At 42.1% G+C, this 144,179-nt stretch overlaps 1 protein-coding gene and 1 long non-coding RNA gene across 2 annotated transcripts; both read right to left on the reverse strand.

The window, feature by feature from the left end:
* Positions 1 to 2,132: 2,132 nt before the first annotated feature.
* Positions 2,133 to 104,832, reverse strand: LOC142827639 (uncharacterized). Its single transcript, XR_012902338.1, has 4 exons — positions 104,309 to 104,832; positions 68,099 to 68,197; positions 64,102 to 64,195; positions 2,133 to 3,019 (listed from the first exon to the last, which is right to left on the reverse strand). It is a non-coding gene; the product is annotated as an uncharacterized LOC142827639 (long non-coding RNA).
* LOC142827524 (uncharacterized) lies at positions 39,558 to 44,566 on the reverse strand. Its single transcript, XM_075923127.1, has 3 exons — positions 44,172 to 44,566; positions 41,833 to 44,070; positions 39,558 to 39,654 (listed from the first exon to the last, which is right to left on the reverse strand). The coding sequence occupies exons 2-3, from the start codon at positions 43,791 to 43,793 to the stop codon at positions 39,558 to 39,560; spliced, it is 2,058 nt and encodes a 685-aa protein (XP_075779242.1). The 5' UTR covers positions 43,794 to 44,070; positions 44,172 to 44,566.
* Positions 104,833 to 144,179: the final 39,347 nt, after the last annotated feature.

A 144,179-nucleotide genomic window follows, 5' to 3' on the forward strand; every position in this document is an offset into this window, starting at 1 on the left:
AATGTGGATCTGCTCCACCATCACAAAGAGCACAGTTTGGACACATAAAAGTGGTTTCCCTGCAGTGCTCTGTGAGCCGCACTGTAACTGCCAAAATTGAAGATTCTGCTTTCAATTACTTTGCTGTGGCTGAAATGGCAGTCAATGGAATGGTGCTAGATTTACAGAATTTGCCTCTCAGTTTGTATGACTCAGTCACAATACAATGAGACATGTCTCAAATACTGCCACATCATTTAGAAATTTCAAGTAATCACTGATTATGACATGCTTCCCAAATTAGAAAGACAAGGTGGGTGAGATAATATTTTTTATTGGACCATCTTCTGTTGGTGAGGGAAACACGCTTGTTAACTTATACAGAACTTACACTGAGCTCTTTTTCCAGTGAGTTCTTCAGAAAATGTATAAACTTGAAAGCTTGTCTCTATCTCCATCAGAAATTCGTTCAGAAAACATATCACCTTGCCCACCTTGTCTTTCTATTATTCTTTGACCAATGGCTAAAACAACACTGAATGTTTCACAGATGTCGTTGCATATGATAGTTTTGCCCTTGAGAGCTTTGAATTTTCCTATGGATTTTGAATTTTCCTGTTTACAGGTGCAAAGATAAATCAATATGCTTATTTTTGTCTTCTCTTAGGTTATATTTTACAATAATATGAAACAATAAATAAGCTGCTTTCTAGTTTATTGCTCAGTTAAAATACTTTAAAGTGTTTCTCATAATTCTTTTCATAAAAGTATTGTTTAATTAAAAGGTCAAAGCCCTGAAGGGACAGTGTAGAATAGGATTAGTTTTCTGCTTTACCTCAACAGGGAATGGAACCCATTATAAACTTAAATGAGATTCAATAAATTGCCATCTCGATATCCATTAACTTTGCTTTGAAATCGTGACTCAATTTACTTCAGCTAGCATTAATATGTTGGTCATTATATTTTCTATGAAACTAATTTACAGATCAGCATGATACAATATTTCAGTAATCCAATGATCTAGCCTTGACTGATCCCAGAGGTCTTGCTTTAATTCCTAGCCTTGCTTTTTTGCATCAGCAGCCTGCTCTTTAAAGGAATGTTATATTTATCTGTCTCTTGCCTTTAAAAACATGAGAGAGCAAATGGTTTATGTATTTCCTATAGCCAGGTTCCTTCAATTTCTTGTTAGTCACTTTTAGTATTAATAACTATCTCATTATACTTTTTTTTGGCAAGTATTTTGCTTCCGAGATATACTCCTTTGGTGTAGTTTTCAACAACTTCCTGTCATCTGTAGGAAAATACCACAGGAGACAAAGCTCTAATGAGCTTTACTCATAGCTTCATGATTAGACAAATAAGAAATCTTTTCATCTACAAAGTTTTATTAAGAATTCTTATCTTGAGTATGTCTCATTTAATCAATTCCCTATCATTACAGGGCCCTCAGTCCAGCCTGCACCATAATCTCTCCCAGTGCTCTTTTTGTTTAAAAAAAAACTCATCTCTTGATGAAAGTAAATTTGAAAAATGCCTCTCCTATCCTTCTTCCTATATCATGTCAATATACGCACGCGCATAAGTGAAAAGCAAATTTTTCATCTTGCTGTTCCCGCAGAAGGAGTCAGTCAGGCTGGGGGCAGTGCTGGGGGAAAGTGATGCGAGTGTTCCCAGGACCAGCTGGGGGCTGTGATGGGGGAAAGCAGCATGATGCGAGTACTCTAAAAAAAAAGGTGCCGGTACGCCATATTGGTGCGTGCCGTCACAAAAAAAGCACTGGTCTCTCCTAGTCTCTGTCTGTGAAACACAATAGCTTAGTTTCTGAACATTGTAATACTTTACTCTAATTTCAGCTGTTGGGGTTAGCATGTAGGTGGCTGGATAGTGAGTGAGCAGTGATCTATGGGAGGTAACACAAGGTAATCTGATGGTCCCTTCTGGCCAAGAGTGCTATGATTCTGTGATGTTTATCAAACGAGACACTTTTTCACTACATCTCCAGGGAAGTGCATTATATCCCCAGGCTTTTATCCTGTAGACTCTGCGTGCACATAGCATTTAGAACTACTATTCAAGATCAGGACCTGAAAGTTATAGCTGTCCTCACCAACGTCAATATTTACAAAAAACTACTAATCTTACTATCATGCATCTTTATACTTAAACAGGAGCCTTATACTTTCTGAACAAATTATTTTTTGAACATAAGGGGTACGTCTGGACTACAGGCTTTTGTTGATAAAGGCTTTGTTGACAGATACTGTCAACAAAGCTTCTGTCGACAAACAGCGTCTAGACTTCATCCAGTTCTGTCAACAAAGCAAGACTCTTTGACAACGTGAGAGTGTAGACGCCAAGGACAGTGTAGATGCAATAACGCCTTCTGTCGACTGAACTCGGTCAACAAAAAGGCATTATTCCTCGACAGAACTCGGCGGTCGTGTAGACGCAGGTATAGTTTTGTCAACAAAACCCTGTAGTCTAGGCACACCCAAAAAGAAAAAACATAAGAAAGAACAAAAGTCAATTCTTCTTGAGAAAACACAGTGTATGTCCACTCTGAAGCATGTATCAGCAGTGTCTACGAAAAAGGCAGCTGTCTCAGACAAGCAGACTGATTAAAAATGCAAAGGCATGATGGTACAAAGAAGAAAAAGGCATAATAAGATTGCCATAACTATACAGTCTATATGAGCCACCATGCTTATTTCCAGATTCAGAGTAATACTTCAGTATCTTCAATACTACTGTCTGAGAACCATTGGTAAATATTGACTTTTAATACCTATAGTAACATCACGTCACCAGGTCTGTTATTTCAAAACTTCTCAAAATGTGGCCTGTGGATCAGTGGTCACGATGAACATGGGAGCCTGATCCAAAACCCAATGAACTAAATGAAAAGACTCCCATTGATTTCAATAGACTTTGGATCAGAACATGGAAACTGGACTTAAAAACATTTTTTTTTCTTACTGGTTTAAATGGCATGCTCCATTCTATGCACAGGGACTCTCTCAGAAAGTGGTAGAAGCTGTTAAAAAAAAGAAAAAAGTTTGATCATTGTATGAAACAGCATGCTAACATTGTTCACACAATAACTGCAAGCAAGGTGGGATGGTTCCCTTTATAAAGCTTCTTGTTTGAAAACTTTACATATGTTCTCACGAGTCTTGTTTTGATCCAGACTACGTACCCAGTGGACACAAAGACCATAGTTACCAATATTTGTACTGGTGGAAAAATACAAAATACTACTAGTAGGTCTCAGCAGCAGTTCTTTCATACAGCGAATACAGCCAGCCTGTCAAATTCCAGCACACAGATACTGAAGTAAAATTATCATGCTTTTCCAACTTTCATATCTCTATGAGATAGATCATTTTCATCAACTGCTCTTTGCATTCCTGATTCTCCATCCATGAATGAATATTTGGATGGCAGAGATGCATAACATATTCAGGAGCTTGGAAGCTTATGCTAGCCTCAGTGTAACATGAACAGGAGTTCTGAGTTAAGCAAATTTTAATATATGAAAGGCATTTTTACAAGAAAATCTCAAACTTGCAATATGTAGGGAGATCCAATAATGCCAGAAACATATGTTCATATCCTTTAAATCTGGCAGCAGTGTCTAATAGGGTTTGTTGCTTGGCCATTGTTCAAAAATATGCTTGTACAACCTGGAAAATTATTGCATAAATATATGTGCCTCTTATGTATTATGTAGTGATGGGTAAAGCTAAGAGGCTGCTGAGTTCCAAAGCAACCTACTATTTAAATAAAGCAGTAACAATCTGAAAACGAGCTGTAAACAATTTTTAAAGTTACGGTTTTTCTTATCTGATCATTTATTTCTGGCAATTGCTTTATTTTTGTTAAATTAACTATTCATTCGTCTTTAGAAAAGGGGTTGGGGGTGTTTTCCTTTTCCTACCATAGGATCCAATTGTCCTTGCTACAGCAGTGGGCCATAAATGACTAGTAAAAATGACACCTTCTAACTCAGCATACCTGCTTCTGGGATATCGTCAATGTCATAATCTGCTGATTTACTATTGGTGCTCTTGGTAATAGAGCATAGCCAGAATGGCTAGGAGAGAGTGAACTAGACCGTCTATGCAGACCAGCTCTGCATCACCTAGCTTATTTCCAGCTGCAGAATCCTAGTTGGTGACGTACAAGCTACACAAGCATCTTGACTTTCATACCCCATTTGAGATTTGCTGGGCTATCAGTTAGGGAAAAAAACACCAAAGACACTCTGGGAATTAGGGAGTAACTGCGATACAAAAATTGAACCCAAGATATGATTTTTCCATTGCTATTTTTCAGACTAGTACCACATTCTATGGCTCATACATTATAAGATAAATGTTATTATTGCTATTATTGTTACATAGTTGCCATAAACAATAAAAACAATCCCAATTTATGTGAAAAATAGTTCAGAGATTGGTTTCAGTTCAGGGCTCAACATTTCCAGAAGAAATACAAAAGACTGGGACAAGCTACTAATAAGAATGTCAGGTTGTAAAGTCAAAAAGATTTCTGATAGTTCTTCTATCTGGTATGGACCAAAATGCCACAGTAAGTATATATATATTGTTTTGTCACTTTTACAATTCTGCTCTGAAGCTTTCAAAAATAAAAAAATAATGGGAGGAAAAGCTAATTGGACTTGTGAATCTTCAAAAAAGTTGTGGGTGAACATTTGGGGATGAGAGGTTGAAACATAGAAGCAGTTGTTATTTTAGTTAATCACCTTTCTCATTTCTACATCTCTTTTATGTAATTAGTCCTGACAGTGGAGATTTGGGACCCCACCTGCCTTCTTCTCTTGAAATTCATTTCATTCCTTGCCTCTTATATACATTTTTGGAAGATGATCTCTTCTGAATGGTTTCATTGAAGAATGATCTGGATCTGTCTCTTCCTCCACTCCTTTCCATATACACATCAAATATAGAATAAGCCTTTTTGCTTTTCTGGTGCTTTTTCTTGATCAGCAACAGAAAAAGTCAAAAAGGCCCTAGAGCCTTGAATACTGAAAAATGCACAGCTGGAATCAGTCTGGTTCATCTGTCTAGGAAGGAGCATGGTGGAAAGGGATCTAGGGGTCATAGTGGACCACAAGTTAAATATGAGTCAACAGTGTGATGCTGTTGCAAAAAAAGCACATATGATTCTAGGTTGTATCAACAGGTGTGTTGTAAGCAAAACTCGTGAAGTCATTCTGCCACTCTACTCTGCACTAGTTAGGCCTCAGCTGGAGTACTGTGTCCAGTTCTGGGTGCCACATTTCAAGAAAGATGTGGAGAAATTGGAAAGGGTACAGAGAAGAGCAACAAGAATGATTAAAGGTCTAGAGAACATGACCTATGAAGCCAGGCTTCATGAACTGGGCTTGTTTAGTTTGGAAAAAAGAAGATGAAGGGGGGACATGATAGCGGTTTTCAAATATCTAAAAGGGTGTCACAAGGAGGAAGGAGAAAATGTGTTCCTCTTGGTTTCTGAGGACAGGACAAGGAGTAATGGGCTTAAAGTGCAGCAAGGGAGGTTTAGATTGGACATTAGGAAAAAATTCCTAACTGTCAGGGTGGTCAAATATTGGAATAAATTGCCAAGGGAGGTGGTGGAATCTCCCTCTCTGGAGATATTTAAGAACAGGTTAGATAGACATCTGTCAGGGATGGTGTAGACGGAGCTTGGTCCTGCCTTGAGGTGTGGGGCTGGACTCGATGACCTCTCGAGGTCCCTTCCAGTCCTATGATCTCTGTATTAGTATTGTTAATATAGATATCAGAATTATAAAAATGTGCTTAAAGTTGTTGCACGTGTAGTCCCCTTACTAAAGGTTCCTCTGCTTATTCTCTGGGAAGATCCTATGTGCTGCAATCTAGCCCCAGAGACTACAATTCCCATGAGCCCTGGAGGAAACCAGGAAGGAAGTGACTTTTGTTTGGGAGATTTGAGTCTCTCCACCTGTGCGGAGGAAGACTCAGCAATCTGTGGACTTTTCCCTCTCTTTTTGGAGCAGAAAGGGAGCCTAGCTGCTGTGGAGGAGTTTGATCCAGGTCAGGAGCTGTTATGTTGCAGATACAGACTGGGACAGCGAGCCTTTGGAACTGGGATCTAGCTGGCTGCTTCTGATTTCCCTACAGGGAAGGCCCTTTGGCTGAACTTGTGGCTAGAAGCTACTCTGCATCTAGCACACAGAAGGACACTGTGAGTAACTGGGCATCTTTGGGAAAATGTTGCCTGGCACAGACCTCAGAGATACAGACTAACTCTGGGTTCAAAGAGAGGCAGAAATGCCAACCCAATGAACCAGAGCTGCTGCATAGCTTGGACCCACATACACCCTACCTACAGAGAATCTCCATTACAGCTGCAGTTCTTCAAGCGCGCTCACGCAAGCAAGAGTCTGGGACTCTGAGTCCAGGGGTGTGCACACTCTGGGGTGGGATAAATATTGACAGTGCAAATGGTATCTAGATAAGTTCCTTTTACTTCTGTGTACTTTGTTAATAGATGTTATTCACTGTTAATTTGTTAAATCCTGTTTCGTTAAGTTAAGTGAAAGTTGTTCATTCTAATGCAATCTATTAGATGTATATTATTTATGACTTGTAATTGTTGTTCTGGAGTTAGAGCCAGTTTATTGTTGGAATTAGTTTATTCCTGGAGGTTCCCAAGGTACACCAGTAAGTGGGTCACAGGGCCAGCCAGGTGGAGGCACCACCATTATATGTTCTTCATGAGCAAGGGACAGCAGCAAGGGAGTGGATAGGGTTTCCTCAACTAAACAACATCTCCACTGGGGTACTCAGGCTCTCCTTTTATGTTAAAACCATCAGGCACCCAGGGACACTTGTGAGTGCAACCTGCTCCCGAGTAACTACGGGGAGGAAAAAGGGGGTTACGCACATATAAATCTCACTTGTAACAGCTGTATCCCATATTGCAAGATCATATTTAAGTTTGTATATTATGAGTCTTTGTGACTATGTAAATGACCAAGCAGGAGAGAGACATTAGTGTAAAGTGCTGTTTGCTAACAGAAGGTGCTTTGTCCCACCTTACAAGGAAGGGCCCCTATTACCAAACAAATTATTGTGAAACATCCAAAAGGACAAAAGATTTGATTGCTCGCCCCTGCACCCATGAAGAGGAGTTGTGTGAGTGAATTCCTTCCAGCAGCTGAGTTTGTAGCTCAAAGTGCATGAGGGAAAGGGAATAAAAAACCTTGACAAGGAGGAACTGTAGCTTGATGCTGCTTGGATTCAGAGATGCAAGGAATACTATGCATAAGCAAAAGTTCTCCAGTGCTTAGACTGAATTAGCCCTCAAGGACATATAGAGCTTGCTTATTATAGAAGCTCTTGTATTATTTTTGAGACTTTAAGACTGGTGCTCATTTGTATGCATGTATAGTGCTTAATCTGTAACAAAAATGGTGTCAGGTTCAGCCCTGGAAAAATCCAGCTCAAATTAAGCACTGGGTGGGTGGTCAGAGAATAGCAGCTATTGACATAATACTGTTATTGCCACCATTACTTCTGTGCTATTCCTGGAGGCAGCACTTCCTTCAGAGTTAGTTGGATGGAGACTAGCAGCCAGTGGTCAGGAATCTAGAGGTGCTGAGGCTATGAACTGTCAAGCCTAGAAGTATCCATGCTCTGCCCTGGCACAAATTAAGCACTTTTGATCTAAGTTTACCTATTTTAACCTTGTACATAAAAACAACCATACTGGGTCAGACCAAAGATCCATCTAGCCCACTATCCTGTCTCCAGGAAGTGACGAAGGCCAGATGCCCCAGAACAGGAAATCTTCTCATGATCCCTCTCCTGTCATCCGTTTCTAGCCTCTGACAAACAGAGACTAGGGACACCATTTCTACCCATCCTGGCTAATAGCTACTGATGGACCTAACCACCATGCATTTATCTAGTTTTTTGTTTTTTTTCTAACTCTGTTAAATTCCTGGTCTTCACAACATCCTCTGACAAGGAGTTCCAAAGGTTGACTGTGCGCTGCATAAAGAAAAACTTCCTTTTGTTTGTTTTAAATCTGCTACATTTGGTGGTGTATCTACACAGCAAAATTATTTCAGAATAATGGCCATTATTCCAAAATAACTATGCAAGCATCTACACAGCAATTCCGTAATTTCAAAATAATTTCAAAATAACAGACTTCTTACGTGAACAAGTAAATATTTGTCCTTATTCACTTTTTCCACATCAGTCCTGATTTTATAGATCTCTATCATATCCCTCCTTAGTCTAGGACTTTTCAGTTTAGAAAAGAGGAGTCTCTTTAATCTCTTCATGTGGGACCCATTCCAAACTCCTAATCATTTTTGTTGCCCTTTTCTGAACGTTTTCCAATGCCAATGTATCCTTTTTAGATAAGGCAACCACATCTGTATGCAGTATTCAAGATGTTTTATATAGGTTTTATATAGAGGCATTAAGATATTTTCCGTTTTATTCTCTATTTTTTTCTAAATTATTTCTAACATTGTTTTCTTTTGCCGCACATTGAGTGGATGTTTTCTGAGAACTATCCACAATGACTCCAAGATCTCTCTCTTGAGTAGTTGTAGCCAAATTAGTCCCCCTCATATTGTATGTGTATGGGATTATTTTTTCCAATGTGCATTACTTTACATTTAACAACATTGAATTTTGTTTGCTATTTTGTTGCCCAATCTCTTAGTTTGGTGAGATCTTTTTGAAGATCTTCACAGTCTGCTTTGGTTTTAACTATCTGGAGCAGTTTAGTATCATCTATAAATTTTGCCAGTTCACTGTTTACCCCTTTCTCCAGATCATTTATAAATACATTGAATAGGATTTATCCCAGTACAGACCCTTAGAGGACACCACTAGTTACCTCTCTCCATTCTGAAAACTTATCCTTTATTCCTACCCTTTGTTTCCTGTCTCTTAACCAATTATCAATCCACGAGAGGACCTTCCCTCTTATCCCATGACAACTAACTTTACTTAAAAGCCTTTGGTGAGGGACTTTGTCAAATGCTTTCTAGGGACTATCTATCACAGAGGGTAGCTTACCTGGATGACCAGACAGAAACCAAGGGGCTGTCTGATTTCATGCTAAGACTGTTGCAGTGCCTAAGCACTTTGCACTTGATCATTAATTAGTGAAATAGAGCTCATAGCCAGTTTGAAATATGTGCCCTGTTTCATAGCAGTCTCTGTTGAAATTGGTCCCCCATGTTCTTAGACCACTGCAGGACAATTTCACAGTGTCCATTTGTGTTTATTAACAAATTATATTGGAGACAGGTCTAATAATTCTTCTGATAGTTGAAGTTATGATTTTAAACATCAGACAGATGAAACTACATAACATTATGTTGGTGGCGTGGAGGGGAGAACATGTCATGTGGTGACACATGGCTGGTCAAATGGCAGACAAGATATCATTTTTAAATGCACTGTTTAATTTGACATGGAGGTTTCTTTATTCTTGTAATACTTTCTGATTTACAGTAAATATATCTAGGACTTGACTGCATTTGAGAACTGGAGGGCAAATCAAGGATCTGAACAAAAAACTTTCATTTTAAGGTGTGCTGTGCATCTGAGAGATATGATAATGTGACTGCTGCTCTAATGAGGGAGAATCAATTCACTAATATTAAAAAACACGGTAGGATGGGGGAAGATACATAGAGTTTGGAAGAATTGCACAAACTGTTGATATAACTATGTCTATGAGAATCATAAAATTTACATTGTAATTTTTAAAAGATAGTCTAAAGCCTGATTATGGAAAAAAAACCTGTTACATTGCTTTATTGGGGCCTGAACCAGTGCTCATGGAAATCAAATGGAAAGCTCCTGCTGATTTTAATAGGCACTGGATTGGAACGTTTAACAGCAGAGCTGTAATGAGTGTGTCTGCAATTTTGCTACGGGGACCAGAATGGTGCAGACAAATATGGGCACTTGGGATCTAGATTATAAAACAAATATTTTAAGGGGTTTAGGATGGGATTCATGAAGTGATTTAGGCAGGGGTAAAAGTAACTTAAAATTTCTTACAGATACTGTCCTTGAAACCACGGGTCCCTGCCAGCTTTTTAACTAGCTCCCTGCTGGTTTTTGCCACAGCTCAGCCAGCTGTTGCCGGAGCTGCACACCAGGGCACACCCGCTTACTTTCACCACTGGATTTAGGCATTATAAATCTGAGCATCTTGACATCTGACTTTTAGGTGCCTAGAAAATCACAAGAACAGCACTGCAAAGGTATGTCTACACTACCCTCCTAGTTCGAACTAGGAGGGTAATGTAGGCATACTGCACTTGCTAATTAAGCCCGGGATTTGAATTTCCCAGGCTTCATTAGCATAAGCGGGGAGCCGCCATTTTTAAATCCCTGCTGCTTCGAACCCCGTGTAGCCACGCTACACGAGGAGTAACGGTAGTTCGGAATAGGACCCTAGTCCGAACTACCTAGTTCGAGCCCCGTGTAGCCTCGCTACACGGGGTTCGAAGCAGCGGGGATTTAAAAATGGCGGCTGCCCGCTTATGCTAATGAAGCCCGGGAAATTCAAATCCCGGGCTTCATTAGCAAGTGCGGTATGCCTACATTACCCCGCTAGTTTGAACTAGCGGGGTAGTGTAGACATACCCCAATAGACAAAGCTGAATTAGGCACTTGTACAATGACTGGGGAGAGATAGGTACGTAAGGATATGTCTACATAGCAATGTAAGCCTTGGTTTGAGGCTCAGCTCGAGCCTTACCCCCTTAGGGTATGTCTACACTACCCCGCTAGTTCGAACTAGCGGGGTAATGTATGCATACCAAACGTGCAAATGAAGCCCGGGATTTGAATTTCCCGGGCTTTATTTGCATAAGCTGGCCGGCGCCATTTTTAAATGCCGGCTTGTTCGAACCCCGTGCAGCGCGGCTACACGCGGCACGGGCTAGATAGTTCGAACTAGCAAGCCATTCCGAACTTTCTGTACGCCTCGTTCCATCAATAGCACCACTGCAGTTGGGAATCAGGGTGGACAGTAGAGTTTTCCCACAGTGCCCCAAGTTCATAGGGTTATAGTGTGGGCACAGGTTGGGGCCCATGACATTCTGGGATAGGCTAACTTTGACTTGGATTTGACTAGAGTCCTAGATTCACACATGGTCAGAAAACCCTTGACCTATGGTTAAAATTCAATGTAGGCTCTCAAGCACCAGGTTCCCTGACACAGGCCAGCTGACTCAAGTCCCACTCACCCTAGACATGCTGTGTAGAAATTTCCTAAGAAAGCAATTCACAAAAACCAGAACACTAGATGGTGAGCTGTCTATACTAGCCAATGGGAGATGCTGATGAGAGAGGTGTGTGTACTAAGCCCTGCTTCTGTTTTCAAAATAGGCACCTAAGTCCAGGCTGCAGGTATCTGCTTAGTGATCCACAAATGGCCATCCACTGCCTGTAGTCAGAGGCCTGCAACTAAATTGTTTTGGGTGGGAATGAGTTAGGTTCTTTGCCTCTGCCTGTCACTTTTAAGATAAATATTACAGGGGGCATCTGTGGGACATTTTCTTATAGAAAAGTCCTACCGAATTTAACTGGGCTGAAACCAAGAAACCAAGAAGGTTATATAGAAATTACACTAAAATCACACAGGCTGTATCTACATTGGCACCCCTTTCTGGAAAAGGGATGCTAATGAGACCAGTCGGAATTGCAAATTCCGCAGGGGATTTAAATATCCCCCGCGGCATTTGCATGAACATGGCTGCCGCTTTTTTCCGGCACGGGGTTTTGCCGGAGAAAAGCGCCAGTCTAGATGGAATCTTGTGGAAAATAAGCCCTTTTCCACAAGATCCCTTATTCCTACTTGAAAGGAATCCCTTGAAAGTAGGAATAAGGGTGCCAGTGTAGAGACAGCCACAGATTTTAATAGAAAAGTGTACCTTCCTATTATTTTAAACTAACCCTTAGAATCTCTGAACAAGGCTCTGATTCTTTGTTCAATTATACAGAATGGTTTAAAAATATATTGAAAGGTTATTATTTTCTATAAGACATTATAATAATAATTTTCCATACCATGACAAATTTCCTCTGGAATGGATTGCTTGACGGCTTATGTTTGAGGGTTTTCTCAATCACATGTATTTATTACTGCTCAGCCTACGTCAGTGCTAGGAGCTAAGGACACCTCCAACTGTGCTGACGCTACTCTTATTTTGTGAAATAAGCATTTAAAGAGTTGATTACACCATGTGAAAATGGAAAATACCATGTCAGAGTACATCTTGCTTTGTTAGTCAAAGGCAGCCCAAGGTGTGCTGGCACAAATTCATTCACAAAACACCCCTAGTAAGGTAGATGCAGCCAACAAAGTCAAAACAGTAAAAAAGTTAAGAAATTAATTAAGCCTCACCTGCACCAAGAAAATAACCATGTCTAAGCATTGTTGTAGCCAGGTTCTGTTGTAACAATTTATTCTTGCCTATGTGATCAGAAAAAAAACTCATCACATTTATAAGCATGTTTTAGCCTAGGGACATGATTTTCTTCTTACGCTATCTTTAAATGAGTATGACTCCTCTAACTGCAGTGGAATTACTTCTTATTTACACCAGTGTACATGAGATCAGAATTGGGTGTTAGGCTAAATACGATTTCCTAATAATGTTGTAAGTATATTTATTTCTGTCCATACTGGCAAAAAAAACGTAATCTGACTGCACTTTATATATAAATACGATTACTTGTATTTTGTTTGCCTTTACATTAGAGACTAGAAGTGTTGGTAACTGAACAAGCACAATAGTTCCTAGAGAACACACCAGGGTCCACACTGCCTATGCTGTTAGGAGAATGGTTTTTAGCTATGTTTGCACTTGAATTGGACTACATTGATGCAGTTACATGGCTCTCTGAATACATTTCCCACAGATTTCTGTCAAGGCTTCCAAAAGCATTGGATTGTGGGAGATTTTTGAAGACCTCCTGGGAGCCCAGCAGAATTGTGGAAAAAAGGTGTTCAAGCTCACATAATCACGTGAGATAGCACCCATAAATCCTTCTCTCAAAAATGAAGGCCAGAGTGAATGGATAGGTCTTGCTTAACAAGAAAGATTTTTTCTGGAACTTTCAATAAGATGTGGGTATATGGCTGAGATCAGATAGCAGTGCATATCATGGCAGTAGCTGTAGAAAGTTAGTGAAGGGATGGTGCTCACCAGGTGGAGTGCCGTGGAGTCTACACCATGATCATAGACTGGTGGGACTGAGTCATTCTCAAGGATAAGCAGTGGTGGTGATTTGCCTTCAGAATGAAAAGGAAGATGTTTTAATACATCTCTGACATAGATCTGCCTTTGCAGGACTAGAGCAAAGGATGAAAGAGTGTTGAGATTGCCCTGTGGAAGGTAGCTAACCCAGATGGGTACAATTATTTGGATAGTAAGATGAGACTAGGAAATTCGTGGTGGTTGCTGCCATCACGAAGATGTGCATGACACTACAGCATGTCTTGCAGAGGTGAGCGATCAAAATGAACAATGGACAAATTGAACAATGGGATTCCTGGAACAGTGCATATTCTGTGCTTCTCTCACTGTCTTAGGAGTACAGACACAGAAAAGGGCACTGCTGTGTGGTGATGCAAGCCTTAATGTATCATTGTGGCAAGATGACGGACATGTTCATCACGCTTCTCCCCTTTGGTACTCACGGTGCTATTATTACACTCTTGTTATATCTAGAAAGCTGGCAACATGCATTTGAAATTTGTACTTTGATGAACACTTGGAAATCATCACACAAGAGCTGCCTTTTGTTATCATGAAACTTTGCCAGACAGCGGTCAGCAAAAAAGCAATCTGGCTGTTGTTGATTAAGGCTTTTGTAATTTCCAAGTGCGATTATGGTAACTATTTATTTTTGGGTCCTACTGATTGTGCTATTCAGTGGGCTGTGGATGCTGCAGATCAGTTTCTTAGGAGAGATTGGAGTAAAGTGAAAAAATAACTCTGCATTGATTCCTCACTGTTTTTGAAATGTCATTGCTCTGATTCAGTTCTTACTCCACCATGTTCCCATAAACTTCCACGGGAGACAGACTAGGAAAGGGTTGATTACAAACTGGAGGAAACGTTCCTCCCCCATTCAGAATCCAAGTGCAGTGGAACTTGCTGCACACAGACATCCTCCTCCAACAGGGACACTGTCCACTTCTACTATCCCCAGTTCTGTGGAGGACTCTGCAAGTCCAAGCATCTACATTTGGAAAAGGCTCAAGATAGGCTAGTATCCCTTTGATTGTTTAGAATCCCTTCCATTTTCAGAGGGCCTTAACGATACAGAGCATTGGAAAAGTTGGTTTTGCTAATTATCTGACCATTACCTGGAATAGGGGGAACCCAAGTGGCATACAGTCAGCATGGCTGGCCCTACATTAACATTGCTACTCATTGCACTGTCATAGGGAATCACCACTATGCTCTGGCAATACTCAGTTGGTATGCCAGCTATGATCAGCTGCTACAAGTTAGAGCATTCCCGAAGGCTGTACGGCTAAAAGATGCATAAAGCTGCCTTTATTTCCAGGTCCTGGACCAAGTTCAGCTTTGACATTCTTTTTCTGAAACCAATGAACAAAAATAAAATCAATGCCTCAACCCTTAAATTCTTGCAGGTAGCAAATAAATCATTCCAAGGCCATTTCATGTTTTCATTGGAAAATACAAAATTAATGTTTTAAAATAATTGCTAGATGTTGTGGGAAGATAAGCAGCCATTACACGCAACATTCTAAAATACTCCCTCTTCATTATACTTTCTAATATACTTTTCTGAGGTAAACCTGTACTTTGGTCCTGAATCATATTAAGTTCCCATTACTTTTCTTACTTCTGTCATGATCACACCACCACCTCCAGACTGTTGTTCTGGGAAGAACTGGTTGTAGGCCTCCAGAGGGTGCTCGACTGTGGACTCTATTGTATATTTTCAGACATTATAACAATAAGGAAAGCACTTTTCATGCTCTCCCCGTACCAATTAACACTAAAGCATTTATGTTTCTAGATTTAATGTCCCCATGTTTTCATTTATAAATCCATTTTTTTCATTTTCTTAAAAATTAGCAAAGGCTACATTTATTTACCCCAAAGGAAGCCATTTCCTGTATTCTCTTGCTCTTCTATTTATCTAACAAGAGAGTTTGGAGACATGGAGCTGCAGAAAATCATGACAGTCTGCAAGATATACTACAGGTAGTATTACTTTAAATGAAATATATGGGTCCAAAGAGTCAAAGGACATGTCTACACAGCAGAGTTATTTCAAAATAAAAGTGTGCATCTACACAGTAAGCCCATCATTTTGAAATAATGGGCTTCTTACTCCATCTTCTGTAACCCTTCTTTCACGGGGGCTACGTCTACACTGGCCCCTTTTCCGGAAGGGGCATGTAAATTTCACTAGTCGTCGTAGGGAAATCCGCGGGGGATTTAAATATCCCCCGCGGCATTTAAATAAAAATGTCCGCCGCTTTTTTCCGGCTTTTAAAAAAGCCGGAAAAGAGCGTCTAGACTGGCCCCGATCCTCCGGAAAAAGTGCCCTACTTTGAAGTAGGAATAAGAGCCTCCGGAGGCACTTTTTCCGGAGGATCGGGGCCAGTCTAGACGCTCTTTTCCGGCTTTTTTAAAAGCCGGAAAAAAGCGGCAGACATTTTTATTTAAATGCCGCGGGGGATATTTAAATCCCCTGCGGATTTCCCTACGACGACTAGTGAAATTTACATGCCCCTTCCGGAAAAGGGGCCAGTGTAGACGTAGCCAAGGAGTAAGAACACTCTTCCTTCAACTTCCTGCCGTGTAGACAGCATGAAAAGCCAAGTTAAGGTACTTCAACTTCAGCTATGCAACTAATGTAGTTGAAGTTGCATATCTTAACTCAACTTTAGGCCGCAGTATAGATGTATCCAAAAGTGTTAACATAAGCAATTCACTGTCCAACACTAAACAAGTGTAAACAAGTTTTGGGGTTTGGTACACAGCCTGCCTCCTGCCATGGCAAGGAACCGTTACAAATTATTTTAACCTTTCATTAAAAATACAGAACAGAAGGAAAAACAAAACATTTGAAATATAAAGTATTAAACAAGGATTGTCTTTTAGCAACATCCCTTGTTCACTTTTTTTCTAGCTGTAAAGAATCTTTAGGAGGAAAAAAAACCACCATATGCCAGTCTCTTAGATGGTATCAAAGTGGCAACAACTGACCTTTTGGGGAAAAAAGAAGTTAGTAGAAATGCCCGATAGCTGTTACTGCTGTTGTTTAAGTTTAAACAAGACAAGCGCACACACAAAGGGGGGGGGGGTGAGAAAAGAACAGCAAAGGTAGAAAATTAAGTTTCTGTCTCTGCACTGTTTGACTCTCACTTTCAATCTCACTCCCAGAGAAACATAAGAACAGCACATGGTCTTATTGGCTACTCTCAGTACATCTACCCTGTGGAGCTATTTCTAGATATTTCCGGTATCTTAACATAGCTATTCTGCGTCTTGACAGCATGCACATTATTTTGAAATATCATTCGAAATAACAGGTGCACTATTCCAAAGTCCCTGTAAACCTCATTCCACAAGGATTAATGGACATTTCGGAATATCAATTTATTTCAAAATTTGGAACTGTGTAGATAGTGCCAAATTACACATTAATCTATTTTGAAATACACTCGAAATAAGCTACACAATTTGAGTAGCTCAAATTGTGTAGCTTATTTCAAGCTAAGGGTGCCGAGAAGATGCACCTTCTGAGACCTGGAAAGCTTGTTCCAGCATCAGGCTGTTTAAGGTTTTGCTTTCAATTACCTCTTTCTATTGAAGGTTTACAGCAGTGTTGCAAAATGTACATTCTTTCCTAGCTAAACCATATCCTTCTTAGATGGTGAAAGAAGAGATCGGAAAGAGAGGAAATAAGCTGTTGAAGAATAAAGGAAAACCCGAAGGGGAGAATTGTGGGGAAGACAATGTCTCACATCTGAGGTGGTGAGAAACTCCGGTCATCTGAAGAAGTAGGCTGTGCCCACGAGTGCTCATAATACTATCCACATGTTTTGTTAGTTTATAAAGTGCTACCAGACCATTTGTTGTTGTTTTTTATCTGAGGTGGTGTTTGGGATCCCTCCAGATGTGGTGGAAGTAGCAATGTCACTTAGCTTCCTATTTTTCACCTGGCTTGGTCAGCACATTTTTCAGAAACTAGATGAAGAAGATCCAACATCTCAAGAGATAGTTGGAGTAGCAGCCATGATAGTGAGATTTGTTCCTTCTCCTTCTCTCAGTTCCCCCTTTATTTTCTCCATCAGTTAGGCCTAGATTTGGTTCACGGATTTCTGGTTCTACACTTTTCTTGTTTACTGGGCATGATCTTAATACAGCCTGTGAACAGAGAAGCTATTTGAACAGAGGAGCTGACAGGATTGCTGGCCCCTAGGCAATATGGGGGAGCCCTGGCTCCCTAATTCCCTGCCCCTGAAGGGGCGGGGTCTTGGGTGAAAGGGGCAAGGCTCAGGCAGCCAGCCCTCAGTGCCACCCAGACCATGTGGTGTTCCCCTACCTCCACCAGCCCTCAGAGTCATCCACAGCATGTGCACAGTGCTCTGGAGCACTCCCCATGGTGCTCCAGTGGCAAATTTTAAAGGGATTGGGACTCTGGCTGCTCACAGAAGTGGTGGCAGCAGCTGGGAGCCCTGGGCCCTATAGAATCACCAGACCTTGGAGCCTTTACCCCCCTCTGTCTCTCTTGTCAGTGGGCATGCCATTGAATTAGAGCAGTAGGTCTTTCTAGGCTAATTCAGTCTGTCTTCCCTTCTGTACCTTTTCCTATCAACTTTAGTTATAATCGGTTACTGTGACAATTTATGAACTTTCACTCACTTCTTACAGTTAAACTCACAACTAGGGTAATTTTTTTTACCAAATTATTACAACAAACTTTCCTTCATTCCAGTCCATTCTGTGCAGGGAATCATTACAATTTCAAGGTCAATCACCTGTGAATTACTATATGAAAGACTTACACAATAGATCTGCATGGTCCCTTTGAAGTTGTGTCCTATCAGGTAAAAAGAAACCAGAAGAGCTACAATTTGTCAATCATTTGAAATTATTTTTGCCTTATAGAATAGAACAGCTTCAAAGTAATCACACGGATCCTTTGTGTATGTCCTTCATAAAGTGGTTTGCAGGGTGCTATAGAAATATAAAGGTTTAATTACATACTGTATTGTGTAAGTAAAATGAGTGCTAAAAAGGGGAGTGATAGCACCCAGCTGCATTTTACATGGTATGCAAGTCACCTGAAATAGCACACCCAAGGCAAATAAAAATCTGATTCATGTTTCAGTATTTTTTAACCTGACTATAAAAATGTAAGCCTCTTACAAGTCTTTCTGCCATTTATGTACCAAGTTTACATTTATTCCCAGTTCTGCCACTGTTTCACTGCTGCTGTTCCCAAAATTCTTTTTTTAACCTCTAGACTCTTGAAAAAGTTACCACTGGATATGAGACTCCAATTTAAAACTACCTTCCTATCATTAGAAGAATATTTTTCTGCTGATAGAGTAATCTAGGTGATTTCTTTAGTTCTTCCTCTTTTGCTGTTTTCTTATCCTCTTTTTGCTTATTGGGAACTGTTGCCCTAGTGACAGCTGGCACCATTACTCTCTTGATGTTAAATACTAACTTTCTTCAGACTTATTTGAGATTGCAATCTGTTTTTTCCCATGTAACATTTTTAATTTGCTGGAATTTAAAATATACTTACATTCTGGATTTTGAATTGTCAGCTTTTCTGTGTATTTAATAAAACAGCTCAGAAACATATATTCATGTGTAAACCAATGGTACATGTCAGGCATCTAGCACTGCCCTACCTTTCAGAAGATGAATAGAGAAGAGCCAGAATTGTATGAATCTTTGATTCACCCCACACAATGCATTAGCTAGTCAGAGCTGAACTGGTACTAGGGGGAAATAACCTGCATGCAGGAAAGGAGCTATAATGAATTACTTCTAGAAGGAGAAAAAGAGAAGCTGGAAAATAGCAGTATTACAATGGAGCAATACAGGTAGGTGCCCTTAAATAAGGCATAGAACAATAGTGGCTCAAGCCAACTAAATCCTTTATCATTTATTTTGTTAGGCTTTTTAGGTTTGATTTTTCACCGCAATTTTACAACATGTTATTAAAGAGGGATTCAGCACAAAATTCCAGATCCAAATATTGTTTTGAGGTTTGAAATCCAAAGCCATGTGTTATGGATGCAGACCATCACTACTTGTCATGCAAGTCTTGGCAGTTCACCCAGATAACTTAGGACAGAATCCTGTCTGGTCAATGAGATGTGGAATGCTCCATCTTTCTACTGCTACTAGAAAACACATCATAGATGAAGCAGTTTGCATGGTTAGAAACTCAGTGACTGATGATCATAATCATCACACTAAGCCTTATGCTCTCCTTCTGTGCTTTAGTATAAAACAGGCCTAGTATAAAACAGGTCCACCATTAACCTTGTGAATAAGATAATCTTCAGTTCTGAAGATCATAAAACATCATAAAGCTTTCTCTAACCTCAAAGACTCCCGTTTTATATGACTAGAAGTGCAGTGAGATGAAGTAAGGAAAAACCTTGGTAATAATGCCTTGTTCATGCCTAGATATACTATTTGATTGAGCCATTTCATTAAAACAGGCTTGCAAAAGTTCTGACTAAGGAAAACCAACAATTTGTGTAACCAGAACAGGTACAGTTACAACAAGACCTTTATAATATGTAGTATAAACACCCCCTTTAAATAGAAGAAATACAGTTCTACCTCAGTAAAAATCTCTGTATTTACTACTTATTGAGAACTTGATGCAGACCTAAATACTCAAATATCTAGTACGAACAGTGAGAAAAGTAGACAAGGAGACACTGTGACAACCTTTTCTTGCTCCAGCAAACAAGTTGCACTACACAAGTTTGGTAGCCAGAGAAAAGTCTTCCCTTCAAAGAACAATTTGAATCAAGAGCTCAGGAACAGAGAATTTGCCATGTTAGAAGAAACCAACAACCCATCTACTCTGTTATACTATCTCTGATTCTGTATTTATAACAAATACCACAGTAAAAAGCATCTTTCCCCACAATACACAAGGCACCTAAAAGAGCAAAACTGTAAGAGGAAATATCTTCCTAACACCAGCTGTATCCTTCTAAGATAATATTACTAGGAGGAGGAGCAGATTCAAGACAACTACATCTTCGCTTGGTTTGTTCAGATTCTCTTCCAAATACACAATATTACAGTAAAATGAAAATCAAACATGCTTCAAGATAAAGCTATAAATTCAGTGGAATAACGTCCAGAAGATGAAGTTCTTCTCATCATTATATATCTCTTGGTAAGAGCCAGATGTGAAGACTGTCTCTAAAAGAATAGTTTCATGGTCTGGTGATTTGTGGACAGTATCTCCGATATGCCCCTTCTCTCCTTCCTTGCCTGACTCATTCTCTCTGATCATCTGCTATCTCTGATATGCTTCACAGAAAAGGAACGTTCTGAATATAGAACTGCCAGCCAGGGACTTCTGACAATCCCACATTGGAGTGGTTAAAAATATGCACCCACTTTTGTATTTTGGCACCTAATGGCTACTGAATTCAGAGGTGTCAAATGCCCATAGCTTCCATTGATTCCAATGCCTAATTTTAGGCACCAAATTATGAAATCTCTCTGCCTGTTTCCTCATCTGGGATCTGATCCAAAACACATTAACATAAATCATGGGGAATCTCAATCAACTTCAATAGTCTTTAAATCAGCTCCTTAGTCTTTATTGATCAGCACTGGCACATACTTAATAAACCATAATTCATTACAGATAGCATTCAGAGAGAGCCAAATCCTGTAGGCCATACACATACTGGAAAAAGCCTCTTTTCGAAGGAATAAGTATATACCACAGTTTCACTTAGCATTGTAATTACTGTAATAAGTGTAAACACTGATGTCATTATACCATTTTTCTTATTATTCAAAATAAAGAGTATATGCATTACACATTTGTTAATATAATTCACAGAATTTCTCACCTACACTCAATATAATGTGTGTTTCAATTATCCCTTTATTACTGCAACATGTGGTGCGATAGACATGAAATACTATCTTTAATTTCAATCTTCAAACAGCAATGTGTCATAGAAATTGGAGAACACAATCCCACTATCTATTCTGTGCTCAGCAGAATTTCAGGACAGTTTTTAACCAGTTTGGTGGTAAGCCCAACAGAAGTAATAATTTAATCCCAATACCCCTATGAACATCTTACTTTTAGTGGAACAAGAAGCCAAAGAACCAAGGAAGAGAGTCAAAGAGTTGCTTAGGTATTTCTACACCAGGGCTTCAAGGTGTCAGTCCTAGCTTGAGAAAGCATGCTTTCAGTAGCTCTGATTGAGCAGTGTTATGTGAGTGGTGGGAGGAGCTAGTCATCCTGGTCAAATTTAGTCAATGATGACAGGCATATCTTTGGGGCAGTTGGCCCTGCCGGCCACTCACACCACCCTTGCTATAGTTCTATCATTAGTTCACTGGCTTGCTCAGACCTAGTGCACATATGTCTACTGGAGATGAAACTATATCTTTCAGGTCCAGTACAGATAGAAACTTGCTGTCTGAGCAAATACTTGATTAGCATATCTGGGCTTTTAGCTGTCTCCATTCACTGCCATTGTGTGATGTTCTCAGGCTACTTGTCCACCATCATTAACAGCAACATTAACTGAATAATTCATAGCAGTTAATTTATTCATTGAATGTAGCCTCCTTTCTTCTAACAGAAATTCCATGAGGAGATCACAGCTTTCTCTGGATTATTATTATTCAGAATTGCTTGACATTTTTTAATTTCTGAGATATTATCTTTCTGGACTAGAATTTAGCAAAAATTAGTTTAAAACATTTGCAACGAAGAACAGGAAGCATTTCTCATGAGTGTTTTGTTGATCAGCTGCAATGGCTACATTAAAATAATTTGCTACAGATATTCAATGCTTGATATTAAAAATTCAAGCTGTGTTGGTTAACAGTGATCAATTACATGAGCCACATGTTTTTGGAGTATAAATCTATAGGCTGGTTTCAAGAAGCCATGGGAGCTGTGACTCTTTCAGGGGAGGTCCAAGATAAGTAACATTATGGCATTTTGCATTTTAAAAAATTATAAGCACTTTTTTCTCTGGGCCACACAGGTCATGCCTGAGATATTATTCCTAGAAAGATAAATCTCATTGAGACCTAATTAGCTAGGAATACTTATTACCATGCATTATGTCTCATTCTTCTGGATGGAGGGAAAAATGTGTTGTATATATCAGGAGCAAATTGCTTCTGCCCTTGAGCAAAGGGAGAGAACTGTACCTCAGAGGGCTGTTGGTAAGGAACAGTTTATTCCTGGGCTACTGCTGAGGCTGGACAGTTTGACTGTGTCCAGACTCAGGGGTTTTTTCGGGAAAAGTAGCCTTTTCCTGAAAAAACTTCCCCTGCGTCCAGACTCAAGCCACGTTCTTTAGAAATTATTTCGAAAGAACGCGGCTTTTCTTTCGATGGCGGTAAACCTCGTTTCACGAGGAAGAACGCCTTCTTTCGAAAGTTCCTCTTTCGAAAGAAGGCGTTCTTCAATGTAAATAGGGCTTCCTCGAAAGAGAGCATCCAGACTCGCTGGGTGCTCTTTCGAAAAAGCGGATTGCTCTTTCGAAAGAAGCCTGCAGTCTAGACATAGCCCTGATGTATCACTCTTTGATTGGGGCTATGCCTTAAAAAGGCATAATTTTAGTTCACTGGTTTTAAAATGATACTATGAGTATGTCTGCACAGCAGGGCTATTTCAGGATATTTCTCGAAATAACGGGTGTGTTATTTTGACATCTCTGTAACTCTCATTCCACAAGGGTTAAGGGATCTCTCAAAGTGTGCATTATTTCAAAATCTGGCACTGTGTAGATGCACCAAATTTTGAAATATGCTATTTTAAAGTACAATCAAAATAAGAATCACAATTTGCGTAGTGCAAATTGCTTATCTTATTCGAGTTTAGGATGCTGTGTAGAGGCACCCTATTACAGGAGGGCTGGCCCCAATCCATAAAGTAGGTCCCTGTGCCAGGACAGGTGCACACATGTGGCCAGATAAGAAGGCAGGATAGGTCGTATAGGCTACAAAGAACTAGGAAGTCTCTGAAGGGGAGAGACCCAGTCAGACAGAGAACAGGTGAATCAGAGCTGCCTGAGTGGGAGTCAAGGGCAAGTGAAAAGCTAACCCAGAGCAAGGGAAATGGGGAAGGTCCCAAAAGGAATCACAAGGTGTTTCCTGGGAAAGGCTGAAGGCAAGGAGAGCAGTAGGAATGGCTTGCTGGCTGACTTCCCCCAGCCACAGCCTCAGGGCCAGATGGCTTGAGAGGACTGAAGGCAGGAGAGTTGCAGAGGGGTTACGTGGGACTCTTTCCGCATCAAAGAGCTGGACCGAGGGGAACACTGATACAGCAGGGAGGGAGGCAGGGATGCTCCCCTCCTGGAAATGATCTCCCAGCAGAGGAGCTGTGTGGGTTCCCACTGAGAAAAAATCAGCATTGCATTTGAACTGGAAGAGCAAGAGTGGGTGTCCTGCAGAAGGACAGAAGAGGACTAATAAGGAGCCAAGGTATAATGAGAGACACAGTAGTGTGGTATGGAAGGACTCTGTGCAGAGGGGATGGCAGGACTAAGGGGCGTGGAGGAGTTGTGAAAAGAAGAGTTTTAAAGACTATGTACCCTGGATGTGGAAAATAGGTGATGTTTTGTACTTTCATTGGGGATTACTTGCACTTGGTTTTGGTGGTAAACCATGTTGATGGACCGGAGGATAACATTGCATGGAAACTGAGGAAGAAATGCCTGTCATGATGCAACCTGCCACAAGAGGGTGATCCAAGCAGGGATGCCTAATCAAAGGTACCAAACATATTTCATAATATTTTGAGTTAATGGGGAGAGCATATAATTAAAGTAGCATATCCTATATTAATCCAGCAAATTCATTATCAATTTCTATCTATCATTGTAGAACTATCATTTATAAAGGCCAAGTTCTTCACATTCAGGTGATATGGACTATGGATTTGTATCTATTTCTTCAGGAAGTTAAATTCAAATATGCATTTATGTGGTGATGCTAGAGTTTACAAACTACTTTAATGAAGACACAGACCCAAATACACACAAAATGTACATGAAAAGTAGCTGCACTCTTAAAAAAAAAAAAGAAGTTCCAATAAGGAGGACAGCTTAAAAATTGGAGCCTAGTCATTTTCTGTTGTTACAGGCTTTGTTTGTTAATATCATCTCCGGATTGACAAATGTAACAGTATTCATTTACATAATGATTGCAGGAGTAATGTCTCTTATGCTTCCCATAATGGACTGTGATGTTTACTTGTAAAAGTTGAAACTTCTATCTACAATACATTAACACATCCATTAAACTGCATAATCTCTGTCTTAATTGAAAACACTAATAGACCTGGCATTACTGTTTTCTGTAAATTCAAACGTTGGGTATTTTGATGGACAGCATAAATAGGCATCATCACTGAAACACTAATGCACATCAAATTGCATTACATCAGTACTTCACGCCTTACCATGGGCTTGGAGAACTGAGGATACACATGGAAATCTGAGTATTATTATTATTATTATTATTAGTCACACCATGTTCTGTTTCAGGTCATTTGCAAATATAAAGTACTATAGGATTATGAGCATGGCTTTACAATCTACTTATTCTTTTGTATTTGTTTCTTAATTCACTGTAATGATTGTAGGGTTTTTTTTTTCTCTTCATACAAGAAATACATTTGATTGAAATGTTCTTAATCTTAGCAGAGGAGTCACTCCTATACAACCTGTCCTCATAAATCTGCCAGAATTTGAGTCTGGCAGGCTTTAAAGCACCTATTTGTTTAATGGCAGACTTTTAGTAATATTAGGAAACTTTATTTGCAGCCCAGTTCTGCCATTCTTTTTCATTACTCTAGTGTAAATCAGGACTTCATTTGTTAGAAGCAATAGTGTTTACACTGTTAGGCTATGTCTACACTGGCACGATCTTGCGCCAGAGCTATGCAAATGAGGCTAAGCGTGGAATATCACTGAGCTTCATTTGCATACCTAAAGAGCCGCCATTTTGCAGAAGAGGCTCTTGTGCAAGAAGGAGCTGTCTACACTGCCCCTTCTTGCACAAGAAAAACCCTCTTGTGCAATGCCACTACACTGATTATTTTCAGGAATAACGGCATTGTAGACATAGCCAGTGTAAGCATAATCAGAATCCTATGGGGTGAGATTTTCAAAAATAGCTGACTTGACTTGTGTTTCTGAGTCACTTAGGGTATGTCTACAGTGAACTGTCAACTGGTTGTAGGATCCATACCTGTGAATCCATTCTTACCAAGCTTGCATTCGAGTGTCCACATAGCATTGCACCAAGTGCCTCATAACTATGTCAACGCCTTCACACTGCACTACAAACACCAAGCCAGATGTTGTGGCTTTATGGGTTGTATCCCAGGATGGCATAGCCTGATATTTATGGCCAACGTCAGCATCAGTGTTATTTTAACTGCTTGATCCAGCAGCTGCACACTCTCTTCCAGCAGCCTCTCTGAGTGACAGGTTATTAAGAACAACATCCCCACACAGCAGCTTCTCATGCAGCACTGAGGGCTCTATGCAGTTATCAACTCCCAACTGAATGATTCAGAGAAGAGGCAGGTAGATTGGGACATCCTTGAGGTGTGCGGACCATCTGTGGCTTTTGAGTAGTTGGTCTTCGGTTTCTTGACTCACTCCCAGAATTGAGAAGAGCTCAGTGGATCCCCAAGGCTGCCAGTCTCCCCAAGATACTTTTGTATACGTGATCATTTTTGATGCTCTGGCTGAAGATGAATGTGTTACTAACCGCAAACCATATTTTTACTAGAATTTGGCTATGTTCCTTTAGCCAGCTGGCAGTACACTTGATGAAGACTTTGTTAGTGCTGATCAGTTAACACATGATGGTTGTGTCTACACTGGCCACTTATTCCGGAAAATCAGCCGCTTTTCCTGAATAACTTGCCAGCTGTCTACACTGGCCGCTTGAATTTCCGGAAAAGCACTGACGATCTAATGTAAAATCATCAGTGCTTTTCCGGAAAAACTATGCTGTTTCCGTTCGGGCAAAAGTCCTTTTCCAGAAAACTGTTCTGGAAAAGGGCCAGTGTAGACAGCACCGTAGTCTTTTCCGCAAAAAAGCCCCGATCACGAAAATGACGATCGGGGCTTTTTTGCGGAAAAGCGCGTCTAGATTGGCCACAGATGCTTTTCCACAAAAAGTGCTTTTCTGGAAAAGCATTCTGCCAATGTAGACGCGCTTTTTCCGAAAATGCTTATAACGGAAAACTTTTCCGTTATAAGCATTTCCGGAAAATCATGCTGGTGTAGATGTAGCCGATAGGTTTATCTGTGCTTCCAGCTGAGCAGTCCATGTAGAAAAGGGTTAAATACTGAGCAGCTGTATTTGAACCAGGTGGTTGCTTTGGGTTCCTGGGAACTGATTGGGTGGACTGGAGTGGAAGATCCAGGCCAAATAGGCTGCAGAGATTATGGAATATGGTTGGCGGTCTCTCAAGACAAGCCTGCACTTCAACTACATTTGCACTGCAGTGATGGAGTCCGAGACTTTCCTTACTATTCAGAAGCCATGGCCACACTATATCCAATTGTCTCCAACTTAATTTTCATAGCACGTTTGACAGAAGGTATTTGAAAGGAAAATGTGAGCAAAATTGCAATCCAGGTATTAAGCATGACAGGAGGGAGCTCAAACAGCATGAAATGAAGTTATGCTAAAACCTTATTTAAATTTGACTGATTTCTGCCAAAGCCCAAATGTATTCATGAAAAGTATTCATGCTATCAGAAGCAGTGTGAACAAGGCTCCGGAGACATTCGAAAAGATGGAGAAGGCAAAAATGTTGAACAATTTGAGATGAATGAAAATAGGATAAGGGATTAAAGAAGCAATCAGTGTGAAAGTCAGATGATCAGCAAATCAGTGAGCTTTAAAGTTGAGAGGGAATTAGACATTGATCTTGGAATCAGGAAACTAGCAAATGATGTAGGAAGGGATGAAAATGTTTTGAGGTTCTTCATCAAAGAAAAGGTGCTCTAATCTGGCAATATGTGAATCACAGAATACTAGAAATGGAAGGGACCTTGAGAGGTCATCAAGTCCAGTCCCCTGCCCTCATGATAGAACCAAGCACCATCTAGATTAGAACAAGAATACTGTCTTCTATTATTTAGGCTCCTCTTGCAATTAGGAAACAGGACTTTGTATTCTTTGCAAATAAATAAGATTGCATCAGAGGTACCAGATTCAACTTCAACGTCTCCTCCTAACTGGAGCAATCTACAAGAACCCAAGGTTTTGGTTAGCCACTGATGTCAAAAGGAGTAACATTACTTTTGTTCTTTCCATTTCTGAGCTCTATAAGTACGCTTCCTATCGTGGCTTCATTGCCATTTGTACTTATTCCATGAAGTCTTCTTGGTGCCAGTTGAAGACTGTTTTTTCAATTCATTGCATTTCAGGAAATGCTAAAGTTGTGCAGCCCAGCCCAGTCAGACTATGACAAGATTGAAGTATGCTGGCTTTGAAATATGTTGTAGGCATGGTACCTTTATTCATGCTGAATAGTATCTTACTCCTTAGGCCCTGTCTACACTTACCAGGAGATAGTGCTGTGGGGATTGATCTTCTGGGGATCAATTTAGCAAGTCTAGTAAAGACCCGCTAAATTGACTGCTGATCATGCTCCTGTCGACTCCAGTACACCACTGAATCAAGAAGAATAAGGGGAATCAATAAGAGAATGTCTCCCATCATCTCCCCATAGCAGGGACTCCGCGCTAACTTGATCTAAGGTACATCAGTTCCAGCTACACTATTCACGTAGTTAGAGTTGTGTACCTTAGTTTGACGCAGCCCACTAGTGTAAGCCCACACAGATTCCTACTGAAATCTGTGGGGCTACTCAACATAGCTACGGGTGGCAGCTGTACACTATGGCATATCCATTTTTACTATAATATTATATATGGAACCAGAAGCTTTAACTCTACCAAAGTTATTTTGAATAATTTCACAGAACCTGTATACACAAAATAGGAGTTATTAGTACCAGTATAATTCAATTTAACACTGAATTCCTCTGCTGTGATCTGTTTCAGAACCTGCTGGAGCTGGCTGTTACAACATAAGTCTGTTTCTTTCAGTGGCTCTTACTTTATAGGTCTTTCATTGTCATGGTATTGGTTTGTTATTTGTCTTACTCTGAAATGAATGATGGGAACCTGTTATTACCTGCAGCAAAAGATGCAGAAGATGCCTAGGGTTTTTTTCCTTCATATATCTGTACTCATTGCCAATTAATCTCTGCTACAGCGAGATGCCTTCTGTGAAGCAAATATAAAAAAGCAAATATACCTACTCTAAATATCTCAGATGGGTAACCATATTAATCTGTTGGGATACATCTACACAGAATGCTCAACTCAAAATAAGATACACAATTTACGTAACACAATTTGTGTATCTTATTATGAATCTAGCTTGAAATAGCTTATTTTGAAATTTGGCACGACTACACAGCACCAAATTTCAAAATAATGTGTTATTTCTAGACATGCCTTACCCCTCAGAATGAGGGTTACCAGGATGTTGAAATAGCTACCTTGCATCTACACAAGACACCTGTTATTTTGAAATATTTTTCAAAATAACAGGAGTGCTATTTCAGGATACCTCCGGTATCCCAAAATAGCTGTGCAGTGTAGATGTACCTGTTGAGGCTAACAAAAAAAGAAAAAAGTACCATGAGTTTTCAATTGGATCATGCCAATGAAAGTTCATGATTCTATCTACACTGTTTGTTAGACTAAACCTATCACCAGTAATGAATCCTGTGCTCAAATATGCATAAAACTAGAATAATTCCATTTAGATCCATGATTACATAAACCTAAAACGTAATCCTTATGGATTGTTCAAAATCTTTTCAAGTTCCTTCCTCTGCCATTTTCACTTCAATCTTTCTTTTAAAATATCAGTTGAATTTATATAATTAAAATACATATTACTTAGAAAAAAGAAAAACTTTTCAAAACTTATCAGAAAAGCTATTTTATATTCTTTTGTAATTGATATTTTTAGGGTAATTATGAACAGACAAAACATTGCATAACTTAAAAAGGCAAGCTGCCAAAACTGTCAGTGGTTTCCACTAAAGAAAGCAGTCTGGGAATTCCTAAGAAGTTTTAAGGAGAATTAAGCACCCAAGTCTCATTGAAAGTTCAGTGAGAGTTGGATGCTTAACTCCTGTGAGGCTCCTTTAAAATTCTATCTGTCAAAAATAATGTAAACAAATTTTGTTAAAAGGAAGTCATGATTGAGCCTATTTAGCCCATAAAACAACCACAGAAGAAAAGCATAGAATAGTGCAATTTGTACTTACATAGTATCTTCAATCAGAGGTTCTCTGAATACTTTAAATTTTGGTCATTATTTTTTAACCACAGGAGCCCCATGAGATGAGGTTACTGTCTCCATTTCACAGATAGGCAAAACGAACCACAGAACAGGATAATAAAGTTCAAAATATTCAACCCTTTCTCTCCTGCTCTAAACACTACCATAAAGTGGGGAAAATGTCTATTGTTAATCAACTGTATAATATGTACTTTAAATAACACATCTCCATAATATCTAGAGTAGATCGATTATTTTTCATCAAAATATGTTTTAATGTAAAATGGCTTTATAACCAAATTTGCTTGAAACTTTTCAAAAATGATTCAGTAAAAATGTTTTGGTTTAAATATAGCCATTTCTTGGACAGGTTTCAACAACAGTTTTCAAATTTTGAAAAACTGAAGATGTTTCATGGGAAGTTTTAAAAATTGGTTTAATTTTTCCATACATTTTTCATGTACATTTCCCCTTATACTCTCAGCTCTGCTGTTGTCCTACACCAGGGGTGCCCAAACTTTTTTCCAAGAGGGCCAGATTTGATGAAGTGAACATGCGCGAGGGCCGACCATTTTGCCTGACATTCTTTGAACCATTAAAATTAAATGCAAATTAACTATTTTATGCAAAGTTTATTGCAAACGGCATACTTTTCATTTCGTCACATGGATGACAAATCTAAACAGGTGTTAAATCACTCTGCCTTTCATATCTGAAGGCCAGATGAAAAAAAATCCAGGAAGCTGAACTATATGTCAGGAACATTGTAAAGTACATTACATATTATTGGTAATAAAGGTTGTCTGTCAACTTTTAAGTTCAAAAAATATGAACAGGAACATAACACCAAGTATACATGTTGTGTCCAAATATATTTATAACTGATTTAGACCAACTGACATTAACTGAGATTTTACAATGTATTAATCTCAATACATATGGGCTACGTCTACACTGGCCCCTTTTCCGGAAGGGGCATGTAAATTTCACTAGTCGTCGTAGGGAAATCCGCGGGGGATTTAAATATCCCCCACGGCATTTAAATAAAAATGTCCGCCGCTTTTTTCCGGCTTTTAAAAAAGCCGGAAAAGAGCGTCTAGACTGGCCCCGATCCTCCGGAAAAAGTGCCCTTTTCCGGAGGGTCTTATTCTTACTTTGAAGTAGGAATAAGAGCCTCCGGAAAAGGGCGCTTTTTCCGGAGGATCGGGGCCGGTCTAGACGCTCTTTTCCGGCTTTTTTAAAAGCCGGAAAAAAGCGGCGGACATTTTTATTTAAATGCCGCGGGGGATATTTAAATCCCCCGCGGATTTCCCTACGACGACTGCTGAAATTTACATGCCCCTTCCGGAAAAGGGGCCAGTGTAGACGTAGCCATGGATTCGTTGGGGGCCATAAAAGATAGATATTGCCAAATTACCTGTGGGGCCGTATTAAACCGGAACACGGGCCGCAATTGGCCCGCGGGCCGGACTTTGGACATGCCTGTCCTACACCATCTCTTTAATAGTCTCACATTTTATGAAACTCCAGGGGGATTTTAGTGATCCTGCCTACTTCTTAAGAAAACAGTCTTTCTAAAAAGATGTGAATGTTGCAATTCGTCCTGCAGTCAGCAAAATCTTGGGCTCAGTCTGATCTGTGGAAGAAGCAGATTCCACAATGATAAGATGTCCTTCAGGAATGTACTTTGGGCTCTGTTAGCCAAATCATGTCAACTGTCTATAGATACCATAACCCAATATGGAGTGAGACAACATGATTACAGTACCAACCTAGAACCTTAAAGGCCTGAGTTCAGTTCCCTGCTCTGTCCCAAGCTCACTTAGCCTGGGTCTATACTAGGGCTATGTCTACACTGCCAGCTTCTTGCGCAAGAAGCCTTTTGCGCAAGAGCTTTTTCACAAAAACTTCTTGCACAAGAGTACGTCCACACCTCAAAGCGCATCGCAAAAGTGATGTGCTTTTGCGCAAGAGAGCGTCCACACTGCTTTCTTGCGCAAGAAAGCTCTGATGGCCATTCAGAATGGCCATCAGAGCACCTGTGCTCTTTCTTATAGGGGTTTCTTGCATAAGAAACCCCCCTCCGGAGCGTTCACACTTGCCTTTTTGCACAATAGATGTAGCACAAAAGGGAGTTATGCCTCATAGAAGGAGGTTTATCTATACCGGCAAAAGCCCTCTGTTCAAAATAACCACCCCCCAGGGTTGAATTTGTAAGTGGTGCATCCACACTACCAAGCCCGTTATTTTTAAATAACAGGTTGCAGAATTCGAAATCTGTACTTCTGCTTTTCATCAGGAGTAACACTAATTCTGAAATAGTTATTTCAAAATAATGGTAGTGTGGACGCTCTGGTGCTGCTGTTTTGAAATAACTGCTCCCCAGAGTAATTTAAAGTAATTACTCCCCAGTGCTTCCTGGGACTCTAAGTCTGAGGTAGCACATCCACATGAATGGCATCTGCCTGGGACTAATTTCGAGGCTTCCCCATAGTATGAACATGTTAGTTCGAATTTATTAAATCGGAACTTAAGTTGAATTTACTAATTTCAAAATAGTTTCCTAGTGTAAACACGGCCTTCGGGTATATTAACATTATAGTTAAATGCCTACAGTTGGCCCCTGTCAGCTGACTGATGCTCAAGCAATGGGACTGTTTATTTGAGGTTTAGATGGTCAAGCTCTGTGACACAGCAATGAAGGAGGGTCCCACAGCCCAGGCTCCAGGCTGAGCCCCACCATCTACAATACAGTTAAACAGCCCAGCAAACCAAGCCCCAGGTGACAAGAGCCAGCCAGGGGAGTTTAATTGTAATGTAGACATGCCAGATTTTGAAAAATACTTAGGAACTGAAAGATTCAAATAGGTGGCTAGTGCTTCATCTGCCTCTCATTCTTTAGGCATCAAAATACTTTTAAAAATCTGGCTCTTATTGTTTCTGTGCTTCAGTAAAATAGGATCAATAGCATTTCCCAAATCAAGTAGTCTGGATGTGCCCCATTCATAGAATTTGATGGGGAAATGTGAATGTCCAAGGAAGAGGAAATTGGGTTTGTAGCGTGTTAACCACTTAATATCCTTATTCAAGCCCAGGTGGACAGTGCCACATTTGTAAATGAATTCCAATTCATCTGTCTCCCTCTGTAATTAGGTGGTAATGTTTCTTTGTAGAAGAATGGCTACTTTTAAATCCATGATTGGGTGTCCAGGAAAGTTAAAATTTTCCCCTACAGGTTTATGCATGTTACCATTTCTGATGTCTAATTGTGTCCATTTATCCTAGTTGCAGAAACTTGTCCAATATATATGGCAGAGAGGCATTAACTGGCACTTCATGGCCTGTATCACGTTAGAGGATGTGCAGTGTTCAAATACCCCATCCCCTCCCCCAAAATATTGCTCTGTGTGGAAAATCCATTTATTGTTTCAAACTTCTATGATACCAGTACTTGACTGGAGGATTCTACAACTACTTTGAGATGTCATGATTAATTATAAAGTATGTATGTATCTTTACATTTCTTCCAGGCACAGATGGTTTATAATTAACTGAATCGGGAGACTCTTAAAAAGGAAATCATGGACATAATACACCAGAAAAAGAACAATGTCTGCAAAAATCTCTTGGGCTATGTCTAGACTGCAAGCCTCTTTCGAAAGAGGTTTTTTCGAAAGTATCTTTCGAAAAAGCCTCTTTCAAAAAAGAGCGTCTAGACTGCAAGCAGTACTTTGGAAAAAGCAAGCCGCTTTTTCGAAAGAAAGCAGTGAGTGAGTCTGGATGCTCTCTTTCTAAAAAGCCCTGTTGGCATTCAAGAACGCCTTTTTTCGAAAGAGCACTTTCGAAAAAAAGGCGTTCTTCCTCGTGCAATGAGGTTTACCGCCGTCGAAAGAAAAGCCGCGTTCTTTCGATTTAATTTCGAAAGAACGCGGCTGCAGTCTAGACACAGGTGAAGTTTTTTCAAAAAAAGGCTACTTTTTTGGAAAAAAAACCTAAGTCTGGACACAGCCTTGTTTGTCACAAATTATCTAGAATGCAAAGATTCATTTGCCCTCTAAAAATCGTCCTTAGTAATTCTACCCAATGATAAAATTGTAACCAATCCCTCTTACATTTAGTAGGCTTCATATAAAATTCTTGGCTCCTTGCTTTAAATATGATACCATTTATTTTACACAGAAATCAAGACAGTGTTTAGCATTTAATTTAAGCTTTTAATTTAAGGATATTCACACTGCCACTTTGTTTTATGTCTTTTAAGCAATAAATTGATCCTGAAAGGGCCTTCTCTCTTATCCCATGACTTACTCTGCTTCCTAATTTTTGGTAAGAGACTCTGTCCAAGTAGTTACACAGGATTCTTTTTTGGTGTCCAGTACAATATGTAGTCTTTCAGACTTCATTTGACACTTGTCTATCACATATAAACCATTTTGATTGGGAATAGTTAGCATCCTGATCTCCAGCATTAGGGAATCCAACAACTGAATAAATATAAGGACTGGTCTAGCCTCTTATTCTTGGAGTTAGCCACTCCAGTCTTGGGTGCCAGAGTGGTGGTGAGGTCGAATGGAGAAGTTTACACTGCCCATGCTGTACCCATTCTGTGGATCTCTTTTAGAAATCTTATATATCACCATCTGACTCAGTCAGCTTTAAATGTTTTAGCAGTGACAACTGAACAGTTTCTTGCATCTTTTCCTTCCATTCCTTCTCCCACCTTCCACCGGCCCCCTCCCTACCACCACCACCACCACCACCACCTCATGCCCATTTCTGTTCTTCATCACCCTTTGCAGTGCCATGGCAAAGATTCTGAGCAAGCTTAGCAAGATGATCCTCTGGTATACGTTCCAGACGAAAGATATCAAATATCGATTAATTTACTAGTTGAGTAGTTGATGGAATTTATTTTACACAAAAATCAAGCCAGGGTTTAGCATTTAATTTAAGCTTTTAATGTAAGGACATTCCACTAGTCGATAGGCACTTCCGCATTCCTCCTTTGAAATGTACAAGAGTCCCAGTAGGGGCTCTTGTGCATTTCCAAGGTGGAATGCTGCATGTAGCCCAGATTCAGCGGGACTTCCCTCTGGCATCAGGCTGCATGCAGTGTGTCAGCTTTGAAATGTACACTTGAGCATTTCAAAGCGGAAGTGCCCGCATGAATCCTGGGGTCAGTGGGGAACTCCCCAGCTGATCCAGGGCTTCCTGCAGAATTTCTACAGAACCTGGGGTCAGCTGGGGACTCCCTAAATGACCCCAGGCTCAGCACACTTTGAAATGTGGGACTCCCCAGCTGATCCTGGGTTCCATGGAAATGCCGCATGGAGCCCAAGGTCCTGGGCTCACCGCACAGCATTTCAAAGTGGCAGCGCCACACAGTGCCCAGGATCAGCTTGGGTCTCCCCAGCTGATCCCAACTCTGCACGCTTTGAAATGTCATGTGCAGAGTCCAGGATCAGCTGAGAAGTCCCCATCTGACCCCGGGCTCCACACAGTTCTGCCGCTTTGAAATGCTGAGGCGACATTTCAAAGAGGCAGCACCGCATGGAGCCCAGGATTAGCTGTGTGATGCTGCCACTTTGAAGTATCTCTTTTTTCTCCCCCTCTTTGCTGCCTGTATCTGACAGAGGCAGCAAAGGGGGAGTGACTAGTCGACTCGATTATCCAAGGTGCCTTTGTTTATCCTTAACATCCTTATTCCAGACTGCCCCACTTGACATTAAAAAACATGGGGATGGAAAGAAAGGAAGTTTTTATGTAACCTCGACCCTACTGCCATATACACAGACCCCAACACTTTGTCTCCCTCTTCTTTTCCCTCCCCCTCTCTGCTTACTCTTTCCAGCCATATCCCTGAAATAAATGTAGCAAATGACACTTGATAAAAATGTCTTCTAAAATTTCTTTCTAAAGGAAACGGAGTATGTTTTCCACTGCCTGCCAGATTGTATGGCCTGGACATGCAGATGGCACCTAATTAATAGCACTAAATTTGGGGATAAAAACATCAGACAGGTCACTTTAGATACCCTGATGTTTGTCACAGATATATTTTCAAAAACTTTGCAGTAAGAGCAAGTCAGCTGTCTTGCTGAATACATCATTAAATATTATGGAATACATGAGGCAGCTCTTCTCTGTTTAAATTTTCTTAATCAATATTTCTAAGCTGATTTTATATTTTAAATATACTCATAAGCCTTCTAAAAGTAATAATTTCCAATCATTACATATTTAATCCAATGAAAGAAAGACATTATTTAAATTAATCAGTCACAGCACTTTAGGCTGCGTCTAGACTGGCATGATTTTGCGCAAATATTTTTAACGGAAAAGTTTTTCCGTTAAAAGTATTTGCACAAGAGAGTGTCTATACTGGCATGTGCCTTTGTGCAAAAGATTTGCTTTTGTTCAAAAGCATCCGTGCCAGTGTAGACGCTCTCTTGCGCAAGAAAGCTCCGATGGCCATTTTAGCCATTGGGCTTTCTTGCGCAAGAAATTAACTTGGCTGTCTACACTGGCCCTCTTGCACAAGAATACTTGCGCAAGAGGGCTTATCCCTGAGCGGGAGCGTCGCAGTATTTGCGCAAGAACCACTGATTTTGTACAGTACAATTTTTGCCAGTCTAGATGTACCCTTAGTGTGTTCATAAAGTTAATTGCTTTTAGAAAAGGGAAGCACTAATTTATTTTGTGTGATCTCCAAAACAATAGACATGTTTATGAAATTTCATCATATGTTTATGTTAAAAATATGTTTCCAAAGGTTTTAGGCATAACAAAACATTTTATAGCTTACTAAGGTACTGATTTTGATGTAAGGTTCTCTTAAAATCTAGTTAATCAAATAGTTTGAAGAAATGAAAAGGAAACTCATTTGTCCAGCTATCTGGAAGAAAATGGATGTTGTCCCTTTAAGGCCTCTCTTCAATGAGGGAGGGATGTGAAGTAAGGATGTTAAGGAATAGTCAACTAGTCGACTCTCTGATAGGCAAATGCTTATTGAATAGTCTGCCAACTAGTCAACCTGTCAATTCCATAGAATCATAGAACCATAGAGCTGGAAGAGACCTCAGAAGGTAATCAAGTCCAGCCCCCTGCCCTAAGCAGAACCAATCCTAATTCCCCCACACCTCCCGTTCCCACTTGCTGCCTCTATCAGCTGGGGCTCTTGCCCATTTCAAAGGAGGAACGGGGAAGTGCCTATCGATTAGTCAATGGAAATTCCATTGACTACTCGACTACTAAAATAACTGTTACTTAACATCCTTAGTGTGGAAGGAAAAAAATTCCAGCAGCAGCCAGAAGCAGGGATGGACAGGAAGACTTTGGAAGCAAGTTTTTGTACTAGAGTAATTAAAAATAAATGTGCATTTTAGATACAAGTGGTCTTTTGAAGAATTTATTTAAAAACTCTGAAGACACAAACATTTAAGGCTAAAGCTGAATACTCAGATTGTGCATCTAAAAAGCTATGCAAGGATTTTTTCCCCCAAAAAAACTAATGAAACATTTAAAGCAAAATTTAAAATAAGGTCATTACAGTAATGCACAATTATTTTTGTAAGTAAATTCGGAAACTGACAGTATATACCTCCAGATTGGTGCACATCCGTTAAATGGCTTCATTGTCACTAATGGCTCTTTCATAGGTTTAATGTTATGTTAATTGGTCTGGCAAGCTACAAGCCTTTTCACTTTTAAGTTAACAGATCCACCACGGGGAAGAGTCATCTGTCTGCAACAGCCAGCTGTGGGAACCTGAAGGAATGATCAGAATAGAGATAGGAAAAGGGGAGAGGTTGAGCAATAAGATCCAGAGTGGGCTTTGCTTCCACTCAACACTTGTACCTTCCACCTATGCTTAAAACTGTCTTAAGCTTATACTGAATGTTCTACAGTGCATGTCAAGTTCCACCAGTTAAGGGAGCTCTGCAGCTGTGGTCTTTGCAGGACACAAAGGTTGGATCTGTGTAAATACTGCATGTTTCACGAACACTATAACATTCACTTAACATTTTGGAGAAAGCAAATTGAGCTTGATAATCTGTTTGCACAGCTGTTAGTAGAATCAGGCATTTGTTGTTTATTTGGCATTTCAGTTCCATCATTGTTATTTTTCAGAATGTACAATGCCTTCCATTGGGTGACATTTATTTGTTGAGATGTTTTTAATTACCTCAGGGTGATTTATTTATTAGTAGTGGGCTGAGAATAGGTGGTATCTGTTGTGACTGCAATTTCATCTTTCATTTTTCCTTCTATTTTGCTGACTTGCAAAAGTGGAACAAAATTTGAATACTCCTTGATTACCTAACTAGAGAAAGAGTCTTTTTCAGGGCTGGGGGCTGCTAACACACAGAAAAATCAGTCGAGGGTTGACTGAGAAGGAGAGAGTCTCCATATTCCTCTCACACACTGGGAGGGGACATGCTAGTAGATTTTGAGTGCTTTAGCCCCGTGGAGGGGGATGACAATGGGGGCTCGAGTATCGTTGTAGGCTCCCCAATGCTGGGGGGAAGCCCTGAGCTTCAGAGGCCTGATCCAGGCAAACAGGGCCCGCATCTGGCCCCTAAGCCTTAGGGTCCCCACCACTGTTTTTGACTTCTTATGGTCCCAGCAACTGCAGAAGAATTACGGGGTTTGTGCTTATATATGGAGTTTAGTTTCACAAAGCCCTGCATTGAGAATGCTGGTGAAGCACTTAGGAACCAAAAGGCATAGGTTTAGGCCCTAATTCAGGAAAGCATTTCTATACCAGAAAGAAGTACTACTTAATTTAATGCATGTGCCTCAATCACATTAATGTCAATAGGCTTAAAGCATATACTTAACATTATGTATATGTATATTATTTACTACGGGGATTGTTTTTAATTAACTTTGGTGGAGTGGTATTGAATACCAGCCAGTAATAGAGATCCATGTCATGTGCTCTTCATAAAGGGTGATGACTACCCACAGTTCATGACCTGTTCTCAGAAAATATATCCAGCAAGTGTTTTTCTGAACAGGAATGGACTTACACATATTATGCATAACCCTGGTGGCTATGTGGCACTTATGGTTCAAATTCAAAACAGGCCAAATCCAAGTAGAGATGAGTTTTCATTTGTCCCCTTACCAATTTCATGACTCATTCACAATAGAGATGCAGATATATCTAAAAGATGTCCTGCTTGAAGCAAATTAAAAACTCTTTATAGCAAGAAACACTTGACTCTGAAACTCTTAGCACGATCTGAGTATATGTGCATGTATTCTAATCAACTCTGATGATCACTCAAGAGTCCGAAAGTGCTAACAATATATTGACAAGAGAGTTGGTTAAAAACTAGAACTTATGTGCCATGGGAAATTCCAATATTTTAATGTTGTTTCATCTCAATTTGAACTTGCTTGAGTTTTTTGCAAAATTAAATGTTCTGCAGTATTGTGCTATAAAGTTTTTAATATCCTTCAAGCAGAACATCTTTGAAAGTTTCCTCAAAGATTACCCAGCCTCAAGTAAATGCAGTCAGCCCCAAGTCCAGTCCCTCCTCCCAGTTAGTTCAAATTCCTAATTACTTGTGACCTGTAACTCCTATTGTTTCAGATATCTATGCCATAAAAGATCTTAGGGTATGTCTACACTAGCCCCTAGTTCGAACTAGGGAGGCTAATGTAGGCATTCAAAGTTGCAAATGAAGCCAGGGATTTAAATATCCCGGGCTTCATTTGCAACTTCGAATGCCTACATTAGCCTCCCTAGTTCGAACTAGGGGCTAGTGTAGACATACCCTTACTTGCTTTTTACATTTCTATCAGCTTCAATCACCCCCAGCATAATGGTATTGGTTTCACCTAAAAGGTCTATGAGATATTACTGGGGAGGACATCAGGAGAGCAGTCACTTCCTGTAACTGCTTCCTGAAGCTAGCTGAGACTCATTTTTAAGGGGCTCCTCTCTACAGTTGCGTCTCACACTGCTCTTCTGCACTGCCAACCTGCTGGAGGGACACCAAACTCATACCATGTGCTCTGGTTGCTCTTGCGAACACCACATCACTCTCATCATTGAGCCGGAGCTGCTGCAAAGCAGTCACCAGCATTTGGGCCTCCTGATGTGCCTCATGGCACTGTAGGAGGGTGACAACCAGCACAGACTGGGGGACCACTTCACCCCAGGCCATAGCACTCCTCATGTACCACATTCCCTTCCATTTCTCCTGCACACCGCCCAAAGCCACTTCTGGCAGCGGGAGACTGGTTTTGACTGATGGGACCGCAACATTCTGAAACACTGGGACAACCAACAGTGGCTCCAGAACTTTCTCATGTGGAAGGCCACCTTCCTGGAGCTCTGCGAGTGGCTCGTCCCTGCTCTCCAATGACGGGACACCTGGATGCAACCCACCATCCCCCTGCAGAAACATATTGGCATCTCACTTTGGAAGCTCACCACATCGAACAGCTACCACTCCATCAGGAGCCAGTTCAGCAAGGGGAGATTGATAGTCAGGGCTGTGCTCATGCAGCTTTACCTATTTTACTAGGAGGGTGGTGAAGCACTGGAATGGGTTCTCTAGAGAGGCGATGGAATCTCCATCCCTAGAGGTTTTTCAGTCCCAGGTTGACAAAGCCCAGGCTGGGATGGTTTAGTTGGGGTTGGTCCTGCTTTGGGAAGGGGGTTGGACTAGATGACCTCCCAAGGGCTCTTGCAATCCTGTGAGTCTATGTTTCTATAGGTGATGAAGGCCATCAACACCATCCTGTTGTGCAGGATCATCAGTCAGCCTGGGCAACATGGACCTCATTGTCACTGGCTTTCCTACTATGGGCTTCCCCAGCTGCGGGGAGGAGGACATTGATGGCACCCACATCCCCACCCTGGCCCCTGATCACTGAGTCTCTGTGGGGGGGGGGGGAAGAGAGAGAGAGAGAGAATACTTTTCCATCATGTTGTAGGCCCTTGCGGATCACAAGGGCCACTTCATTCACAGACATTTATGGAAGGCGCAATCAGTTCCATACATACAAGATGGGAAGCGACTGTCTAGGAAGGAGCATGGCAGAAACGGATCTAGGGGTCATAGTGGACCACAAGTTGAATATGAGTCAACAGTGTGACGCTGTTGCAAAAAAAGCAAATATGATTCTAGGTTGTATCAACAGGTGTGTTGTAAGCAAAACTCGTGAAGTCATTCTGCCGCTCTACTCTGCACTAGTTAGGCCTCAGCTGGAGTACTGTGTCCAGTTCTGGGCGCCACATTTCAAGAAAGATGTGGAGAAATTGGAAAGGGTACAGAGAAGAGCAACAAGAATGATTAAAGGTTTAGAGAACATGACCTATGAAGCCAGGCTTCATGAACTGGGCTTGTTTAGTTTGGAAAAAAGAAGATGAAGGGGGGACATGATAGCGGTTTTCAAATATCTAAAAGGGTGTCACAAGGAGAAAGGAGAAAATTTGTTCCTCTTGGTTTCTGAGGACAGGACAAGGAGTAATGGGCTTAAAGTGCAGCAGGGGAGGTTTAGATTGGACATTAGGAAAAAATTCCTAACTGTCAGGGTGGTCAAATATTGGAATAAATTGCCTAGGGAGGTGGTGGAATCTCCCTCTCTGGAGCTATTTAAGAACAGGTTAGATAGACATTCTTGTCGCTCTTCTCTGTACCCTTTCCAATTTCTCCACATCTTTCTTGAAATGTGGCGCCCAGAACTGGACACAGTACTCCAGCTGAGGCCTAACTAGTGCAGAGTAGAGTGGCAGAATGACTTCACGAGTTTTGCTTACAACACACCTGTTGATACAACCTAGAATCATATTTGCTTTTTTTGCAACAGCATCACACTGTTGGCTCATATTCAACTTGTGGTCCACTATGACCCCTAGATCCCTTTCCGCCATGCTCCTTCCTAGACAGTCACTTCCCATCTTGTATGTATGGAACTGATTGTTCCTTCCTAAGTGGAGCACTTTGCATTTCTCTTTATTAAACCTCATCCTGTTTACCTCTGACCATTTCTCTAACTTGCTAAGGTCATTTTGAATTATGTCCCTATCCTCCAAAGAAGTTGCAACCCCACCCAGTTTGGTATCATCTGCAAACTTAATAAGCGTACTCTCTATCCCAATATCTACATCATTGATGAAGATATTGAACAGTACGGGTCCCAAAACAGACCCTTGAGGAACTCCACTTGTTATCCCTTTCCAGCAGGATTTAGAACCATTAACAACAACTCTCTGACTACGGTTATCCAGCCAATTATGCACCCACCTTATCGTGGCCCTATCTAAGTTATATTTGCCTAGTTTATCAATAAGAATATCATGCGAGACCGTATCAAATGCCTTACTAAAGTCTAGGTATATGACATCCACCGCTTCTCCCTTATCCACAAGGCTCGTTATCTTATCAAAGAAAGCTATCAGATTAGTTTGGCATGACTTGTTCTTCACAAACCCATGCTGGCTATTCCCTATCACTTTATTACCTTCCAAGTGTTTGCATATGATTTCCTTAATTACCTGCTCCATTATCTTCCCTGGGACAGACGTTAAACTGACCGGTCTGTAGTTTCCTGGGTTGTTCTTATTCCCCTTTTTATAGATGGGCACAATATTTGCCCTTTTCCAGTCTTCTGGAATCTCCCCTGTCTGCCATGATTTTTCAAAGATCATAGCTAAAGGCTCAGATACCTCCTCTATCAGCTCCTTGAGTATCCTGGGATGCATTTCATCAGGACCTGGTGACTTGCTGACATCTAACTTTCCTACGTGATTTTTAACTTGTTCTTTGTGTATCCTATCTTCTAAACTTACCCTCTCTCTGCTTGTATTCACTACGTTAGGCACACCTCCAGACTTCTCGGTGAAGACCGAAACAAAGAAGTCATTGAGCATCTCCGCCATTTCCAAGTTCCCTGTTACTGCTTCTCCCTCCTCACTAAGCAGTGGGCCTACCCTGTCCTTGGTCTTCCTCTTGCTTTTAATGTATTTATAAAAGGTCTTCTTGTTTCCCTTTATGCCTGTAGCTAGTTTGATCTCATTTTGTGCCTTTGCCTTTCTAATCTTGCCCCTGCATTCTCGTGTTGCTTGCCTATATTCCTCCTTTGTTAGTTGTCCTAGTTTCCATTTTTTATATGACTCCTTTTTTATTTTGAGATCGTGCAAGATCTCCTTGTTAAGCCAAGCTGGTCTTTTGCCATATTTTCTATCTTTCCTACACAGCGGAATTGTTTGCTTTTGGGCCCTTAACAACGTCCCTTTGAAATACTTCCAACTCTCCTCAGTTGTTTTTCCCTTCAGTCTTGCTTCCCATGGGACATTACCTACAAGTTCTCTGAGCTTATCAAAATCTGCCTTCCTGAAATCCATTACCTCAATTGTGCTGGTCTCCCTTCTACCTTTCCTTAAGATCATGAACTCTATTATTTCGTGATCACTGTCCCCTATACTGTCTTCCACTTTCAAGTTCTCAACTAGTTCCTCCCTATTTGTTAAAACCAAATCCAGAACAGCTTCTCCTCTGGTAGCTTTTTCAACCTTCTGAAACAGAAAGTTGTCTCCAATGCAGTCCAGAAACTTATTGGATAGCCTGTGCCTCGCTGTGTTAGTTTCCCAACATATGTCTGGATAGTTGAAGTCCCCCATCACCACCAAATCTTGGGCTTTGGATAGTTTTGTTAATTGTTTAAAAAAGGCCTCATCCACCTCTTCCACCTGGCTAGGTGGCCTGTAGTAGACTCCTAGCATGATATCACCCTCGTTTTTTACCCCTTTTAGCTTAACCCAGAGACTCTCTACACAGCTATCTCCTACATTCATCTCCACTTCAGTCCAAGTGTGTACATTTTTAATATACAAGGCAACCCCTCCTCCCTTTTTTCCCTGTCTGTCCTTCCTGAGCAAGCTGTACCCTTCCATACCAACATTCCAATCATGCGTCCCATCCCACCAGGTTTCTGTAATACCAATGATATCATAGTTGTATTTATTGGTTAGCAATTCCAGTTCTTCCTGCTTATTACCCATACTTCTCGCATTTGTATATAGGCATCTAAGATACTGATTTGATCTTGCCTCCCTGTTGTGCCCTGACCCTCCTTTCTCCTTCCCATTATAGGCCGTAGTCCCCCCCATTTCCAACCCATCTCCCAGTCCCGCACATGCAGCACTTACCTGTGGGCTTTGTTCACCTGCCCCCAACAAACCTAGTTTAAAGCCCTCCTCACAAGGTTAGCCAGTCTGTGTCCAAACAAGGCCTTCCCGCTCCTGGAAAGGTGAACTCCATCTCCGCCAAGCAGTCCTTCCTGGAAGAGCACCCCGTGATCAAGGAAGCCGAATCCCTCCTGGCGACACCATCGTCGCAGCCAGGCATTCACCTCCAGGATGCACCTCTCTCTGCCCGGGCCCCTACCTTTGACAGGAAGGATAGAAGAGAATACCACCTGCGCTCCAAACTCCTTCACCCGTACTCCCAAAGCCCTGTAGTCACACTTGATCCGCTCAGTGTCACACCTGGCAGTATCATTTGTGCCCACGTGGATGAGTAGCATGGGGTAGTAGTCAGAGGGCCGGATAATCCTTGACAATGCCTCCGTAACATCTCGGATACGGGCCCCTGGCAGACAGCATACCTCTCGAGATGAGCTGTCAGGGCGACAGATGGGTGCCTCCGTTCCCCTCAGAAGAGAGTCTCCAACCACCACTACCCTACGCTTCCTCCTCGCAGTGGTGGCAGGAGACTGCTCAACCTTGGTGGTGCAAGGCCTGGTCTCCTCCACTGTGGGGGGTGACTCCTTGTCTCCTGCTGAAAGTAAAGTGTAACGGTTATGTAACAACACAGTGGGAGGGTTAGGAGCAGGGGTGGAACACTGCCTGCTGCCGGAAGTAACCAGCTGCCAGTTCTCACCCTGCACCACCACCTCCTCCATAAGTGGCTGGTCAACAGTCCCACATCCTAGGACAGTGACCTCCGTGGACTCCACAGGAATACTGTCCAGGAATTCCTCATGGCTTCGAATGCTCCTCAGCCTGGCCACCTCCTCCTGTAGCTCTCCCACCTGCTGCCTGAGAGATTCCACCAGCAGGCACCTTTCACAACGGTTGTCTCCCCCAGCCTGGAGATCACTCAGTGGGAATTGCAAGCCACAAATACAGCAAGACCACACCAGGACCTGGGTAGAGGCATCCATGCTCAGGTTCTCTGTCTGGATACAGGCACAGGTGGAGGAGACAGGAGAAGTACTGGCACAAGCGCTACGGGTCTTCATCACCATCAGTCACTCCCTCTTCAACTCCCCTGTCTGCAGTCCCCTGTCCGCTTCGCTCCCCTGGTCGCACTGCTCTGGCTTTTTAAAGCCTGCTTGCCTAGGTCAGGCCTGCCCCCTTCTGAGTCACACAGGGGAAGGCTGAGCCTGAGGCTAATCAGAGGCAATCAAGGGAACAATGGCAGGCTCTCAGTCCCAACTGCCACAGAAGCTGAAACTGAAACTGCTAGCACTCACCTGGAATCAGACTCTCAATTCACACTTCAAACTGTAAAATTCAAACAGTCAGGCACAGGCACACACTCACACCACAGCTTGTACTCTCACCGGGTAGCCTCTTCGGCGGTGGGGTCGCTTTGCTCTCCCTCTTCAACTCCCCTGTCTGCAGTCCCCTGTCCGCTTTGCTCCCCTGGTCTAGGCTGGGGTTTCCTCGCCCATCCCTTCCTTCCCCTGCCCTCCCTTCCCACCTTCCTGGCAAACCAAATAATAAAGCCTTTTTTGCTTGGAAAAACAACTCTGATATTTTATTTGGGGAATATACAAAAAGGGAGGGACTGGGGAAAGAACCACGGAGGGGAGAGAGGGAAAAAAGAGAAGTGTGGGGGAGGAGGGCTCAGGGATGGGGCTGGAACTGGCGCCTATCTCGTGTACCTCAGGAGGCTTCAGATGCCCTGGAGGTCCCACCGCAATGTGTTTGTGGGCCCTGGCACCTGGGAGGAGGGCTAGGAGTTAAAGCCAGGGGGTAGGGGTGGGAATGGGTTGGGTGCTGGGAGTTGGGGGGGCAGAGGCAAGAAAGTGACTGGTGGAATACTCCATAACTATGACCATGCGCTGATGTTAAGGAGGAGCACGTAGCTTCGTGCTGGCATGTCAGCTGTTCACACATCCTCTTCCTCCTCAGCTCATGGTCAGCCCAGTGCTTCTGACGATCCTAGTCAAAGTTCCAGCTGAGGGAATGGAGGCAGTCAAGATGTTCCTGCACCAGGTCCTCGTAGGGTTGCCTCCACGTGCAGGTCTCATGGCATTGGGAAAATGGCGTGAGAGGTGATGGACATGCTACGCTTGTACCTGGCCCAGCTGTGAAGAAAAGTGAGAAGGGCAGTCATCCCAGGAGACACTGTGCATGAAGCCTAGCCCTACTCTCTGAGCCAACACCGAAGGTCTCGGTTCAAACAATGGAAGTGTACTTTGAGCAAGGCCATCTGTGGCCTAAACAGCAGATACTTTCTTTCAGGGACACAGATGTCCTAGGGGAACCTCACTACCACCACCTCCCAAAGACAAGCAGGCATGGGAAGGTGTAGGAATCTGCAGGTGGGAAGGGGGAGATGGGGTGGCATTCCTTCCATGTCCTGCACGTGCTGGGTCCGGCAGTGATGGTGTCCCACAAAGAGAAAACTTTTATCCCTGCTTGCTGAAGGAGAGAGGGGGGTGTTGAGGGAGATGTGTATAAGTAGCAGAGGCCACTTGCCAGTGTGCAGCCCCACACCGCCCCCTGCCCACTCCCATTGGTGTATAGGGAAAGTAACCAAACTTACCTGCACTGCCTTCTCCAGGTTTGTCCGAGCCCTGGGAAACCAGCTCCAAGCTAATAACGACCTCCTGGCTGGCAGGCATGGTGTCCAGGTTGGCCTGCTCCTCCTCTCCTCATCCTCCTCCTCTACAACCCTGCCCTCATAGGGGCTGATGATGGTAGTGTTCTGGCTGGAGTTGATGATGGGAGAATCTAAGTGACCAGTCCCGCTCCCAGGATGGCATCCAGCTGTGACAGGTCGGTGGTGTTGCTCCAGAACAAAAACTGCCCTGGCCTTTGGGTAAGACTGCCGCAATTCTTTAGTTTTCATCTGCACCTGGTCCAGGGGGCGGCTGTGGCCATACACATCGGCATTGCACAGTGTGGTATGCAGATCCTGGAGGTTTGTCTCCTTGCCCAGAGTTCAATAAGAATCAGGATCTCCACACCAGTTCAGGCCGGTGCCCTCTTTCGCCCTTGGCCAGGGGCTTCCGAGATGGCTGCAGGCATGCTGGCAACCATGTGGGGCTCAGAGGGAGTGTTCAGGTCGGACATGGCTCAAAGACAGGCTGCTGTGTGGCTAGTAGGACTCACGTTGTGTCCCAAGCCCTTTTCCTTTTGTCTGCAGCTTTAAATTCTGCAGAAGGGGAGCAGTAGAGTTGTCAGAGGTGTAGCCAGAGTAAGAGACCTCTGGAGGCCTATTATTTTGAAATATCAGCAGTTAGTGAGTGTCCACACTAACACTATTTCAAAAGAACAGTTCTGAAATAAGCATTATTCCTCATAAGCAGGAACTGTTACAGTAAACTTTCAATAATCCGGCACCTTTAGGACCCAGGGGGTGCCGAATTATCAGATGTGCCGGACTATCGGAAGGGGGGGCTATGAAGGGTCTGGGGTGGGATGGGGGGATGCCACCCCAGACTCCTCATAGCCCCCCCTTCCGATAGTCCAGCTCTGCCCCAGGCATCCCTGATTCAGCTCCTGCTGGTCAGTTTCAGCAGCGGCTAAATCGGGGAAGCTGGGGGCAGAGCAGCTCCAGCTCTGATGGTCCGGCTGCCCGGAGAACTTCCGGGTTCCTGATGGTGCCGGACCATCAGAAGTGCCGGACCATCAGATGCTGGACCATCGGAGTTTTACTGTATTTTGAAATAACAAGCCCATTATACTGAAATAATTTGGAATAACGGGCTTGCTGAGTGGACTCTCGCCTTGTTAGTTCAAAATAAGGGGAGTTTATGTAGATATGCCAGTGTCAACATGCCCTTTGAGACTAACAGATTTATTAGGGCATGAGATTTCATGGATAAAACCCACTTCATCAGATGAAATAGAAAGAAGGAGTTTATAGAAGCATGAGAGTACATACAGGCAGTCCCCGGGTTACGTACAAGATAGGGATTGTAGGTTTGTTCTTAAGTTGAATCTGTATGTAAGTCGGAACTGGCATCAGCCGCTGCTGAAACTGATCAGTTTCAACCGCGGCTGAATCTGGACGCCAGTTCTGACTTACATACAGATTCAACTTAAGAAACCCAGGCTTCCCCAAGTCAGCTGCTGATGAAACTGATCAGCGGCTGATTCCAGGAAGCCTGGGGCAGAGCAACTCTGCCTTGGGCTTCCTGTAGTCAGCCGCTGGTCAGTTTCAGCAGCGGCTGACTTGGGGACACCTGGGGCAGAGCAGCTGGGGTGCTGCTGGGTTGCTCCAGTAGCGCGGCTCCTCGGCGCTACTGGAGCAACCCAGCAGCACCCCAGCTTCTCTGCCCCAGGCGTCCTGATTCAGCCGCTGCTGAAACTGACCAGCAGCGGCTGAATCAGGACGCCTGGGGCAGAGCAGCTGGGGTGCTGCTGGGTTGATCCGGAGCGGCGCTGCGGGACCAACCCGGCAGCCCCCAGCTGCTCTACCCCAGGGGTAGGCTGCACCCCTCCACACCAGCAGAACAGGGAGACGGGGGTGGTGGGACCGCCCAAGTCCTCCACGGCTTTGCTCCGTCTCCCTGGTCTGCTGACCTGGGAGACGCGGAGCAAAGCCGCAGAGCACGCGGGCAGCGGGACAGTCCAGGCACGCTGCGGCTGTCCCACTGCTGGCATGCTCCGAGGCTTTGCTCCCCATCTCCCTGGTCTGTTGGTGTGACCAGGGAGACGGGGAGCAAAGCCACGGAGCACGCCCGCAACGGGACAGCCCAAGCGCGCCTGGGCTGTCCCGCTGCGGGCGTGCTCCAAGGCTTTGCTCCCGTCTCCCTGCAGACCAGGGAGACGGGGAGCAGCTTTTCTCGCCCCGGAGGATGGGGGCGGCGGACCGTGGCGCATCTGGGCGTCCCGCCGCTCCTGTCCTCCGGGGCGAGAAAAGCCCCGTTCGTAACTGCGGATCCAACATAAGTCGGATCCGCGTAACTCGGGGACTGCCTGTATACGTATGGACAACAAAAGAGGGTACATGTGTAAATGAGGCTAATCAAGTCAGAATGGAAATGGCTCATTCACAGCAGTTGATGTGGAAACGAGGAAACCGTGCTTCTTCCCTGCTCCTTACGCAATCTGAGGCTATGTCTACACTACAGGCTTCCTGCACAAAAAGCTTTTTACGGAAGAGGCTCTTGCGCAAGAAGGAGCTGTCTACACTGCCCTGCTTGTGCAAGAAAAAACCTCTTGCGCATGCCGTTACACTGATTATTTTCAGGAACAACGGCATTGCGCAAGAGGGTTTTTCTTGTGCAAGAAGGGGCAGTGTAGGCAGCTTCTTCTGGTGCAAGAGCCTCTTCCACAAAAATGGCAGCTCATTAGATATGCAAATGAGGCTCAGCGATATTCCACGCTTAGCCTCATTTGCATACTTCTGGCACAAGATCATGCCAGTGTAGAGATAGCCTTAGGCTAAACGTCTACACTGCAATGCTATTTTGGGATACCTGAGTATCCTGAAATAGCTATCCTGCATCTTCACAGCAAGCATGGGCTCTCTATTCTGATGTCCTTTTAAATCTTATTCCACAAGGATTAAGGGATGTTTCGGAATAGCGGGTTATTTCAAAATTTCGTGCTGTGTAGACAGTGTACCAAATTACAAAATAAGCTATTTTGAAATAAGATTGAAATAAGATACGCAATTTGTGTCACTCAAGTTGCATACTTATTTTTAGCTATGGTGCAATGTAGACACATCCTTATTGTGACCCTCAGAAAAACTGGGGAGAGAAAGCTTTTGGGCATATCACTAGATGAAAAGAGGCTTAAAATTTTAAGCAAATAAATTGCCTCTTGTTGTTTGATTCTTACTGTGGTCTGGAGAAAAGAGCTCTCTTTATGTTCTTTGTAATAAACAGGATTACATCAAATAAGTACCTGAATCCATCCTCTATTTTTCCTCCACATGGAAAATGTTGAACACTGGCTAACCAGTCAGATCCCACCAAAATGTTTGAATCAGCATTGCTCTTTGGAAAAGAAAAGTGTTCAGTCAGAAAAAATTACACTCCAGCTGAAAGCCTGTAGGTGAAAAAATAAGCTCAAACTCTCAAAATCATATATTATTTACTATAGCGTTTGTTTTTAATTAACTTTTGTGGTGTGGTATTGAATTCCAGCCAGTAATAGAGATCCATTTCACGTTCAGTTCATAAAGGGTGATAACTATCCTTGGTTCATGACCTGTTCTCAGAAAATATATCCAGCATCAACATTGCTATGGTCTGACCGTTAAAGTAAGAGAGGTTATTGTATATAACAATGATAGAGTTTATTAATTTAATTCATCTAGCCCCATTCCAGGCTGTAATAATTTTGTTACACAAAGAATTCTGCAAAGAAAACTATATTTATTTGTTATACTACTTTGTAAAACAAAATCAGAACAGAAATGTCCAGTGCAAGATTAGGGTGACTTGCTGAAGATAAGGAAGTGGTAAAGATAACAAGGGGCTCACAAAATAAAATATACACAGAAAATTTCATAAGAGATGTAGCCACCTCAACATCTATGCAGAAAAACTGTGCACAAAACAGCAACGGCAATTGCATTGCAAATCAGCTATCCTCACATTTAACTAGCCTAAAAATAGCCATTTGCAGGTTCATTTATCTAATTTTCATATGCTTTTATGAAAATTGAACATACTCTATAATTACAGATGTGCTTTTGCATGTAAGCCTTGGACCTCCAGTTTTTTAAAAATTAGGCCCCAGGTTTCAAAGGAGCCAAGAAACCTGACATTTGATCATCAATATCATCAAAATCCAAAGAGTGTAATTAAAACCTTTTTTATAGTAAATTTGGTGTCACTTCACCAGTATTAGTTGGGGTGAATTATAGAATCCTAGGTCTGGAAGAGACCTCAGGAGGTCATCGAGTCCAGCCCCCTGCCCAAAGCAGGACCAATCCCAACTAAATCATCCCAGCCAAGGTTTTGTCAAGCCGAGACTTAAAAACTTCTAGGGATGGAGATTCCACCACCTCCTTAGGTAACCCATTCCAGTGCTTCACCACCCTCCTAGTGAAATAGTTTTTCCTAATATCCAACCTAGACCTCCCCCACTGTAACTTGAGACCATTGCTCCTTGTTCTGCCATCCATCACTACTGAGAACAGTCTTTCTCCATCCTCTTTGGAACCTCCCTTCAGGAAGTTGAAGGCTCCTATCAAATCATCCCTCCTTCTTCTCTTCTCCAGACTAAATAATTGCAAAACCCTCAGCCTCTCTTCTTGTAGATCATGTGCTCCAGCCCCCTAATAATTTTGGTTGCCCTCTGCTGGACCCTCTCCAATGCATCCACATCCTTTTTATAGTGGGGGGCCCAGAACTGGACACAATACTCCATATGTGGTCTCACCAGTGCAGAATAAATGTAAATAATAACTTCTCTAGATCTGCTGGAAATGATCCTGCTAATGCACCCTAATATACCATTAGCTTTCTTGGCCACAAGGGCACACTGTTGACTCATATCCAGCTTCTTATTCATTCTAATCCCCAGGTCCTTTTCTGCTGAACTGCTACTTAGCCAGTCGGTCCCCAGCCTGTAGCAGTGTTTGGGATTCTTCCGTCCCAAGTGCAGGACTCTAAATCTTGTCCTTGTTGAACCTCATCACATTTCTTTCGGCCCAATCCTCCAATCTCTCTAGGTCACTCTGGACCCTATCCCTGCCCTCCAATGTATGAACCTCTCCCCCCTAGCTCAGTGTCATCCGTAAACTTGCTGAGGGTGCAATTCAACCCCTCATCCAGGTACTTAATAAAAATGTTGAACAAAACCAGCCCTAGAACCAATCTTTAGAGCACTCTGCTTGAAACTGACCACCAACCAGACTTCAAGCTGTTGATCACTACACATTGGGCCTGACAATCTAGCCAGTTTTCCATCCACCTTACAGTTCATTTATCCAAACCATACTTCCTTAACTTGCTGACAAGAATACCATGGAAGACTGTATCAAAAACATTGCTAAAGTCAAGGTATATCACATCCACTGCTTTTCCCATGTGCCCAGATCCAGTTACTTTGTCACAGAAGGCAATCAGGTTGGTCAGGAATGATTTGCCCTGTGTGAATCCATATTGACTATACCTGATCACTTTCCCCTCTTCCAAGTGCTTCAGAATGGATTCCTTGAGGATCCCCTCCATGATATTTCCAGGGACTGAGGTAAGGCTGACTGGTCTGTAGTTTCCTGGATTGTCCTTCTTTCCTTTTTTAAAGATGGGCATTACATTTGCCTTTTCCAATTGTCCGGGACTTCTCCTGATCTCGACAAGTTTTTAAAGATAATGGCCAAAGGCTCTGCAAGGACATTTACGAACTCTCTTAGTACTCTCGCATGCATTAAATTCACACACCCCCTCCCCATGGATTTGTGTATGTCTAGCTTTTCTAAATAGTTCCTAACCTGTTCTTTCTCCACCGAGGGATGCCTAACTCCTTCCCATACTGTGTTGCCTAGTGCACTAGTCTGGGAGCTGACCTTGTCTGTGAAGACAGAGGCCAAAAATGCATTGAGTACTTTAGCTTTTTCCTCATCATCTGTCACTTGGTTACCTCCCTCATCCAGTAAGAGCCCCACACCCTCTCTGATCATCCTTTTATTGCTAACATGCCTGTAGAAACCTTTCTTGTTACCCTTCACATCCCTTGCTAGCTGCAATTCCAACTGTGCTTTCACCTTCTTAATTATTCCCCTGTGTTCTCAAGCAATATATTTATACTCCTCCCTAGTCATCTGTCCAATTTTCCACTTCTTATAAGCTTCCTTTTTGTGTGTTAGCTTGCCAAGGATTTCCCTGATAAGCCAATCTGGTTGCCTAACATATTTGCTTTTCTTACTGTGCATCGGGATATTTTGTTCCTGTGCCTTCAATAAGACTGCCTTAAAATACTGCCAGCTCTCCTGGACTCCTTTCCCCTTCATGTTAGCATCCCGGGGATCCTACCCATCAGTTTTCTGAGGGAGTCAAAGTCTGCTTTTCTGAAGTCCAGGGTGTGTGTTTTGCTGCTCTCCTTTCTTCCTTTTGTCCTGTTCCTGAAATCTACATTCTGCCTCACTCTATTTGTACAAGTTATTCTTCATTTCGTGTACTTACAAAAAATAAACTTTTTGTATTACCCTATAAACATTATCTTAATGGTCACATGGATTGCATCCTCTATCACTAAGGTTTCAGCACAGTTTCAAACACATTAATCTGTTTCCAATGTTTACGTAGTCACAATATGCATCTAAGTGTTTTTCTGTCCCTTCATTGTTTGTCCAATGTGACACTGGAGTATTTTTATTATGAACATATATAAATACATGGTGTTATAGAAAGTGCAGTGTAGGTGAACTAAAGTAGTAGGAGAGGCTTAACATTGCCAAATTATGGACATGTGGCATTTTGATTTTGCAACCTAGTTGTTAAATAAACATTTTTCCATGGGATGTATGGTATAATCAATTTATTGCCTGCAACCTCTAAGAATGTGTGCTGAAAACAATACTCCAGCAACAGGCAGAGCTGCAGAGACCGTGATTTGAGAATTTCAGGATTTGTCCACTAGCACACAAATTTCCCAATAGCTGCACACCCACTTCAACAAGTATAACATCTGCATTTTTGATTGCTTGACCTGAATGAACAAAGAAAACTTTCACTTCCACTGTTCACCTATTAGCTAGTTATTTAAGTTTTAATTTTGGCTCACCACTTTGTGGCAGATTCACAAAGACAGGCAATGCCTAACCTCCCAGGCACAGTGGGATTCTCAGCAACCAAACTTCCCCAGGTACCGAATACGGAGCATTAGGTGCCCAAGAAAGATACTCTCAGAAGCTAGCACACTGAGAAGGGAACCACCTAACCTAGCCAGGAGTAAATTACAAATTGGGGTGGTTTTTAGGCCCAGATCCTCAAAGTTATTTATGCACCTGATTCTCATTGATCTTGGCCTTAGGCAACTGAGGGAAGGGCCTGCCATCACTTGTGATTCTCTGCTCTGAAGTCTCTCCTGGAGTTAGACACCTAAGCCAGGTTAGACTTTCCCTGTGCAAAACTAGGTAGTCACCATAGAAGAGCCAATATCCTTTCCCAGGGATGTAAGGGACCCAGATTCAAATACTTGGTTTGTAGCAGGGTCACTAACCCAGGTCTCTCACATCCCTAACCACCAGCTTAAAGTTATTATAGGGGAGGTCTGAGCGCAGCTGTGGGATTGGGCCATGCTGGTGTGATAGGCAGATGAATGTCTCATTTGAGCATCCTGCTTCCAGGTCGCCTGGCCTTTGGCTTATGCTAAGGCTACAAGGAGCTTGTTAGATATGAGATGGCATCAAGACTTCAGTGGCTTTGTGCATACCTTCTGATGGAAACTGAGGTGCCTCAGGTTTTGGCAGCAGTTGGCAGCGGTCTTAAAATTGTCTGGAGTCCCTAAATGTTGGATATAGGTGCCTAACTCCTATTGTGAATCTTGCCCTTGTTCCTCCAATGTAGGAAAGTTTTTGTTTTAGATTTTATAGCTTATTGATTACAAAATAACTGGCAAATACCTGGTGACCAAAATTTTCAAAATGTTGGATGACTTTTTTTGGGGGGTGTCCCTGTTGAGGCAGCTTAAAGAAGCCTGGTTTTCAAATGGGGAGAGCTTGGTATTTTCTGTGTATTGGCCCTTCTTAAGGTGCCTCACGCTGGACACCCCAGAAACGGCCAGTCCTATTAGATTGTCCAGGAGTGAGTCAGCAAACTATAACAGCACAATCTAACCCCCCCCAAAATAGACTGTAACAATGAAAGAATCATGAATCTTTGATATTGAGGAAATCATGCCTCTGTGTGAATGATTATTAGTATTTGTGCATTGAATAAACTGCATGATAAATATTTAAAATATATACCGGTAATAGTTTTTTTAATTAATAATCAACCAATTATTCCACTGTCCAGATAAAATCAGATTCCTCAATAAATAGTTTTTAATTACATTACACATTTCATTTTTCATAAAAAATATAGTCAAGGCAATAAATCATCTCTCTATAACTAGACTGACATTAAATATTCTCATACTAAATACTCATGAATAAAGTAAATGCAATCTCAATCTGAAATTCTCACTCCCTGCCTTAGAATAGGCTATAGTAATCATATTAAGAATTCATGAGCTAATTAAAATGTACAGGATAGTGGAAGAAAGTAAGGAGTAGAAATAGAACCTTTTATTTAATTCAATCACTGGTTAATTTGATTATCTGCTTAATCTTATCAAAAGCTCCAAAATGAAATCATTAGTATGAAAACAACTTTCACTTTTTAGAAGTGATTCTATATTTAAATCACCTGTAAATCCATTTCAGTGAATAGTGTTAGCTGGGTGTGAAATCTATGTGAGAATAGACTGAAGCCCTTTATTTTACTTAGTATAAGTAAGTGTATCACAGTAAAACTTTGGGGCCTAACACAGAAAACAGAGCTCCTCTGGGTTAGACACTACACAAACACCTAACGAGATACAGCCTTGATGTATCCTAATCTGCATAGGAAGATTATTATTGAATGATTCAATTACTGGTGATGGAATGTTGTTAATTAGGGCCATGTTCTGTAACCCTACCTTGAAATAATGAGTAGAAGAAAATCCTTCAAACTAGACTTTCTGTATTCCTGGTGAATGCCTTGGGACTTCCACTCTGGAATCTGTATGATGCTGCTATTTGTTGCCAATGAACATATTACAAGTTCTTTCTGTATATATTCATTTAAATCACCCCTCAAAACCCACCTTTTCCATGATGCCTTCCATGTTTGCTAACATACACACATGACTCCATCATAAACCAACTACTCTCTGTCTTCAGATGATAAAATTCTTACTTGTAGGGTCTGTGATTTATTATCTGCCTACAACACACTGTGAATTTTGAATAATATACAAACAAGACTAGAAGTCTTACCTGGTATTGCCCAGGTCTGGGCTGGGGGCAGAAAGAGGAAGAAGCATGCAGTCTGAGGGCAGTGGGGATGGGGGCTGCGCAGGCCTCCTTCTGGCATTCCCAGGGTCCAGCCCAGGAGGGAAGAGAGGTCCTGTGCAGGCCTACCAGTTGCTGCCATGCTAGGCAGGGTGGCAGTGCTGGGGGAATAGGCTGGCTGTGGCTCCTGTGGCAGAGGCCAGCTCTGTGCTACCCAGGCCTGGCAGTGCTTCTGGGTGGAACTGCAGTGGTGGGAATGGTGGAGCTTCCTTCCACCAATGGTCCAGCACTGGGGCCAAAGGCTGGGGAGTAAGAGTTTGGGACGGGGGGCCACTTACCTGTGCCAGTGGCAGGAAAAATGGTGAGTTCTGTCCCCAGCTGGCCACTCCCTTGGTGGTGTGGCTGCCCTAGTTGTCACTGTGTAATACACCTGTCCCCTGCACTTGCTGCCCCCAGCTGTCCCCTGCACTTGCTGCTGGTGACTGAATATAGTGGCCATATTCTCAGCCCCATATTATCTTCCATATTATGGAAAACAATCAAATTCCAGGCATATACCATTTTCCTGACACAACCAACCCCTGGCGCAGCTGTAAGTTAGGAAAAGAAGAAGCTATGTACCACATTTGCTTGTTCTAAATCTTACCATTTAGGAAGAGTTTTTGAACAAATGGCCTCACAGACAGACAGATGCACAAATCTCCAAAATATATAGCGAGATTAACAACATAGATTTGAAATTGGTGCTGAAAAATAGATCACCCTCTTATCGGGGGAGGAGGGGGGTTTGCATCTCATTCATCCCTGAGCACTTTTATAAGTATCTATTCTCTTCAAAATGAAAGTTTATCCCTCCCTTCCTCACAACAAAATTGTATTTATTATGACACTAATGACTATTTTATCTTTCTTGGAAGCTGGTGAAATTCATGGTAATTCTGATTTACTCTGGAAGTGAATGCCAATTGTGGCCAGATTCTGAGAAAGCACTGTCCCCTGAACTATCTTTGACACACACACCCCTCAAATCACTATAGTGAAGCTGTCATGCAGAGAATTAACTCATAAGTAATGTAGAGGTATTTTGTGTCTATGGCACAAGACAGGCTAAAAGCACAGAAAGTTAAGGAACTTGGGTTTTATTCCCCTATTTCATAGACTTCCTCTGGTATATTAGGCAAATCATTTTACCTCACCATGCCTCAGTTTCCCTATTTGTGAAAGATGGATGATCTTCCCTATTTCACCAGCTTTGTGTGGGGGTGGATTTACTAATATTTATAAGATACTTTGAGGCACCGGAATGGAAAGAGCTTTAGAATAATATTTATTTTTCTAAAATGTAATAATAAGTGATCAATAGGAAGAAGGAACAAAAGCAAAATAGCCATTTCCATTATATTACAACAAATAGGGAAAATGTCTTCTTATGCAGTTTATTTTCAGCTACTCCCCTAGCTTTAACTTCCCTGTATTTTATTTTCCAGGGTAAAAAAAGTCCTAATATTTTATTTTAGTTTCTGCATTGATTTTTTAACTAAAATAAAAAAAAAGACCCCACTTCAAATGATTCAAGATGGGTACAGTGAATGGGCAGAATGAAGGACTGTGTTTGAAGATGTCTCAAGGACTGAGACAGCAATCAGTGTGTTATCAGCAGAAACAGGCAAAGACAGGTCCACAATAAAAATCCTTTACAAGAATAAAATATAGCTAAAAGCATCAAGGTTCAGTGTCCTATTTGCAGTAGGACTTTTTTCTTACAGTAATTTTGCCTTCAGTGTCTGGAGAGTGAGTGGCTAGCAAAAGAAAATGATGCAAAAGCTTGGAAGAGCTTTTTCCTTGACCTTCGCCATCCTTCCCTGCCCACTTGCTCAGAGCAGGGAAGTAGTAAGAGCCAGATTCATCCCTTCACAAGCACAGGCAGCTGCACAAAGCTGGAAAAAAGTGGTGTGTAGCCTTCTGTCCAAGATTTGGTGAGGGTCACTTCAGCCCCTGACACTGTGCTGGAAAAGTCTGTAGTGAGATGTTTACTGAATGTGTGTTCATTCAGCGTGCCAGCTCTCCACCAGCTCTGTGCAGATAGTGGAGATAGCTGATTGTGATTGAACTGCCCAGTAAATCCACAAACTGCCCAGTAAATCCACCGTAAATTGAGTCTGTCCAGTAAATCCAGATTCAATTTTCAGCAAAGGAACTTGGTCAGGTTTATTGTAGATGAAGCACAGTATTGACACCTTATACTTGCTATAAGAACACTCAATGCATGTATGCCTGTGACAATGGATGCAGCTCAATTAGCAGTGTGATTTTCTACTATGTCCCTCGGTTGGCCAAAGATGACATTCCCTTGGAGATACCTCTTTATACACCAATACAAACAAGTCATGTATTGTCTCCTTGATGTACCAGAGTGCCACCCTCTACTTCAATGACTCAGTTGAGACTTGGCAGGGGTGCAGGCTAGAGGGAATGTAAGAATGTCCCCTGTTATCCTCCCATGCCTTGCCTCTTTTTCATCCCACCCCACCCCACCCCAGAATGTCCCCCTTGCCCAGGACTGCTACAAATACAGCAAGAGTTGGCAGAACTGGCTCTATGCCTGGGCACAGAAAACACTGCACTGGGGGTAATTCTCCCAGGGGCCTTTTCACTTGTGGGGGCAGTTTAGATGATGTAAGGAGGCCACAGTGCAATAATAAATAGGGCCCCATTTGAGCATTCCCTGATATAACACTCAACCACCATTGTAGCATGTGCACCCCTTGGTCTTCTGAACAAAGAGGGTCTTACCCTCCCTACCACCTTATTCTCCAAATAAGGGCTGACTACAATCTAGCCAATAATTAGAGGAAACAGAGGAGCAGATGTTAACCCATTTAATGCATGCTGGAAAATCTTTCCCTTACACTCTTTTTGAGTGTGGTCATTCAAGCAAATGACTAGGGCAGGGGTGAGCAAAAGGGCCTCCAGGGGCTGGATCCAGCCCACCAAGTGAGTTGATTTGGCCCACAGAGGCCCTGCCGCTCCCTCTGCCCCTAGGCCAATCAGGGCCTGGGGATGAGGGGGAAGAGAGCGAAGTCTCCTCCCACCCTGCCCCGCCCTGCAAGGAGTGCAAGTGCCACGCACTCATGGCAGAGCGGGACACCACTTTGCATGCTCCTCCTGCCCCTAGGCCAATCAGGGGTTGGAAGGGCATGTGAAGTTTCTCCCCACCCTGCAAGAGGCTCAGCGCCTGACTCTAAGCGCTGCGCTCCCTTGCAGGGTGGGGGCAGGGAGCGAGAGACTTCACATGCTCCCCTTCTCCTGGCTCTGATTGACTTGGGGGAAGCAAGGGAGAGCACGTGAAGTCTTCTCCCATCACCAGGGGCACAGGTACGTAGAGGGAACTGCCAGCTGTTCAGAACAACTAGCGGTTTTCTCGGGGGGGGGGAAGGAGGGCAAAGACTTTGCACATACCCCCGTACACACACACACATCCTCAGACCAATCTGAGTCTGTGGATCAGGAAGCACGGAAGAGTCCTGGCCCTGCCCCTTCCTCCTGAGGCCCCGCCCCTTCCAGGGTGACTTAGGGCTACTTCAAAAATTTCTGACGTGGCCCCTAGTCAAAAATTATTGCCCACCCCTACACAAGGGGGTTCTGTCTGGAATCCCAGAAGGCTTATAAACCACATTACACTTCTCTTTTCATCTTCTAAAAGGCCCCTTGATACACAGGACTACTCCCTTATAGCTGTACAGCAAGCTTGTAATATAAACATTGTAAAAACCACTTGACAGGTACAGAACATCACAGAGGCACTCAAGTGGAGTGCATCTTTCAACATCCTGGTATTGCTGAGTAGCGCACAGCTGCTGTGGCACTAACTAGAGTGGGTATTCCACATTCTTTTATTGATGTTATTGTTTTCTGACTACAAAGGTAGACTGAGCCTTTGTTCAGTGTAATGGGAGACGTAGACCTGCACTATTCCAGGAGCCCCAGCTTTCAGCATCCCTCTCCTACATCCTACTTCATCAGTGAAATGGGGGTAGCAATAGCATGGGAGCAAGATTACACAGATTTATTAGGCTGGGCTACAGTATTGCCTGAGTTGATGGGAGCACATCATAAGAACATACGAACAGCCACACTTCATGAGACCAATGCTCCATCCTGCTCAGTATCATAACTTCCAGCACTGGCTATTGCCTTTGCTTTAGAGGGAATGAACAGAACAATTATTGAGTGGTCCCTCCCCTATTCTCTAGTCATATCTTCTGGCAATCAGAGGCTTAGGGATGCCCAGAGCACAGAGTTACATCCTTGAACATCTTGGCTGATAGCCAATTCTGGACCTATCCTTCATAAACTTATCTAATTTTTTATTGAAGCAGTTATACTTTGTGACCTTCACACATCTCCTGGCAACAGGCTGGCCATTAATTGCGTGAAAAAGTACTTCCTTTCTTTGTTTTATATCTTCTGCCTATTAGGATATGTGTACACTGCATTTTTCCGGAAAAACAGCTGTTTTTCTGGAAAAGCTATACTTACATCCGCACTGCTATTACATTCGTTCAGCAGAAAGTTGAAAGAATGGGGGGGGTGTTTCTGGCAGGGGTAAACCTCTTTTTGTAAGAAAGAAGCCTTTTTTGGAAAAAAAAAAAGCATGTGTGGAAGCAGAAAAGGGAGTTCTTTTGAAAGAAGAAGACTCCAAAAAAAAAGACAACAGGTGTCCTGGTGACCACTCCATCCATACTAACCACAACATGAACATGAGATAGCATCCAATCAATGTGGATGCTATCTTTCATAAAAAGCACATCACTTTTTCCTTGCACTTTCGCTGTGTGGATGCTCTCTTTTGAAATAAACTTTCTGGAAAAGCTTCTTCTGAAATAAGTTTGCAGTCTAGACGTAGCCTTCATTTCATTGTGTGACCCTGTTTTTTGTCTTATGTGAAGGAGTAAAAAACATTTCCTTTTTTCCCGCTTTCTTTGCATCATTCATGATTTTCTACAACTCTATCATATTCTCCCTTTGTCATCTCATTCTAAGATGAACAATTACAGTCCCAAGTCTTTTAATCTCTCTTCATATGGAAACTATTTCATAATCCACAATAACTGCCCCTAATAATTATTGTTGCCCTTCTCTGTATCTTTTCCAATTCTAATCTATCTTTTTTAAGATGAGGTGACCACAACTGCACACGGTATTGAAGGTGTAAGCGTAACACAGGTTCATATGTTGGTATTTAGCTATTATCTGTCTTCTTATCTATCCCTTTCCTAGTAATTCCTAACATTCTGTTAGCTTTTTTGACTGCTAATGCACATTGAACAGATGTTTTCAGAGAGCTATCCATAATGACTCTGAGATATCTTTCTTAAGTGGTAGCAGCTAATTTTAGACCCCATCATTTGGTATGTATAGCTGGAATTATGTTTTCAAATGTGCATTTATTTGCATTTATCAACACTGAATTTCATCTGCATTTTCTTGCCCAGACGCTCAGTTTTGTGAAATCCCTTTGTAACTTTTTGCGCTTTTCTATGGACTTAACTATCATGACTAATTTTGTGTCATCTGCAATTTTTGCCACTTGTTTACCCTTTTTCCAAATAACCTATGAATATGTTGGACAGTACTTGTCCCAGGACAGATCCCTGGGGGACATCACTACTTATCTCTCTCCATTCTGAAAAATGACCATTTATTCCTACTCTTTGTTTCCTGTCTTTTAACAAGTACCTGAGAGGTCTTCCTCTTTTATTCCATGTCTGCTTATTTTGCTATAAGCCTTTAATGAGAGACTTTTTTGAGGTTTTCTGAAAGGCCATGTAATTACTATGCCCAGCCGATCACCCTTGTCCACCTGTTTGTTGACCACCTCAAAGAATTCTAGTAGATAGGTTAGGCCTGATTTCCCATTACAAAAGCTATGTTTTCTCTTCCCCAGCATATTTTGTTCATCTCTAATTTGGTTCCTAATAGTTTCAACCAGTTTCTTAATACTGAATTTAGGTTGACCAGCCTATAATTGTCAGGATTGCCTGGTGGCTTTGTAAAAATTAAGTTAGCTAACTGCCAGTCATCATGTACAGAGGCTGATTTAATCAATAGGTTATATACCATAGTTGTTAGTTCTGCAATTTCATATTTGAGTTCCTTCAGAACTCTTGGGTGATCTTGGGTCCTAGTGATTTATTATGGTTTCATTTATCATTTTTTTCTCCTCTATTGATACCTCAGTCTGGGATAGTTTCTCATATCTATCATCTAAAAATAATGGCTCAGCTATGGTACTCTCCCTCGCAGCAGCAGTGAAGATTAATGCAAAGAATTCATTTAGCTTCTCCACAATGAACTTGTCTTCCTTGAATGCTCCTTGAGCATCTTGATCATCTAGTAAGCCCCCTAATTATATGGCCAGCTTCCTGCTTTTGATTATCTATTTTTGTGTGTTTGTTTTTCCTGCGAGCTTTTGTGTTTTTTGTTAAATATTCTTCACTTCTCCATCAAAGTGAGGGTGGATCAGTAACAAAGAGTCTGCCGACAGTCAAATAAAAAGATTCTTGCAAGGAATCTCAGAGCCTGAGTCAGTTGATAAGACACATGATATAGAGCTAAAAATGCAGTGTAGACATTCTGGCTTGGGCTGAAGCCCAGGCTCTGAGACCCTTCCATCTTTCCAAGTTTTGGAGCCTGAGCTTCACTCTGAGCCTGAAAGTCTTACACCAGGGGTGGCCAGACCGCAGCTCGCAAGCCGCATGCGGCTCTTCAAAGAAAAATTTGCAGCTCCCGCATCCACAGCTCGTGGCTCTTAAAGGGGCAGCATGTTTCTGTCTGAAAGAGACACAGTTGGAATTGTGGCTTCCTGTACAAACTTTCAAAATGGCCACCTTACAAAGGCAATGCCTGCTCTGAACTGAAAAGGGCAAATTGTTTTGGTTTTTTTTGCTCAACAAATTTTTTCTCTTGGCTCTTTGTGCTGTATCCACCACTATTTTGGCTCTTCATCTGTAACGGGTTGCTACCCCTGGTCTACACTGCTCTTTTTAGCCTTGTACCATGAACTTGAGCTCTAAGACTTGCTGCCTTGGTTCTTTGGTTGCAGTGTAGATATACCCAAAGATGATAGACAATAGCTGTTCACAAACAAGCAGTCTTTGTGACTTCTTTGGCAGAGATATATACATGACTTATGTTGTACCCATCATAACTATCATAGGCCATTGAGAGCCAACACCTTTCTAGTGGTCTGCTGTGCTGTTGCTAGCTTGACAAACTAATAGCTAGTGTTAAAGGTCCTGCTGCAATCAAACATCTTTTCCTCTTACTCCTCACCACAAGACAGGTTTTCAGCAGATTCAATTAGTCCTTCACAACAAGTTTCTTATTAAATTAAAGGAATTGGCAACTGAACTTAATTTCAAGTGCTTGTCACTGCATCCAACAAGGTGTTCTTTGAGAAGCAGGATAATTAGCTCTCCTTGTTCTTTAAATGCTAGGAAGTATCTTTTCCTTGCTTTTCTTCAGTGAAGGGCTGGTATTATCAAGTGGCATGTTAATCTATGGACTGTGGGGGTCTAATAGCTGACATCACAGGGTTATGGCTGCACTGCATACCACTGGTGGTGGCAGCATGCTATTTACATGAAACTATACGTGAAAAACAGGTTGCATCCACATTGTGGTGTCAATGAAAGGCTCTTCAAGAGGGGAGGCAGTGGAGAAAGGCTCCAGCAGGAGGGAGGAATTGGGCCATTATGCTGCTGAAAGTATCTCAGTAGAGTAGACAAACAAAGCACTGCTTGAGCATGCAAAGAGACCAGTAGCATACATACCCTAAAGTTCACTCTACACGGTGACCATCTGCATTGCTATTTATACCCATTCTACAGGGTATTCCATACGCTGCCAAAAAGAGTATGTAGAATAGACAATCTGTAAATTAGGGGCAGCTTCTGTGGTAAAAACAGAGTTGGTTTTTTAAAACAAAACAAACCAAAAATACATAGGTTCAGTTTTTGCTTGGGTTTGACTTGTGCTTTACTGTAGCCTATATAAATACTTTATCTTCTGGATTTCCTTGTGGCACTAAGTAGAATAGCTCCCACATGTAAACATTGCACAATCTAGCTCTTAATTCTCTGCAGCTCTTGTGTGAATATATATGGCAGATTACTGAAGTCAGCATTGACCCTAAGTTGCCCACAAGAGGGAAGAAAAGAGCAGGTTACTTACTGGTTTGAAATGGCATGGCAGAAGAGGGGCAATATTTCAAATCTTGCTTCAGGAGATACATACAAATAGATATGAATTCACAAATCCCATGGTCCTAGAAGTGTGAGAGAGAAAACATTTAAGAATATAAGAACATCAGAATGGCCATACTGGCTCAGACCAAAAGGGCCATCTGTCTTTTAGCCATGACCAATGCCAGGTGCCCCAGAGGGAATGAACAGAACAGGTAATCGGGTCCATTACCTACCCATTCCAAAACTTCTGGCAAACTGAGGCTAGAGACAACAGCCCTGCCCATTCTAGCTTATAGCCATCGATGGGGCTATCCTCCATGAATTTATGTAGTTCTTTTTTGAACCCTGTTATAATCTTAGCCTTCACAATATCCTCTGGCAAAGAGTCCTATAGAGTGAATGTGCACTCTGTAGAAAAATACTTTCTAGTTGGTTTAAAACTTGTTGCCTATTAACTTCATTTGATGACCCCCTAATTCTTGTGTTATATGATGGAGTAAAGACCACCTTATTTACTTTCTCCACTTTAATCATGGTTATATAGACCTCTATTATGTCCTTATTTAGTCATCTTTTTTCCAAGCTGAAAAATCCAAATCTTATTACTCTCTCCCCATATCTGTTCCATACCCCAAATTATTTTGTTGCTCCTTTTCCAATTCCAATATATCTTCTCTGAAATGAAGCAACCACATCTGCATGCAGTAAGATGTGGGTAAATCATGGATTTATAGAGGCAAAAGATATTTTCTGTCTTATTTTCTATCTCTTTTTTAATTTTCCCAACATTCAGTTTACTTTTTTGACTGCCTCTGCACACTGAGGGGATGTTTTCAGTGAATCATCCACCACAACTCCAAAATCACTTTCTTGAATGGTAACAACTAATTTAGAATCCATCATTTTATATGTGTAGTTGGAATTATGTTTTTCCATTGTGCATTATTTTGGCCTTTTCAACATTGAATTTCATTTGCCCTTTTGTTGCCCAGTCACCCAGTTTTGTGAGATCCTTTTGTATCTCTTTACAATCTGCTTTGAACTTAACTATCTTGAGTGGTTTTGTATCATTTGCAAATTTTGCCAGCTCACTGTTTACCACTTTTTCCAGATCATTTATGAATATGTTGAATAGGACCGGTCCCATTACAGGCCCCTGGGGGGGACCACTATTTATCTCTCTCAATTCTGAAAACTGACCATTTATTGCTACCCTTTGTTTCCTATCTTTTAGGAAGTTGATCCATGTACCTTCCCTCTTATCCCATAATAGTTCATTTTGTTTAAGAGCCTTGGTGATGGACCTTGTCAAAGCTTTCTGCAAATTTAAGTACACCATATCCACTGAATCCCCCTTGTCCATATGTTGGTTGACTACCTCAAATAATGTTAGTAGATTTCCCTTTGCAAAAATCATGTTTACTGTTCCCTCCTCCCCCCCCCCCCCAACAAATTATGTTAATCTATGTTTCTGACAATTTTGTTCTTTAATATAGTTTCAACCAGTATGTCTGGTGCTGAAGTCAGGCTTACCAGCCTATAATTGCCAGGATCACCTTTAGAGCACTTTTTAAAATTTGGCATCACATTAACCATCTTCCAGTCATTTGGTACTGAAGTTGATTACAAATCAGTTAGTAATTCTGTGATTACACATTTGAGTTCCTTCAGAACTCGGAGTAAATATTGTCTGATTCTGATGACTTATTACTCTTTAGTTTATCAATCTAAGATCTCTGTTAATTGAACTACATCACTCAAAGGTGTGAAAACCCATAGCCCTGAGTGATACAGTTATACTAATCTAACCCCCTGGGTAGACAGCGCTATGTCGACAGGAGAGCCAACATAGCACCCATTGTTAGGGAAGGGGAATCAACGAGACTGACAGGACATGATTTCCTGTCAACACAGGAGTATCTTCACTTAGGCTCGATAGCAGTGCACCTGCACTGATGTAGGTTTGCCATTTCAGCATTTTAAGTGTATATTTTCTCTAACTCTTAACATGTTTGTGACGGCGCGTTGGGGGTTCCCCGTCTCCTGCACCCCGAAATGGCACAAACAGACTTCACCAGCCGGTGGAATAGAGGAAGTTTATTGCCTCTCCAGGATACAGCACAGCACAGCACAGATGTAGTCTGGTCACAGAGCTGGGCTAGGATGCCTCAGGCCCCCTTGAGATGGGGGAGACTGGGCCCCTAAACTCCAGCCCCTTCTCCTAGGCTCTCCTCCATGCTCTCCCACAGTAACTAACTAAATTCCCTTGCAGCCCTGCCCCCCAGTCAGGGCAGCATTCCACCTTCCTTTGTTCCTCTCCATGGGGGGTGTCTGGCCACTGGTTCAACAAGTTTGGCACTACCTCTGCCTAGCGAGGTTTTCCCTGCTGGGTCTTGCTCCAGACAGCAGGGGTCACCACAGCCCAGCAAGTACCCCCACTACGTCACAATGTTCTTTTAATATTTTAGCATCTCCTGTTACATTGATGTTCAGTATCTTGGTGTACCGATCACTATTTTGGTGAAAGCTGACACAAAAAGGGCATTTAACAGTTTGGTCATTCCTGTGTTTTCTTTTTCTCCTCCTCATTGTGATATGGGCCTACCTTGTCTTTGAATTTGTAAAATGTCTTTTGGTGACACTTTATGTCCCTAGCTACTTTAATCTCTTTTCCCCTTGCCCTTTCTAATTTTGTCCCTACATTCTTGTGCTGGATTGTTTTTTTTTTTTTTTAATATCTCCTTCATAACTTGACCTAATTTTTACTATTTTGCATTTCAGGTCATTGAAGATCTTGTGGTTAAGCCAGGAGCCATGCTCATGTCAAGCCCATATGTGATCTCCTTGCCCCAGGACATCGCCTCTGAAGCCTACTATGTTTTGTTTATGCCAGCTCAGGAAGCATCTCCTGATCACTCTTCATTAGCCCCTCTGACAATGGTTTAAAGCAATGACTCTCAACCTTTCCAGACTTCTGTACCTCTCAGAAGTCCAATGTGTCTTGTGTAACCTCTAGTTTCACCTCAGTTAAGAACTGTTTGCTTACAAAATTAGACATACAAATACAAACGTGATACAGCTCACCACTTCTGAAAATTACTTATTTTCTAATCAACCATCTATTTATAAAATAAATCAATTGGAATATAAGTATTGTGCTTACATTTCAGTATATAGTATAAAGAGTATAAGCAAATCATTCTCATTATGAATTATAGTCTGTGCTGACTTTGCTGGTGCTTTTTATATTGTCTGTTGTAAAACTCCCCATAAGGTCTCTGTATACCCCTACTACTACATGTACCTCTGGTTCAAAACCACTAGTTTAAAGGACGGTGTCAGGCACTGAAGTTTTGGCCCTCAGCCTTTACAGAGCTCATCTAACTAAAACCTTAGCACCTTTAAATGGTCTCCCATTACTAGAAAACAACTTCATGGCTCATTTCTTCTGGCCACTGGAATGAGTGAGTCAGACTCAAAATTAGGATTTGGCTGTCTGAGCTCACGTTCTCAGACTACATCTCTGGCTCTAAATTAAGAAATGCTGTGATAAAATAATAAAGTGTTTTGTACCCTTTTTTAATAAAGATGCCTCTGGAATTGTCCCCCTTTCTTTTTATATTATTTCTCATTATTTTTATTCTTTTTTTTTCCAGCAATACCTAAAGCAGATATCACCGGAAAGCTGCTGCAACTGCAACAGAAAACCAATTATAAAGTAGCCTGGCAACACAAAGGAGATAATATAATGACTCAAAAATTCAAGGTAAATTCAACCAATTTTTCCTTGCCCGTCTCAATATAATACTGTTTATTTTGTCTTTACTCTCAACCCCCCATGCAGGAAGGTAACTCTATAAATTGTAATAATGACTCCCAGCAGGAAAGGCAGCAGTCTTTTAGCTATGCTCTGCTCTTCTAAATTGCAGAAAGATTTATACCCAAGAGCTCTATATCAAAGGATCCATGAGTTAAGTGCTTACCTTTCTTCACACAAAACACGATGCCTATCTTGTGACTCTTAGCCCAGGCGTTTGAAAACTTGCCGGAGTTGAGAGAGACTCAGTTTCCCACTTCTTTGCCTGATCAGGAGAAAGGATTTTAATGGGGTCTCCCACCTCTCAGGAGACCACTTGAACTAATGAGCTATGGAATATTCTAGTGGAGGGGGAAGAGGGTATCCTTCAGTATCACCTGCTGAAGTTGTTCTACTGTAAATCATGAAAGCAAGTTTTGAGTAGGGGGTCTGGAACAAAAGTCTCCCACCTGCCCAGCAGGGTCCTAACCACTAGACTATAGAGTCATTCTCTGCCTCCGTAACTGTTTCATTGTGGATACAGCATTAAATAGTCATTGGGCCAGAGAGAGAGCATGCAGGAATGCTTCTGTAGCCCTGGTGGGCAGGGCATGCAATTAGGAGGTGAGAGATGCTGGGTTCAGTCACCCTGTTCTAATAACTCATTATTATTTATCCACAGTGGAATAGCTTGAAAAGGAGAGACAGAAGGAGCCCTACAAAAAAATAGACCATAGCTCAGCAATGGGAACACCCTCCTGTGAAAAAAGGCCCCCTATGCAAATGCTCCCTGGAGAGAGAAGGGAAAATTGAACCTATGTTTCCCACAAGCCAGGTGGGAAACCACTGGACTAAAAAATATTAGATGGGCACTGGATTTTGAATGAGCATCAGTTCACTTCCTCCTCTGGATGGCTTTTGAATGGGACCCATCCAGCAGGCATGTTGAGTAGATGCCTAGTGGATCAGATCCCACACATGAATTAGGTGGCTTATCTTCCCTTGGTTTTCAAAAGTCTCAGGAGCATTGATGGGAGACAAGTATCGAGAGAGAGAGAGAGAGAGCAGGGTGCATGATCAGGGGCAGAATCACTCTACTGCAAATCTTAGGTGCCAAGTGAGTTTAGGTGCCTAAAGGGTTTGGCAGAAGTTCTGTGGATCTCAACAGAGCCACAACTAGGATTTAAGAGTCTGCACATAAAAGCTGGGGGGCTAAATCTGGAATTTAAACTCCTAAGTGGCTCTATGGACCCCAGCCTAAACTACTACTTCATATAAGGGAGGCACACTCCAGCCCTTAATACTGATTTACAGAAAAATACTGCACCATCCCTTAGAAAATTGTTTGGCCAGCTCTGCTCAACAGTATAGACAGATGAATTTGTCATGACTACTTTTCTTTCCTGTACCTTTTGGAGCACTGTCCCCGTGTTACTAAAACTGTGGCTGGGCCCTACATATGGGGTTATGTCCTCATGCCCATGCACACCATCACCAGGGGTAAGGTCATCATCGGGTCCACTGAAGTGCTCTGCACTGCACTGCAATTTTATAGAAAGAGAGGGGCAGCTTGTCTGGGTCAAATTCATCACTGATGTAGCTCCACCAACTTCTGTAGAATTACAGCTGGGATAAACTAAGCCCAAAACACTGAAAAGGAGAAGGGAATTTCCAGTAGAGTTTTTTTTAAATCTTTCCTCCATTGGTAAGTGGATAAGCTATATAGACAATCAAAGTGGGGAAAATGTAGGGAATCATTTTTTAAAAATAATTGAGCCTCCTGCTGTTTTTAGATCAGCCTGAATGTAAAAGCTCTAAGCTATTCCAATCTTTGACATTACTTTAAACACTAGAGTAAAACAAATTATTTCCCAGTGCAATTGCACATTTTAAGTAACTATGACTTACAATGGTATTATAACAAGAACATCAAAACACACTGAAATCTCTATAAGAATTTGTAATTTCCTGTCTGCCACTCAGCATATTGTAAGTAAGCCATAAGCTAGTGGCTAAAATTCCTTATGTAAACATGATTATGAATTTCTTCGACTTCAAGTGATTTGGACAAATTCTGCCATCAGGAATAGGCAAATACAATAAAATCAATAGGATCATACTGGTCTAACCAAAGGCAGAAAATGGCCCTTTATTTCATCTCTAATAAGTGACTGAGAAGCTGTGCTGTTCTGCCAAGGCAACCTTAACTAAGAGTTTCCAGACTTATTAACCTTTCTGCTTTTAACTCAAACTGCGGAACATTAAAAAAACTGGCTTGCTTAGTGATCAGAGCAGCTTAACCAACTGACTGTCCTGGAATTCAGCCCTAAAGCTACTCATGGAACTTCCCCTGAGTCAATTATGAGCCCTCTGTCTCATGTAGTATAGCTCTGAACAAAAAAACTACAACATAAAATGCTAACATACCTAGTATAGAGAACTACAATTGCCACACAGTTCTTCTTTCTGGTGTAAGTCTAGGCATGTTTGTGTGTACAGGAGTTAGGCTCTGATCAGATAATTAGCTGTGTGGGGTGGACTGATGTATCCATGAAATCAGTGGGGTTCCACACATGTCTGCAGTCTGCCAGTATGCTTCTGGTTATAGAATCAAGGCCTACCCACTTATACACATTCAAAAGGCTATTCTTTGCGGTATATTTTAACAAGTTTGAACACAACCAGGAAGCACAGTTAGCCAACATGATGCTGACTGATGGTTATGCTAACTTCATGTCAGCTAATTGTAATTAGATACTGTAGAGCTGAGAACTAAAATGCAGTAGAATTTAATGACAATTAGTGGTTTTGAATCAGAAGAAAAAGTCAGAAATGTCAGCATTTTTCATGGAATATTTTTTATTTTAAGTTTGAAAAACAAAATGGAATTCTTCAAAAAATTTCACCTATCTGAATCCCCACCCTTCCTGGCAGCATGTCTAGACAGCTGCTCAAGAAGTGCTGTTCCAAGGCACCCTGTCACCCGCCACAGCTGGCTATCAATAATGTGAGATAGGCTAGGGAACCAGCCAGCAAGTCCACCTGTGGTTTCTTCTGTCTAAAGTTTCAGAGGAATCTGCATGTTCCATAGAATGTTTAGATTCTGTCAAATCAGTATTTTCTTCCAGAACACTCTTCTGTCAGAAAAATTTCTATTAGCTCCAGTCTAAACATACTATTATATAACCCCTGAGTCCAAATATAGCACATATTTGTGCAGGGCATAACTTGGAATTAGGGTGTCCACTTGGGAGATGATAAATGTACTCTAATTGGCTTCATCTTTCCTTAATTTGGAACTATTGGATTTTGCTTGATACCTCATGAACTAAGCTATCAATAACTGATGGCTCCTGAAAGCAGCTGACCTTAAATCAGCTATCCCCACTCCTAATGCAGCTGTTCTCCAGAAAGTACTCATAAGTGTTCTCCATATGTTTGAATAATACATTTTTCACTTGGATAACTCAGAATTGGCTGAAGCTATAAACGTTGAACTTGGCTGCTTTTCTACAAATCATTCACCTTAACAGTAAAAGCCAAATATGAAGAAAATTTAGCTTGGTAGCTTTAATCACAAAGAAAATATTTTTGTAGATAGTTACATTCAGCTTTTTATCTGTTTGGTCCTTAATTGGGATGATAATAAATGAATCCCCAAATGTGTGAAATTAAGTGGCTATAAATATTCTCATGCACACTTGCAAAACTGCAACTTAAAATGCTCATAATTTTAAAATGAATGAAATTATATCTTCAAACTTCTCTATTTTGTTAGTTTGAGAGATTTAATAATTGAACTAATTTTTTTAAGTTTCTGGCTTTGATTGGCTTTGAGTTACCCAATAACAAAAAATTCCTCATCTGACATTTTGCAAGAGGTGTATTTTTTTTCAATTTTCACATTACTCAGAAATGGCTGCACTGATTTTATTTAAAATTTACTAGATTATTTCCTTATCCAACCTTACTCCTCCAAAAGGCACTTTTGATTTGAGACCACATCTGCAAAACTTGAGCCCAATATAAATTTGAGAAAACTATTACGGTGGTGCAAAAAGGGGATGATGCTCAGACTCCATTCATTACAAAATTTTTACTATAGTTGAATATCGTCAAGTGATATAGATCTGTGCTGGGATCTGATGGTCCAGGGTTCAAATTCTGCTGGTGGCACCACGAAGACAGCCACTATGTCTGCAGATGATAGGATCTGTTGATAAAAAGATTGCTCTTGACTTAAAATCTATCCATTGAATTAACTTATAGGATCCTGGCCAGGACTTTGTAATCATTGTAAACGGGTCTAGGGCTGCTTGTAATAATTCTGAGCAGTTTGGTTTCTAACGGAGCAGAGAGTAGTGTGGACGAGAAACAGAATGGCCAGCAACACCATTTAAGACAGGGAATTGATGGTAAAGAAGAGTTAGCTTGGGCAGCCAGCATAATAACTGGGCTTTTGACTCAAGAGATGTTTTCTATATGAATGGGAAGGAAGACTTTTTTGACAAGTGGCGACCTTTATTGCCCTTTAATACTATTACTTTCTTGTATATCTGTCTTTAGGTGTAAAATACACACATTTTATTGTCTAAACATCTTGAAAAGAGAAAACAGGGGCAAGTCTCCAGTAATGAAAGTCCCAAGAGATCTGTACACATTGCCTGCTTCCATAATGCTTTCTGAACTTATGACTATCATTCATAGTCTGGCTGTCACTGGGAGGTGGTGGGGGTGGGAGTATCTCCCTACACTGTATTGTTTCTTGGCTTTCACAGCATGCATTGCAGGCTGTCTTTTAAGTTCAGCATAAACAAAACTCCTGCTTTGATTAATCATGCTAGACACTGTGATGACACTAAAGAAAAAAATACCCTGATCTAATTGCACTCAAAATGCATTTGTGCATCTCTTCTTACTCAGGTTTTTCCACCACTCATGACAAGAGAGCTGTAGGGGGATGCTTATTTAATTTCATAAAAACAGATGGTGTTCCTGCCTCCACTTCAGGCTTCACTGGCATTCCCCATAAACTACTTGGAAATGACACCACAGTATATTTCTCTCTCGCTCGCTCTCTAAATGTTGAAATTCTGTAATCACTATAGCCTGGATCCTCCATACCCTTTCCAGGTATATAGGAGGCAGTGCAGCACAATTGTGAGCACATGTTACATATGGGGACAAATTTTGTTAAATTCTAGGATCAGAATATTCAGTCTTGGTTGTCTAAAACTTTGCCCCTAAATCCATATATTGACACTTATAAGTGTCTGATATGTTTCTGCTCCTGGTTTCCTATTGACTTCAACAGGACTTGCAAATACTCAGTGTGACACATATTGCAACCCCGTGCAATATCTCTGGGAACCATGTTGCATTAAGTCTATGAATGGGTTATGCATGATTGTCTTTTGCTCAGTGGCAGACTAATGCATGAGACAAGATACTGTACAACATGTAAAGTAAAGATAGATTATGGATGAGGGAAGAGAACTTAGATTAAGAAAGGAAGGCAAGAGGAATTACTTGAAGAGCTACATTTTATGCAATGTTTTGCAGGAGAAGGGAGAGAGTTTAGCAGACAAAAAGGAGGAGCTGAGAGTGGCATACACATGCAAAGCTGTCCATAGTTGGTGAGAAGAAAAGCAAAAGGACTGGGAAGATGTATGGTGACTGATGACTAAGAAGGTTATATTGAAGCTAAGAAAACACATCATAACAATGACATATACACATTTGAAGCTAAGAAAACACATCATGACAATGACATATATCAACCACCTGATCAGGACAGTGATAATGACATTGAAATGCTAAGGGAGATTAGAGAGGCTACCAAAATAAAAAAACTCTATAATAATAGGGGATTTCAATTATCCCCATATTGACTGGGTACATGTCACCTGAGGAAGAGATGCAGAAATAAAATTTCTCAATAGCTTAAATGACTGCTTCTTGGAGCAGCTGGTACAGGAGCCCACAAGGGGAGAGGCAATTCTCGATTTAGTCCTGAGTGGAGCGCAAGATCAGGTCCAGGAGGTAACTATTACCGGACCGCTTGGGAATAGTGACCATAACATAATAACATTTAACATTCCTGTGGTGGGAAGAACACCTCAGCAGTCCAGCACTCTGGCATTTAATTTCAAAAAGGGAAATTACACAATAATGGGCAGGTTAGTTAAACAGAAATTAAAAGGCACAGTGACAAGAGCCAAATCCCTGCAAGCTGCATGGAAACTTTTTAAAGACACCATAAGAGAGGCCCAACTTAAATGTATACCTCAAATTAAAAAACATAGTGAGAGACCTAAAAAAGAGTCACCGTGGCTTAACCACCATATAAAAGATGCAGTGAGGGACAAAAAGGCATCTTTCAAGAAATGAAAGTCCGATCCCAGTGAGATAAATAGAAAGGAACAAAAACACTATCAAATTAAGTGTAAAACTGTAGTAAGAAAATCAAAAAAAGATTTTGAGGAACAGCTAGCCAAAAACTCAAAAAACAATAGAAATATATTTTTAAGTACATTAGAAGCAGGAAGCCTGCTAAAAAACCAGTGGGTCCCCTAGACGATCGAGATACAAAAGGAGCAATCAAGGATGATAAAGCCATTGCAGAGAAGCTAAATGATTTCTTTGCATCAGTCTTCACAGCTGAGGATGTTGGGGAGATTCCCAAACCTGCACCGTCCTTTGTGGGTGATGAATCTGAGGAACTGTCCTGGAATCAAGTGTCATTAGAGGAGGTTTTGGAACAAATAGAAAAACTTAATGTGAATCACCGGGACTGCATGGCACTCACCCAAGGGTTCTAAAAGAATCCAAATGGGAAATTGCAGAACTGTTAACTGTGGTTTGCAATCTATCCCTTAAATCAGCTTCCGCATCTACTAACTGGAAGATAGCTAATGTGACACCAATATTTTAAAAGGGCTCTACAGGTGATCCGGGCAACTACAGAGCAGTAAGTCTAACATTGGTACCGGGCAAATTAGTCAAAACAATAGTTAAGCATAAAATTGTTAGGCATGTAGAAGAACATAATGTGTTGGGCAAAAGTCAACATGGTTTCTGTAAAGGGAAATCATGTCTTATTAATCTAGTTCTTTGAAGGGGTTAACAAACATGTGGACGGGGGGATCCAGTAGATGTAGTATTCTTAGATTTTCAGAAAGCCTTTGACAAAGTCCCTCACCAAAGGCTCTTGTGTAAATTACATTGTCATGGGATAAGAGGGAAAGTCCTTTCAAGGACTGTGAACTCGTTAAAAAACAGGAAACAAAGAGTAGGAATAAATGGTAAATTTTCAGAATGGAGAGGGCTAACTAGTTGTGTCCCCCAAGGGTCAGTCCTAGGATCAATCCTATTCAACTTATTCATAAACAATCTAAAGAAAGGGGCAAGCAGTGAGGTAGTAAAGTTTGCGGATGATACTAAACTGTTTAAGATAGTCAAGACAGAAGCAGATTGTAAAGAACTTCAAAAAGATCTCACAAAACTGAGTGATTGGGCAACAAAATGGCAAATGAAGTTTAATGTGGATAAGTGTAAAGTAATGCATGTTGGAAATAATAACCCCAACTATACATATAGTATGATGGGGGCTAATTTGGCTATAACCAATCAGGAAAGAGATCTTGGAGTTATCGTGAATAGTTCTCTGAAAACATCCACACACTGTGCTGCGGCGGTCAAAAAGGCAAATAGAATGTTAGGAATTATTAAGAAAGGGATAGAAAATAAGACAGAGAATATCTTACTGCCCCTGTATAAAACTATGGTACGCCCACATCTTGAGTACTGTGTACAGATGTGGTCTCATCACCTCAAAGATATTTTGGCCTTTGAAAGGGTTCAGAAAAGGGCAACTAAAATGATCAGCAGTTTGGAACAGGTCCCATATGAGGAGAGGCTAAAGTGACTGGGACTTTTCAGTTTGGAAAAGAGGAGACTGAGGGGGGATATGATACAGGTGTATAAAATCATGAGTGGTATGGAGAGAGTGAATAAAGAAAAGTTATTCATTAGTTCCCATAATATAAGGGCTTGAGGACACCAAATGAAATTCATGGGTAGCAAGTTTAAAACTAATAAGCAAAAGTTCTTCTTTACACAGAGCATAATCAACCTGTGGAACTCATTGCCAGATGAGGCTGTGAAGGCTAGAACTATAACACAGTTTAAAGAGAAGCTAAATATATTCATGGAGGTTAGGTCCATAAAAGGCTATTAGCCAGGGGGTAGGAATGGTATCCTTCGCCTCTGTTTGTCAGAGGCTGGAGATGGATGGCACGAGACAAATGACTTGATCATTGTCTTCGGTCCACCCCCTCTGGGGCACCTGGCATTGGCCACTGTCGACAGACAGGCTACTGGGCTATATGGACCTTTGGTCTGACCCAGTACGGTCATTGTTATGTTCTTATGTTCACTTTGGTAGTGTGACAGACCATGAATTAAATAGCAGCATAAAAGTTAATTCCCCAAATATAGTAAGTTTAGAAGAGGGGCTGATCTTACAATCAATGATATGATCTGGATCAAAATGTTGAATGATTTAAGCAACTGAGATAGAAAAATAAGAAAACAGCATATGGTAACTTGCCTGCTTCTGCAATATAGTAATATCCTCAAAATCCAGGGCTTAATCTTCAATTAATTTCTTATTAGTAATGTTGCACTCCAGGGAGAAGGAGATTTATTTACTAGCACATATTGCAAAGTTTACCAAACTCCCCTGATGTAACTGTGAATGAACTGGAAAATGTTTTTTCCTCATATACATCATTAATATAGATCCATGAATAAGTACATACTGATCAGCAGTACAGCTGTTACACATTACTGGTCCTACTCTCTAATGGCAGAAGCAGAGGTATTTATGTGGTTTCAACCACATCTATTTATACAGTGCCTTCTCACTTGATGATCTATCCTCTAGTCCGTTTTTGAAAGAGACTTACATAAAATATAAAGGAATGTTATTTATTCATTTCAGTCTTACATTCCCAGCAATGTAAATGTGAAAGTGAATCAGAACGCTGCAGAATATGACTCTACTTTGACTTATATTGGCTTTATATGGTTGTAAACCCATTAGCTTCAGCAAAACTACCAATATAACAAAGAAAAGTCAACCCTGTGTTCTTATTCACAAATTAATTAATTTTTGGGAGTGAGGCAGTACTTATTGTAATACAAAAGAAAATTAATCTTCATGATGGAAGAAAAAAAAGGCAGAGCTATCAGAGAGACACCAAGGAAAGAGCTCTTTGATTCTGTAGCAGATAAATCAGAGGGTACTGATGGGCATCAGTGTATACCAAGTAGCTAATGGAGTAGCACATAAGGAGAAGGTGGATTGTAGCTCAAAAGTCAGGAGCCACCCACCTCATTGGAGGATGTGATAGATAGATAGAAATGCTGTCCTTTTCTGAACATCCCAGCATTCAGTAATCAAAGGGTTAAACCCAGGTGGTTAGAAAGTGTTGGAAAGTGGTTTCCAATAACCACACAGTGTTACCTCAGATTTCACTGGAGACCACCCCAGAGTTACACTTATATGGATTTATTAAATGAGGAATTAACAGTCCACTACAGGGTTAAACTCCAGGGCTACAGCTACACTGCAGGCTTTTTGCGCAAGAATGGCTATTCTTGTGCAAAACCTTTCAGAGCATCTACACTACATGCATGTTCTTGTGCAAGTAAATTTACAGTACAGTGTTGGAAAAGAGGGCTTCTTGCGGAAGAGTTATTCCTCTCCCCATGAGGAATAAGCCTTTTTGCACAAGAGCTTTTGCACAAGAAAGCAGTGTGGACAGGCAACATGGATTTCTTGCACAAGAAGCCCCTGTGGCTAAAATGGCCATCAGAGCTTTCTTGCACAAGAGAGTGTCCACACTGCCAGGAACACTCTTGCACTAAAGCACATCTCTTGAGCAAAAGCACATAGCAGTGTGGATGTGCTCTTGTGCAAGAACTTTTGCACAAGAACTCTTTCTCAAACCCATTCTTGTGCAAGAAGCCTGCATGTAGACATAGCGCAGGGGATTGAGCTGTCATTGAATGCCACGGTAGGGTTAAACTGAAGGGGATTGAGCTCTGTCATCCACACAAACACACACATTCATTAGTCCATTCACACACATTCCTTCATGCCCTCAAGCACTCACACAGGCAAAAGGTTGCAGATCCAGCCAAGGCATATTGATTCCTAAGGTTTGTCCCTAGTCATGGATCCCAGCTGGGGAAGCTGATCAGAAAGAGGGTTTCTGTCTTTTGCTCTCTCCTTTTATTGGAACTGGGTCGTGCCTGTTACACAGGCAGGGGTCCTACCTCCACATTCCTTAGGGGTAGCAGGCACAGACCTCCCTTGATCAAGGTACTTTGTTTGCTTAGAGCAGCTTTGTCTCACTGATTGCTTTAATTAGTCACCTCCTGGCTCCATGTGTTTAGCCTTGCTCCAGTCTCCATTCACATACACACATTCTTATCACAGGGTGGAATACAGTTTAGAGCAAGTTACAAGCAAAGTCTCTGAAAGTTACAATGATTACAAAGTTGCAAAGCTGAACAATCACCAAGCTTACAGTAAGTTTCTGAATTAATAAAACAAAGTAGCAAAGAGTTACAGGTTTTGTTGTGCTCTAAGTCATATGCTGACAAGACCTTACAGTTTAATGCATTTCTAAAAAATGTATGTGTAAATCAAGTAATAGCTCACCCGGAGGCTTTATACATTAAATCAGATATCCAAAAAGGCAACACACAGAAACCTGTCGGGGAACATTTTAATATGTCTGGGCACTCATTAATGGATCTCCAAGTCACGGCATTATTTCAGCAGGGAAACTACGGAACTTAATTTCATTTACAAGTTTTATACCTACAACAGAAGTCTAAACAAAGATGTTGGCTCGATGGTCTGCTACATTCCACATTCTTCTTACATAAAGAACCAAACAAAAGATATTTAAAGTGGGCAGTAAGTATTCTTATCAGCTTCATTTAGCCTGGTGCATGGGGGGGGGGGGGGAGCAGTAGGAAGAGCGGTAACTGGGGAGGCAGCAGGGGCTGGAGCTGCAGGAGGCAGCAAGCTCTGCAACAGGGTCTGTAGGTGCTCACAGATGGTATGGCCCTGCTCCTGCCAGAGCTGCAGGTCTTCCTGCACCCAGTGGTTGAGGGTGTGATGCAGGACTCACAGTGTCTCCAGGTGCTCCTGCTGGTACCCCTTCACTGCATGAGTGGGCCTGCGGAGTCTTTGGGTGCTGGAGGATGTCCTGGGTGGGGTGGTGCACTATGCACTCGCAGCTGGTGCAGCTGTGGAGAAACAAGAGAAGTGATCAGTTATCCCTGGGGACACAGTGGGTGAAGCCCAGCCCCCCTCTGCAAAGTGAGGACGTCAGGTCACTGCACCATCAGAGCTAATGTGCTTGCACACTGACCATGTTTGGGATGTCCTGCTATCCCCAGAAGTGGCAGCTGCCCCGGGACTGCACCCATGTCCCTGTGCTGTATATAGTGTGGAGGGGGAGGGGATGTTCCCTGCCTCCGCGTAGAGGGGGCTTGTGGAGGGAGGACATCGTGCAGTGTCCCTCCCCAGGGTCAGGAGTATGTCATGTGCCTTCATACATACACGCGTGTGGGTAACAGGCCAGGGCCCCTGTGTGGCAGCCAGCCAGGGCCACATGCACAGCTTGCTGGTGCTCCGTGGTCAGCAAGGCCCACACACACAGTTCCTAGTCTCCCTTCCCCCCCATCCTTCGCCCGCATAAGGGAACAGTGATGGCACTCACGTGTCGAGGCCTCCCTGGCCTCTGACGACACCGTTGACATGGCTGCTGTGACAACTCAGGGGTCTTGGGTGAGTGCCACGCTCCCTCCAGGCTCCTGTGACTCCTGGCCGTTGTCCTCCTCCTCTTCCATGCCCTGGTCAGGGCCCTCTGCCCCAGGGTCGATGACCACCTGGGGGGGTACGGACTGTCTGCCCCCTCCCCAGGATGCGGTCTAGGGCATCATAATAGGGGCAGGGGTCTGGGTCAGCCCCTGGATGGTAGCTGCCCCCTGTGGCCCTGGGATAGACCTGCTGCTCATTTATCTTCATGTGCACCTGCTCCTGGGTGCGCATGTGGCCTTTGGTGGCCAGGCTGTCAGCCATCCTCCTGTAGACGGCCGCGTACCTGTGTCTAGTGCAGAGATCATGGACCCTGGAGGCCTCCGGCCAATTCTGAATGAGGTCCATGATTTCTGCACTGGACCAGGAAGGTGCCCGCCTTTTGCGGCCCCTGCCAGGCTACCAGCCTGCTCCTGGGGAGTGGTGGAGGTCTGGGTGCCAGTGCTTTACAGGGGCAGGGCCAGGGGCAGTGACTGCTGGCTCTGTGTTAGCAGGCTTGCAGCTGGCATAGGCACTGTGGCCAGAGTCTACTCCTTTAAAGGCTCCGGGGGGAGCAGAAGAGTTTTCCTGATTTGGCCCAGAGTGGCCACCAGGGTACCCTGGGAAGGGCTGGAGGCCCTCTATTTCGAAATAAGCGTCTACACGGCACTTACTTCGATTTATTTCGAATTTGGTGTTATTCCTCGTGGAATGAGGTTTACTAAATTCTGTGCTGTATATAGTGTGGGTGGGGGGGAGATGTACCCTGTCTCTGCGTAGAGGGGGCTTGTGGAGGGAGGGCATCCTGCTGTGCCCACCCCGGGGTCAGAAGCATGTCAGGTCTATTCACACACGCGTGTGGCTAACAGGTCAAGACCCCTGTGTGGCAGCCAGATGGGGCCAAGTGCCCAGGGGTGGCACAGCACGTGTTTGCATGTGCACAGGTTGCTGAGTGATCCGTGGTCAACAAGGCCCATGCACGCGGTCCCTGGTCTCCCTCCCATCCTCCCCACATAAGGGGACAGTGATGGCACTCACATGTTGTTGCATCCCCCGATGACACAGGCGACAGGTCCTCTGGGATGGTTCGGGGGTCCTGGCTGTGCAGCACGCTCCCGGCTCTCCTCCTCCGTGCCCTGGTCAGGGCCCTCTGTCCCAGGGTCGATGACCACCTGGGGTGCACAGACCATTCCTCCCGCTCCCTCCCCCCCAGGATGTAGTCCAGGGCATCAAAATAAGGGCAGCTCTCTAGGTCTGCCCCTGTTTGGGGCTGCCCCCTGTAGGCTTGCCGCAGCTCCTTAATTTTCATCCGAACTTGCTCCTGGGTTCAGATGTGGCCTTTGGTGGCCAGGCTGGCAGCCATCCTGCTGTAGATGACTGCATTCTTCCATCTAGCGCAGAGATCATGGACGTTGGAGGCATCCCCCCAAACCTTAATAGGTCCATGATCTCTGCACTGGACCAGGAAGGTGCCCATATTCTCCAGCCCCTGGCAGGCTCCTGGGAGCTGGGGGACTAGGCCAGGAGAGTGGTGGAGGGCCGGCTGGCACTGGCTGCCTGGCTCATGCTGGGGCCACTTGGTCAGGGGTAGCGAATACTGGCTCTGAGCTGGCAGGCCTGGAGCTGGCACAGACAATATGGCCAGACTCTACACCCTTTAAAGGCTCTGGGAGGGCGGGGAAGGAGAGGAGGTTTCCTAATTGGGGCCAGAGTGGCCAGCAGGGCACCCTGGGAAGAGCTGGAAGCCCCCTATTTCAAAATAGCCTCTATTCTGCGTCTACACAGCGCTTATTTCAAAATAGCAATTTTGAAATAGGCATTATACCTCATGGAATGAGGTTTACCAAGTTTAAAATAAGCCCTCCACTATTTCAAATTAATTTCAAAATAGCGATTGGCTTGTAGATGCTAGTACAGTTGTAGATGCTTGTAGATGCTAGTAACTTGTAGATGTTAGTACAGTTATTTCAAAACCTTTGTTTAGTTATTTGGTTAAACTTCTCTTTGCTAAGTCTATGTGCCCCACCATACAATGCAACTTTAAGATGTATCCCAGGGATGAAATTCTCTGTTTTAATTTGTTCTTTTCTCAGTTGCTTTAAAACACATAGCAACCAAGGACACTTTACCAAGCATATATTTTTGTTTTGTTAATAAAAATCACCTTTCTTAAGGCTATGATTTGATTCTCGTGTCCTGAAAGTCTGTATATGCTTGCCTAAGACTGAGAGATCAGCTATCAGAGATTACAGTTTGTTTTCTTTTTTTCGAGATCTCTTGTGGTAAAAGAGATTGGGGTATCCTCTGGAAGAAGTTCCAAGTGCTTTCTTCCTGGATTCAAGAAGAAAGGTTTTTTCTTTTAACTTGGTGGTGGTAGCCTCTCTGTTAGGGTCTGGTAATCTGTGACCTTGGGGAGTTTTTTAAAGCAGAAGCCTATAGAGATCAGGTATTTTTTAAGAATTCTCGTGGGCTCCCACCTTCTGTGCTCAGAGTGCCAGAGTGGAGAAGAGCCTCGACAGAGGGCAACATGCATTTTGTTGGAGGACAACACATGAAAACATAAGAATGGCCATACTGGATCCATATTTCCAAGGATCTTATCTTCTAACAGTGGCCAGTGCCAGGTGCCTTAAAGGGAATGAGCAGAAAAGATAATTATCAAGTCACCCATTCTCTGTGGCCCATTCCCAGCTCTAGAAAACAGAGGCTAGTGACACCAGCTCTGCCCATCCTGCTTAATAGTTATTGAGATTTTCTAGTTCTTTTTTGAACCTTGTTATAGTCTTGACCTTCACAACATCATTTGTCAAGGAGTTCCACAGATTGTCTGTGTGTTGTGTGAAAAAATACCTCCTTCCTTTGTTTTAAATTTGCTGCCTATTGAGTTCTTCTGTTACAAGAAGCAGTAAATAATGTCTTATTTACTTTTTCCACACCAGTCATGATTATATAGATATCTATATCCCCCCTTAGTCATCTCTTTTCCAAGCTGAAAAATCAGAGTCTTATTAATCTCTCCTCATATGGCAGCCATTCCATATCCCTAAGCAATTGTCTTGCGCTTTTCTGACTCTTTTCCAATTCCAATACATCTTATTTGAGATGGAATGACTACATCTGTACTCAGTGGATTTATATAGCTGCCATATGGAATCTTCTGCCTTATTTTCTATTGCATTCTTAATGATTCCCAACATTCTGTTCACTTTTTTCACCATCATTGTACATTGAGTGGATATTTTTAGTGAATTATCCACATTGATTCCAAGATCTCTGTCTTGAATGGCAGCAACAAACTTAGACCCCCCAATATAAGAATAGCTAATCAGACCTTTTAGTCAAAACATATTTTCCTTCGGAAAAGGTTAGTTTTACAAAAAGATGATTTTTCATCACTTTTTTCTGATGATAGTTTTCGACTAACTCTCCTCCTCACTCTATGCATACATTGCACTTCAGCATCAGCGACCACAACAAGGGTTGGAAGGTTCCTTGGAAAACCTTCAAGGTATGTCTACACTAGCTTGTTAGTTCGAGCTAAGTAGGCAAATGAGGGCAACCGGAGTTGCAAATGAAGCCCTGGATTTAAATATCCTGGGCTTCATTTGCATGTTCCCGGGCGTCGCCATTTTTAAATCCCCCTTAGTCCGAATTCCATGCCCGCAACTACACGCGGCACCGAAGTAGGTGGAACGAGGAGTAACGGTAGTTCAAATTAGGATCTCTAATTTGAACTACTTACTTCATGCCATGTGTAGCCAGTGGGCACGGAGTTCGGACTAAGGGGGATTTAAAAATGGCGACACCCGGGAACATGCAAATGAAGCCCGGGATATTTAAATCCTGGGCTTCATTTGCAACTCCGGTTGCCCTCATTTGCCTACCTAGCTCGAACTAACGAACTAGTGTAGACATACCCTCAGAGACTGGGATTGAGACTTAATCAGATGGCAGAGTATTAACCTGTATATTTAGGTGTTGGCAACCAGATATATTATACTCTGCTCGGAATGTGTATCACTCCAAAGAATTCCTTTCCCTCCCTTCCTTTGAATTCTCTCTCATACCCATAAAGGGCTTGCCCCTACGTAGCTAGACCTCCCCAAAGAGCGTGGAGCCAGAGATAAGTGGGGTCAGACACATGGCCAGGAATTTGGGAAACACTTAAATCAATTCTGAGTTACCCTCACCACATGTGCTACCAAAAAGTATGGTGGCTTGTATCACCATGATGATTTCCCTCTGAATGTTAGTGTAACAAACATGCATTATTATTGTGGCTTTGTTGGTTCCAGGATATTAGAGAGGCAAGGTAGGTGAGAACCTTTTTTTAACCAACTTCTGTTTGTGAGAGAGAAAAGCTTTTGAGCACTAATAGCATCTGTGTGGGTGAAACCAGACAATCACTCTACTCTCAAATGAACTAGCACAGGAAAATGATAAAAAAGACTGAAACAGCATATCACACAAGGGCAAACACTTTTCAGAAGGCAATCACTCTATATCTGACCTATCAGTCCTCATCCTCAAAGGAAACATCAAAACACTTTCAAAAGATGAGTTTAGGAGCTTAATTTCATAACTTTGCTAGGCACTAGGAATTACAGACTGAACAGAGCCACTGGATTTATGGCTTATTACAACAATCCACTAAGAATCCCTCAAACTCCATCCCCCAACTCAACCGAACATTCAGTACATCTTGAATGATCCCTTGAAATAGATGTTAATTACTTACGCTAAATAGCAAGATACACCTTATATTTAGTTATGCTCTGGTCCGGTCCACATTACAAAATTATGTCAACCTAAATTTTGTCAGCACACAGCAACTGCAGTTATTAAATCACTTGTATGTGTCCACACTGGGATCCTAATGTTGGCAATGCATTTCCTCTCCAAGAAAGCTTGTTTTGATATTGAGTTCAGTGCCCTATGAGTAGCTCTCTCACTGTGCAAATCACTCCCCATTCAGGGCAGGGTGTTTTAGGAAGTTTTTTCAATGTCTGGGGAGCTGAAACAAAAGAAAGGACTATAACTTTGTCTGAATGTACAATTACAGAGCATAATTGTCACTGAAAATGTATGACTGTGGGAAGTTTAACTTTATAGACAGGCTACATGCAGGGGTGATGGGAGCATAGTGTCAATGTCCTATAATGCAGCATTCTCCATCCCACTCTATTGTAGTCTTATAATTCTGATTGGATTCCCCTCAGCAGGCTTTCCAGAGTTTGAGCTAGAGATGAGTTTATTCACTTCCATCTCCCCTGCAAAGAGTCTATAGTGCTTTGTGGGCTTTTACTTTACAGCACACTCAAAATTAGTGTAATGAGATCCAAAAAGCATCTATATGACAAAAATGTGTCATGTTCCCGTTGTTTTATTTAAGGTAAGATGACTCCATTCTAAAAAGCAGACACAATAACCTATGTTTTAAAAGCATTTTTTCTCACTGTTAATGTTGCTTTTATCTCCTCTGTGCTCATGTTGTGTTTCTGTAGGAGGAAAAGAAAACCTTTTCTGCATTCTGGTAATGAACTGGAACTAATTAGTTTTGATCCCCAAACAACTGGTAATAACCTTCCCTGGTATTCAGAAAGTCCATCAGACCTGCCCATTTATTTGCAACAATCTTTGGAGCCATAAGTATCATAAGAGAACTACAGACAATTTTGATTCCAAAAGGAATTTACATATGTTATAGGAAATACTAAAGAAACCCTTTACTTCATGAGTCACCTCATTATGGTGTAGCTATTTGACTGGGCAGAGTGCAAGGACCACTGTAAATATCACACCAATATCACATTTTTCTGTTTGAAAGAGAATGAGAAATCTAAAAACTATGGTTTTAGGAAAAATTCTATTCACAGAAGAACAGCTTTCATTTCTTAAGCTGTATAGTGCTTAACTGCAGAGAACATCTATTTCCAATCTCTTTTCATGTACCAAGTATTGATTTCTTTGTCTGAATGTACAATTACAGAGCATAATTGTCACTGAAAATGTATGACTGTGGTAAGTTTAACTTTATAGACAGGCTACATTAGGCAATAAGTCTTACAGTTATAGTCTACCTTTTCATTTGTGGACTAAATATCTTTAAATGCCACAAATACAAATGAGTATAAAATTAATACCAACTTCAGTGATTTTGCATGTTCAGGAGCTTCAGGAGGTAGCTGAGTTAGTCTGTTACAGAAAAAAGAATAACAAATAGTCTGGTTGTTGTTTTTTCCAGTGATTTTGTTTTCCATTGCAAATGAGTTAACATCTCGCAGCATTCCCGTACGTAAGAACATTAGGGGCTCAAATCCCTGTTTTACATAATTTGATACCAATGAAGAGAAGAGGAGTAAAGGTATATTTAAGTACCTTTACTTCTCTCCAGACCCTGGCCAATGGCACAAGTCAGAGTAATCTCAGGATTAGTCTATTTTGTGACACCAGACGGTTCCAGACCGGAAATCATGCTCCCAATCTGCCTCCTCCAGCTCCCATTATACCTTTCCCAGACATATAACAGATTCTCCCTACACTAAGTGGAAAGATGAAAAGTGTCACAGATCTGGTCAGATACCATCTCCTGGAAACCCACCAGATTGCTGCAAGGGGGATCCCAAACTCTGGATTCTGCTGTTTTAAGCCTGAATAGAGTCCAGCCACTGTCTCCAATTTGGGGCCTCTATGCATATACTCAGGGTGCAGACTAGGACTGTCAAGCAATTATAAAAAAATCATGATTTATTGCATGATTAATCACACGGTTAAACAATGAGAAAATACCATTTATTTATATATCTTATTGTTAATATTTTCAAATGTTGATTTCAATTAAAATACAAGCCACAAAGTGAACAGTGCTCACTCTGTATTTATTTTTTATTACAAAAATTTGCACTGTAATAAACAAAAAGAAATATTTCAATTCACCTAATACAAATACTGTAGTGCAATCTCTTTATCATGAAAGCTGAACTTACAAATGGAGAATTATATACAAACAAAACTGCAATCAAAAATAAAACAAGAGAAAAAACCTGAGAAAAATATAGAACCTATCAATCCACTGAGTCCTACTTTGTGTTCAGACAATCATTCAGACAATTTTGTTTACATTTGTGGGAGATAATGCTGCTCACTTCTTATTTACAAAGTCAGCTGAAAGTGAGACTAGATGTTCACATGATAAATCTGTAGTCAGTGTTACAAGGTATTTACATTCCATACGGACTAAAGATTCATATATCCCTTCATGTTTCTACCAGGATAGCAGTCCAAAGCAGTGTGGACACTGACAAGTGTTCATTTTTGTCATCCAAGACAGATGCCCCCAGGGGAAAGCTCTTTTTGGGGGGGGGGGGAGAAGAGGAGATGATTCAGGGTTTGTCGTTTCAGCATTGGAGTGTTGCTCTTTTAAGACTTCTGAAAGCATGTTCCAAATTCCCTCACTCAGATTGTTTTTATGGCACTTCAGATTCTTAGGCCTTGGGTCTAGTGTTTCAGTGGTCTTTAGAAATCTCACATTGGTACATTTCTGAGTTTTAAAATCTGCAATGAAAGTGTTCTTAAAACAGACAACATGTTCTGGGACATCACTGATGTAGCTGGGATGGTCCTTTGAACAGAGGGAGATGACCTCCTGAGGTCTCTTCCAATCCTAATCATCTATGATTTTATATTTCTATGATCCAAGACGGCTAGAACATGAAATATGTGGCAGAATGCAGGTAAGACATAGACCAGGAGACAAAACATTATTCCCCAAGAAGTTCAGTCCCAAATTTAATTCATACTTTATTTTTTAACAAGCGTCATCAGCCTAGAAGCATGTTCTCTGGAATGGTGGCCAAAGCATGAAGCAGCATATGGATGTTTAGCATATCTTGCACATAAATATATTGTAACACTGGCTACAAATAAGCCATATGAACACCTGTTCTTACTTTCAGGTAACACTGAGTAAGAAGCATGCAGCATTATCTCCTGTAAATGTAAATAAACTTCTTTGTTTTAGTGATTGGCTGAATAAGTACTAGGACAGAGTGGACCTATAAGCAATACATTTTGAGTGCAGTTATAAAACAAAAAAACCTACATTTGTAGGTTGCACTTTCATAATAAAGAAATTGTGCTACAGTACATGTATGAGCTGAATTGAAAATACTATTTCTTATATGATGTTTACACTACAAATATTTTTAATAAAATATAAATTGAGCATGGTAAACTTTTTGTAAATGTAGGGGAAAAGTCCAGAAATATTTAACAATTGTAATTGGTATTCTATGATTCGTTAACAATATGACAAATTATGATTAATCATAATTCATTTTTAAAATCATGATTTTTTTTTTAGTTAATCATGTTAAGTTAACTAAGATTAATAGGCAGCCCTAGTGCAGAGCTTTTGACTAGCACTCCTTCCAAAGAACTGGAACGCACTCTCCATTTGCCCAGCACAGCGGTGGGCAAATACCAGCCCATGGGCCAGATCCGGTTTGCTAGGTTTAGCCCCTGGTAAGCCACCACTGCTATATTTGCCTGTCTCCCCACAGGTACTGGCAACTGCAGTTCCCGTTGGCCACGGATCACCATTCCTTGCCAATGGAAGCTGCAGGAAGCAGCGTCCTAGACTGCACTGCTTCCTGCAGCTCCCATTGGCCAGGAATGGCGATCCGCGGCTAATGGGAACTGTAGGTACCCATACCTGAAGAGGTGCAGGTAAATATAGCGACAGCAGCTCACCACGGGCTAACCGAAGTGAACCACCGCCATCTTATTGCTAATCCCTGGCTTAGCCTCTGGTTCAATGCTGACATCTGATTTCCCCAGATGTAAACAAAATCCCTCTCATATCCCTTCTAGTTTACTATTTCTCTCTAAAGAGGTTATGAAGCATATAGGACATGAGAGTCACTTTGCACAGAAATTTAAAACATCGTTTTTCTTTTATACTTAAACATATAATGCCCAGGGGTATGTCTACACTACCCCCCTAGTTCGAACTAGGGGGGGTAATGTAGTCATACGGAGTTGCAAATGAAGCCCGGGATTTGAATATCCCGGGCTTCATTTGCATAAAGCTGGCCGGCGCCATTTTTAAATGCCGGCTAGTTCGGACCCCGTGCTGTGCGGCTACATGCGGCACGGACTAGCTAGTTCGGATTAGGCTTCCTAATCCAAACTAGCTAGTCCGTGCTGCGTGTAGCCGCGCAGCACGGGGTCCGAACTAGCCGGCATTTAAAAATGGCGCCGGCCGGCTTTATGCAAATGAAGCCCGGGAAATTCAAATCCCGGGCTTCATTTGCAACTCCGTATGACTACATTACCCCCCCTAGTTCAAACTAGGGGGGTAGTGTAGACATACCCCAGGAGAGTATGGATCATTTAGAAAATAACAAACATCCTAACTGCAAAACCCCTCATTAGCACATTCTTCACTGGGCAACCATCAGGTCAGGCAGCAGTCAAGCAGGGACCTCTGCCTCAAGAAGTCTATTGCATGCTAGGTAGTTGCTCCCTCATGGAATTTTCTTCCCTAATGCTTTTCACCTTCCTCTCCAGCCCACTGCTTCTTGATCCCCTGCTTTAAAGTCATTTTTCTCTGGAAGCACAGTGAGCTAACAAGGGTCAAGAATTTGTCCCATTGGGGCCAAATATTTATATGTTCAAATTTAATGTAATTTCCCCCCTTCCACCAAGCAAAAACAACAACCTTTTGTGCCTATCTTACATCAGCAACAATAAGTCACATGTTCCAATCTCCACATTTCTCTTTAGATGGTCTCATAGCCAATATAGCTGAGATGTCCAACATGCTAGCCACCAACCACATGGCTATTTGGCCAGCTGAGTGTGGCTAGGTGGCTTGAACAATAAAAAACTCAACAATCGTTGCATTCAAAACAAATGTAAAGAAGAAAAAATTTTTTCAGAGACTAAAAGACGTTTAGAAGATCTTTCGGAGTTCTAAAGCCACTTTCTGTTAATTTGACCCAGCTGCGGGATAGAGACACTTGCCAATTAGCAGAATAGCTTAAATATGGCACTTAGGTTAGAAATCATCATATATCATTGTGAGCCCCGGCTGGTATTTCTGGGTACTACTTTTCAACTGGCATTTATCGTTGAAGCTTTTCTTAAAGTTTTTGTGAGTTCTCTGTGTGAAATTATTCATTCTTGCACAAAGCAGCTCAGTTTTCAAGCTGGTCAGTCTTCTCCTGGCATTCATTTCAACATTCAGTTTAAATGCAGGGTCATTATGAGCACACAATTTAGGTTTAAATGATTGCTGTTCAGTGGCCAAATATTTCGTTCAATAAATTTAGTGATATATATAAAAAATTTCTTCTCAAAAGTGTTTTTTTCAGCTGATTATGGCTATTGAAAACAAAATAGCCGACAAGCACACATTTGAAGAAAACAGTTTGAATTTTATTCCTGTTTTTGAAATTTTTTAAAAAAATTAACAAGTTTAACACTTCCAGAGATATTGAATTTTAAAAATTAGGGTACTTTTTTGGATCCCCAACAATATTGCTTAAATCTGCTTTGTGCTGAAACTGAACACTATTAATTTATTTTTCTAGAATTACATCCATGGTTTGGTTTGTTATTTGAAAATGCAGCTCTGAAGTGGGTGAAAGTATTAGTACTGAGTCAAACAATGCTCAAAACAACCAATTGTTGACAGAAACTGCAGCAAAGAAAAAGATTGGAGAGACGTTAAATATAAATTTCAAGAGAAATGGGAATTGGAATATGCCATCATTGAGGTGAATGAAAAGCCAATGTATTTGCTGTCATACAACAATTCTGGCAAATCAGATTGACAATGTAAGTAGGTATTTCCAAGGGCAGCACAGAGATTTTGATCCAGTGTTTCCTATTAGAAGCAAAAAGCAAGCGGATAAAAGTGGTCAGCTGAAATTGGTTTTTGAAAGCAGTTTCTACCATCATCTGATTTGGTAACTCTAACCAGCTATAAAGCAGAATAGTGATAGAGATGCAGCCGTGTGAGTCTGGTCTAGCTAAAACAAAAGACAGAACAACTATGTAGCACTTTAAAGACTAACAAGATGGTTTATTAGGTGATGAGCTTTCGTGGGCCAGACCCACTTCCTCAGATCAATATGTGGAAGAAAATTGGCACAACCATATATACCAAAGTGATACAATCAAAAAAATGAACACATATGAAATTGACAAATCAAATTTTAGAACAGAGTGGGGATGAGGGGAGAAGGTTAGTGTCTGTGAGGTAATGACATTAGGGGTGATAATAGGGAAAGTTTCTGTGAGGTAATGACATTAGGGGTGATAACTGGGGAAGCTATCTTTATAATGGGTGAGATAATTAGACTCTTTGTTTAAACCCATACATAAAGTGTCAAATTTAAGCATGAATGACAATTCTCAAGCTTCTCCTTGAAGTCTGGAGTTAGAGTCTCTTTGAAGCAATATACATGTTTTAAGGTCATTGAGGGAATGGTCAATCTGGCTGAAATGGCAAGCAACAGCTTTCTCTCTGTGAGAGAGTCTTATGTCTGTTTTGTGTGCATTGATTCTTTGACGAAGTGTCTGAGAAGTTTGTCCAATGTACATAGCAGATGGACACTTTAAGCACATGATGGCATAAACTATATTTCTGGATGAACAGGAATGTGTGTTCTTGATCTTGTAATAGGCATGGTTAGGTCCAATAATGGTGTCAGAAGAGTAAATATGTGAACAAAGCTTGCACCAGGAGTTGTTGCAAGGGAAAGTTCCAGGGTTGGTATTAGTGTGGTATGTCCTGTAGTTCATAGAATCATAGAACTGGAAGAGACCTCAGAAGGTCATCAAGTCCAGCCCCCTGCTCTAGGCAGGACCAATTCCAACTAAATCAATCCGGCCAGGGCTTTGTCAAGCCGAGACTTAAACACCTCTAGGGATGGAGACTCCACTACTTCCCTAGGTAACCCATTCCAGTGCTTCACCACCCTCCTAGTGAAATAGTTTTTCCTAATATCCAACCTGGACCTCTCCCACCACAACTTGAGACCATTGCTCCTTGTTCTGCCATCTGTCACTACTGAGAACAGCCTCTCTCCATCCTCTTTGGAACCTCCCTTCAGGAAGTTGAAGGCTGTTATCAAATCCCCCCTCACTCTTCGCTTCTGCAGACTAAACAGACCCAAGTCCCTCAGCCTCTCCTCATAAGTCATATGCTCCAGCCCCCTAATCATTTTGGTTGCCCTCCGCTGGACCCTCTCCAATGCGTCCACATCCTTTTTGTAGTGGGGGGCCCAGAACTGGACACAAAACCCCAGATGCGGCCTCACCAAAGCCGAATAAAGGGGAATGATGACATCTCTGGATCTGCTGGCAATGCTCCTCTTAATGCATCCTAATATGCCATTAGCCTTCTCGGCTACAAGGGCACACTGTTGACTCATATCTAGCTTCTCATCCAGTGTAACCCCCAGGTCCTTTTCTGCAGAACTACTACTTAACCGGTTGGTCCCCAGCTAGTAACTATGCTTAGGATTCTTCGGTCCCAAGTGCAGGACTCTACACTTGTCCTTGTTGAACCTCATCAGATTTCTTGTGGCCCAATCCTCCAATTTGTCTAAGTCATTCTGTACCCTATCTCTGCCCTTAAGCATATCTACCTCTCCTCCCAGCTTAGTGTCATCCGCAAACTTGCTGAGGGTGCAATCCATCCCCTCCTCCAGATCATTAATAAAGATATTGAACAAAACCGGTCCTAGAACCGAACCTTGGGGCACTCCGCTAGAAACCGACCGCCATCCTGACATCGAGCCATTGATCACTACCCACTGGGACCGGCCTTCTAGCCATCTTTCTATCCATCTTACCGTCCATTTATCCAATCCACATTCCCTTAACTTGCTGGCAAGAATATTGTGGGAGACCGTATCAAAAGCCTTGCTAAAGTCAAGGTATATAACATCCACTGACTTCTCCATGTCCACCGAGCCAGTTACCTCATCATAGAAGCTAATCAGATTGGTCAGGCACGACTTGCCCTTTGTGAATCCATGCTGACTATTCCTAATCACTTTCCTCTCATCCAAGTGCCTCAATATGGATTCCTTAAGGATCCCTTCCATGATTTTTCCAGGAACCGAGGTAAGACTGACCGGCCTATAGTTCCCTGGATCATCCTTTTTCCCTTTTTTGAAGATGGGCACTACATTTGCCTTTTTCCAGTCATCCGGGATTTCTCCTGATCTCCACGACTTTTCAAAGATAATAGCCAAAGGCTCCACAATGACATTTGCCAACTCCCTCATTACCCTCATTAACACAGGGGAAAATAAATAAATACATAAACAAAAAAACAAAAAAGAACACACACCAACCCTCACTCACAAACACAAGCTCTGCACACAGTAAGAAAGCCCCAATAACAAAACACACTTTCCTCAAGAGTCCTGTATCTGCTTCTCCTTCACCTGGAGTTGTAGGTAAGAATCATCCTGAGATTAGGTGGTTGGCTATAGGAGACTATGTGTCTGTCTCCCAGAGCCTCTTGGAATGTAGTATCCTGTTCCAGAATAGGTTGTAGTTTATTGATAATGCATTGGACAGGTTTAAGTTGGGGGCTACCCGTCCAACGCATTATCAAATTGCTTTCCTGCCACTGTATTTTGCATCAGGAAAATCTGTGTGCTCTGATGTCCACAACAGATACTCCGAAAGACTTGATGGATACTGATTAAAAATAATGAATTTTACATTCTCAGCAGTGCTCTGATCCATTTCCAGTTAGTGGAATTTTTGAAAGAAATGGAATCTAAGCATTCTGAAATAATTTATTGCGCCCATGTGCAATGGCCGAGTCGTGGAAAGGTGCTTGAGCAGTTCTTTGCACTGCTTACTCCAATCAGAGACTTTGTCGAGAAAGGAAAGCTGGACAGTTTTTCTGCTACTGAAGATAAGCAGTGGCAATTTGATTTGTGGTTCCTGACTGATACCACTTGTCATTTGAATTAACTTAATCTGAAACTTCCGGGAAAGGGAAAGCTGATTTGTGATATGGCCCAGCATCATTCAAATGAAGAGAGGAGAATTCACCCACTTCCCAAGTTTGCAGAGAATTGCTGGAGATAGTGAATTTGAGTGTGATGACCTTGATTGTCAGCATTATGTGAATGCCTTGAAAACTTGATGAAATTCATCCTGCGTTTTGCAGATTTTTCAAAGCTTAATGTTGGCATTTCGAGTTACGAAAAACCCATTTCAGTTTGATATTGCTAATTCTCAAGAACTTGTCAATTTGCTTGGCCTGGATAAATGTTTGTTTGAACAAGATATGCTCACACTTCAAAGCCAATTCAATCAGTCAAAAACTGAATTGGTTTTGACTATGTTGGACGCACTTTTGTGGCAGAATCTGTTTGCTGTTTTGAAAATTGCAGTTGCCAAACTTTTTTCCATGTTTGGTTCAACATGGCTTTGTGAAGCGTCATTTTCTGTCATGATATACATCCAGACAAAGTATCGTCATGGTTGCTGGATGAAGATATGGAGGCCGAGTTGAGGTGTGCTGTCAGTAAAAAGATTTTTCCTGAATTCAGAGGTTTAGCAATGAAATAAAATGGTCAAGTTTCCCATTGATTGTATTTTTTCTGTGAAATGTGATGATTTCTGTTGATTAAAACCAAGGTTGAAGTGTTCTGTTGACATTAAAAGACAAGAATTGGTATGTTCTGAGAATCTCAAAAATAATTTACATTTTCAGAATAGTGTGGTTGGTTCACTATAGTGCCTACTGCTTCAGAACTGGCTGGACACCCGGGCAACGTAATATTGTATGCACTGACATGCATGTGTAACAGACACAATCTCCTTTGATGTTCCAGTTTCATTGAAACCATTCCTTATACCTACCTGTTCTCAAAATGATGCTGTATATCACATTTATTTTACCATCAAAATATAGTCAAGAGATGGGCTTAGAGTCCACTCAAAAAACAAGTGTGTTACATCCAGATTGCTATCTCAGGGTAAAGGCATCTTTTCTATACAGCAAAGATAAAGCCTTAGGCTAGGAATGTATTCCAGAGAGAAGAAAGAACAAGTGATACTGCTGAGTGATTACATGCAGGCCTAACAAGATGGCAAAGTTAAGTTTATGTGAGCTACTTTAACAGAAAATGGAGTAGGGAAAGCTGATAGCAATGAATATAAATTAGAAGCTAGGAATTGTCAAAAATTGCTAAGGGAAATAAAAGAACACAGAGGTAAAATGTATGGCCAGCAGAGTTGAAGACAATAGGAGAGTTTAAATATACTGGGAATAAAATGAATCCTATCAATGGCTATGTTCAGTTTCTAGATAGACAATTCTACCATTTCTATGATAACACAGAAAAGGCAGATGTTTCCATTAAATATTTCTGTTCTGTGTTTGGAAAAAAACACAGATGATGTATTTATGTCATCCAATAATGATGATGATATATTTCCCATTCCAACAGTAACTCCAAAGGATGTTAAATAGAAACGACAGCAAGAGAATGCAAAGAAAAATACGCATGAAAGAAGGGACCGAAAAATTACCAAATAATAACAAAAATCAGCCATTGGAAGACCAGGAAACTCTAAATTATATCAATGTGAAACTAATTATCCAACAAAATAGCACGGTGTAGCTGTACAGCAGCAAGAGCTAGAGCCACCTGGTTGTATTTCCCTCCCACCTAAGCCAGTGAGTGTGTGGGAGAGGGAAAGGCAGCCTCCTATTGTTGGCACAGCCCCATCTATGGTCCTGCTAGTTCCCCTGCAAGTCTGCCCTCACCCCCCCCCCCCCCACACACACACACACCCTCACCAGCAGTGGCGGAGAAAGCACAGTAACGCGACCCCAGCTTGCGCTGCTCTCCAGCTGTGCTGCTGCACTTCCTGGCGGGAAGTGCAGGAATCATCCCGCCCATCCCCTGGAGTGGCATGGCCGGAGAGCAGCATGAACTGAAGCCACCTTGATGCTTCTTCTCTGCAGCTGCCAGTGAATGTCAGGGCACAGACTCCTGCTACTGGCATCAGCCTCACTAGTCTCCCTCTTTTCTTGGGGGGTGCACCCCCATATTGCCCCTGATTATATGATTCTGGTCTATTCCTAGAGCTCATCTGCAAAACATGTCAGTGGTGGTTTCATGTAAGTAATTATAGACTGTAATCAAGTCACCCATAAACCGTGAGAAGCTAAATATATTGAGCAGCTTACAATTTTCACTATTGAGCAGACATTCCAATCCATTCTGAACCTTCTGCAGTTTATCAACATCCTTCTTGAACTGTGGGCACCAGAAGCAGACATAATTTTCTAAAAGTGGTGACATCCGTGCCAAATATAAAAGGTAATATTACTTCTTTATACCTACTCAAGATTCCCGGATGAGTCATTCAAGGATCACAGTAGCCTTTTTTTAGTCCACTGGGAGTTTATGTTCACCTGATTACCCATTGTGAGCCCTAACTCTCTTTGGAAGCCACTACTTGCCTAGCTAGTGTACCCCATCCTTTAAGTACGGTCTACATTCTTTGCTCCTAGACTTATATTTGGCTATATTAAAATGCACTTGGAAGTGAAGCCAGTATTCCTCAGCATAGCCCTAGCCCCAATTTCATACAACCAAACAATTCCTTTCCCATGCTCTCCATGGCTGCTGCTATGAGCATTCTGAAGTAGAAGTGTCAATAAATATGTCCTGTTTAAAACTTTTGGGGAGCAAGAAACGAGAGTTCTGAAATTTAACTTTCACTTTCTTATACTGGTGATGGTACTGCTGTGTGTTATATCTGTAGCTGCTGAGGTGTAGTCCTGAGGGGTTCCCTTCCACATCTGCAAATGCCTGATCTAGATAAGGAAGAGAAAAAACACTTGAGGTGACATTTTCTGTGAGATCTTACAAGCCAGTGCCACCTCAGACTGTGAGCAAAGGCCCTGGAGGGTGACCATATCAGACAACCTGGAAAAGGAAAGAGTGGACATAAGAAAAGCACATGAGTCCCATCAGAAAAAAGAGAGGAAGATGCACTAGGCTATAATGGGACCTTTCTCGACACAAACACAGGTGATAAATACACCTGTGGAGCTACAAGTTCAACAATCCAAGGACTCCAGCAGAGCACCTGTCTATGCCCTGCCCTCTACATTCCACATGGAAACAGCAACTGTACCGCTACCACTACTAGTCGACACCAGAGGACATTAAGGACAACCACAACTTCAGAAACACTAACCTGTGAGAGTCTCAGTTGATGCATGTGTAGCTAAAGTGGACATGAATGTTCCTTTCCCCTTCTTTAAGCTTTGCTTCATAAATGCATTAAAATCTTAATGCATTTGCCTTTAACTTGCACTGAATTTGTGTTTACGGTACTCAGTAAAACTCTATATGGGGTCTATATCTATTCTGCTCTAGTCCCTGTAGCGTAGACATGACTTGAGTATGTTCTTTCAGTCCCTTTGTTAGAATGAATACAAGGTCATATTTTGGACTCATACCAATATGCAATACATACACAGTTATGGTCATATTTTGCTGCAGACAGAAACAATACTACCACAGTTGGTCCTCTCTCAGTAGAGATACTAAGATCTGGATACTCGCTGGGTATCATAGAATCATAGAATACTAGGACTGGAAAGGACCTTGAGAGGTCATCGAGTCCAGTCCCCTGCCCTCATGGCAGGACCAAATACTGTCTAGACCATCCCTGATAGACATTTATCTAACCTACTCTTAAATATCTCCAGAGATGGGGATTCCACAACCTCCCTGGGCAATTTATTCCAGTGTTTGACCACCCTGACAGTTAGGAACTTTTTCCTAATGTCCAACCTAAACCTCCCTTGCTGCAGATTAAGCCCATTGCTTCTTGTTCTATCCTCAGAGGCCAAGATGAACAAGTTTTCTCCCTCCTCCTTATGACACCCTGGGTATGTCTACACTACCCCGCTAGTTCGAACTAGCGGGGTAATGTATGCATACCGCACTTGCTAATGAAGCCCGGGATTTGAATTTCCCGGGCTTCATTTGCATAAGTGGGGAGCCGCCATTTTTAAAACCCCGCTGGTTCGAACCCCGTGCAGCGCGGCTACATGGGGCTCGAACTAGGTAGTTTGGAATAGGAATCCTAGTCCGAACTACCTAGTTCGAGCCCCGTGTAGCCGCGCTACACGGGGTTCGAAGCAGCGGGGATTTAAAAATGGCGGCTCCCCGCTTATGCTAATGAAGCCCGGGAAATTCAAATCCCGGGCTTCATTAGCAAGTGCGGTATGCATACATTACCCCGCTAGTTCGAACTAGCGGGGTAGTGTAGACATACCCCCTTTTAGATATCTGAAAACTGCTATCATGGCCCCCCTCAATCTTCTCTTTTCTCAACTAAACAAACCCAATTCCTTCAGCCTTCCCTCATAGGTCATGTTCTCCAGACCTTTAATCATTCTCATTGCTCTTCGCTGGACCCTCTCCAATTTTTCCACATCTTTCTTAAAATGCGGTGCCCAGAAGTATATGTCTACACCCTAGTTCTAACTAGGGATGCAAATGCAGGCATTTGAGATTGCTAATGAAGCGGGGATTTAAATATCAAAAAATGAGGAGAAACATTAGTTCGAACCAAGGGGTTTGGTTCGAACTAACAAGTCCCAGTGTGCACTTCCTGGTTTGAATCAGCTGTGATTCGAACTAGTGTGGCCACGAGATCATGCTAATGAAGTGAGGGATATTTAAATCCCCACTTCATTAGCAATTTCGAATGCCTGCATTTGCATCCCTAGTTTGACCTAGGGTGCAAGTGTAGACATACCCACAGAGAATGAACTAAGCTCTCAACTAGAATAGGCCTGATGCACTTAGGCAAGGCAATGTGGAAGAGATTTCATTACAGCTCTCCACTCTGTACCAGTACTGCAGATAAACTCATTCTCCCAGGGTGACACATAAGCAGGATTCAATTTTTTTCAAAAACAAGTATGATATTCTAAAACCAGATAGTAGCTTTGGGTTTCAGATACTGTTATTCTTCTTGCGGCCAAGAATTGCTTTAAATCAATGTGCACTGAAATGTATGGGGCTGCTATTTCTGGGAAGTGGGGGCTTAGTTTTAAGGACAAGAGTAAAACAGATAAAACAAAAGTAGTGTGCAACTCAGTTTTAAAGGGTCATTTTGCATGAATTAAAATCTCTAAGTGGAAGCTTACCTATATGGTGCAAACAAAAATGTTTTCAAGAGAGATTCTCGAGTGGATGAAGAGTGCCTGAGAGACATATTGAGATGTGTTTAGGATGGCTTTTGAGGGCAAGTAAGAGACATATTGAAGGTAACACAGCTTTCCTTTGCAAGTGAGAATGTAAACAAACAAACAAACATCATCCTCACTTATGCATGTGGAAGTCTACATTTTGCTTTTTCCCTTTAAGTGAATGTTCTTTCCCTTCCAGGAATGCAAAAGGGAGTAACATTTCAAAATGAATTCTTAATCTAGCCTATGTATATTACTACTCCTATCGTGCAGTAGCACATGATAAATACACGAAAGGTTGAGTGATGCTCAGTAATGGGTTTCTTAAGAACCTAAGATGTGCTTTGTGCTTCACACACTAATGAATCATACATCTCCCAGAATGGGGCATTTATAACCCAAGGATACATCTACACTAAGAGTGGAAGTATTTCTTCTAGCACAGGTGGGCTTATATGCACTAGCTTTGACTGAACTGGTGTACCAAAACTAGATGTGTAGCCGCAGCATCACAGGTGGCCGGACAGACTAGCCATTTGAGTTTGTATCTAGAGCCCCGAATGTGTCTGTATTTGGGTCAGTTACCCCAACTGGCTGACATGGTTACACTTCAATTTTTAGCACACTAGTTTGTTCAAAGCTAGCATGAGTACATCTACTTGAGTTCGAAGTAGGATTAAAACAAGAATGTGGGTTACAGGCCATGATTAGCTTTTAGCAGATGAATTTTGTTTGTTCCATTTTCTTAATAATTCAACCTCATTTTATAAGTAGTGTGCATTTTTCATAACTTCTTGCAGGAGGAGGGAAGATGGAATATAGGAAGTGGCAAGAGTTCATGAGATAACAGGAAATTAGAGGAGAAAAGAGAGGAGGAGCGATGGGGCAGAAAGAGTACATGAAGAATAAAGCAGTTCAGTAGTGAAGATCTGAAAGAAAAGAGTGGGTAGGCCGGGGGAAGGCCACAAAACTGGGGGTATGTCTACACTACCCTCCTAGTTCGAACTAGAAGGGTAATGTAGGCATACCGCACTTGCAAATGAAGCCCGGGATTTGAATTTCCCGGGCTTCATTTGCATAAGCGGGGAGCCGCCATTTTTAAAACCCCGCTGGTTCGAACCCCGTGCAGCGCGGCTACACGGGGCTCGAACTAGTAGTTCGGACTAGGATTCCTATTCCAAACTACCTAGTTCGAGCCCCATGTAGCCGCGCTGCACGGGGTTCGAACCAGCGGGGTTTTAAAAATGGCGGCTCCCCACTTATGCAAATGAAGCCCGGGAAATTCAAATCCCGGGCTTCATTTGCAAGTGCGGTATGCCTACATTACCCCGCTAGTTCAAACTAGGAGGGTAGTGTAGACATACCCTGAGAGACTAGCAATACATGGTAGCACAAGGATAGAGTCTGTGGTGGAAAAAGATAACAGTTAATTTGTGAAGGTAGCAAGAAATGAATCAAAATGAGCAGTGCTCAGACATTAATCAAAATTGTCAGGAACAATATACTGTTAGCTACAAAAAGACCAACGGCATGCATAATGTAATGGAAGAATTGTCTAAAAACAGCAGTTATTAAATTGGAGGCAATGAATGAAACATCACAGTGGAAACTGGCAGCGTTAAATAAATAGGTATACTTAGAATATTGAAGGAACACACAAAACAGCTGTTTAGATGGCAGATGAAATTCAGAAGTGCAGGCAAAAGCTTATTGATAGGGTTCAAGCAGTGACAGAGTCACTGGAGGGTCTGATAGTATTTACCCCATTACTCTTGAGCTATGGTGAGGCCAGGGGCCTGGAGAATTTCTCCATTATGTGTTCAGGAAGTGAGGTGTCATGTATTGTGTGTTCAGGAAGAACACTTGATAGAATATACACTATAGTGAACTTGCATCCATCAATTTGGATTTTAGATTGCAGCAGAAACACTTGCCTATTCTTCAATAAGGAGAATTAAATCACTGTTAGAACAGTTTCCCTTTTTTCATCAATCCTTCTGTGCTGTCTATTGGTAAGGCAAGATCCATTCCGAAAAGAAATAGCAAAGAACTGTTAAAGTAGAGATTTTGTTTGTTTGTGTTTTGGTTTTGTACATTATTTCTCACCTTTTTGTTGGGAAATTTTCCAATTAGCTCCATTTGTATTCTTGTAGGGTATGTCTACACTACCCTCCTAGTTCGAACTAGGAGGGTAATGTATGCATACCGCACTTGCTAATGAAGCCCGGGATTTGAATTTCCCGGGCTTCATTAGCATAAGCGGGGAGCCGCCATTTTTAAATCCCCGCTGCTTCGAACCCCGTGTAGCGCGGCTACACGGGGCTCGAACTAGGTAGTTCGGACTAGGGTGCCTATTCCGAACTACCGGTACACCTCGTTTCACGAGGAGTAACGGTAGTTCGGAATAGGACCCTAGTCCGAACTACCTAGTTCGAGCCCCGTGTAGCCGCGCTACACGGGGTTCGAAGCAGCGGGGATTTAAAAATGGCGGCTCCCCGCTTATGCTAATGAAGCCCGGGAAATTCAAATCCCGGGCTTCATTAGCAAGTGCGGTATGCATACATTACCCCGCTAGTTCGAACTAGCGGGGTAGTGTAGACATACCCGTAGTCCCATATAAACTGAACTACCTCTCCGATGGGTTAGGTAGTTATTGGATGCCCTTATGCATTCTTATGGATCCAGATCTCATCTACAGTTGATTGGTATAGCTCCACTATAGTGAATGGAGCTGTACTGGTGTCAACTGCTGAGAATGTGATTCCATTATCTTCATTTCATCAGGGCTCTCATTGTTTCAGTAGCATTGCTGGTAGAATTAGATACTGTACACCATAAATAATGGTTGCAGAATATGAGGTTAAAGCATACCTCTTCCCTTCCATGAAGGGAAATTCCAAAGCTACACACTTCAAGCAGCCAGTTTATTACTCTCTGGGGGTATGTCTACACTACCCCGCTAGTTCGAACTAGCGGGGTAATGTATGCATACCACACTTGCTAATGAAGCCCGGGATTTGAATTTCCCGGGCTTCATTAGCATAAGCGGGGAGCCGCCATTTTTAAATCCCCGCTGCTTCGAACCCCGTGTAGCGCGGCTACACGGGGCTTGAACTAGGTAGTTCGGACTAGGTTCCTATTCCGAACTACCGTTACTCCACGCCATCATATTGCAAGTGTTGCTGCATCTGCATGACACAGTCATGAGGCTACTTCCCCATCTGGACCCAGACCAGAGGTACGAAGGGATCGTCAGTCATGCAGCCCCACTGCCCTTGCCTCCAAACTTCTTTGTGGACAGGCATTTTTGGAGGCTTGACACCAGCTCTGACTGGTGGGACCGGCTCGTTATGCAGCTCTGGGATGACCAAGAGTGGCTACGCAACTTCCAGATGTGAAAGACCACTTTCCAGGAGCTGTGTACCTGGCTCGTCCCTGCTCTGCAACGGCAAGATACCCACCTGCGGCCCACTATCCCCATGGAAAAGAGGGTCGCCATTGCCCTCTGGAAGCTGGCAACCCCCGACAGCTACCGCTCCGTGGGACACCAATTTGGAGTGGGCAGGTCTACTGTTGGATACATCCTGATGGAGGTAAGTCATTGTCTGGGGACAGTCACAGTTTGGGGTGGGGGGAAGGGAGACTGTCAGGAAGGGCAAAGTGGAGTGTGAGTGGGAGGGAGCTCCTCCACTCACCCTGAATTGTTGGGGGGGGAGTTCTGAGGAGGGGATTCCCGGGGTGTTTGAGAGGGAAGGTGGGTAGTGGGTTCTCCTCCTAAGAGATAAGGCACCCCTTCTAACATTTTGTTGTCTGTCTCATTCTACAGGTGGTGAGGGCCATCAATTCGGAGCTGCTGAGCAGGCTCGTCTGTCTAGCAGATCTGGACAGCGTCGTGGCCGGCTTTGCTGCCCTTGGCTTCCCGAATTGTGGAGGAGCGCTCGATGGGACACACATTCCAATCCGTGCACCGCCCCATCGAGCAGCCCAATTCATTAACAGAAAGGGCTACTTTTCTATGGTCCTCCAGGCCCTGGTCGACCATCGTGGCCAGTTTTCTGACATTTGTATTGGGTGGTCAGGGCGGGCACACGATGCCCGCATCTTCAGGAACTCGTACCTCTACCGGAGGCTTCAGGCAGGAACATTTTTCCCGCATCACTTTGCGGTTGTGGATGTGCACATGCCGGTGTGCATAGTGGCTGATGCCGCCTACCTCCTGATGCCGTGGCTGATGAAGCCCTACACTGGCCACCTGGATGCGAGCAAGGAGCAGTTTAATGCTCACCTTAATCGGGCTCGCAACCAGGTGGAATGTGCGTTCGGACGTTTAAAAGGGAGATTCTTGTGCTTGCTCACACGGCTAGACATGGGGGAAAGCAACATCCCTGAGGTGGTTGCCGCGTGTTGTGTTCTCCATAACCTGGTGGAGAGGAAAGGGGAGGCCTTCCTACCATGGTGGGGTACAGGTGCTGATGGTCAGGAGAGGCACTTTGCCCAGCCCCGGACAGCTGCTATCCGCCAGGCTCACTGGTCTGCTGTTTGCATACAGGAGGCCCTACAGGAGCAATTCTCAATTGGAGGCCACTGACTCTACTGAGGGGCTTCTGCCTGGGGACTGGGCCCTGGCCCAATAGAAGCTTCCCTCCACAACCCATCTCCTGACTCTTTTTGGAGAAATAATAAACACCAGGGTTTGTCTCAAAATAATAAGTTCTGTTTTATTTTTTTAAATATCACTCACTGGAAAATAGTATAACTGTTGCAAACATAAAAAAGCTCTTGTTCATTTTTGATGTAGAAAATATACTTTCATGCCAAACTATGTACAATAAACATTTTGTTTAACACATTGCTTGTCATTTAACTGGGGTGATGGGGGTGCTTGAAACCTGGAGGGGGGAAGGAGACTTGAAACCTGGAGGGGGGAAGGGGATCAGGTTGCACGGTGCTTGCCTGATCTCAGTCTCCTGCTTGGGCCTCGTGTTCGGGGTCCACCATGGCCACGGGATCGGGTGGTGCGCCTGTCGGTTGGCTAGATAACAGCGGGTAGGTGCTCTTGGGACTGGGAGGCTTGGGGGAGAGGAGGGCCAGAGGGAGAGAGGGGCTGGGGAACTGCTGGGGCTGGGGGAGAGGGAGGTCCAAGGGGGGAAAGGGATGCTGCTGTGGAAGGGGAGTTTGGTGGGGCGGGGTCATGGGGTGCTGGAGGAGCAGGACCAGGCACAGGAGCAGGCAAGCCGCAGACCTACCTGACAGTGGCACTCAGGGACGTGCGCTGCTGGACCAGCTTCTCCATCAGCCGGTCATGCCACCGATCCTCTGCCTCCGCCCTCTCTTGCAGGATGGTGTTGAGCTCCTGCACGGCCTCCACATGCTGCCTCAGGATGTCCGAATACACACGCCTGTGTCTGTGGCTCCCATGTCCCCAAGATGGAGGTGGGGCTGGGGTGCTGCAGCCCTCTTGCACGGCTGGTCCGGCTGTGGAGGAAAAGAGGAAGACACACTCAGTCATAAAAAACTGGACTATGTAGCACTTAAAATACTAACAGGATGGTTTATTAGGGGATGAGCTTTCGTGGGCCAGACCCACTTCCTCAGATCAGAGTAACATGGCTACATTTCTATCACAATCAGTCATGTGTGCAACAGCTGTCCAAAAGGGCATGCCCTCTCCTTGAGACAGGGGAATCAGACATTCTGAAGGTAACACCGTGTGTGACCTGGGCATCAGCCTGAGCATTACAGGTTTCCCTTGTGCGTCACCCACTGTGCACCCACCTACCCCCCCTCCTCCGGGTGTTACACAACCTCACTGCACTCTCCTGCTGCTTCATCTCCGGCGTCAGATGACACCTGGGAGGCCTCTGGGGTCTGTGTGACTGGCTCCAGGGTGAGGGTTGCCGTCTCCTCACTGTCCTCCTCTGGCATCATGTCCCCGTCTCCAGACTGCTCTGGGTCCTGCTCTGGCACATCCACCACAGGGTCCTCCAAGCCTGACTGCACGAGACGCCGTGGTGTGCGTGCTTCACCACCACCCAGGATCTGGTCCAGCTCAGTATAATAGGGGCAGGAGTGGGGGGCTGCCCCAGAACGGGAGCTATCCTCCCTGGCCTTCACATATCCTTGGCGCAGCTCCTTAACTTTGGAGCGCACCTGGTCCTGGGTGTGGGGGTAGTGTCCTTTCTGGGCCAGGGCCTCTGCCATGCGGCCATAAATGTCCGCATTTCACCGCCTGCTTTTTAGGGCTTGTAAGGCTTCCTCCTCTCCCCAGAGCTTGAGAAGGGTCTTGAGCTCTGGCCCAGATCATGACGGTGCCCGGTGTTTGGAGCCCTTGGTTGGGTCCCCAGAAGGGTCTCTAGAAGGGCCAGGAGGGTCTTGGGGCTGGGACATGCTGTACTTAACCAGCCGTGTGCTCTGGCTGCTTTGCTGCCACAAGTGGCTGTGAGGGTGCCTGTCCCTTTAAGAAATGGCTGCAGACAGGAACCAGAGACATGCAAAGCATGCCCCAGATTGTCCATCAGGGCTTCTTTCTGGAGGCCATTATTTTCGAAAAAATGGCCTCCCCACGTCCACACTCACTTATTTTCGACGGATCTCCGTCAAAAAAGGCGTTTTTCCTCGTGCAATGAGGTTTACCGCCTTCGAAAGAAAAGCCGCGTTCTTTCGATTTAATTCGAAAGAACGCGGCTGTAGTCTAGACGCAGGTGAAGTTTTTTCAGAAAAAGCCTACTTTTTTCGAAAAAACCCTTGAATCTGGACACAGACAAGGGACATGAAGCGGAAAAGGAAGAGAGAATCGGAAGGCACAAGATAGCATAATGCTGTATGTAGCATCTACCAGCCACATATGAACCTCTTGGACATGTCAGTGGTTCAGATGTTTTAGAAACACAGTAAGACACCAGGATAAATGCAGCACACTTCTTAATTCATGAGATGTGACCCAGAAGCCAGGTGGACATTGTTCTGTTACAGCTGTGTTGTAGGAAGAGAGCCTATGACATAAGACCTTGTAGCAAAGTCCTGGTATGAGCCAGGATCCACTCACAGAATTTTACAAAAACAGGGCTAAATGTGCAAAAATACACATTTGTAAGAAGTGCCAATTACAAAGTACTCATGCAAAAACATCCCAATATCATGTGATACCAGAACATCCTGATATAAAGGATGGTACAAAAACATTCCCCAAGGAGAACAGAAACATACTGACTCCTCCTAAAAGATGTAGTCTGGGCAGCAACCCTTAACTTGTTTACATCAGGGTATAAAGATGTAGATCAGAGGGAGTATCTTTGGCTAGCTCAGGGAGCAGTGAAAAGTCTTGACACTGACTAATATGGGTCTATTGTCATGGGCATACATGTTTTAGTATGCTTGTAAAGTGCTGCCAAGTGCTATTACTATGCTTCACTGACTTTGTATCGTAACAGATCTCATGATCATTGGGCAGTTCTCAAGGTCTGCCGTACTAAATATCTGCATAGAGCTGGGACAACACACAAAAGAAACCACACACACATGCAGCCAAACATTTAACCACATTGGTGACCTCAGTTAACACAAAGTACTAGTTGGTCCCCTTTAACTTCCAGGACAGCACATCTCCACTGCTGTGGAAGCTCTACTGTGTTTTGCAAGTGTGGTGGTACCTGCCATTGTGATTAGTTGAACAAGTAGTGTTTCATGCCACTAGAAGAAGAAATAAATGGAATAATAGAAAGGCTTTATTAACCAGGGACATGATAAAATCTGGCATTTGGATTTACATTTATTGGCCAAAGTGATTTTTCAAAGCCAGTTTATGTGTTATGCTAGTTAATGAAACCAAATAAGCTGCACATACACATAAAAAGCATGCCAGGAAACATGCAGATTCATTTCAGAGAAATGTAGCTGACCTCAAAAGAGAGTGCTTTTCAAAAGGTTATCTTTGTCTCTCTCATAAAACCTTAAGCATTACAGATATACTGTTTTCAAAACTAGGGTCTCACGCAATAAGAATGAGATTATTCTACACATATTGCTGAAATCATGTCTGAAGAAATTAATGGATACGGAGGTGAATGCTCCCAGTCTGGAACAGAGCTTGGATGCTGCTGTGATTAAATACCTCATGATGTGCAATCCAAAGAATTTAAAAAACACACAAATTAAAGAAATTTTATAGCAATAAGGAGTCTATATTGTTTGACTGTCAAGAGTTATTAGTTTTGCTCCTTATTTTTATAACTGAGTGTCATTTGCACAATAAAATGAGTCAACATTAAGTTAAATAAGTGGTAAAAAAGTTTTTTAAAGTATTGAGATTTATTTTTAAAATGTATTTTTGGTCACTCTGGAATTTTCAAGATAGTGAGTGCTAGGAAGACATATTTGGGACATTGCTCGTCAAGGACCCGAAAAGGATAAGAATTGCTGATGTAGCACCAAGCATCGGAAAGACAGCATGGAGAGCATGACCCAGTAAAAACTTGCTCTGTCAGTGCCTGCTGGGGCTTGCTGTGAAGCAAGAATTCTGTTTTATGAAAAATATTGAGCTGTCACCATTTGTTTCTGTTCCAATGTAGAACAAAACCAAGACCTATCGAAAACTTTTAGATTAGAGAGTATAAGCAGACCAGAGAGGAACCATTTAAGCTGGCTCCCCGAACACTGGAATAAATATCATGGAGGCATTCTCCTACATGGCCTAGCTAGTCAGCTTGTAAAAAACAGTAAAAGGCAGAAAGAACACTTCATAGGTAGGCCATGTGACAAAGACCACTGAACATTATGGTGACTGGGCTCAAGCACATTTAGAGGAAGCTAATTTTTTTTAAAGGAAAAGTCATTTCCGTGAAACAGAACAAGTCTGGGAGATACACATGGTGGAAAGCAAACAGTGATTATCCTGTGTCCCCAAACTCCTGGGCTTCCTGAATTAATGTAAATTGGTGCTGTTGCTTTCCTGTAATGCTAAATGGAAGCTTGTCACATTTATTTTGTAGTGAATGAAAAGATCAGATGAGACTAATTCATCATTTAGGCAGCTTTGAAATGATTTTCTCTAATGCTTGTTCCATTTGCCAACAAACATACTTGTTTTAAGAAGGTGGTTGTTCAGCCAGACATACATAAGAACATCCAAACTTTACTGAGAAAAGTCTTTAGGAATTGAAAATCCACTTACTTCGTTAATTTGGTTGTTTAACTAGGTATCACTTGTTCTTGAACAGCTTGGCTGATGGCAGAGGGAATAGGATATTGCTTTGCTCATCCCAAGAACTCCATATCAGTGTGACTTCACCTGGAAACTGATACTTTATGAACAAAGCCTCTGGTATTTGCTCCAGGCGCAAGTAGGAGGAAAAGAGGAAGGAGGTGATGTTACACTTCCTCAGCCTGCATTTTGAGGTACAGGAGAGAGCCAAGAAGTCTGTCACCCATCACACAGATTTGTTACCAATCTCCCTACTGCCTGCACTTCACTGTTGTGATAATGCAGCTCAGCAGCCATAGCCAGACTTCTAACAAACCATGGCCAGCTGTATGCTCTACACAGGCTTGGCTTTCTACAGAGCTAACTCTGAAGCCCCCACATCCTTGCTAGAAGGCCCATCTCTACCTGCCTTTCCTGAGGCCAGCTTGCCCGTTGCCTTACTTAGGTTATTCCTCTGCTTCCTCTAGTTCCACCAATGTTGTCATGCAATCTCCCATGGAACTGACCCAGTCAGCTAAAGACCCTGCTTTAGGACTGCCTCTAGTTCATGGTTATTATTTCCCAGACATCATTGTGGATGTTAGACAAGTGTTTGCAGTGGAGAGTGTTTGCTTCTGGGACTCCTGTCTTCCTCTCGCACAGCCAGTAATTATTGAGAAAGCCAGACAGTTTGGGCTCTCTTCCATACCGCAGATTGTCGGTGTCTGTAATGACTGTTTTCAGCACATTAAGCTAATTTGCAAGCAAGGCTCCAGAACGCTATTGAGTCAGTGTTAGGCTATGTCTAGACTACAGGCTTCTGTAAGAAAGAACAGAAAGAAGCATAAATGCTGCCAAATGAAGTGTAAAAATGTAATAAGAAAAGCCAAAAAGGAGTTTGAAGAAGGGCTAGTCAAAAACTCAAAAGATAATAACAAAATGTTTTTTAAGTACATTAGAAGCAGGAAGCCTGCTAAACAGCCAATGGGGACCCTGGACAATTGAGATACAAAAGGAGCACTTAAAGACCATAAATGAATGATTTGCTTCAGTCTTCACAGCTGAGGGTGTTAGGGAGATTCCCAAACCTGACCCGTCCTTTGTCAGTGACAAATCTGAGGAATTGTCATGGATTGAAGTGTCATTTGCAGAGGTTTTAGAATTAATTGATACATTAACAGTAACAAGCAACTGGGACCAGATGGCAATCACCCAAGAGTTCTGAAAGAACTCAAAGGTGAAATTGTGGAACTATTAATAATGGTTTGTAACCTATCCTTTAAATCAGTTTCTATACCCAATGACTGGAAGATAGCTAATGTAACGCCAATATTTAAAAAGGTCTCTAGAGGTGACCCTGGCAATTACAGATCAGTACGTCTAATGTCAGTACCGGGCAAATTAGCTGAAACAATAGTAAAGAATAAAACTGTCAGACACTTAGAAGAACATAATTTGTTAGGCAAAAGTCAACATGGTTTCTGTAAAGGGAAATCATGTCTTACTAATCTAGTAGAATTCTTTGAAGGGGTCCACAAACACGTAAACAAGGGGGATCCAGTAGACAGTGTACTTAGATTTCCAAAAAGCCTTTGACAAGGTCCTTCATCAAAGGCTCTTACGTTAATTAAGTAATCATGAGATAAGAGGGAAGATCCTTTCATGAACTGAGAACTGGTTAAAAGACAGGAAACAAAGGGTAGGAATAAATGGTAAATATTCAGAATGGAGAGGGATAACTAGTGGTGTTCCCCAAGGGCCAGTCCTAGGACCAATCCTATTCAACTTATTCATAAATGATCTGGAGAAAGGGGTAAACAGTGAGGTGGGAAAGTTTGCAGAGGATACTAAACTGCTCAAGGTAGTTAAGACCAAAGCAGACTGTGAAGAGCTTCAAAAAGATCTCACCAAACTAAGTGATTGGGCACAGTGCACAGTCAACCTGTGGAACTCCTTGCCTGAGGAGGTTGTGAAGACTACGACTTTTAACAGGGTTTAAAAGAGAACTAGATAAATTCCTGGAGGTTAAGTCCATTACTGGCTATTAGCCAGGATGGGTAAAGAATGGTGTCCCTACCCTGTGTTTGTCAGAGGGTAGAGATGGATGGCAGGAGAGAGATGGCAGGAGAGAGATTGCTTGATCTTAACCTGTTCAGTTCACTCCCTCTGGGGCACCTGGCACTGGCCACTGTCGGCAGACAGGATACTGAGCTGGATTGACCTTTGGTCTGACCCAGTATGGCCATTCTTATGTTCTTGCACAAGAAGCTTTTTTTGGAAGAGATCTTCTGAAAAAACTTCTTGCGCAAGAGAGCGTCCACACTGCAAAAGCACATTGAAAAAGCGCATCACATTATGAAAGAGAGTGTCCACACTGCTTGGACACTACCTCGCATGTAAGCAGTGATTGCTATGGACAGAATGGCCACCAAGGGACCTGTGCTTTTTCCTCTTTCCTCTTCTTCCGAAATAACTCCCTCTTCCCCATCCACACACACCTTTTTGCGAAAGAGCTCTTTCAGAAAAAGCCTCCTTCCTTGTAGAATGAGGATTACCAATGCCAGAAAAACCCCTCTGGTCTCTCGATTTTCTGTTGATAGAACACAATTGCAGTGTGAACGTTCCTCAAGTTTTGTTGGAAAAATGACTGTTTTTCTGACAAAACTCTGTAGTGCAGACATACCCTCAGAGGGCATGCCCATGCCACTCCTCCATGCTCACCTTTCAATGTTTAGCCCTTCAGGGGGCTGTAAGGAAGTCAGGGGTGCTGGAACAGGGGGCTGTGGCCCAATCACTTTTTACTAGCCGAAGGTCAAATGATATGGAGGGTGGGAGAAGGAAAGGACTGAGCAAGGGCCGGGGTCTTCGAGGGAAGGAGCAGCATGGGAACAGGATCTCGGGAAAAACAAAGGCATGGGGGGGGGGGGGTAAGGAAGGGCCATGGCTTGAGCCCAGATGGACCCCCCAATTTCAGAGTTTTTTCACTGTTCCTGGGTGACAGCTGCATGAGCACAAGTGGTGTGCAGTCCTAGGTCTGTGCATGGCAAAATGGAACCATAAGCAAAGGTGGGCTTAGCAACCACTAATCAGTGCCTGCACAGAAAGGGGAAAACAGTCTGATTTGCCCATAAGTGTAGAAAACCATTTTTAAAAGCAGTGTAAAATAACACTAACGGACACTTCCAGCACCATCAGTGTACAAGCAGGGACACCCCTGGCAGTCTTCCCAGTAATTTTCTCAGTGCACTCTGCTCCTCTCTGGAGAAGGAGAATGGAAGCAACGTCACAGTGATTAGGAACCAGGGAGACTAGGGACAAATGGAGCCAGGAGCAGAGCCAGGTTCCGTAGCTAAAGAGAATGGGGAGGCGAGGGAAGTAATGCATTGGTAGGTAGTCATTTTTCATTGCAAAATATACTTGGAAAGGCACCATATATACACCTAAAGGGCACCCAAGTGGTGGGTTGGGAAGGGTTACAGCTCCTTCTTGCTTGGATGAGCCACCCAAGTCAGTAAAGCACTTTCAGTATAATTACACTGTCCTTTAAATGTTAGCTGTGCATATATCTCATAACTAACAGATGTACCTGCCATTACTGGAGGACTTTAAGTGAAATAGCAAGGTTTTGGTTTGTGTAGGAAATAAAAAGAAAGTGTACATGCTTTAATTAAATGATTGTATTTTTCAAAAATGAAGGGAAAAAAGTTTGTATTAATAAAAGAAGGAAAGTGATGCAAACAATAGAGCTTCTAGGTAGACAATATTTGTAGTTTGTCTTTTGCAGAAATAAAAAAGGGAGTGGGGGCAGGAGTAAGGGCAGGGGTCAGGATGCTGATGGCACAGGGTTTGGTGCAGAGGGGGCTCAGGTGAGAGGGTGGAGGAGGCTGAAGTAAGGGCAGGAATTAGCAGGCTGAGGACAAAGGGTTCAGTGTACACAGGGTCTCAGGGCAAGGGGAAGGGATGCAGAAGACAGGGCAGAAGGCTGGGAGGACAAACACAGTGCTTTGCTTACAGTGAAATGCCTGCATATCCCACTCCAACACCCTTACAAGAATGTGAACATTTAGACCACAGCCCTAAAGCTTCTTCAAAAGAAGACTATCGGGTATTGTACTAGCTATTGAGGATTGTGAGAAAGATTCTGCTCTTCCCAGAAGATAACAAGAAAGAGGCGTAGAAATGTTTCTATTTAAGACAATGATCTGCATTCAGTTTGCAGTTGCTTTTAAGTCAATGGAGTTCTATGCCAATGTACACTAGATGAGAGTCTGACCCTCTTTCATTGAATCTAAAAGCAGGGTCCCTACCTTTGGTTTTGTTACAAGTATGAAAAGAGAGCTCCAGAGAATGAGCTGGCAGAGGTATTTTGTTTAGCTATAACACCACTAATTAACTTTTATTAAATAAATGACAGTGACCCACTGGGGCTTGCAGTACCTTTGTTATCATCACCATGATTTTTTCAAAAGACATTTTACTCAATTCTCTGAAGCAGCTGGGAGCTTTCAAACATTTGATGAAAAAATGTGGTTTGCCTAAAAATCAAAATTTTGAACAAAGAAAAAAAAAAGGTTGAAAATGAAAAAAAAACCAACCCCTTAGTAAAATCTATATGGAAAGATCAAAGCAATGTTTCATTTTAATTGGACATTGCATATGAAATATCCCAACATTTCCAAATTGTAATATTTCTGGCCACTTCATTCTTATTCTCCTGGTTTATCCTTGAAGCAGGACCATCCGAACCTAAAATTTAGGACTTTCCTAAATTTATAAATTGTACTTCTATAACTGTTAGGTGGGGATGTATTTTTATACCAATACTGCCCCTAATGTGTGCACAGTTACACCTCTATATTACTCTCATTCCTATACAGGAATAACTAAACAAGCATTTTTCTATAGGTTTGATGGGATCCATAGACGTTGTACTGTTTTACGTGTACCAGCATAATTAAAGCGGTACAACTTCTAGTTTAGGCAAGGCTTTTGTGAGTTAATGTTTTCATAAATTAGAATATGCAGTTTCTTATTTTAGGCAATGCTGGTGAGAATATTTTAAACTAATTGTAATTTTTGTCAAAATATGGTGTTTTATGGAGATATATGAATTTTAATGGCAAGGTTTTCGGATCAGGGGTAAACAGAAAGCCCTGAAATAGATTCTCATCATTAGAAATCTTACCTTTTTGATCCAAGGATGGACACTGAACACAATTGTGTTTCATGAAAACATTTGAAAGGTTTTGCCTTCCTTCCAGTGAAAAAAAGAGCACAAGTTTTGAAACAACAAAATGGAATTGTCATCCTTTGGCTCAGTGTTCCCTCTCCTCAGCGGCAGGGTAGCACAGCTTCACAGGTGATTAATCAGCCCCACCCATTTAGTCAGCTCCATGCAGGGAACCCTGAACCTCTGACTGGAGGTGAGAGGGAGGGCAAATGAATCAGCTTTGAAGATGTGCTGCCCCACAGATTAGAGGGAACACAGCAATCTGGCCAGATCCAGTATTAAAGATGTATAACACTCATAGAAATTTGCACCAGAATTACACTTTTCATTAGAGCTCCTTAGAAGATTAGTGATTTGGGTTGTTTGGGGGTTTCTTTGTGATGTTTTTGTGTGTTTCGTTTTTCCATGTTGAAAAATTTTAATATAAAGAAATTTTCATTTATGTCAAAAATGTTCCATATTGTCATGGATTTGTCAAGAACAAACCATATTAAACCAACTTAAAAGCTTTCTTGGACAGGATTACAAATCCTGTGGATGGAGAAAGTCATAGGTGTGGTATATCTAACTTTAGTTCCCTTGTTTCTAATCTATGTTTCTTGGCTTTAGTATTTAAGTCACATCCTAACTATTTTTAATTGGATTCTTCAGATAGTTAACTTTCTGATGTATCTGATGAAGTGGTTTTTACTCACGCACACTTATGCCCAGATAAATCTGTTCGTCTTTAAGGTGCCACAGTACTCCTCATTGTTTTTGTAGATACAGACTAACACGGCTACCCCTCTGAGACTCAATTACAGATTATTATTCGAAGTTAATGTCATATAGCAGACTTGTATGTGGCAAGTTAACAGATTAAAGTGTCCAAAGAATCAATTGATACTGATGAAATTTCATTGATCAGTTTATAGCCAGAGGAGTTTTTGTCTGGATTTCTTTATATTTCAAGACAATGTGGTTTAAGCGATACATATATTGCATTCCTCTACACGTTTTATTGTTCTTTGCTAAGCCTGAGTATCCCATCTAAATTCCTTCTCCATATATTTAACAGCTTTCCTTGGTCATATGTGCAAAATTTATGCATAGATTCAAATCCTATTAAGGCCAGAAGGGACCATGGACGGGATCCTTGAAGAAGAAACTTAGGAAATGCAACACTTAGCATTGTGGATCCTAACTTTTAGATACCTAGAAAGTCATGGGAACAACAATGCAATCCAAAATGCTGTATTTAGTGAAGTAGTGAGGGGAAAAGTAGGCACCTTAGGACATGTCTACACTAGGAAACTATTTCGGAATAACTAAATTTGATTTAATAGCTCCTGATTTTACAAAATCAAAATAGTGTGTCCCCAAAGCCTTGAAATTAGTCCAATGCAGGCTCAGTTAATGTGGACATGTTACTTTGACTGAGAGGCCCAGGAAGCACTGGGGACTAATTAGTTTGAATTACTCTGGAAAGTAGTTATTTCAAAATAGTAGCACCGGAGCATCCACACTACTGCTATTTTGAAATAACGATTTCAAAATTAACATTATCACTTGAGAAATGCAGGAGTCCAGATTTCAAAAGAAGCAGCCCCTTATTTTGAAATAACAGGTTTGGTAGTGTGGATGCTCTGCTTATAAATTTGACCTAAAGGGGGTTATTTCAAAACAAAACCCTAGTGTGAACCAGGGCTTTAGACTGCTATCCACTGGTTTAGCAGCACTCTAGGCAGATAGCCACCTAAACTAACTAAAAGAAGCTAACCACAAGATAAACATGGTGATGTAGCTCCACCTCACTCTTAAAGATAAGCTGCTTGCTATAGAGATCCACCTAGCTCTTGTGACAGGTTAGGCTAAAGGGTTAGATTAGAAGGGGAGAGAAGCTCTAAAAAGCAGAAAAGCCCTGATTAATTAAGAGAGGATTACTTCAGGGCCACCAGGAGCCACTGACCTGGAGTTATCATGGGCAGAGTGGGAGCAGCTGGGACAGGGCTGCTGTAAATCAATTAAGGACCAGCTGATCTCACTTCAGGCTGCCATGGGATCTTTTAAAGAGCCTTCCCTCCTGAGGGAAAGGAGAAGAGTAAAAGAGGATTTCGGGGGTGAGGCAGAGAGAAATTACAGCTGTTAAGGAGAGAATCAAAGAAGCTGATAAAAAGAACATCAGCATTTTCAGAGACAGTGGGGAAGGTGAGGGGCTCCAACAGGGAGTATTTGAGCTCCCTTCCAAGAGTTTCAGCTGGTGAGGACTGTTTAACCAACCCAGTCAGACCACGGGGCACCTATCCCGAAGCCCTTCTAGCTGAGAGATAGAAGTCCAAACTCTGGCAATACCAAGAGGGGCTGGTGCTGTAGTATCAAGACTCTGGGTCGAACAGGGGCCTGGGGTCTAGGAATAGAACAGACCTTGCCGTGCTCTTAGCAGTTCATGAACTAGGAAAAAAATCAACGCAATAGATATTGAATACCTAAATTGCATATGGGATCCAAAACCAAACTGGCTTACAGGGGGTGAGGGAAGTACCTCCATTAAAACGTTTAGCACGGTGGATAGGATATTTAACCAGGATGTGGGAGTCCTCTCATTCAAGTTTCCCCTCCTCCTGAGAGGGAAGAGATTTGACCCGGGATCTGCCACTTCTCCAGAGAGAGCTCATCCCAATAACATGTAATTATTCAATTGTTTTAAATGGAATGTCTTCAATAGGCAAGATGGAAGAACCCCTGCCTCCAAATATTAGAACCTTCATCTCAGAGGTGACTAATTCCCGTTCTTTCAATGAGGAGGAGGGGAATTTGAGGTTTCCCACATCCCAGGTGATCATCCCTGTCTATTAGGCTAAAAATTATAAAGGAAGCTGTCCTCTTTCTCCCTTCCTAACCACCTTCCAGATCTGCCCATCCATCATCATCTCAGCCACAATTTAGGGGATCCAACATCTGTCTTTCCAGTTTATAAATTGCTCTGGGTTTTAGGTGGAAGAGACAACACTGCATAGAGAGGCTAGTTATTCTCACTGCTGAAAATCTGTACCTAAGTTATAATTTAAGTGTGTCTGCCTTTAGCTTTCAGCCATACGTTTTTGGTAGGACATTCGTAGGTTGATCAAGGAGCCCTCTAGGACCCAATATTTTCTCCTCTTGAAGATACTTATACATCATAATCAAGTGACCTCTCAAACTTTCTTTGGATAAACACTGTCTCACTGTCAGGCATTTCCTCTAAACTTTAAATCATTTTTGTAGCTCTCTGCTGATCATTGGTTCCAAATTTTAAAAGGACACTGAAAAATTGGACACTATAACTGTACATGGTATTCTGCTATCAATCTTTCCAATATCATTTATGGAGGTAGAATCATCTGCTTATTTCTGCTCCTCTGTATAAAAATCCACAGCATGACATTGGGGGCTCATGTTGGGTTGTTTATGCACTATGACCCATAAATCCTTTTACAAGTAATTACTTTGTAGCATACAGTGTTTCCAGGCTGTAGGTATTGCCTGGCATACCTGGTTATATAACTTTGTAATTGGCTTTCGTATTCTGTTGAATGGACTCAGCTCTCCAACCTATTCTGATTACTCTCTATCACTGGTCTGTCCTCCTTTATCACTTTGGTAAGCTTATTTCTTCTTGCTAGTTAAAAAAAATGATGCTACATGAGTGGAAAGAGCATGTCACATTTTGATCTCTTTCCCGTTGACTCAACTAGAGAGGGAGACATACAGGAAATAGAATCACAGTAAACGTTTTTATCTCGAGTTGGTTTTACAACAACATTCTGGCAAGTGAGCTTACTGACAAATGTTATGCAAACAAAGAATTCTAAGCAGATAATGGAATGTATTAGAAAAAATATTAGCAAAAATCAAGTTTTGAAATGTTAATGTGAGTATCCATGCTGAAATTTGACACTAAGAATTGCCCTCAAACCAATCAGATGACAAAGATATGCCTTATAAACTAGATGTCAAGTGAGCAACCAGCATAACTTTAGATGTTGAATATCAAATGATTATGATGACTAGCTCATAAATAAACTACAGTCAAAGTTATCCATGGGAAAATAAGTACATTTTGAACAGTTTATGAAGTTATGTTTTCAGAGAGTTGTCACACACAAGAATGTAGCCTGCTATTTACCCAGCTCTACTTACACCAATGTTCTGCAATTTCATATCTATTCCAATGTATTGTAAGTTAGCTAAACAGCATAACATTAGCTTAAGGAATTTTACAAGTCCCAGTGATACCTGCAATTGCCATCATTGGAATGGCCAAAGAACCAGGCCTCGAACTCACGTGCAAGCTGTCTGGGGATCTTTTTCATAAATCAATTAAATACAGCCACCTATGCAATGAAAAAAAAGTATAGTGCAATGCCACCCAACATTTCTGGAGAAGAACACACTATCCTATTGGAAGTGCATAGGGTAATTTGTGTAATTACCTGTCTTGAAATCTGACCAAAAGACCAAAGTTAATAACTCCCCTTATTTTGTAAAAATTGCCACGGGATCTTTATTCGCCACATGTGGTCAGGACCTCACTTTTAACTGCCAGAGTTTCATACTGTTAGCCCAGTTCTGTCCTCAGATGTACAGGCACAACTGCTACTGAAATTAGTGCACTTTTGTGTGGTGCTGCTACACACTATTTGATAACTGCTATTTTCTAGCAGATGGGTTTGGGGGTGGGCAAGGTTAGTCCTTTATCCCTTTCTTCCTCACAATGTACTGCTCAAATTAATTAACATTTGTAATTCTCGAATGACAGGTGCTATCGAGTGCAACGTATGTTTATTTTTATGATACTCTGCAAAACTGGATTTAAATTTTTAGAGACTCCACATTACAACTGTCATGCAAACCCAAAGAGGAAAAGTTAAACCAGCACAGCTTATGTGCTCAATAAAATGAGGATTTCAGGCTTTGGCAGAAAAAAGTCAACCAGACAGTAAGTTCCCCAACCATCTGTTCCTGCATTGCTTGGTCTGTTGAAAGGAAACCAGTTATCATCTGGGAAAGAAAAAAAATGTAACTGTGTCCATTCCAGAAAAGAGGGGAATGACGGAAAAATATTGGATAGAAATAGAGAATGAATCAAAGCCTGGATTCTAAATTACTTTATTTTGATAACAGCAGATACTACCAGGTAATCTATTTGTTGTGAGGAAGCTGTATTTTCTGAATGAGGATCACTATTCCCAAGTCTAAGACAAAGCTACCTTTCTACAAGATCATAATTTACTAGAGTGCTTAATACTGAAAGGGATAAAACAGGCCCTTAAATCCAAAGTCCTATTGAAATGAGAGGATATGGAAATATTGACTGTAGTCAAGGTCACCTACTGTTCTGACCCCTATGCATCTTAGCAGAGACAGTAGAAGTCACCTGTAATCCCGCTAGCAGAGGCTATTGAACCCTCTTTGAGCAAAGGGAATTTACCATGCACCTTCAGACATATAATTATCTGACCAGCACTGAAGAAACCATCAGTTACCAAAGATCTTGCAAGCTACCACTTAGTGTCTAACCTATCTCTAATCTAATCAAGAAACAATAAAAAAATGCTCTAATGCCATCTTTCAGGTACCAATGTCCAGGACCCCTACCAATCAGTCTGCAGAGTAGGAGGGGGGATGGTGTAAAGATAGTGCTTACTGCACTATAGACAGCCAGACAAATTAGGGGCATCCTGTTGGATTTCTCTAGCCTTAGATACCAGTGGACATCAAATTTATCTTGCTGCCCAGAAGCTGCAGAGCAAAGCAATGCCCTGAAATAGCTAAGGTATGTAACCCAGGTAATGGCCAGCTGTTACTCTACCTCAAAAATCCCCATAGACTCTGGGCTTGCCTTTATATTTGACATTTATATGAAGCCAGAGGGGAGGCTGAGAAGACAACGTGGGCTTATGCATCAGCAGGCAGACAGCACCGAGCTCTAAGTTTCCTTTTTCTAGCAATGCAAACATCATTTCTCAGCTTTGTCAATGCCTGGCCACAATGAGCACTGGGATTGAGAGCAGCTGACTGTGGTAAAGACTGAGGTGAGGTTGGCAGGAAGAACAACGCACTCAACAAAGAACTTGCCACTTCCCCAATAATCCCCACTATTGGAGCCTTTTTCCCTTAGGTTGTTAAATTAGTTTGCAGACATTAAGTTCTTTTGGATGAAAGAATGACAAACACCAATTTCCATCGGAAACCAGCCAGAAGCCTGAACTACTTCATACTGCAGCTTGCACCATTAAATTCTATACCTTCTGATTTCCAGGCTCAGTTACTACTCAGTGTAAGCAGGAAGAAGCATCACAGCTGGAAGGGTTGCTGGTAACTTATCACCCTATTACTCCACTCTCATTTCAAGAGCTGTCTTAATATTCAAAACCCTCCACAGAATTATACCTACCTGCCCAAGAGGTGTCTCCCTCCATGACTATGACTCTCCACAACATTTCTGTTACACTGGAATAAAGAAGGTGAAACGATCACAAAAGCTGAACCTAGACCATGGAATTTATATCTGCAAGAGATATGAATGACATCAGAGATCCCCACTTAAAAACCAAACTGAAACTCATTTCTGACTTGTTTTACCCCAATAGGATCTTCACATAGAAAAATTGCTTGATTGTCTTCTACTAGCTAGATGAATGGAAAGAGATATTTCTGTGTTAAAGTACAAGGGAGGTGTTGCAGTAGTGCTCTGTATCATACATCGTAGCGCTGATTGGAAATTCTATTTGTGAATCACTCTCTTTGTCCCCTCCACACACACAAAAGAGTTTCTGAAAAATCCCAAGTTACTCCATGACAAGACAAAAAAAAAAAAAAGATTTTCCAGGTAGAAGATCAGAAAGAACACATTTCATATCAAGTTGACTGAAACAGATTTTTTTGGGTCAGCTCAACATTAATCTGTATTATTTCAAACTAACTCAGAGATCTCATGCTTTATTCTCCTCTATGAGCTACACTGCCTGGCTGGATTGCTTCCAACATACATCACTGTCTCCGTTCCATTTGAGATATTACAGTGTATGGGGAGACCAGTCTATTCAGCCAAACATGACTATAACAACCCTAAACTACAATTTCTATAACTCACCACAGCAAGGAGAAAGGGGTATTCATGTCAAATCCAACCAAGATGCTTTGGGAACTCTGACATTTTGTTTCAGTTGCAAGTATCAAAACAAGGTGTTTTGAGTTTTCCATATCAATGATTTTTGAAGTTTCCATTCTGCAAGAAGTTTTGCTGTATTGACTTTTCAAAGGATTCAGTAATAAAGCTTAGAAATAGTAGAATTTCCTAAAGTATAGAAATTCTGATTTTCAACTACCACTTGCAAATAGTTGTTAGATAAAATGTGAGTAGCTAGCAAGAATGTGAGTAGTAGCAAGTTATGTAGTATAGTTCCAGAGGTTTGTAAAACCAATAAAACTTGTAAAGAGCTGCTAGATAAAGTCATTTATAATGCAAAGAGGTATGTGGTTGCTACCATGAGGACAGCCATTAGAAGTACAGTAAAACTCCAATAGTCCGGCATCCAATAGTCCGGCACTCCTGATAGTCCGGCATCAAAATGGCAAGAGCCTAGTGAGTGAGCTTCAGCAAAAAATGAGTCACAAGGTAACAGCGGCAGCAGCTGAACTGAGCAAAAAGGGTAAAAAAGGCTTTAAAAAACTAAAACATTACAGTATACTGTATACAGTATGTACAATAAAAGGGTTAAGAACCCTTTATATATAGTATATAATGTATAAAGTATATATATAACCATTTTATAGTACCTCCTGATAGTCCGGCATATCTGATAGTCCGGCACCACCTAGGTCCCATAGGTTCTGGATTATCGGAAGTCTACTGTACCTAGATAAACAACAGTACCGAGCATTAATAATGCTTTTTAATTCCTAGTATGAAAGTTATTGATTCTCTAAAATACAGCTAGTCCAGATATTTTACTGTCCTAGGCAAACTTCACTATCAGCCTCCCCCAACACATATCAGACAAGTATATTTCAAATCATCTTCACTAGGTTATTTATTGCCATTTTTATGTTACTTATTAATAAAATAAAAAATTCAAAGTTTATCTGTGCCTTGTGAGAGCAAAGCAGCTCTGGAATACCACAAGATTAAAATCTTACTGCCTTCAAAGGAAAATTAAACTAGAATCACTGCTTCCAGGCTGGCTAAGAATTACAACAAAGTAGAAGTAAGAGGACTTTAAATAGTAGAGAGAGCACGTCTGCAGACAGAATAAACAGTGGCAACATGGGAGTCACAATTTCTCTGACTGGCCAAGTCAAAGAGCAGGTGTGATAATTTAACACTAGTATAAAAAATAGCTTCATAAAAGTAGTGAGATGTGTACAGAGTACAAATGACCCAAAGACAAAGAGAATCCTAGAAAAGCCATCTACACCTGAAGCAATTTAAGATACGGGATTCTGAGATTAGATAGATAGATAGGTATTTCTGATTTGTTTACAGTAAGCTAACTTGCAACCCAGCAACGTTAATAAGAAATTCCTGTTTATTTCAATGGGAATGTGTGGTTTCAATCAAATGCCAAACTGATGCCCAATTTCTCCAGGCTTTTTTGTTTCTTCCACAGTCATTATCACTCTTCTTCCTTCCACTTCTGTGCCTATTTCCTCTGCCTGTTTCCCTGCCTCTCACAAAATCCCCAGTAGCTTTCAGGGTTTGGGGGTTTGTTTGTTTGTTTGTTTGTTTTTCTGCAATCCACTCAATAGAAGTTATGGGCAAACAGATGCACATTGCTAGCCCAAGGTCACTCTCTATGGACCTCAGTCTCTCGGGAGCTCCCCCCTTATTAGTACAGATGGTACAACTCTGATTACAGAAAAGGCTCAGATCCTGCAGAGATGGGCTGAACATTTTGAAGATGTCCTCAACCGACCGTCATTTATCAATGACGAGGCAATTGAGAGGATTCCCCAGGTTGACATCAATGGCGCCATGGATGATCCACCAGTAGTAGCCAAAGTTTCACAAGCTGTTAGCCAGCTATCCAGTGGCAAAGCTCCAGGGGCAGACGCTATACCTGCAGAGGTCTATAAAGCCAGAAGTCATGTACTCACAGAGAAGCTCACCGAGTTGTTCCAGTCTTTTTGGGAGCAAGGATCCATTCCTCAGGAACTCAAGGATGCATCCATTGTACACCTCTATAAGAGGAAGGGCAATCGACAGGTATGTGACAATCATCGGGGAATTTTGCTGCTTTCCATTGCAGGTAAAATCCTTGCAAGAGTGATGTTAAATCGTCTGGTCACTCATCTGGAGTGTGGCTTGAGTCACAATGTGGCTTTCGTAAGGGCCACGGGACTATTGACATGATTTTTGCCACGTGCCAACTTCAGGAGAAGTGTCAGGAACAGAATCGTGATCTTTACATAACCTTTGTTGACCTCACAAAAGCCTTCGACACTGTCAGCTGACAAGGTCTGTGGAGGATCATGTCAAAGTTTGGCTGCCCCTCCAAATTCATTCAGATGGTACGCCAGTTTCATGATGGCATGATGGCCAGAGTGCTAGATGGTGGAGAATCTTCTAAGGCATTCCCAGTCACCAATGGCGTCAAACAGGGCATGTACTCGCACCCACACTGTTCAGCATCATGTTTACTGCTATGCTGAATGATGCCTTTCAGGACAGCGTTGCCAGAATCAGCCTTAAGTACAGAGTGGACGGGAATCTTTTCAACCTGAGGAGACTTCAGGCTATCACCAAAGTGAAAGAGACTGTTTTGAGAGACTTCTTGTTTGCCGATGATTGCGCCTTGTATGCTGGCTCTGAAGCAGAGATGCAAGTTAGTGTGGACAAGTTCTGCACAGCTTGTGACAACTTTGGACTCACCATTAACAGCAGAAAGACCGAAGTCATGTATCAGCCTGTCCCTTATGCACCATACACAGAACCCACAACACAGTCACAGGGCGGATGCTACAGGCAGTGGACCAGTTCACTTACCTTGGCAGCACTCTTTCCCATGCAGCTAACATTGACATAGAAGTCACATGCAGAATAGCGAAGGCAAGTTCTGCTTTTGGTAGACTGTGCCCCACTGTATGGGAACATCGAGGAATCAGCCAAGAGACAAAACTGAAGCTCTACAGAGCTGTGGTACTCACTACCCTCCTGTATGCCTGTGAAACGTGGACTGTGTATCGGAGGCACGCAAAACAGCTTAATCACTTCCAGATGACTTGTCTTCGCAGAATATTACGCATCAGATGGCAAGACAAAATACCAGACACTGAGGTTCTCTCTAGAGCAAGTTTACCGTCAGTCCACACTCTGCTGATGAGTGCACAGACTAGATGGGCAGGTCATGTCATTTGTATGCCAGACGAACGTATACCTAAGCAGCTCCTTTTTGGGGAACTCTCTACTGGTAAATGCTCACTTGGTGGACAGAGGAAATGTTACAAAGACACACTCAAGGCCTCCCTGAAGTCATTCGGAATTGATACAACCACCTGGAAATCGCTGGCACACAACCGCCCTGCCTGGTGCAGTCTTATCCACAAGGGATGCCACGCTCTCGAAACAAGGCGCATCTCTGAAGCGCAACACAAGCGCGTGCTGCGCAAGTCCAAAGCTACCAGCGCAACAATTACAATGCCTACACATGTCTGCCCGACATGTTCCAGGACATTTGGTGCCCGACTTGGCTTGATAAGTCATCTTCGGACACACTGTATCCAGTCTCAAAGAACTTGTGGTGTTGAGGTCTTCATCGACCATGATGGATGAATAACAACAACAAGCTAGCCCAAGGTTGTGCTATCTGATTGTGAGAAATGCCACTTACCTTCCCATTAGAGTCTGCTAGTACTTCAGTTTCTCCATTAGCTATCTGGTTCAGTTTTCAGTTCTAACAAGGCCTATATACTCTTTTTATCTATCCAAATTCCCTGGGCTAATCCCCCCACATTAGCAGCTGAGTGGACTATCCTTTTCTCAGGATTCATCCCTCTCTGTGCATGGCTCTAAAATGAGCCTTTGTCCAGCTCCTCTAAATCTATTTCCTGAATCATTTCCCCTGAAAAAGAACAGAACTCCAGCCTTGTCTGGTCTGTTTTGGCAAGAAGTCCCATAGCAAAACTACTACAGTATTTCCTTGATCTTCCTAATTAAGAAAACCGGGCCTTTTATACCCAGCATGCTTAGCAATTTACAGCTCCCATGATAGCTGAACCACAAGTCTCAGAATTAAAAAAAAAAATCACATCACAACAGCGCTGAAAACTAAACTCAGAAAAGCTAGCTTCCATCTAACACAAGTAAAACTCTTTCATTTAGCTCCACTTACCTATGCTGTTCGGAGATTTTCATCACAACTTTTCCAGTGGAATATGTCTTTCCAACCACAATAAAACTATCATTTTGGTTTACTATATTTTCAAACAGAGAGAACCCTGGGGGAGAATTACCACTTTCTCTCACTTTTGTATTTTTTCCACTGGAAAAAGATAGAAAAGAGTAATAATGTCTCTCCACCACTATCCTTGCCTACTCCTCAGAAATGAAACTTCACGTGTCTCATTTTTAACAAAATGAAAAAAAAAACCCCTCATTCCTAAACAAAGTGGTATGAGCGAGTTTCCATTAAAAGGATATATATGTGCTATACATTTGAGGTGGTGTCCTTGACCCCAGAAACTATGTCTATACATGAGGATGTGATAAGACCACCTTGTTATCCGATGCTCCCTGCCTCTGTTCCCATCCTACAGTTCCAGACAGTTCAGACTCTCACTTTTGGACAGATCACTTCCACTAGTCTTAATTATTTAGCTCTCTAGCCAAAGCCTGTGAGTCTGGTTCAGCAACCTCACATTGGATCCTCAGTCTAACTCCAGGCTCAATATTCCATTTACACATAACACTACCCCTTATAAGGGAGTTTTCACAGCATCTTGCTGAGAGGCTTTGTAGAAGAAAACAGGAGAAAATCAGTGCCATCTACACTGAATCTTTGCTGCATCCCTCTTGGCCTTTCCCATACCTTGCCTTGTGTTTATCTGCATCTGTTGGCCTGTTCCTTGACTCCATTGTAAAGCACCTCCTCACACCTTCCATGCCATCCCATACCTCTCAATCTCCTCCCCCAACTTTCTTTCTCCCTTCTGAGCTAAAAAGGTTCCTTCTTCTAGCAAGCTTCTACCCCCCATAGCCCAGAGGAGTTAGTTAACTATATACAGGTGGGACTGAGCCACACTCCCTTAAAGAGCCAGCCCACCTTATAACAAGATACCATGTATACAGTGACTAAATTACATTAATTATTTTCATTACTAACTTTCCCTTTGAACCCTTTCTCTTCCTTTCCCCCATTCTTTCTTATGCATTGCCTCCACTTGTTCCTCAGGGTTGTCATGATTTTTGGTACACTGTATGTCTCTTACAACCTATTCTACTCCTCCGCACACACCGGTTGTCTGACTCTTTCCTAAGTAGACAGAAGCCCAGCACCATACAAATCCATAATGCTCAATAAGGTTGAAATAGGAAGTTCATCCATTTCTAATTAAAATGAAAAAGTGTCTGATTTAATTAATATGAAGATATCGGTTCTCTTTATGTTTCTGAATTGGGTTTTAATGATGTTAAGGCCCAATTATGTGTCCATTGTTTACCCCGAATCCAAATAATTTTAATCAGATTTTGGGGTGTCCAATGCATAAATACATGATCAAAACTTAATAACTATTGCCCCTCTGTTTTTGAGGAAGTTTATTTTGTTTTAGAAATGACAGAGTCATAAATCAAGTTCCCATAATGCACACACCAGAGGAATAGCCCTTAGGCAAATCACAGTGCTGAAACCACTGTTCTGAAAATATAACAAAGTTTTAATGCACAACAAAGGTAGATTACATGGAAGGAGAAAACTATAGGGTGATAGTTGAAATGAAACCTTAATAATGAAAAACTGTTATGCAAATGTGAAATACTGAAAACAGTATCCTACTAAATTAAACTTTTAAAAATCACAAAGAAAAATAATGCAGTGAAAACTATGAAATAACCATAACCAAAGAAGCTTCCAACATGTGTATTAAGAGACCTCTAATCTTTAGAAGAAAATAGCCAACAGAACAACACAAAACTACACTGATGCCAATGATTGCGTGACTTACTGCTTGACTTCTCTTTCTATAAGCACAGAGAAAAAATTTTTAGGATTAGGGGGTGTATGTTGTAGCATTATCCACATATGAATTACTCTCTGTGTAAAAAAAAAAAATCTCTGAACAGTTTTTATTTATGACCTTTCATGTTTCAACCTGTTATGAGCATAAGCAATTTTATATTCTCTCTTTTTTCTTTCCCTCTACATACAATAAACTTTTCAGTGGTCATTGTTGTCCAAACCTTTCCCTACCAAATTTCCCCCCCTCAAAACAGAAAGGCTGCATCTAGACTGGCATGATTTTGCGGAAATACTTTTAACGGAAAAGTTGTTCCGTTAAAAGTATTTCCGCAAAAGTGCATCTAGATAGGCACAGATGCTTTTGCGCAAAAAGTGCTTTTGCACAAAAAGCATCCGTGGCCAGTCTAGACACGATTTTGTGCAAGAAAGCCGCGATCGCCATTTTAGCCATCGGGGCTTTTTTGCGCAAAACAATTCTTCCCTGTCTACACTGGCCCTCTTGCGCAAGTATTCTTGCACAAGACGGCTTTTTCCCGAGCGGGAGCGTGAAAGTATTTGCGCAGGAAGCACTGATTTTGTACATTACAAAGTCAGTGCTCTTGAGCAAATTCAAGCGGCCAGTGTAGACAGCTGGCAAGTTTTTGCTTTTGCGCAAAAGCTTGCCAGTCTAGATGCACCCAAATAATAGTATCTGTGAAAATGGGAAGATAAGTGAGAAAGACACATGGAATGCGTGGGCATTATATGGATAGGTTTCTATAGCAACTGCAACAAAAAAATCCCTCCTCTCTCTCTCTACCTCTATAGGGAGTGCTAAAGTAGCTGAATCGTTTAGGTAAGAGCTGGGAATTCTTTTCTTCTACTGGATTCTACTTGGCAAGAGGGAGCATACTGCAAGAGTGAAAGGCTTTTCAAAAGCCCTAAGAGAGTTTAAATATGCAGGTGGGAAGGATCCCACATGAGGTCATCCACCCCAGCTAAAGAGAATTTAGCAAACCTGAGATGGTGGGCAGCCACACCTCCCAGGCTTTATGTTGTCTCCGTTGCAGTCTGTTCAAACTCCTTCCCCTTTAAGCGCAGAGTAAAAACATTTTCTCTTCCAAGTAGGCATGCAGATGGGAATATGGGTCCTGTAGCCAGTTTAAAAATCCAGAAGCAAAATCTCCCTTGAAATGTGCAGTTTAGAATTGTGTCATCATTACTACCATAACTAGCCGACACAAGGTTTGAAGTTGAGCTGAAATTTATCCTGTTCACACCAGCCTTCTTATTCTAGAAATAATGTTGGAAGAACAACATGATCAGGCTTTCTCTCAAGATTTCAATGTATATGTATTTCAGATTGACTGAAAACACAACGGCTATATCTACACTCACGGCTTCTTGCGCCATAAATATGCAAATCAGGCTAAGCATGAATATTGCCGAGCCTCATTTGCATAACTAATGAGCCGCCATTTTTCAGAAGAGGGCTCTTGTGCCAGAAGGAGCTGTCTACACTTCCCCTTCTTGTGCAAAAAAACCCCTCTTGAGTAATGTCGTTACCACTCGTGATTTTATAGACCTCTATCATATCCCCCCTCAGTCTCCTCTTTTCTAAACTGAAAAGTCCCAGTAGCTTTAACCTCTCTTCATATGCGACTCGTTCCAAACCCCTAATCATTTTAGTTGCCCTTTTCTGAACACTTTCCAAGGCCAAAATATCTTTTTTGAGGTGAGGAGACCACATCTGTACACAGTACTCAAGGTGAGGGCGTACCATAGTTTTATACAGGGCAGTAAGATATTCTGTGTCTTATTTTCTATCCCTTTCTTAATAATTCCTAACATTCTATTTGCCTTTTTGACCGCTGCAGCACAGTGTGTGGATGTTTTCAGAGAACTATCCACGATAACTCCAAGATCTCATTCCTGATTTGTCATAGCCAAATAATAACCCCAACTATACATATAGTATGATGGGGGCTATTTTCCAATGTGCATTACTTTACACTTATCGGCTGCATCTAGATTGGCATGATTTTCCGGAAATGCTTTTAACGGAAAAGTTTTCCATTAAAAGCATTTTCGGAACAGAGCGTCTAGACTGGAATGGACGCTTTTCCGCAAAAGCACTTTTTGCGGAAAAGTATCCGTGCCAATCTTTTCCACAAAAAAGCCCCGATTGCCATTTTCGCGATTGGGGCTTTTTTGCGGAAAACAAATCTCAGCTGTCTACACTGGCCCTTTTGCGCAAAAGCTTTGTGCAAAAGGGACTTTTGCCTGAACGGGAGTGTGACAGGGTGCCTGCGCTGCACTGGGCCTTTAAGCCCAAGGCTCAGGCCATGAGCCTTAGGGTGGCTGGAAGAACCCAGCTGAAGCGGTTAGGCTAATGAGACCCCAGCTGTCAGAGATCCAGGGAAGCCCGGGTGGCTAGGTGAGCCCAGCTGTCAGCTATAAAGGGAGAAGCCCAGTTTGCTGGGGAGAGAGAGTCAGTGGAGGGCTGACGGGGGAGGAAGCAGGAGCTCCTTGGAGGGAGCCAAGCTGGAGGTGACCAGCAAAGGCTGGAAGTAGGCCAGCCAAGATTCCTCTTGACTAGGGGCTGGAGACAAAGACTCTGGTTTGCGGGCCGATCAGGAGGCCGACTAGGTAAGCAGAGCAAATGCCTATGATGAGCAACCCATACAGACTGTAACTTGCCCTGAGAGGGGCTATATGAGGACAGTCAGGGGGCACTGAGGCACACTGGGGGTGTGCACCCCCTGACAGGGAGCAGATTAGTATTTCCCCTAGAAGCACTGATTTCTTACAGTAGGAAGTCGGTGCTTTTGCGGAAATTCAAGTGGTCAGTGTAGACAGTTGGCAAGTTTTTCTGGAAAAGTGGCTGATTTTTCCAGAAAAATTGGCCAGTCTAGACACAGCCATCCACATTAAACTTCATTTGCCATTTTGTTGCCCAGTCACTTAATTTTGTGAGATCTTTATGAAGTTCTTCACAGTCTGCTTCTGTCCTGACTATCTTAAACAGTTTAGTATCATTTGCAAACTTTACTACCTTACTGCTTGCCCCTTTCTCTAGATCACTTATGAATAAGTTGAATAGGATTGGTCCTAGGACTGACCCTTGGGGGACACTGCTAGTTTCCCCTCTCCATTCTGAAAATTTACCATTTATTCCTACTCTTTGTTTCCTGTCTTTTAACCAGTTCTCAGTCCATGAAAGGACTTTCCCTCTTACCCCATGACAATGCAATTTACATAAGAGCCTTTGGTGAGGGACATTGTCAGAGGCTTTCTGAAAATCTAAGCAATGTGGAGACAGCAGCTCTGGGACCCAGGTATTAGGTTGGGGGTGGCTGGGAGTGCCTGCCTCTCGGGGAGGGGAGGCATTATGTTGCGGGTGTCTGAGGGGTGCCTGGCTCTGGGGGGAGGAGTGAGGCATTGGGCTGGGGGGGCTGAGAGTGCCTGGCTCTGGGGGAGGGGCAAGGCTTTGGACCACAGCCCCTTAGCTCTTCCCCTTGTACAAGCATACAATTCAGTGTTAATTGCATGGTGTCACATACTGTTTCTCAAATGTTATAGCATACAGGGTTTTTTCACCAAATAAAATGGAATGGAATCAAGAGTACTGTAATATACACACACACACACACACACACGGCTGATTTGTAGTTCCCAGTTTAATTTTCATATGTCCTGCTTTTTAAGAACCTAACTGTACTGTGTTAATATTTGTCATATGATTTCCTTGGAATATAGGCATTGCCAAATCAGCCAATGCGACCCTCTAGTCTAGTCTAGTATTGTAGCTATGAAAGTGGCCAATACAAGATGTGTCATAGGATGGGGTGTGTGTGTGCTCACATATGTCCACAAGAAACTACAGTGGACAGTTATCCCCGGAATAGGAAGTGATTCTTCTTCACTCCCATCAATTTGTGGCTGGCTTATGACCTGAAACATGAGTGGGTTTTAATCTGTTTTTATCCTACCTATGGTATTTTAGATGTTTTCATTATCAATAAGCCTTCATCCTTTTAAAAATCTTACAAACTTTTGACCTCACTGCTATTTAATGGCAGTGAGTTCCACAGATAAATTGGGTAAAAAAAGTTTCCTTTTATCAATTTGTCATATTCTGGCTGTTTGCTCATCAATTTCCACTTTGCACACCTGATATCTATCTTATATTTTACCTATTTTTATTTCATTTTCTTCTCTATAGACTTAACTTGGGATGTGTTTCCAATTTCTGAAGATGCCCATTTAGCTCAAATAACATCTTCTTTAAAGATAAAAAAGGAAAAGGAAATTATCCAGTTCAATATCTAAGAAGTACCAGTCAGTCAAGGGTAACTGGGGCATACCAATATTACTAATAAATATGCACTTGTACATCAGTCATCCAAAGGGCAATTAACTTGTTAGTCTTGCATGGATTATCTGTGTAAGAATATCACATGTACCTTTGAAAGTGCAAAGTTTAAGAAATCCTAAGGATAGCATCAAGGCCAGATTTGCAGGCCACTCGATTCATTTTGGTAATCCTTCTGGGGACAAATAGACACAGAGCAGGCGAGGGAGGAGGGTATGGATGCAAAATAAGGCAGCCAATACAGATGTCTTAACAGGGACAACTTAACCTTTTCACTCCAGGTGGTATAATGAATATATCAACAGGGACTCCAATATGCTATCATGATCAATGAGTAAACCAAGTAAGCATGTTCTTGTCTAACACTGCATTTTATTAGATTTAAACAAACACACACAGACATAAATAATAGGTTTGGAACATCCCAGTTACTTACTTATATTCTGAGATGGTCCTGAGGAATCAACAATGGGTTAGCACTGGCCAAATGCCTTCCTGTCAGGGAGTAAAGATGTCAAGAAAATGTCTCTCCCAGAATGGCTTCAGAGGACTGCTCCTAACATTTTATAACTAACTTCTACTAAATACACAGGTCATAATGACCCCTGCTAAAGCATCACTTTTCCTAACTTTCAATAAATGTTCACTATCAGAGGCAGCTAAACTCCAGACTGGCCATCCACATATTTTTTTAATTCTCAGTTATTTACATTTTCCTCCCACTCCTTCCATACTGATTAGCAAAATTGCCAGTAGATCTGAACTTACTTCTGAAAGTCTGTCTCCAAATTAACTATGAATTATGTGATGTTTTATTTAACTCATAGTGGCTAAGTGCACATAAGATGGTTTCAATTAGTTTGATCACATTTTGGAGTAGATACAGGGCCAGCCCACAACATTTTGGCACCTGAGGCAGGGAGCTCAAATGATGACCCCATGCCCCCTTGCTTGGGCCAGAACTTTGAAAGGTCTCAGTTCTGCTGTCTTCCTGTTTTACTCCTCTCATGGTACTGCCCTGCTACCTACATATGCACCAGCAGCAGACACAATTTTCTACACTCTGGGTCCTAGTGGCACCCCTCCCCCCAGCCCGCCCGCCACTGTCTGGCACCTGAGGTTACTGCCTCAGTTCACCTCATGGTAGGGCCAGCCCTGAGTAGATACATTCTGAAATCTAGGGCAACACCCTCATAGAATAACAAACCTACTCCCGCCCTCAGTCTTCCTCTTGCTTCTAATGTATCTATAGAATTTTTTTTTTTTTGTTACCCTCTATTTCTACAGCTAATTTAATCCTCTTTTGTGCCTTGGTCTTTTTAATTTTATGTCTACATATTTGTGTTATATTTATATCAACATTTTATAGTTTGTCCCAGTTTCTACTTTTTGTAGGACTTTTTTTTTTCAGTTTCAGATCATCAAAGATCTACTGGTTAACATGAGATGGTCTCTTGCTATACTTCCTATCTTTACTGCATAGTGGGATAATTTGCTCTTGCTCTTCCTTCTAGAAATGCAGAGAATTATAAGTGGTTTGATTCAGAGGCAGAATACTGGCAATATTGTTTTAACTTCAGTTCCTGCATATCACTAGCAGAGTTCAATACATTTTTATTAGGGACAACCACTCAAGATGGAAAAAAGGTATAACTACATAAAAATTATTATAGAAACATGAGACCACTTTCTGCTACTATTATTAAAAATAATCTATCCACTTTACCTAGACACAGACACCAGCTCCATAGTATCTGTCACACTTTGTGACACCCCTGTGAGGTAGACAATTTCTATTATTCCCTTTTTAACAGATGTAGCACTTGGGTCCAAGGTCAGGCAGAATATCTATGGCAGATAAGCTTGTTGAACCCACATATCCCAGACTAGCATCTTCACCACAGGACCATCCTTCACAGTCACAAATTTATGCAAGGAAAAATTATATATGAGCTATGAAAAAAGCTGGGAAGTTCCTAAGGATTAAGCTACAGGAAGGCTTTTCTAGGTCTTGGGAGTTGTAGCTTTTGCACCAGCAGAAGGTGAGATAAATTATGTACAGAGTAGGAATGAGAAAAACATGCTGCCAGAAGAGATTTGACAGGAAATAGAGCTGATGTATTTAACCACAGAACAACAGTTCTGTCACCCTCGTTAGCTCAAACATTTCAGATAAAGGCAATAAAAGCCTTGCTAAGCTCTAGAGAGGAGTGTGAAGCAGACCGATATTACACTCACTTTTTGATCTTCATTCAGGATTTATAGTAAACATTGGTGGCTGGAGTCACAAAGGAACATAGGCATGAAGATGCTGAGAGTCACTATGCCTAACTTTTGAGTACCAATATAAGGTCTGAGGGTGTGTTCACACTGCAATAAAAGACTAATGGCACAGTTGCTGCTTGCTGAGGTCAGCTGAGACTCAGGCTGCAGTGCAGACTGTCGGGCTTACAGTCTCTCCTGTTGAAGCTATCCTACTCTGGATAATAAATGAAAAATTCATTGGTACATGGGAACTGGATCCTGAATCTCCCAGATGCACGCTAACCTTCAATCTACTGAGTCATTTTCATGCTTGCTGTTAATTTCTCTTTCTCTCCCCTGCCTTCCCGTCACTATTTATCCAAAACTAAACACCTTCAACTGTAGAGAGATCCAATTCAGAACAGGAGTCCTACTTCAGTCTATTCCATAGTCCAGTGTTTAGAGCACTTATCTGGGAGGTGGAAATTCACATCCCTTCTCCCACTCAGGTAAAGGGTGGACTTGACACAGGAGGTCTTCCCCATCCCAAATGAGAACTGTAACCACTAGGCTAAAAATTATGAGAGAGGTCTTCTTCCTTGGTCTTTTTATTATAAGCTCACTCACCCATAGAAGTCTGACCTGGTAAGTGAGGTCTGAGCACACGTACCTGATTGAGTCCTGCAGGCAAGTTAGGTGCAGGAGCACTTACCTTCTCCCAATTTACTCTGGGAAATAGGCATCTGGATGTCTCATGTGGAACCGCAATGCACAAACTCAAAGACAGAAACATAGGCACCTACTGAATTCTTACTGCGAAGTGTAGGTGCAGAATCATTGTAGCTTCTAAAAAGTTCAGAGGTAGCTGTGCAGGAGTTTTGAGAATCCCAATGGGTCCTGATTCTGGGATTTAGTTGCCTAAAGTGGTTGCTAGGTACCTAAGTCCTTTTGTAAATCTTGCCTGAAGTGGTAGAAGAACTATTACACTGACTTTCACAAAAAGCTAATTATCTATATGATAAGACAAATGAAGGGTCTTTGTAAATATTGTTTGAGAGTATGAAATGTAGTGAATACAAGGTTATATTTGTCCCCTATACAACTAGTCTATTCATGTAACTTTGTGCAAATTACATGGTGGAGAAAAATGATCACACAGGCATCCAAGGGAGAGGAGTGAGTCATTTATTATTTTTGCCCAACACCAACATTGTCAAAGAGCGAGAGCATGGATTTTAAAAGTGCCAAGATTTATTAGGAAACATAGGAAATGATCCATGAATGCTTTGGCGTTTTCATTAGTAACAACGAGCCTTTCATGTTGTGCCTATAGAAACAGTTGTAATAAATCTCTAGCTAGTAATTACCCCGCAGTCTCAGAAATTTGTCATTTTTGTGTATAGGAGAATGTACAATATAGAAAAGAGATCAGACGAGATATTTAACTTCTCAGCCACATGTATGTCTCTTTGTGCATGTGGTAGTAGAAAATTCAGGAATGAAGACGTTAATGTTCTCCCTTCAGCTTACCTCTGCTTATCTTTATGCAAAATGAAAGAGGAGTCATGTGGCACTTTAGAGACTTATTAGGGCATATACTTTCATGGGTAAAACCCACTTCATCAGTTGGACTGGAGTGAAAGTTATAGAAGCAGGATATTTATAAGTAATTCCAGTTCAGATGTCTCCCTGTGTAATGGAAGACAGCAGAACTGGATTGGATTTGAAAGTGGCCACCCTTCTACAAAAAAAATTCAAAAACTGACTCCACAGGAAGATAGCTGAACTGGAATTCATTTGCAAATTCAACACTGTCAACTTAGGATTGAATAAGGTTCTCAACTGGTTTACACATTACAAAGGCAGTTTCCCCCTCTGAATATTCACATCACCAGGCCAAATGCTGTGAATGACCCACTTCCACCCTGACTAGATAAGTTTCATTAACACAAGCAACTTCTTCCTTATAAATACTCCTGCTTCTATAACTGTCACTCCTATTCATCTGATGAAGTGGGTTTTACCCACAAAAGCTTATGCCCTAATAAATGTTACTCTCCAAGGTGCCACAAGACTTCTAGTTGTTTCTGCTGACCTGGTTACCCCCTCAGACTATCTTTATAGATTGTAATTAAACCCAATACAATACCCACTTCACCTTCTTTTCCCAATGTCTTTAAGTTGCAATTAAATCTTTTTTTAACCAACTTCTCATTTTCATCAACACCTAACATTCTGGGATACAAGAAAGGGAGAGGGGGAAATCTACCCACACGCAGCACAGAAGTGGAATGTTCTATCTCCCTTCTCTGCCACATACAGAATTCTCAACAGAGCAGCATGACAAAGCATGTACTGATTGAAGCACAGCCGCTCATTACAGTTTCAGTAATTCTGTCAGTCTAATTAACTGGGAAAATCACTTCCATAGCTTTTTTCACTGATTAACCACAAGCATTTCCTTTTAAATAAAGCAGGTGCCACTTTTCACTCACCAAGAAGCCTCAAAATTGGTTTTACTTTATTTCACCAATGATTTTTAGCCTTTTCTTTTTTTTTTAAATTGGCCAATTCTTCTGTCTTTCTTTTGCTGTTAGTGAAGACTTGTGTGATCTCCCACAGTCTTCTGTGCTTCCTTTTGCCTTCTCCTGGGAATAGGTCATATTGAAGTGCTGATGACACTAGTATCTGCTGACACAGGAAATTCATCTCTGAGTGGGATTTCCTTCAATTCTTCTCTCTCTCTGACTCACACCCACAATATACAAGTTGAGGCCATCCCCTCCTATAGAAAAACACATAATGGATTCTGCAAGGAAAAATCTTCATTGAGAATCCACATGAAGAGATTGCACCACATCCTCCAGTGGGATTGAGGGACAGTTAATTTCTCCCCTTTTCATATTAGCCCATAGGGGCCATCTCTAAACATAATGGATCTTATGGATTATCTCAGAAGATCAAAATCATTAATACCATTGCTATGTGCTTCTGCATTGGCTTTGGCCTGCAGCTTCATGCTATCAAGGTGCCACTCTCCGCCTTCCCTGAGCTGCAGCACCCCCACTATCCACAATAAACTAACTAATGTTCTCACAGCCTGAGAGGGGGAAAACAATATGCATCCACCCAGGCATCCCCATGACTAGTCTACACCTTTAACCTGAACCTGGCTTCTGCAGGATGTGGATGGGGGAGAGTGGCATTGTGGTATCTGAACCCCTCTTCTTCACGTGAGGGAGGGACACCTGTTCTCAAGGGTGAGCAGATCTAGGGATACATTCTGATGCAACTACATTTTTTTTAAAAGGAATCAATCTATCACTTCTACAGCTTGAAAGGGAGGGAGAACTATTGTTATCATTTCTAGTTTTAAGCACTTTGAAGGTGCTCAGATAAGACAAGGGCATGGGTGGGTGGGGGGGCGGTCTTTCAAAGGGTGAGAATGACAACTAGGATGTGAACGATCCTGGGTTACGATTTCAATGCCCAATTACATTGAGTGAGAAGATGGAGGAGACACATTTTAATCTGCTGCCAAACTTTCCAGCCACACCCAAACAAGATCTGAGGAAGTGGGTCTGGCCCATGAAAGCTCATCATCTAATAAACCATCTTGTTAGTCTTTAAAGTGCTACATTGTCCTGCATTTTGCTTCAACTACCCCAGACTAACACGGCTACATTTCTATCACCACCCTTCCCACACACTCACACGCTGTTCATGGAAAATATCAGCATAGTAAGTGTAGTGGGGAACTGATAGCAAAAGGGATCAATACAATGGTTTGAGTAACAAGTGAACCAGTAAGAAAAACTGTTAAAAATGAGGTTATGAAAACTCAGGTTTTCAAATTATTTTCCATGTGAGCTGATAATTTGTGGATAGTTAAATGTACTGGAAAAGAAATGGAAAATAGAGAAAGAGGCACAGACAAATAGATAGAGGAAACCAATAAACAATATAAAGCAATCCAATTAGAATCTAATCCTGAAAACTTTTACATGAAAATAACCTTTGCTCACTACAAATGCTGTCATTGACTACATAAGGATTAGGAAGCGAGGAAAAGTTTTTAGAATCAGATCCCTCATTTGCATAGCATCTTTTCAGTTGCACTCCATTCCCAAAAACTTTGCAGACTTCAATAACAGAATGAGAAAGAAATACGAGTGGAGAGAGTAATTAACAGATTCTAGCAACAATAAATTCCAAACCACTGGCCACCAATAATTAATCTTGATTACTATTTCCATTTCCCTGTGGCAAATTTCAGTTAATTCACCTGCAGGGGATTTTATCTTGGCTAATATATTCATTTTGAAAAGGAGCAAAGTTAGATAGTACTTCAAGGGTTCTGTTTTATCCCACTTTCTCATCTTCAGACAGTTTTATTTTATACTGCTTGACTGGCTGCATATCTCCCTCCTTCGCTGAACTTATTTTTGTCCTCCTTACACCTTTGTAGTAGTTCAATGCATTTATGATTAACATGCCAATTCTCCAACCTCAATCTTTTTTTTCAAGATCTGATTCAGTTTCACCAGGCAGTACTTAAACATTCAGCACCACCTCTGGCCATTTGTAGAAAGTACAAGCTTGCATCCAAACATAATTATGAAATACACAACATACAGGAGAGCTCAAATTGTTATGCAGGTTTATAAATGCAGAATATAGTTATCACACTTTGCTGGAACATGATCAGACCCAAAATTGGCCAAGAGAAAATCCATCTGATTTCTAATGGAAAAGTAATCTAGCATTTCCTCATACTAATCTAATAGTAACTGTAGTCACATATCTGTTCTATGTATCTTTTCTTTTAGCAATGTGGATCACAGCAAGGTAGCACTACCTGTAGCATTTCACTTCAGCCTCATTATGATAAGAGCATCCCTTGAAATATGGAATGTGTGTAGTGAGGGAAAGTGGTATTTGTTAGAGGTGTATAAGAGTTAAGTAAGGGATCTTGGTAATCACTACCATGGAGATAGGGGTACACCATGGACAAGCACTGTCCCTATTGATTTATTTTCTTCCTTTCCTGCTTGCTTGGTATAGATAAGCACATAGCTGTACCAAAGATGTAACTTCTAATGAATACTCTTTGTCTATAACTGTATGTTATCTTTCTCCCCTCCCTCCTTCCCACTTACTCTGAAACATAATCAGGATCACATCTCCTCCCCCTGCCCTGTAACTGCTGATTTAAGGAGTTTTGTGATATAAGAACTGCTTGCTTCAGCTAAAAATCTGTAAACAGTAAACAGGGGCAGGTATAATTTCATTCGTCACATGGTTATGATTATGCATTGTATGGATGTTCACATTACTAAATTAGGATTTAAGGGGTGCTGTGATAAGTGAATGTACATACTAAAGGTAAAAAGGTATACTTGTGGTTAATTGGTTGATTACTTAAACCAAAGTTTTGAGAGTTCGATATGGAACGAGTATCTGCTATAAAGAAGACCTTCTATTCCATCTGCCTCTGTGCTCTTTTCTAACAACATTATCAGAACCTATCACTGGAATAAGATACAAATTTTATGACTGATCCCATCGCTATTATGGGCCTAATCAAAACCCCACATATCAACACCCACCTCACTGAGGATGAATATAATTTATCTGAGAGACAAGGCGGGTGAGGTAATATCTTTTAATGGACCAACTTCTGTTGGTTAAAGAAACAAACTTTCAAACTACATTGAGCTCTTCTTCAGGTCTGGGAAAGCTACTTAGCGGATGTCTATATATGAAGTGCGCAAGAGCAATTCTGCCTGAAGAAGGAAAGCTTTTTCTGACCAATCCTGTAAACCTCATTGTACGAGGCATAAGGCTTTCCTTGTCGACCGAGCCCCATCTAGACTGCCGCTGTTTGCCGGCAAAGTGCAGCATCGGCAAAAAGCGGTGGCCATTTTTATTCAAATGAAGCGTGGGATATTTAAATCCCCGCTTCATTTGCAATAGTGATGTGCTTAATCTACATCCCCCTGTCAGCAGAGGGGTGTAGTTTGGACAAACCGTGAGAGACAACAGCCAGGTCAAAGGAAGAATTCTTCTGTCAACAAAGCTCTGTCTATGCTGGGAGTTAGTTCAGTTTAATTACATTGTTGACATGGTGGGGAGAGATTTTTTTTTATACCCTTTGAGCAATCTATCTGGATTGACCTAATATTTTAAGTGTAGTACAAGCCTCACACTGTCATGGATAAATATCGGTTGAAACAGACTGTTTTGCAATAAGTTGTTAACACACAAGTGATCGTTCAAGGAAAAGTAGCCCATTAACATTTCTGCATCACAAGACAAAAAAGGAGGATTAGTAGATTACTGATTTTTTTAATAAACCATAAATCCAGTGTCTTTATTAAGTCAATGATTTTCAGCGTCTAGCAAAGTTATGAAATTTAAGGTTGCAAGCAATGTTCCCTCTATTTTTTCCCCATTTGTGTGCTGAATAAATGTTATTATGTGCACCCAGGCATGTGCAGATGTGCACTACCAATAGAAACACATGCTGCTGACTATGAATGGATGCTCTGCTAATCAGCTGGATGGCACTTGAATCTCTCCTGGGTGGCTGTCCAAGCACACAGCTTAAGGAAACACTGGTTCACAAGCTTGTCTTTTGAAGGTGTTGGGTAGATTTCCTTTAAAACCAAGGAGTGAAAAGTCAGATATACAGTGAGGCTACATCTACATTGCCCAGTCTTGCGCAAGAACGTATGCAAATGAGACGTGGCAATGAATATCGCTGTGCTTCACTTGCGTCCTTAATGAGCCGTCATTTTTGCGCAAGGGGCTTTTGCGCAAAAACCCCGTCTGGCTCAAGAGCCGTTCTGCTGCTTATTTTCAGGCAGAATTGCTCTAGCACAAGAGGAGGTTTTTTATATTAATCACCGCACCTCATTTGCATCTTGCGCAAGACTGGGCAGTGTAGATGTAACCTGATAGTTTTGTGAAAAACGTTCACCCATGGGGGAGGAGGGCTTGTTTGAAGGCCAGAAAAGAGGATTTAAGAGCAAATTATTTCAGGATATGGTCCCCTTCAAGTATAGATCTCAACTGCTTAATGAAAACCCGTATGGGTTCTATTGTTAGGTGGTAAGTGTCAATTAGGTCTGTACCTAATCCTTATTTTTACTTGTCCTTAATTTTACTTGTCCTTCTTTGTCTGAATCAGAGCCAATAAACATATCTCCAGTCTCTTTCCTCCTCTTCTTCCTCTTATCATCCCTCAGACCGGCTACAATGGGACAACACAAAATGGGAGTCACAGAACTGAGGTTGTTTTAGATGACTTATCTTCTCCTTTTCTTTCAGATCTCAGTCTTTTAAAAGCTTGTTACCATTTTTAAATTAAAGAGGTGACAGAATTCATCATTATTTCAGGCAGTCTGGCAAAGGCTACATAAGCATTTCAATAGTGTAATGCTTGATATAAGAACCAACGTAGCAATCTCTGTTCTCTATATTTTTTAACCTCTCCCATCCAACACTGGTAGCATTTCGTAACTTCCCCTCTTCAAAGCTAATATTTTAAACGCTACTTTGATTTTCCCTGCACCTTCATCAGACTGAAGAGCAAAGATGTCTGGATCCTGGTTTGTATGTCAATTATCATCGGTTAGAGTTGTCAGACCAAGTAAGCTCAGTTTGTCTTTAAAACAAGTTATATTTTATTTATCATTTTCCCTTCCTAGTATTTCTACTGTGCATCAAACATGAATTATGGGCAGAATGTGTCCATTTGTCACAATTTTTGTGCAGTCTTGTGTGGCATCACCGAAACAGGGGTCATTGCTTTTTTACCTTGTCACTTTACCATTTAACAGAGTTTCTTTCAGCTTCAAGAAATGGTATGAATAAGAGAATTTTCAGTTAAAAGGTCATGGCCAAAGCCACTTCCTACAATGGTGAGGTCCTTCATTCTCCCTTCCCCCACCACCATGCCAGATGCTGATACCAATGCAAGTACATCACTTAAGGCTCTTTACGCACTACACAGATATAGTGAGGTTGACAGAAAAATTCTTCCAGTCTAGCTTCTGCTTCCCAGAGAGATAGATTACCAACACTGATGGAACAACCCATTCCATCGATGTAAGAAGCTTTCACACTACAATACTCTAGTTATGTCTCTGTAATGGCAGTAGTTTAAAAATGCCCTTAATTGTAATTGTGCATTCATCACTGGTTGGTTCCTGGAAACTGCACATGACCCCAGGCTATTCAGAGATTCATGCTGTAGCAGCCATAACTCACATTTCCTTTCTTTGATGAATATACATCTCAGACTTCATAACAATGGATTAGTTTTTCTTCTTCACATTGTAAACTGATAATCATGCCAATGGATTTAAATAGTTCACCAAGAAGAAGGGAGTTGATTTAATTGCAAACTGCAGACTTCAAATTAATAAATGGTATTAGGATATATGGGATGGATAGCATCCTTGACAATGGAGAGCAGAGCACTACATTACAAGATCAGTTTTCCAGCTCTTTAAATTCAAGTCTGTGCAAAGCAGCTAGGCTTGGAGTACAAATGAACCAATCCATACCTGAATCCCAAAAGCAACTGAAGAGATGAAAAATAAATCTGATCATATTTTACATCACCATGCTAGCCCATGTCCAACAGAGAAACAGCTTTACTTGAGAAGTACAGCTGGGAGAATATGGCAAACATTTCTATATTTTGTTTGCTTTATACAAATTTGCATGCTGTGTGTTTCCCCTCCTTTCATGCTCACTTTCTGCTAAGATACAAGTGATTGGCTTTCAGTAGCATGATTGGTTGCAGAGAACAAATTTTAAGCATGCATGCTTAAGAACTTGAGAAAAGTGCATTTTAAATTCACTTCTCAAAGCAATTCACAGAGGAAACTTGATTATAATAGCGAGCCTCATTCAGTGTGGGAACAGAAATAATCTGATGTGATTGCCAGCACCAATAACTAGAGGATCACACACTTTGTTGTGTCTGAAGACTAAGCAAATAACCAGAGGTGTAGAAAGGAGAGAGCGGGAGGGGGGCAGTTCCCCCGGACGCCACGCTAGGGGGCTGCCAATTTAGCTGTCTATGAATAGCCCTGCAGCGCAGCCTGGGTGAGACAGCTAGACCCAGCTTCTTTTTACACTGACAGCCTCTGTGCAAGATCAGAGCAACCCCACCATGGCGATCCTGAATTTGGGGGATGGAGCGGTGGCAGCTGGAGTTCAGGGCTGACTCCGACTTCCACCCTCTCCTGATCTGGCTAGAGGCTGGGGTGCAGCTGCAGCCCAGGCAGACCCTGGAGTTACAAAACCCCCAAGAGCTGCAGGGGCAGTTGCAAGCAAGGGCTGACCCCTAGAGCTAGGCCTCCCCACTCGCTGGAGGGGAATAGACTGAAACCAGGGCCAGCTCCTGGAGTTCCTGGCCCCCGTGAGGATCTGCCACAAGAGCAGCGTCAGACTCACCATTGGCCAGCCTGGTAAGCTACCCCTGCCTTCCAGCTCCCTGCCATGAGCCCTTCACCTCCCACAGCCATCCCTGACTCTTGCACCCTCACTCCTGTCCCTGAGCCTGCCCCCAAACCCTAACCTCCTTAACTCCACCTGCATCCCTCCAAACACCAGCCCCCTGTCCCAAACCAGCCTCCTGACACCGGAACTTCCTTCCCTGAGCCCCCCTACATGTCCCATGCCTCTGCTTAAGAACACAAACAAAACTGGGGACACTGCTCAGTGCTTTACAGAGACCAGCTCCCACTCCGGCTATGCTGCAGCGGCTGCTCACAATACAATGCCACCTGGGACCCACACAGCAGTTTTAACCCCGGTTCCTTTGGGGCCCAGCCTTGTCAGCCTCTTTTGGAAGCCCCAGATGCCGAACTTCCCACAAAGTCATGCTGCCAGGCTTGGCACGGACACAGCAGATACACACAGCGCGCTGCCTCCGTGCAGAGCTCAAACAATTTTCCGGCATTGGCCGCCCACGTGGGTATGATTTATTGTCAACCCATACTGCTGGGCCCCACTCACATGCCAGGCTGCGAGATCCCGCTTCCCACATGGCAAATTCTGCACTTTGGTTGGATGGGAGCAGCATGGAGGGTCCAAGCCAAATTCTGTTCGCATGTTCCCCTCCCAGCACAGACTGGAATGTGTAAAGTCCCACAGGTAGTAATAAATGACTGGGGCGGCGCAAATTTTGTCTTTGCCCCTGGGTGTATAACATCCTTGCTGCGCCTCTGCAAATAACACACACTAAAGCTCCTTGCAGTCCTCTGTTTCCTGTATGCTCTCCACAATACCCCCACACACTCCTTTGTGCTGAGTTTTATATATGCCTCCCATTCCCCCAACTAGGGCTCCTGTGTGTGTGCCCCCTAGACCTTCCCATATCAGTGTCCCCCAGTCTCTCCCACCCCCCAACACTAGTGGCTCTGCATGCTTTCTTTTTTTCCATATTTAGCCTCATCTCTCTCAATCCCCCCTTTCCTGCCATGGCTGTGTCTCTGTGTGCCCCAACATTTACTTCTTCTGCCATATGACAGAGCTCTCTTTCTCCCTTATGTTCCTCTCCCCCATTCCCTCATCTTCCATTCTACACACACACACACACACACACACACACACACACACGCACGCTCTGTATGGCCTCCACTTCCCCTTTTATTCCATGCCTCCTATTTTTTTCTTTCTTCCACCTTAGTAGGGTCTCCTGTTCTCCCTCCCTAGATATTGCTTCTGTGTGCCTACCCTTCCCACTTGCTCCCATGCTAGGGTCCCTCATTCTCCTACTCTATGACAGAAGCCCTGTGGCAGTGTCTCTATGCATCCCCCAGCCCTCATCCACACTGAGAGCTCTGTGTGGCTCCCATTATCCCGTTCTCCCCATTCCCTCTTTCCTCTCATCATT

This window comes from Pelodiscus sinensis, chromosome 3 (assembly GCF_049634645.1).
Source record: "Pelodiscus sinensis isolate JC-2024 chromosome 3, ASM4963464v1, whole genome shotgun sequence".
NCBI lineage: Eukaryota > Metazoa > Chordata > Testudines > Trionychidae > Pelodiscus > Pelodiscus sinensis.

Coding starts and splice junctions, on each gene's coding strand:
- LOC142827524 (XM_075923127.1), bottom strand. CDS start 43,793: ATGGGGGGGACTACGGCCTATAATGGGAAGGAGAAAGGAGGGTCAGGG. Junction 39,655..41,832: donor ACAAGTGGAGTTCCTCAAGG/GTCTGTTTTGGG, acceptor TCCCTCCAGCAG/GTTGGCAGTGCAGAAGAGCA.